The following is a 120,761-nucleotide window of genomic DNA, read 5'->3' as shown; positions in this document are numbered from 1 at the left end:
TGGCCTCTTCTCTGCCTGGGCTGCCAGGCCGTGGAGGCGAGGGGGTCAGGTCTCCAATCCTGCCTCACCCAGCGGCGGTCTCCTGCTTTTGCCTTCCCCCCTCTTTTTTGCCTGGGCATCCTCCCTGCGCTCCGGCGCGGGTCGCTGACTGGGTGCCGGTGGGCCAACTGGCGCCTGGTCCGGGTGAGGATCCTCCCCTGCCCTTGGCTTGATGGGCCGCTGGGGGTCCTGCGGTGTGCCGTGCCGGTTGGGGGGGCTACTGCAGTGGCTCGTGGGCTGGGTGGGCGGATGGCGGTAATGGCGCATTCCCTTATCCCATCCCTGAAGGTCGGTTGATGGGGTCGCGGATGGGCTGCGGGACCACCCTGGATCCCGGAGGATGACGGCGGCCCACTTGCTGGGCTGCAAAGGAGAGATGGGCTGCACTTGCCCCCCCCCCCGCCCTGATTGGCTGGGGAAGGGCCATGGCCCTGGGGCGGCTCCCGCCGGCATTTCCACATGTCTCCAGAACTATCAGGTTTGATGGGATTCACGCATGACTAGGTGTAATTAGACACACTCCAGTAGTGAAACTCGGTGTCAGAATGAGCGATCAGATAGCATAGAGTAGGATACCAGCATAGTCAGACTCACAAGGGATTCACACAAATACTGGGTTTTACACCTCACATGGTCAATTTGTGTACATACCACCCCATCCAATAACTTATTTTTCTGACTCCCCCCTCTTCTTTTCTTTGGTCATCAGACCCCCCACATGATGTCAATTGGAAATACAACTGGCTAACGATATTCATAGTTAGTGTAGACGTTCAATGTATTTCTTGTTGTTTTCACTTCTTCTGTCTCTCTCTCCTTCTTTTTTTCTATCCCTCTATAACTCCTTCCTCTTTGCTGCTTTCTATTAGTAAACAAGGCATGTTGAATGATCACACTGGGAGTATGTCATACGCCCATGTGACACATTAAATTCCATTCTCTGTATTGTAATCATAAGCCCGAAAAGAGAGAAAAACAGTATTCTCTATTTACTTGTTTTTATATTAGCATTTATTTAAATGTTTTATTTTATAATAGAGATGTCCCGATGTCGATCGATCGGGTCCGATCACGTCATTTTCAAAGTATCGGAATCGGCAAAAAAATATTGGCCATTCCTTTTTTTAATATATATATATATTTTTTTTTTAATTAAATTGTTTTCTAATTGTATTTAACGTTACAGACATAATATGTTACACTTATCCAGTGTCTTTAGTTTAGATTTAAGGTAGGGTTATCAAATTTATCCCAATAACTGCAGTAATTTTTTTTTTTTTTTAAATGTATCACGTTAAAATATTTAACGCAATTAATGCATGCGCTGCACGACCCACTCACGCATTGTCGCGCTCCATCTGTAATGGCGCTGTTTTTGCCTATATAGAGAGCTAGAAGGCAGCGTAAAATAAGTAGAGTGAAATTTGGCAGCCTTTGAAACCGCATTTTAATTGGCTAAAGCCTTACAATCTCTCTCCCTACGATTAGAAATATCATGGGAAGAAATGTGGGGAAGCAAGGTAGCAATTGAACTTTTTCTTTTTAGCCCATCGCAGAGAAGATATATCAATTGATAGCACTACGCACAGTCGTGGTTTCATTTGTCATAGTTCCACTTCCCATCATGCATTGGGCATGGCCTTCAGTGTCATTTACTGAAAGCTCAACAAATTCACTAGATGGCAATATTTAGTCACAATATACAAAGTCACAAGTCTTTCTATCTGTGGATCCCTCTCACAGAAAGAATGTTAATAATGTAAATGCCATCTTGAGGATTTATTGTCATAATAAACAAATACAGTACTTACAGTATGTACTGTATGTTGAATGTATATATTCGTCCGAGTTTTATTCATTTTTTTCTTAATTCATTGGCAAAATGTATATGATCGGGAAAAATTATCGGGAATGATTGGAATTGAATCGGGAGCAAAAAAAAAGCAATCGGATCGGGAAATATCGGGATCGTCAGATACTCAAACTAAAACGATCGGGATCGGATCGGGAGCAAAAAAACATGATCGGAACAACCCTATTTTAGAACTCTAGTTACATTATTAAGAAACAAAAAACATGGGGAAGAGCAGGAAATATTCATTATTTATTTATTTAATTATTTAAATGAAAAAAAAAATAAGAAAACATTGTCCTTGTTCTCTTTTATTTTTAAAACATGTTTATTTATTTATTTATTTATTTATTTTCAAATGGAAAAATGTTGTCTCACTGAAAGATCATGGGCAAAATAAATTCTATTTCTTTATTTTTTTTAATTAAAAAAAATTAAAAAAAATAAAAAATACATAAGGTCGACATGCATGATTCGCTTTTGCAGACCACACAAAATGAGGGCTGTACCTGGCCCCGGGCCGCATGTTTGACAGTTGTGACATGAAGTGTATTTTCTACATATAAGAAGAAAAATATACATTTGAGACGAGTACATCTTCATAAAAAGAAATTTGAAAAATATTTATGCATTTCTTTTTTATTTGATCCTTTTATTAAATCCTATTTTTCATACTGTAATACAAGCACGTGTTCTAAACAGCGTTGTCTAATAAACTCTCCTTATCATAATCGTGTTTTGGATGCTGAGTGTGACGTTCAAGTTCATCGTTTGTTTTATTTTGAAGGTTCAGAGCGGAAACGTTGCTTGGCGAAGTTGGCGGGGCAGTTTGTTGTTGAACGGCATGAGGCACACGCATCAAAATCAATACAAGTGTTGTTGTGTTGCTTGCGTCTTGCACGAAGAGTTCGTTTCGTTGCACTTTTGCTGGACTATTAGGCCAAATAATGAACTTCTTTAGGCCGTAGTTCACTCGGCTGGCCTTAGATAAGAGTTGGCGGAGGAGGGACGCTGAGTGAATGAAACGTCGCCCGCAGCAGTGGAACAAAGGGGTCCTCTTCCCTGGGACTCCCCCATTGTTTAACTGGGAGACAGAGGAGATCGTCTCTTTACCCAAGTGGTCAAAAGGTGGGTTCCAAAGAAAAACAGCATTCAACTCCTCACTTCTCGTCATTTAATGTCCGTTACGCACGTGCAACTGACGCGTAAAAAGTACAAAATGAAGTAATTGAGGTGCGCGCCTCCTTGTACTACGCAATGACGTGGATTTAAAGGACTTTTTTCGGCTATTTGAGTCATGTTTATCATGTAAATGGATGTATTTCGTGTTTTCATTAGTTCATATGCGGTAAGTGTCATTTCAAAACATGACCTTTTCATTTCGCTCGTAGTAGTTATTTCCACACGTATGACTTAACTTTGATGCTATTTTTTGTTAGCATGTGATTTAACAATGTAATGTAACAACATTATAATGGTAAATATTGGAACAAAGTTATTGTTTGTCAAAGAAAGCACGTGTACTTAACTTGGGCTGCCATAAACAATATGTTGATGGTAGATGAAATCCCCGATTTATCCGTTCATACAAAAATGAATGTAATTTACTGTTATATTACTGTCTTCTTCATATATTAGCTGGAAATGTCCATTAGAAGAAAATACTTCACTGAGAACAGATGGAAAATGAATGTTAATTTGAATGAATGAATGTTTTTTTGTGAACATGAGAAAATAAAAAGCAGACAAAAAAAAAAAATCAGACAAAACCAATAATATACTTCAGATAATAGCAACAATATTCAAGACAACAATACTAATAATAATAATAATAATTATAATTGATAATATCAGACTTTAGTCATTGTGTCCAAAAAGGAGTCGGTTGAAGCATTTTCTTATTAAAACCTACCCTCTTTTATAGTCCTCAATTATATCAGTTCGTCCTATTTAACTAGTTCTCATATCAACAAAGAAATAAAGTAAATTACCAAATACATAAGATAAGATTTCTATTTAAGCTTTTGTTTTCCAAAGTTAAAGAAAATGTTTCCAAAAGGGGATTTTTTTATGAGTTACAAAACAAAATAATGATTGAAAATATTAAAATGCTTAAATATTTACTTCTTTCAATTTTGTATTCGCTCATTTAAAAATTAAAAAAAAATTATTATTTTTTTTTACTCTTAAGAGGTTTTAACCCTTTATTACCAAATGTATCACATTTGATACACCTAAAATGTCATGAGAATTTTGACTTTTCTTTTTGGGGAAAAAGAAAATGATGGATGCAAGTCAACACATGCATCTGTAGGTTCCATGAGAAGAAAAAAAACTGGATTTAGCAAGGGTTATAGATATTACAGCGCTTATTACACATATTCATTTTGACTTTTCTTTTTACAAATTTGAAAAAAATGTTTCATTAGGACCTTATTTTTTAAATTTTGGGATTCTCTGATAATTGCTTCACGTTGCAGGTATTTGTTAAAAGAGGATTTGAGCCATTTCACTGCAACAGTTCCTCTATATGAATAACGGACTATTAAAATATTTGTTGAATAATCAAAGTAGCCTGATGCTTAACTCACTTGGGTGCCATTATCGGCAATAGGCTTGCAATCCATTTGAACTGATCACTTCCAAACCTCCCAATTCAAATGAATTAGGACATCTATCACTGTGTATGGCAGTATGAGCGAAATGTAGATCTTCCACTTAAAGGGGAAGTTCGGAATTTTTGACATCAGGCTTAATTTTCGAGATGGGTGGGGTATAATTAGTCAGTGAAGTTGATTTTATTTTAAAAATCCTTGCAGTTTGTTAGTTTTTTTATTATTTTCAGAGCTCCGGAGTGGCTAAGCTAACGCAAGTCAATAGTCCCCTCCTAGCATGCCAATAAAACAACATATGCAAGCAGGAGAATCACTAATGACACATGCAATCGATAGTGTTGGCTATGTTTTCAGGATAAATTTATTAAAACTTACCATTGGATGTCAATTAGGGATGTCCCGATCCAGGTTATTGCACTCCCGATCTGATACCGATATTGTTTTGCACTTCCGATACTGGCTGATACTGATATTGGCCTATCTGAGCATGTGTTAAACTTTAAAGTTATTTAGCCTCCTTACTTAGCAGTCAGACTCATGTTGAAAAGGGTTTTAGTACTCTTGATAACAACTAGCCAGCTGAATTAGGTGAGTTTGAATAACACACAACGGTTGGTAACAAGAAACTGACCTGTTTATTCAGTGACAAACACAAAACATAAATAACAGAAATGGCATAGTCAGTCAGTAAAACGTGCAAATAATATTGTAAACTGTCTTAAAAAAAAGCAAAACACACAAACAACCTCAGTGGAAAATCCCACAAACCCCTCAAGCTATTAGATGCTTTGAATGTTTCGTGCATTAGTTACAATAATTGTATAAAAAGCCTCTCAGGTTTAAATAAACGAGTATTTCAGTATCAAGTTAACATTTTAAAAAAGTAAATAAAATACTGTAGTCCCCATTCTGTATCAGCAGCTTTAAACTACATTCAATTCATTTAATTTTGCGAATCAACGGTTAAAGTTGTTAAAATTGTTCCCGTTATTCCATAATTTCCCTTCTGTGTACTTTCGACATGTGAAAGTTTTAAAACTGTTTTGAAGATAGATTCAAGTCAAGATTTTGCTGATTTAGGAGTATTTTAGATAAAAAGTTAATTAGGTTCGCTTGGAAGGTTCACAACAGCCTACTAGGGAAGTCTCCTGCTTTAAGATGGCGGCTTTTTACTAACGCATCTAGTTTTCCATACTTCAATGATGCTAACGCCGTCGAGTCTGTCATTTTGCATCTAGTTCTATATACATATGAAATCTATTATCTACAGTAAAACGATGTTGACGTAGTTTGTAGCGGCTGTCAGCAGCAGTCAGGTATTCTTGTGTTTTTTATCCAACGGCATGAGTTGAGCTAAAGCCGTGAGTCGAGCATTGACATTACCCGGGTCTATGACAAGCATGTTTACTCTCGGGACGCAATGCGGTCCGTTTCTCATTGATTCCCGAAGACCGCGCTGTGTATTAGTTCCGCTTTACTTGACATATTTCAATAATCGGAATTTGGATGTTTGTGAATCGTTCCCGAATCTTCCACGGCCGAATCACTCAAGGATGTAATGACGGCTGGGCATGTTGTACCGTGGTTCTAAGTGTTGGATGGTGCGTCTTTACTCACGAAAGATAATGGCTTGTCATCCAGAATGAATTCTTTGGCAATGCCTCTTGTTATTCCCTGGGCTTTGGGACTGTCGAGTGCCAGTTTGTCTCGCATTGCAAAAGTTTCTGCCAGTGTTAGTTGCGTAGGACCTTTCGTTTTGTCTTCGGTTTTCTTAACATACTCCTTATATTGTTTGTGGTGGTATTTCGCTAAATGCTTGATTAGGTTGGTTGTATTAAAACTTCTTACAGCTTTACCACCACGCTTGACTTTATTGTGGCATATGTTGCACTCTGCCTCTTCGTCTTTGTCGTCCTTTAAGGTGAAATGATCCTTGCCTGGTACACTACACTCACCGCTGTTCCAGCTATTGAGTCTGGCCACCATTCAGCAGATACAATTTCCAGGGTGGAGCAAGCCACAGCAAACAGACAGCAATCAGCGACGGGCAGACGTGACGTTAGTAAAACGACGAGGGCAGGACGAGGGACTTGCGCGCGGAAGTAAACATATGAGGAGAGCGGAGTTTATTCAACATGTCTAGCGCGAGACGGACTGTTGTCAATGACTCGTGTCGCTGTGTTTTTGCTCATTTAAATCTGATTTTACCGTGGATTGGAACATATTCTCAGCTCTCCTGTCCACCATCTGTGTTGTTGTGGAGACGACTTCCGACGCGCAAGAGTGACGTTGCTCGTTAAGAACACGTCACGCAAATAAACGAATCTGATTTTTCGATTGATTTTGTACCTGCTCGAGAGGCCGTTAATGGGCTGGTTCCCAGACTTTTCTCTTAGTGTTTGAAAAATACAGGGAGAACAGTCTGGCCGTGTCAGGCAAAAATGATCCCACACAGCTGACATTTTTACCGATAAAGTCTCTCGGTAAATTGATGGACGGTAATGTAGTGTGTTGAAGGTGTGTCGTAAAATGCGGACCGGATTTTAGGGAAACCGAAGCAAAAACTGGAATGGATTATATCAATCGGTGTGCTGGAAAACCCGAACCGGACTTTCAAAAAAAAAAAAAACTGGATCGAAAGTCTGGATGTGAATTTTTCCGTGTCGGCCGAGCCGATCTGCATTTTTTTGCCCATATCGGCGTCCGATTCGATCCAAATATCGGATCAGGACATCTCTAGTTCCTACTCCTAGTGTTGGCTATGTTTTCAGGATAAAGTTATTACATTGGTCTTTTCAGTGCTGTTTTTTTTTTTTTTTGTTAGTATGTTGTGTGCAAAATTGTTTTGGCTGCATGAGATTTTGAACATTGAGGTGCATTTTAAATTCATTTGACTATGTTAGATCTGTTAATATCGCTTTTTATTGGCATGCTAGGAGGAGACTACTGACTTGCGTTAGCTTAACCACTCTGGAGCCCTGAAAACAATAAAAAACTAACAAACTTTTTTAAAAGTTTTTTTAAAAAATCAACTCCACAGACTAATTAAAGCCCCCTAACTAAAAGATTAACATTAATGTCAAAAATACTGAACTTCCACTTTAAAGTATTAAAATCTTGAACTATATCCTTTTAGAGCAGTTTTGCGATGAATCGGGGCTTAAATATGTGGAAATTATAAATGAAATAGCCTTTTAACACATTAACAGCCCAACAATTCTATTTGAATGGAGCAGATACTGTAAACGTCTAATTTATTGTTCCATCTGAAGTTATTAAAAGTTATTGTTTATTTGTCTGACTTGAATTTTTGTGATGCTATTTGTGTTGTCAGGTGAGTGGCCTCCTGTGCTCCAGTCATGACTGCCGGGAATGGCAATACAAACAGTAGCCAACACAGACGAGAGCGAAAGCCAACCCAGGCTGTAGTTAAATCCCACATCCTGACCCATTTAATAGAGGGCTTTGTTATCCAGGAGGGGGCTGAGCCTTTCCCTGTGAGTAATCTGTATGAGTCACACACACGGTCTTATTTATTAATGCTGGGGGAAACAAAGGGTAGAGTTATTTAAAAAAAAAAAAAAAAAAAGTAGTCCATAGTTTTTTTTCCCCAAGTGACTTGTTGTGAGCTGCTACAGTCAAAATCCTAAAATTTTCCCATTGTTGCCACCCAATCAGTCCACACTAAAATCAAGGTGCACTTTTAACACTGCAATATAACAATAATAATTCATGCTGTCAAATTTATCGCATTAACGGGCGGTAATTAATTTTTGTAATTAATCACGTTAAAATATTTGACACATTTAATGCATTCACGGAATTATCCGCTCATGCATTGCCTCAAACAGATTACAATGACGCCGTTTTTGCATATTGAGAGCTAAAACGGCAGTGAAATGCGAGTGAACACAGACGTTCATTGGACCGCGCCTTTTATTGGCATAAGCTTTGGCAACTCGTTCAAAACAAAAATATCTATTGTAGCGAGCGACGTGGGGAAAATAGACAGGAGATGATCTTTTTCTTAACACCCTGTATTGAACACAACGCAGAGAAGATATACCATTTGCAGCCACCACTGACAGTCATGGTTGCCCAACTTCCTATCATGCATTTGGGCGGAAGACTTAAGTCGCTACAGTATCATTTAGTGAAAGCACAACAAAAATAATAATCCTATCTCTCAAAAAAAAACAATGTTCACAAAAAGAAAAGGGCTCAAAATAGCTATGCAAAATACACATAAAACTTACTCAAACTTTGCCTTGGCTAGATCTCTAATTAATTTAAAACTCGCCATTGACATCTTGTGGTGTATTTCAATCACTACCTTACGTAGTCAAACACACTGTGTAAGAACAGCAGGGAGCCCATGTGACGTCCCACTTGGCGACGTCAACAATGGCGAGCTATTAGTTTATTTTTTCATTGAAAATTTTACAAATTTTATTAAAATGAAAACAAGAGGGGTTTTAATGTAAAATTGCTATAACCTGTACTCACATTTATCTTTTAAGAACTACAAGTCTTTCTATTCGTGGATTCCTTTAACAGAAAGAATGTTAATAATGTTAATGCCATCTTGTGGATTTGTTGTTATAATAAACAAATACATTACTTATGTACAGTATGTTGAATGTATGTGTCCGTCTTGTGTCTTATCTTTCCATTCCAACAGTAATTTACAGAAAAATATGGCATCTTTTAGAGATGGTTTGAATTGCGATTAATTACGATTAATTAATTTTTAAGCTGTGATTAACTCGATTAGAAATTTTAATTGTTTGACAGCCGTAATTAATACATTTTATTTGAAGGTGCCTTTCTGGCACTCAAGATCACCATACCATCATTTAAAAAAGAAAAACATTTGAACAAATTAAAGTTTGAGAACACTAAAATATAATAATGTTAAAACCATAAAAATACTAATAGATAAAAATAAGTAGCAGAAAACCAAACATACACAACACAAAATATATACACACACCGTGGCAGGCGAATTGGGGCTGTAAAGTAGTGTTTGTTTAAATAGACAAGTTGAAATGATAAATGTGCAATTTATTCATTAATAGAAAGAGAAAGCTTAAAACAAGTATAACCTTTTCTAGGTTGCTCGTTGAACTCAGTGGCTGCCATTGGCGGTCCATAGATGTCCAATCCATATTAACTGGGAGAGGCTGGCAGTCAAAATGGATTGGACGTCACTCCTTGTTAATGGCAGGCATTGAGTTAAAAACCATGAAACCTAGGCCATGTCACGTAGCAGGGTGTTTTGCTAACAGAAAAACTTTTTCTACGGTTTGGCCTATCATCCACACGCACATTTAAACAAGGGTTCTTGAAAACTGCGTTCAAAGTGAAGATGTGTGAAATCTGTGTTTGTGGCGCCATCATGTGGACTCTGATAACCGAAGATTTAACTGTGGAAACGTCACTGACTGCGACAAACTTTGTCCCTACGTCCCACATGGGACCAATGTTTACATTTGGAGTAAATTAGACAGGTGTTTTTTTTCTTCCATTTATTTACAAACTCTTGCAGTGCTTCATATTAAAGAACACATGTAAAGGATGGGGGCATTATGGACAATTATTTTTCGCGCATTGTTATGAATGTGCTTAAAAATGAATAAATGTGGTTGGCTGTGGAAGCTTTTATTTTTCTACAAACGTGCTGGTGTGGATGTAATTATTTTTTCCCGATGTATTAGGGCAGGATCCTCGGTTTTTAAAAAAATTAAAAATAAAATAAAACCCCACTTAGTGTAGACGTGGCCTTAAAAAACATTTGAGTGTTTTGGAAGCCATAATCAGAATATATTTCTGGTTTTATTCATTTTAATCTTATTTTCTTTTTTAAGATTGTTATGAAGTTATATTTGTATTTATTCTTTAACAGAATATATTAAAATTATAATAATCATAATTGAGATCTATAGGCCACAATTGTGTACGAAATGATAGTATTGTAGCCTACATTTTTTTTTTCCATTTTAATACCAAAAATAGTCACTTGTCCTATAAAGGGTAAAAAAAAATCTTACACCTCGAACAAAAATAATGTACTGGTATACAAACTGCAAAACATCTGTCTTAAATGTCTTTTTCCCCTCATCTTATTTGAACTACAAAGTAATTCCTACACACACACACAAAAAAACTTTTTTTTTTTTTTTTTTTAATGGTATAGTCTATTGACTAACTGGTTACAAAATTAATTTTTGGTTATATATATATATATGTATGTATATGTACATACAGTACTGTGCAAAACTTTTAGGCAGGACACCTGCCTAAAACTTTTGCACAGTACTGTATATTTTTATTATATTATGTATATACAGGATATACTGTATGTATATATTTTCCCCAAGTGGAAGCTTCCATGATCCTAATAAATTTAATACATATATTAGGGGTGTGACGGTACGCAAAAATCTCGGTTCGGTACGTACCTCGGTTTTTAAGGTCACGGTTCGGTTCATTTTCTGTACAGTAAGAAAACAAAATGCAAAATATAAATGTGCTAGTTGTTTATTACACACCTTTGTGCTTTCAATAATAGAAACATTAGCCTATACAAAGCTAGAAATCTGCTCAAAAAGTAGCTGGTATTTAAAGATAATCCAACAGCCATTTGCCTTTCAGACCCCGCACATTGGTCAGCTTTCTTTCTGAAAGAAAGAAGAAAAAAGAAGTCCTGTGCTCAAGAGAAAAGCAATCCCAATGACAAAGATTTTAACATGTATTTTACAAATGAAATGCATCAATGAATCTTTTTTTTTTTTCCTATATACGGTTTTCAAAAGCTTTATTGGTGGATTTTCTCAAGTTAAAGCGCCACACAGAAATTAATCAAATTAATTGTGTAAGCAGGATCTGTGTATTATTCTTATTATTTAATCACAGGTTTTTTAGCTCATTTTAATTTATTTTATTTAAATGGGCTATTATTTATTTTATTATGTGTTTATATTTTACAACTGTGACGTAGTATTCATTTATACTGTATATTTTATGTTGTATAACTTTACTTCCAATGTGAATATTAGTTCCTACTTTTTTTGTTGTGGTAGGAGGGTTTTGTAATGAACACGGGGCCGTGTTGGTTAGTATTATAGCAGAGAAGACAGCAGTAAATCAACAAAGACAAGTCAACTGTGCCCCTATCTACCACTCAAGAGATCTAATGGACTCAAAAAGTGGATTACGATTGCATATTAGTTTGAAAAGTTTGATCCACCGTATTTTTACACGAGTGATTTCCAGTCTGCCCGATACTAGCTACCGGCAGTAGTTTTGACGCAGGAGGGTCGCGTCTCGCGTCAAATAATAAACTCTGCCGTTCTTTTCACGTGCGTCATGTTGAGCCGCTTCTGGGACGCGTCTAAAACACGTCCGCACGGCGACTGGTGTGCATTGGCTGATTGAGTTTAACACCCGCGTTTCACTGCGTTCTCGCGGCGGCCACGTTGTTGCGCCGTTGACGTTTCTAGGATATATACTGTCCTACCGTGTTGCTCCTCATTATAGTAGAAAAGACGGAGTAAATATAATCTACACAAAGAAACTATCCCGATCGACTCACAGCCTCAAAAAGTAAGGGTTACATTACATCAGAAACTCGTTCGGTAGGCCTCCGTTCCGAACCGAACACCACGTACTGAAACGGTTCAATACAAATACATGTACCTTTAATATATGATGGTGACAACCATCAGTCACCTCCTCTACATGGATGACATCAAGCTGTATGCCAAGAACGAGCGTGACATCGACTCCCTGATCCACCTCACGAGAATACGGGATGTCATTCGGACTAGATAAGTGTGGGCGATTGGTATCCAGAAGAGGGAAGGTGATCTCAACTGAAGGGGCTGAACTACCTGAAGGTAACATAACAGATGTGCAGGACACCTAGAAATACCTGGGGATCCTACAGGCAAATGGAAACCATGAGGAAGCAACTAGAAGGTCTGCCACAACCAAATACCTACAGAGGGTGAGGCAGTTGGCTGAATGGCAAGAATAAGATCCAGGCCATTAACAGCTATGCCCTACCAGTAATCATCGTGCTAGCATCGTATCCTGGCCACTGGAAGAGATGCGGGCTACCGACATCAAGACAAGGAAGCTCCTTACAATGCACGGAGGGTTTCACCCTAAGTCCAGCATCCTGAGGCTCTACACAAAGCGGAAAGAGGGAGGTCGAGGACTAGTAAGCATCAGAGCCACTATCCAGGAGGAAACTACATCCCTCCAAGAGTACATCACGAAAATGGCACCCAGTGATGACCTACTCGGTGAATGCCTCAGGCAACAGAAGCCCAATAAGGAGAAGGACCCTTAGGAGCTATCATGGAAGGACAAGCCCCTGCATGGTGTGTACCACCGACATATTGAGGAGGTAGCTGACATGGGAAAAACATACCAGTGGCTGGAAAAGGCCGGACTGAAAGACAACACGGAGGCACTGATCATGGCAGCACAAGAACAGGCCCTTAACACAAGAGCAATAGAGGCTGGGGTCTATCACACCAGACAGGACCCCAGGTGCAGGCCCTGCAAAAAGGCCCCTGAGACAGTCCAGCACATCGCAGCAGGGTGTAAGATGCTTGCAGGCAAGGCATACATGGAACGACATAACCAGGTAGCAGGCATGGTGTACAGGAACATCTGTGCCGAGTACGGACTGGAGACCCCAGAGGCAAGGTGGGCGACACCTCCGAAGGTGGTCGAGAACAACCGAGCCACGATCCTGTGGGACTTCCAGATCCAGACAGACAAACTGGTGATGGCCAACCAGCCTGACATAGTGGCAGGGGCGGACTGGGACTAAAAAGCAGCCCTGGACTTTGACTCAGCCCAGCCCACAAGAAACGCTATACGAAGGGAAACAGACCCCCTAGGGGTGTCCGGGGGCATACCGCCCAACCCTCGGGGAGAATTTTTTTTTTTTTTACATTTTATTGTAAAATGCATCAATTTCTTGCACTTTAAGAGAAAATGAAGACAATATGTCTAGACTGTCACTGTCTGACTTGGGGCGCTCAAAGTACTGCAAGGCTGAACTGGAGTTGGGTTCATTTTCTGTACTAGCTCTATGATAGACCTGAATAAACAAATGAAAATGTATTTTTCAAAGCAAGTTTTATGTATTCGGGCAAATTCCACATTCTGAAACTGTCAATGATTATGATGATGATGACAGTAAATTCATTCATTCATTCATTCATGTATCCAATTGATTATAATATATCTCTATATATCTCTGTCTATAAAACGATTTCATTGTTTATGCCATAATTCAGTGGTCTCCAAACTATTCCACATAGAGCCGCAGCGGGCACAGGATTTCATTCCAACAAAACAAGACAACACCTCTGCACCAATCTGGTGTCTTACAAGTGTAATCAGTTGATTGCAGTCAGGTGCTGCTTGTTTTAGCAGAAACTTCATTGGTTAAACTGTCGGTACTCGATCGGTTGAAAGAAAAACCAGGCCCCGCAGTGGCCCTTGAGGACCGGTTTGGAGACCCCTGCCATAATTAATCTTGCCATACAAATAATAAATTTCAATGAAAATACAATAAACATTTCAAGACAAATCCTGTATACATAACCTTCATTGGAAAGTATTAACCAAAAAACAAAACGATATATAAATGATTAAAAATATATATCAATTTAACTACCTAAACTTTAAAGTAAAACCATTCATTTTATTAATATTTTGTTATATTTCTTCTGAATTAATATTGCTGCTGCGTGTGCATACATTGTTTTACAGCTATAATATTTTTCTTAGGAGAGTGATAGTAGGACTAGCATATTATAACTTGACACGATTGCAAATGGGTACATCGACTCGCTGTCACTAACCCTTTAATTGCCATTTATTTCATTTAAAATGTACCTACCTTGTGGATAATAATTGCCAGTATACCGAGCAAGTGACCCTCTTCATCCCTTTTTACTTGCTCTGCGCTTGTCTGGGGAACTTCCCTCTCGAACTTCCACCAGCTTATCATTACCTCCTCCCTCTATTTTTCTCTCTCCCTGCACCGGCTGCACGTCAGAGCGTCTGCCCCCTCTCACCATCGCCGGGGCTGTGCTGCTGTTACCCAACGTGGCCGTTGCAGCCAGACTGCTGCTTGCGAAAATATTTGTCAACTTATGACATTTTAATGCTTCGCTCTCCAGTTTCTTTAATTTTTTTCTTCCCTAACCTTCTCCGCGCCACCCTTCTCTTTTCTTTTTTGGCCACCACCATCCATATTGGGCATTAACGCTCGTCGCCATTTTGCTTCCACAAGGAACCAATGAAGGCAACTTTGTGCTTCTTTCGTTCTTCTATCGGACTGGCGATGAACAGCCAGGCGCATTGCTGCCACCTGTCGGATTGGATGCAAACTGTAGATAATCAGAGGCTAGGGGGGACAAAAACAGTGATGTATAATGAATGGCGGCCGCCGGCCGTCCAGGGCACCGGCCGTTCTGTGATCCTCCAGAACCCACAGATTACCAGTCCGCCCCTGCATAGTGGTGGTGGATAAACATCAGAAGACAGCAGTAGTGATAGATGTAGCAATCCCGAGCGATAGCAACATCAGGAAAAAAGAACACGAAAAGCTGGGGAAATATCAAGGGTTAAAGGTTGGAGAAAATGTGGAGAGTGAAGGCAAGAGTGCTGCCAGTAGTGATCGGGACACTAGGGGCAGTAACCCCCAAGCTGGGTGCATGGCTCCAACAGATAACAGGAACAACGTCTGACGTCTCCATTCAGAAGAGCGCAATCCTAGGGACAGCTAAGATCCTGCGCAGGACCCTCAAGCTCCCAGGCCTCTGGTAGAGGACCCGAGCTTGAAAGGAGAGACCATACCGCCCGGGTGGGCGAGACAACAATTTTATATATATATATATGTATATGATTTTTTTTTTTTAAATCATCCGCAGTTAAAATTTTTTTTTTTTAATCATGACAGCGGTCCTGTGAGTGTTGGTGGGAGTGCTTGACAGAGTTATTTCTCTATAAATGATGGTTTGTTTAAGGTGTGTTTCTGCCTTTTTCATTGGCACACCAGAATGAACTCGTTCATTTAAAAAAAAAACAAAAAAAACATCCCGAAACCAAAATTCACCACACTTTGTTCACCCCAAATTGGAACTAGTTCATAGTTGCTGTCCAAGTGTGGGCCTGTTAAGTTGAACACAAACCTCAAGCATTAAAAATAATGAAGTCATTGACATTACAGTGGATGGAAATCACTTTTATAGAGCTACTGTATACACAATATTCAAATGTGTATTGTTCGGGTCGTATAATGCTCAATTAAAATATTGGACTTTTTTTTTTTTCTACAGGTGGAACGTCCTTCTTTCTCAGTTGATTGCATCAGGAGACATACGTCAGACTCAAGAATGAATGGGCTTTCACCAAAGGGTATCATTGACTCATCCGCTGCCATTGACGGTAATAGACATTATAACATCTCATGTTTCATCAGATTCGAAGTGTCGACAAGAGCCCATGCTTACCTGTGAGCTTTGTGGCAAGGTGGACTTTGCATACGTCTTCAGAAGGTCCAAGAGGTTCTGTTCAACGTTATGTGCAAAAAGGTAATAATCATATGTCGACTATTTTTTCTATTGGTCAAAACTTCATCCAAGTATGATTTTGTCCCTAGACACAATGTAGGATGCACGAAAAGAACAGGACTCTTCCCAAATCGAAAATCCACCCCCGAGGACTCGAAGAAAGAAAAAAGACTCAACGAAACCCCCCCAAATTCTCATTTGGAGTCTGAAGACAAGGTGGGACACTAGTCAACTTCCGCTATGAACACAGCAGTATTAAGGGTTCAATAATAAATCGAACTGGATCAATACATCACCACACAACACAAATATATAGTAAAAGCAAGGGCGTAGGTTTGGTCTCAATATCGGTAGGGACGATATACTAGCATAATGTTAATAACAACAATAAAACAAATTGGGTGAACGGCAGTCAGGGCTACATTTCTCACCAATAAGACCATAATTAATTGATAGGCTAAATGATTAATGCAGATCTCTCAGAGTGCAGACAATTAAAAAAACGTGTGGCATTTGCCAAGACCCACAGCCTGTCAAAAAGATGGATGCTGGAAAAGTGGCAAAAGGTGGATTTTTCAGATGAATCTTCCATTGAATTACACCCCAGTCGCCGCATATATTGCAGGAGACCTACTGGAGGCCGCATGGATCCGAGATTCACTCAGAAAACAGAGAAGTTTGGTGGTGGCAAAATCATGGTCTGGGGTTACATCCGGTAAAGGGGTGTGCGAGAGATCTGCAGGGTGGAAGGCAACATAAATAGTCTGAAATATCAACAAATCTTAGCTGCCTCTTACATTCCTAACCATAAAAAGGGACAAATTCTGCAGCAGGATGGTGCTCCATCCCATACTTCAATCTCAACCTCAAAGTTCCTTAAGGCAAAGAAGATCAAGATCCTCCAGGACTGGCCAGCCCAGTCACCAGACATGAACAGGATGAAAGAGGAAGCATGGAAGACGAAACCCAAGAATGTTGAACTCTGGGAGGCATGCAAGACTGCTTTCTTTGATGTTCCTGATGACTTCATCAATAAATTGTATGAATCCTTGCTGAACCGCATGGATGCAGTCCTTTAAGCCCATGGAAGTCATACAAAATATTAAATTTGGATCTCACAGTACCACTACTTAATTCGCTTATAATATGTAACATTTTTTTGTATTTGAAGTACATTTTTTGCCTGTGAAAACCAACATAAAATATTACAGCAAGGACTTTTCATAAAGTTCTTGGTGAATCACTCTTTGCACATACATGCAGTGATAAAACTGATTGGACTTGCTTAAACATGAATGCTAATTGGGACTGACAACAGAATTGTAAGAAAATCTGCCAAATAATTCCATGGTATTGAATCACTCCCAATACTTGTAGCTACGACAGTGCGGTGAAGCTGAGTGTGCTAAATCTTTGTGTGCCAAATCTGTTGGCCCTCTGGGGGCCCTTGCTGGCTGGGGGCCCTAGGCAATTGCCTGTGTATGCCTAATGGGACGCTACGCCTCTGCTGATGACTTCATCAATAAATTGTATGAATCCTTGCTGAACCACATGGATGCAGTCCTTCAAGCCCATGGAAGTCATACAAAATATTAAATTTGGATCTCACAGTACCACTACTTAATTCGCTTATATTATGTAACATATTTTTGTATTTGAAGTACATTTTTTGTTCAATTATCACACTACTTTCTGTAGGCGACAAAACTTTTGTCTTGCCAAAGTTTGACCCTTATGTCCTCATTAAATGATCAATCTTTTTTCAGTGAAACAAAAATATTTTTGTACATTCAACATCATTTGGGAGTGTCTTAGCTTTCTTATGAGCCATTTCTGAAACCAATTGAATAATTAAAAGTCAGGTTATTAGCAGTTGTTTCTTCAAAATGGATAAGCGACAAGACTTTGTCAGGGACTGTACTTTGTTAATTAACTCCACCAGTAGGTGAAAGCTAAGACGAAAGCTAAGTATTCGGTCCCGTATGTCTCTGTTTGTATTCATGATAACTCAAGAACGAATAAAGGGATTTATATCAAATTTGCAAGATATGGTTGTAATATGTGATTTAATTTTGGGGTAATGAGGTCATAGGTCACAGAGGCCAGAAAAGGAATTTCACGATAATTCAAGAACAAATAAAGGGATGATGAAACAGAAGAGGTGATTAAATTTCAAGGTAATGAGGTCAACGGTTACACAGATCAGAAAAAGAAATTTGAACTTGTTCCAATGCTTTGAATTTGACTGCTTAGGCAGAGATCTGCTCTGGGAGTACTTCTGTAGTTAGTGTACGTACAGTATATCGCATTACCCGTATTTTTCAGACTTAAGTCGCAGTTTTTTTTTCATAGTCTGGCTAGGGGTGCGATTTATACTCAGGAGCGACTTACTTGTGAAATTATTAACACATTATGATATCATTTCACATGTTATTTTGGTATTTTGGAGTGACACTGATGGTTTGGTAAACTTGTTAGCATGTTCTTTATGCTATACTTATCTGAATAACTCTTAATAGCTATTCTGGCTTTGGCAATATGTATTCAATTGTATTATTGACTTTTTTATATTGAATTGCATGCTTTTAGTTTGTGGCGCTTTCACGCCCAAGTGGGGGCGCACTCGCACTTGTTTACGCGAAGAAGAGCGCTCACACGCCAGAAGAAGACGGACAGCGACACAGCGTCTCTGAGCGAGTGGGCGACAGAGTGAAACACTGCTGCGAACCTACGTTCATTGTTAATGCTTGTAAAATATCTCTACAGAGGCAACGCCTGTGTGTATCATCTTTTCTGTTGTTGTCGTGTGTTTTCCACCCGCGATCGGACAGTTAGAGCCAGTTGTGTGGTTGTTTGAACGATGTGCTAATGCTAGCGAACGCATGCTAACCATTTGTGTCATTGCTGTAATAGCAGCTAATTATCATTTATTTACGTTGATGCAAATCTGTTTGGTATCGAGGACGAAATTGATTTGTATTATTTGTATTTTTAGTTTCACTCTTCAAATGATGGTGTCAAAACTACGGCCAAAATTAAGTCAGCAAATTATTCGGACGTCCAACATCGTCATTTGGGAGTTTAGCTCGCTGTATCGTCCTGGTGAGGACAGTATATTCACATTTCGCTGTTCATGCATCATGTAACATTATCATACTGTACAGCATGTTGTTCTCTATTGTATTTTTATATTAAATTGCCTTTCAAGATGACATATCTGTTCTATGTGTTGGATTTTATCAAGTAAATTTCCACCCAAAATGCAACTTATACTCCGGTGCGACTTATGTTTTTTTCCTCTTCGTTGGGCATTTTATGGCTGGTGCGACTTATACTCAGGTGCGACTTATAGTCCGAAAAATACAGTAAATAGATCGAAGAAGACCATCAAATTAAAGTCCAATTTTGGCAGACTGCGTAATATCAACAAATATTTTGGCTTCTTATTAAATTGGTAAATTGCACTGTTAGTTTTTTTTTTTTTAATATGATTTTACTTTGCAGATGTCTTCCTGCACGTGGAAATCTGTTGGTCACATGACTCACCCTGCACAAGGAGAATCCAGCCAATGTTCAGACTTGGCAGTTTATACACAGGATCAACAGTGGGGTCCTCAGGCACAAGGCCCCCAAATCCCCAGGGACCCCGGCCAGTGGAACGTCGATGAAGTTTACGTATTCATCTGTTCTCTACCAGGTTAGACCTGTCACTTTTTGCTTTCAGTGTATTTTCTTTCTTCTTATTTTTTATTGTATGGTGAACTGCGTTCCAAGGTTGTCTGGAGATCGCAGAGGGCTTTCGTTCACAAGAAATCGACGGTCAGGCTCTGCTACTCCTAAAGGAGGACCATCTCATGGGGACCATGAACATCAAACTGGGCCCCGCGCTGAAGATCGCTGCCCAAATTGGAATGCTCAAAGACTTATAGCTCATCGCAAATGCAAGCAATTGATATTTTATTCTTGGCGTATCGTGTTTCTTTGGAGACAGTGACAGCCAATAAATTGAAAAAGTTTAGTCAATCAAATATACATTTTTGCTTTTGAACTAGTGATGCGCATGGGAATTTTGGAGTCATTCAACAAAATCAGAATCGATGTTTAGGTCAGTTTTTTGTAGGATTTGTAGGCTGACAAACCCTCAATCTGTCAGCTGTTTTTTTTTTTGTTTTTAATACAGCACATGCATTAGTAGCAAAGTGATGACATTACTGCAATATCTGTTTTTGGGGTCATGTTTGCTAGGAATTTGGCTCCAGTTAGATTTAAGACACATCAATACACGGTCACTAGGTATTTGCAAAGCACGCGTGATTAAAACTGTACACATTTCAATCTCGTAATTCCAAAACATTTAATGTGTTTTATTAAAAAGATTATTTTTTTCAATTTGTAAATGTGTGAAATTTTAATCCACGTTTTCCTTTATTGGAATTTTCTAAATAAGTGCCTTTGACAGTTTATTTTCTTTAAAGGGTAATAAAAGCGAACACGCTTTTTGGTGTGTAAGGCCTTATAGCTGCTTTAAATTATTTTTTGGGTGCTTTATTGTGTCATGTTTTTGAAATATAGACTTCCTGTTTTCCAAAAAATATTTAAAAAATGATGTACCTTTGTAATGCTGAACTGTCAATGCTAAAGACTGCCATGTCCGTCAATGCCAAGTACGGCGATGTCAACGCCAAAGACGTCTACTAAATATTTGTCAATGCCAAGACCACTATAACTTTCGATCCTAATGACTGTTATATTCATAAATTCCAATGACTGCTCTGTCCATCAACCCTAATGACAGAAATGTGCACCAATTCCAATGGGTTTGGAAAGAAATTGCACAAAATAAACAGGATCTAAACCTTATATCAACAGGTGACTTGCAATTGCCCCAAAAATCGATTAGAAATATAAGTACTTGTAGAAGTTCAAGTACTGAAGTATACCTATATTTACTTAAAGGAGTACAAGCTAAACTATGCGGCATGATGCATGTTTTTTCACTAGCAGACGTATGTTCCATTTGAACTGAAGGGGCTGGCAGTGAATGAACATAGGATCGTTCTCTGCTGACTTCCCGTTTCACATGTAATTGCCATCAGTGGCAGCTGTTGAGTTACAGTGTACCACAAAGTGAGTCCACCCCTCGCGTTTCTGCAGATATTTAAGTACAGTGGGGCAAATAAGTACTTAGTCAACCACTAACTGTGCAAGTTCTCCCACTTGAAAATATTAGAGAGGCCTGTAATTGTCCACATGGGTAAACCTTAACCATGAGTGACAGAATGAGGGGGAACAAAAAAACTGAAAATCACATTGTTTGATTTTTAAAGAATTCATTTGCAAATCATGGTGGAAAATAAGTATTTGGTCAATACCAAAAGTTCATCTCAATACTTTGTTATGTACCCTTTGTTGGCAATAACGGAAGCCAAACGTTTTCTGGAACTCTTCACAAGCTTTTCACACACTGTTGCTGGTATTTTGGCCCATTTCTCCATGCAGATCTCCTCTAGAGCAGTGATGTTTTGGGGCTGTTGTTGGGCAACACGGACTTTCAACTCCCTCTGCAGATTTTCTATGGGGTTGAGATCTGGAGACTGGCTAGGCCACTCCAGGACCTTGAATTGCTTCTTACGAAGCCACTCCTCTGTTGCCCTGGCTGTGTGTTTGGGATCATTGTCATGCTGAAAGACCCAGCCACGTCTCATCTTCAATGCCCTTGCTGATGGAAGAAGATCTTCACTCAAAATTTCTCGATACATGGCCCCATTCATTCTTTCCTTTACACAGATCAGTCATCCTGGTCCCTTTGCAGAAAAACAGTCCCAAAGCATGATGTTTCCACCCCCATGCTTTACATTGGGTATGGTGTTCTTCGGATGCAATTCAGAATTCTTTCTCCTCCAAACACGAGAACCTGTGTTTCCACCAAAAAGTTCTATTTTGGTTTCCTCTGACCATAACACATTCTCCCAGTCCTCTTCTGGATCATCCAAATGCTCTCTAGCGAACCGCAGACAGGCCTGGAAGTGTACTGGCTTCAGCAGGGGGACACGTCTGGCAGTGCAGGATTTGAGTCCCAAGCGGCGCCTTGTGTTGCTGATAGTAGCCTTTTCTACTGTGGTCCCAGCTCTCTGTAGGTCATTCAATAGGTCCCCCCATGTGGTTCTGGGATTTTTGCTCACCGTTCTTGTTATCATTTTGACGCCACGGGGTGAGATCTTGCATGGAATTGCTCCCACAGTTGATTTCTTTACACCAAGCTTTTTACCTATTGCAGATTCAGTCTTCCCAGCCTGGTACAGGTCTACAATTTTGTCTCTGGTGTCTTTCGACAGCTCTTTGGTCTTGGCCATATTGGACTTAGAGTGTGACTGACTGAGGTTGTGGACAGGTGTCTTTTATACCGATAATGAGTTAAAACAGGTGCCATTAATACAGGTAACAAGTGGAGCCTCGTTAGAAGAAGTTAGACCTCTTTGACAGCTAGAAATCTTGCTTGTTTGTAGGTGACCAAATACTTATTTTCCCCTCTAATTTGGAAATAAATTCTTTAAAAATCAAACAATGTGATTTTCTGGGGGGGGGTTCCACACTGTCTCTCATGGTTGAGGTTTACCCATGTTGACAATTACAGGCCTCTCTAATCTTTTCAAGTAGGAGAACTTGCACAATTGGTGGTTGACTAAATACTTATTTGCCCCACTGTAGGTGGAGTTTGACTTTTGTGGCAGGGGCAACAAAAATGTTGATGACCTCGAAATGCAGAGTCGGCAAAAAAAATTACTTACAAGATATATGCTCGGATTGTAGCTTAGCCCAGGCTCCTACATACTGGCATCTCAGCTGTGTGTGTGTGCTTGAGTGCTCACACACACGTTTTTCTGTCTCACCTGGTGGAGACTGGAGAAGTAGACGCCGCATCCTTTTTGACTGAATATTTCATACAGGAACATTTATAATTTTTAAAATATTTTTTAAATAATTATAATAATATAATAATAATATAAGTTTGTTTCCCATCATTTTAGGGGAATTCCAAATCAGGTTGCTTAGGACAGCTATGCTTTTGGCCAAGATCGTCGTCCATCGAGTATGGTATACCCAGTGGTGGCCCTGGCCCTGTTGTAAAATTAACGTCTTTAGTGGGGCAAACTGAAACTCCCCTCACCATTTTGGCATTGCTCTCCAGTGTTTCATGGTCCACATATTCAATTCTTGGTTGTAGCTCAGTAGTTGTTGTCACTTTTGGAAGTCCAGGTTTGAAAAAATTACATATCTCCATCTTGCTTCTTCTGTCCTCAGGTGTTTTTTGTTTTTTTTTGGCCAAGCAAAGCAAATGACTAATAATTTTTATTAGTTGTTTTATTGCTTCACAACTTTTACAGACAACATTTTACCTGCAAAGCTTTCATTTTAAATTCATATATTATAAAGTCAATTACATGCAATGCATTTTCAGCCACCGGGGGGGCTATGTAAAACCTAACTGAGCTTTTGTTTGCACTATAAAAAGGCTTTTTTTTTTTTTTTTTTTTTTTTAAACAACCAAACACATACACACCTGGCCACACATCCACACACATATGCGTTAAATTATACAATTTTAAATTTACCAGGAGAGTTAATTGTAGTATTTTTTTGGATTAAAATACATTGCTGATGATTGTTTTTCAATGTGCTTATACGGTGCATCACAAAAGTGAGTACACCACTCGCATTTCTGCAGATATTTAAGTATATCTTTTCATGGTACAACACTAACAAAATGACACTTTGACACAATGAAAAGTAGTCTGTGTGCATCTTATATAATACAGTTGATTTATTTTCCCCTCAAAATAACTCAAAATATAGCCATTAATATCTAAACCCCTGGCAACAAAAGTGAGTACCCCCCTTAGAAACTATGTACATCCCTAAATGTCAAAATGGAATACTGCTTATCATTTTCCCTCCAAAATGTCATGTGACTCGGTACAGGAGTGCTGTCAGCATTGCTGCAGAGATTGAAGAGGTGCGTGGTCATCCTGTTAGTGCTCAGACCATACGCCGCACTCTACATCAAATTGGTGTGCATGGCTGTCACCCCAGTAGGAACCCTCTTCTGAAGACGGTACACTAGAAAGCCCGCAAACAGTTTGCTGAAGACATTTCAACAAAGCACTTGGATTACTGGAACCATGTCTTATGGTCTGATGAGACGGGTGGGCTGTATCTAATTAATTCTGTTTTGAGTGAAATTATTGTAATAATTTGAACTTTTTTTTAAAAAATCCCTTTTGACATACAAAAAAAAAAAGTGACGGTTATCGGCATAGGCGGAGTTTGGCTTTTGGGGCAAGGGGGCACAACCTGTTGATGACCCCAAAACGCAGTGTCAGCAGTAAAACTAACAAGAATATTTATAATAAATTGAAAATGAGCGTTTTTTTTTTTGTTTTTGTTTTTTGTTCGTTTCCCATCATTCTTGAGGGGACTTCTAAATCAGGCTGCTGACAGCTATACATTTCACCAAGATCATCATCCATTGAATATGGTACGCCCGCCAGTGTCGTGCCAATGTAGTTACCTCAGTCGAAAATTGTATCCCCTGGGCGTAGCCATATGGAGGAAGATTTGTGTCTTTATTATTTGATCCAAAAAAAAGTTGCTTCAATCAAAATATGTTTTCAAGTTTAGAAAAAAAAAGTCACTTCAATCAAAAAAATGTGTTTGAGTGCAAAAATTAATTTGAAATTCAAAAAATGCATTTGAAAACTATTTTTGTTTGATTTTTTTTTTTTTTTTTTTTGGAAGTCATTTTTTTGATTGAAGCAACTTTTTGATTGAAGTAATGTTGTTTTGTGTTTGGGCCACATTTGGCAAGGACATTTGTGTCATTATTAATCAATCTAAAATAAGTTGCTTCATACAAAAAAAATATGTTTTCAAAATAAAAATCACTTCAATCAAAAAACAATTTTAATAATAGAAAAAAAGTTTTTGAATGCGAAAAAATATTTGAGGCTCAAAAATTTGCATTTGAACACCTTTCACAGTTTTCTTTGATTTTAGCAATCCTTTTTGTGTTTGGGCCACATTATGGGTAGGGCATTTTTGTCTAAATCAATCAATCCCCCAAAAAGTTGCTTCACTCATAAAACAATATTTTCAATCAAAGAAAAAATTCATTTATAGAAAATAAAATTGCCCTCCCCATTTTTTTTTCTAAGGGGCTAGTCACATGATCTGTTCGAAAAATAATTCAGACCCATTATGAAAATATCTTTTTTTGTTCATTTAATTAATTTTTGTTGTTTTCTTGATTTACAACTTATATATATATATATATATATATATATATATATTTATATAGGAAAGTCAATTACATGCAATGACACTTTTCGGCCACCAGGGGGGCCTGGCCTACCTGCACCCCCCCTTAAACTCCGCTTATGGTTATCGGGCCAGCTGGCCCTCCCAATTTTTGATTTTTTTTCAGGGAGTTGTCAACCCTACTCCTAAATGTATTTCAGTTGTGATTACTGTGTCCTTGTATGAAACGATACTATGGGGGATTATATCGTCAAATGATCTCAACCTCTAGGTGTGTTTTTGCAAAAAAAAAAAAAAAAATCGTGGCAATCTGAATTTATTAAAAATTGTTAAATTATGAAACAAATTTGATCCCCTTTGAAAAGTACGTTCACTGAGTTACTGTTCCTGGTTTCGCTCTCTTTCGAATTAACCAAAACGAAACCCTTCTCACGTCAAAATGTTTCACGTTCATGAATTTACAATCGCGTAAATCCAATTGTTGTTTTGTCCCTTTGGGCTTGCCGTCGTGTTGACATCAACACAAGATGGCAGCTGTTCTACTTTTCACGTTGGAAATGTTCTATTTGATCCAAACCAGAGGTACGTGGAAGATATAGATGTTCGATTGATAAAAATGCTGAAGAAAAGTGCTGATCTGTGGCCTTTAACCAAAGGAAATAAGAGGACGCAAGCTTGAGACGTACGTCATAAATACTCGCCGGGGGGAAGGAAAAGTGAAGTGGGCTGCTTGACCTCATTATCTCTTCGTTTTTTTTTTTTTTTTTTTTTTTTAAGAATGATCAACCAACTTGGCGTGTACCATGTGTTACCTGCATACCCAAGGGGCCGCTGTCCATTTTCAATGTGACCGGCATTACAAATAGGAGAACCGAACCCACACCCTCTGGGTTAGGGGGCAACTACTCCACCACTGAGCCACACCACCCCAGAGTGCATATTGGCAACACCTGCCGACTGCCCAAGTTTTGAGACGCTGCGGGAAGCACAGACCATCATGGCTGACTCTGCAACGGGTGAGGAGCTCCTCCGACCGGTGCCCCGCGAGCAGGCCATCTTGGAAAGCTTCTTTACGCAACTAGGCATGTTCTCCTTCGACCGCGCCAAGGACTACGTGGAGAAAGAAAAGGACAACAGCAGCCGCAGCTCCGGCGCCGTGTGGACGGCGCTGCTGGCCGCCATGGCTCACCTGGCCGCCGCCGAGAAGGCTTACCACAACATGACCTTCCTGGGACAGAAAATGGGAGGTCAGTCATTCTTCAGCCGCAAGGATTCCACGCGCACCATCTACACGTCCCTTCACAATGAGCTGCGCAAGGTGGTGGCGTCGGGGCGGCACGGCCAGCCGGCGTCGTACCTAGAGGAGCTGCTGTGCCACCTGGCCGAGCAGCTCTGCCACTTTGCGCAGGCCCGCGTGGACATGGCCGAGCTCTACGAGAAGATGCACGCGATGGCCGCGCAGAAGAATGTAAACAGCGAGGCTCTGGCGAACGCGCTGGACGCCGTCACGAACAAGTACAGCTCCAAGTTCCACCACCCGATTCTGGGCCGCTTGGAGGAAAGCTTCCAGACGGAGGCGGATGTGGTGACGCAGCTGCTGCGATGCCAGGCGCAGGTGTCCGAGTGGCGATTCCTGCCCTCGCTGCTCAGCCTGCACGGTGCCGCCGCCAAGCTGGCGGCGTGGGGTCAGCTCTTCCAGCGGCAGAAGGAAACGCGGAAGCATCTTTTCGGAGGTCAGTCCCAGAAAAGCGTCCAGCCGCCACACCTGTACCTTTGGCTGCAGCGCTTCCAGTCATCCCTCTTGGCCAAGTTCAGCTTCTACTTCCACGAGGCGCTAAGCCGGCAGACGGCGCCGGCCGACATGCGTGCCTTGACGGCGCGCGCCGCCCCCGACTACCACGGCAAGATCTGCTCGTTCGTGCGTAAGCACGACGCCGGCAGCGTCTCGCTGGTGTTCGACAACCGCGGCTCGGCCAGTTTCCAGGGCCACGGCTACCACCACCCGCGCTCTTACCGGGAGGCCCCCAAGGGCGTGGAACAGTTCCCCGCCGTGGTGTCGCTGCCGTCGGGTGAGCGCCCGCTCGCGCACTGGCCCAACGTGGTGATGATGATGGGCGACCGCGCCGCCGAGCTCAACGCGCCGGACAAGGTGGTGCACTTTTACGACGACAAGGTGCAGAGCACCTACTACCTGGCTCGGCCCGAGCCGCATTTTACGTTGGTGGTTATCCTGGACGGCAAGAAGTCTGACAGGGACCTCAACGTGGTGGCCTTCCTACAGGAGATTTGCGCCTCGCTGCGCAACTCCAAACCCTTCGCCAGCCTCAAGCCGGGGTCCAAGGGCTGATTGGAAAGGAGCTCTGAGGCTCTCTTTTCTTTGACCCCTAAAAGATTTTTTTTCTGCCTGTACTCTCTAAATAAAATGAAAAGCCACAATCACAGCCTTGATGATGAATGGTGGATTAAAAATAAAAAAAGGTCAAGTAATTGTACTAGCAGTTCAAGTACATGTACAGTGCCTTGCAAAAGTGCAATTGTGAAGTGGAACAAAATTTATTGGATAATTTAAACTTTTTTAACAAATAAAAAACTGAAAAGTGGGGCGTGCAATATTATTCGGCCCCCTTGCGTTAATACTTTGTAGCGCCACCTTTTGCTCCAATTACAGCTGCAAGTCGCTTGGGGTATGTTTCTATCAGTTTTGCACATCGAGAGACTGACATTCTTGCCCATTCTTCCATGCAAAACAGCTCGAGCTCAGTGAGGTTGAATGGAGAGTGTTTGTGAACAGCAGTCTTCAGCTCTTTCCACAGATTCTCGATTGGATTCAGGTCTGGACTTTGACTTGGCCATTCTAACACCTGGATACGTTTTTTTTTTTAACCATTCCATTGTAGATTTGGTTTTATGTTATGTTTTGGATCATTGTCCTGTTGGAAGATAAATCTCCGTCCCAGTCTCCGGTCTTGTGCAGATACCAACAGGTTTTCTTCCAGAATGTTCCTGTATTTGGCTGCATCCATCTTCCCGTCAATATTAACCATCTTTCCTGTCCCTGCTGAAGAAAAGCAGGCCCAAACCATGATGCTGCCACCACCATGTTTGACAGTGGGGATGGTGTGTTCAGGGTGATGAGCTGTGTTGCTTTTACGCCAAACATATCGTTTTGCATTGTGGCCAAAAAGTTCAATTTTGGTTTCATCTGACCAGAGCACCTTCTTCCACATGTTTGGTGTGTCTCCCAGGTGGCTTGTGGCAAACTTTAAACGAGACTTTTTATGGATATCTTTGAGAAATGGCTTTCTTCTTGCCACTCTTCCATAAAGGCCAGATTTGTGCAGTGTACGACTGATTGTTGTCCTATGGACGGACTCTCCCACCTCAGCTGTAGATCTCTGCAGTTCATCCAGAGTGATCATGGGCCTCTTGGCTGCATCTCTGATCAGTTTTCTCCTTGTTTGAGAAGAAAGTTTGGAAGGACGGCCGGGTCTTGGTAGATTTGCAGTGGTCTGATGATCCTTCCATTTCAATATGATGGCTTGCACAGTGCTCCTTGAGATGTTTAAAGCTTGGGAAATCTTTTTGTATCCAAATCCGGCTTTAAACTTCTCCACAACAGTATCTCGGACCTGCCTGGTGTGTTCCTTGGTTTTCATAATGCTCTCTGCACTTTAAACAGAACCCTGAGACTATCACAGAGCAGGTGCATTTATACGGCGACTTGATTACACACAGGTGCATTCTGTTTATCATCATCGGTCATTTAGGACAACATTGGATCATTCAGAGATCCTCACTGAACTTCTGGAGTGAGTTTGCTGCACTGAAAGTAAAGGGGCCGAATAATATTGCACGCCCCACTTTTCAGTTTTTTATTTGTTAAAAAAGTTTAAATTATCCAATAAATGTTGTTCCACTTCACGATTGTGTCCCACTTGTTGTTGATTCTTGACAAAAAAATTAAATTTCATATCTTTATGTTTGAAACCTGAAATGTGGCGAAAGGTTGCAAGATTCAACGGGGCCGAATACTTTTGCAAGGCACTGTATAGAGGCAAGGGCATAGGTTTGGTCTTAATAATGGTAGGCAGGGCCGGCACAGCCTATACGCAGGCTATGCAGCTGCTTAGGGCCCCTGACCACAAGGGGGCCCCCAATCTGGCAATTGTTTAATTTATATTCTATTTTGTTTACTACAGTTTTCTTTATCTGACTTGCGTGAGTTTTGAGACTTGATTACAAACTTAAAAAAATAAAAGTTCTTAACTTCTTTCTTTCCTCTTTTAGAAAAAGGTTTGGCGCTATCTACTGTAAGTACTGACAATCATTTGGGGTGAGAAGTTTGAAGTATGCAGTGCAACAAAATCTGATTAATATACAAAATTTGGATGGATGGGTTGGATTGCATGTATGGGTTTCACAGTACACTGTGACGAAATGGTGGACCAAAAATATGGTACCCTTTGCATTATTTTGCTTGGGGCCCCCAAATGGCCTGGGCCGGCCCTGTTGGTAGAGATGATACAGTATAACAGCAAGACCTGCATGTGTACTTTTTGCTGCATATGGACGGGACATTAATAAGACCAAACATATTTGGTGAATGGTTGTCAGGGCTACATTTCTCACCAATACGAACCTATAGGCTAAATGATTCATGCAAAATAAATCTGTATTGACCTCAACTAACTTTCACAGTGCAAATTTATAACATCTTAATCTGATACTTTTTTTTTTTTTAATCTAGTCAAATAATTCATCTTTTTTTTGAGTGTTAAAGGCTAGTTAATAGATTAAAGCGTCAGATTCTTCCATTCAAGTAAATATTTGTTCATATTGAGCCCATACATCTAAAAGTTAGTCATTTTTCACATAAATCAAGAAAAAAAAGTTTCAAATTACATTTTTGAACAATATTCTTGAATTAAGAACATTTCTGATATTTTTTTCTTTGAAGTTTAAATATACAAACTCCTGGCTTATAAATTGTGGTCAAAAGTTTACATACACTTGTGAAGAACATAATGTCATGGCTCTCTTGAGTTTCCAGTTATTTCTACAACTCTGATTTTTCTCCGATAGAGTGATTGGAAGATACTTCGTCACAAAAAACATTCATGAAGTTTGGTTCTTTTATGACTTTATTATGCGTGAACAGAAAAAAGTGATCAAATCTGCTGGGTCAAAAATAGACATACAGCGGCACTAATATTTGGTAACATGTCCCTTGGCCATTTTCACTTCAATTAGGCGCTTTTGGTAGCCATCCACAAGCTTCTGGTTGAATCTTTGACCACTCCTCTTGACAGAATTGGTGCAGTTCAGTTAAATTTGATGGCTTTCTGACATGGACTTGTTTCTGAGGCATTGTCCACAAGTTCTCAATGGGGACTTTGGGAAGGCCATTCGAAAACCTTAAATCTAGCCTGATTTAGCCATTCCATTACCACTTTTGATGTGTGTTTGGGGTCATTGTCCTGTTGGAACACCCAACTGCGCCCAAGACCCAATCTTCGGGCTGATGACTTTAGAATTTGAAGAAAATCCTCCTTCTTCATTATCCCGTTTACTCTCAGCAAAACAGCCCCACAGCATAATGCTACCACCACCGTGCTTGACGGTAGGCATGGTGTACTTGGGGTTAAAGGCCTCACCTTTTCTCCTCCAAACATATTGCTGGGCATTGTGGCCAAACAGCTCGATTTTTGTTTCGTCTGACCACAGAACTTTCCTCCAGAAGGTCTTATCTTTGTCCATGTGATCAGCAGCAAACTTCAGTCGAGCCTTAAGGTGCCGCTTTTGGAGCAAGGGCTTCCTTCTTGCACGGCAGCCTCTCAGTCCATGGAGATGCAAAACACGCTTGACTGTGGACACTGACACCTGTGTTCCAGCAGCTTCTAATTCTTGGCAGATCTGCTTTTTGGTGATTCTCGGTTGAATCTTCACCCTCCTGACCAATTTTCTCTCAGCAGCAGATGATAGCTTTCTTTTTCTTCCTGATAGTGGCAGTGCCAAAACAGTGCCATGCACTTTATACTTACAATTGTTTGCACTGTTGCTCTTGGGACCTGCAGCTGCTTTGAAATGGCTCCAAGTGACTTTCTTGACTTGTTCAAGTCAATGATTCGCTTTTTCAAGTCCATGCTGAGCTCCTTTGACTTTCCCATTGTAGCGTTTGCATCCAATGAGCCCTATTTAAATGGCCTCAGAGAAGTCAAAATTGCTAATTCGTGTTGCTGTATGTATATTTTTGACCCAGCAGATTTGATCACTTTTTCTGTTAACCCATAATAAAGTCTAAAAGAACCAAACTTCATGAATGTTTTTTTTTTTGTGACAAAGAAGTATCTATTTCAATCACTCTATCGGAGAAAAATCAGTTGTAGTAATAACTGGAAACTCAAGAGAGCCATGACATTATGTTCTTCACAAGTGTATGTAAACTTTTGACCACAACTGTACAGTGCCCTCCATAATTATTGGCACCCTTGAAAAAGATGTGTTTTTTAGCTTCTGATATATTTTTTTTATTCAAATAATATGGGACCTTAATGGAAAAAACGAGAAAAATCCAACCTTCAATACAAGTGCATTTATTCAGTGGGGAAAAAAAATCTCAAAAGCTCAATCTTGGTCTCATCTGACCAAAGCACACGGTCTCAGTTAAAGCCTGGGACCGTGTGTATTTTTGTGTGAGACCAAGATTGAGCTTTTTGGCAACAAACACTCTAAGTGGGTCTGGCATGCCACGAAAGATGTGCATGCTGAAAAGCACCTCGTACCCACTGTGAAGTATGGGGGTGGGTCAGTGATGCTGTGGGGCTGTTTCGCTTCCAAAGGCCTTGGGAACCTTGTTAGGGTGCATGGCATCATGAATGCTTTGAAATACCAGGACATTTTAAATCAAAATCTGAGGCCCTCTGCATGAAAGCTGAAGATGGGTCGTCACTGGGTCTTCCAGCAAGACAATGACCCTAAACATATGGCCAAATCTACACAGAAATGGTTCACCAGAAACAAAATCAAGCTCCTCCCATGGCCATCTCAGTCCCCAGACCTTGTTTTGTTGGCAAAAGGGGGTTGTACAAAGTATTAACACCAGGGGTGCTAATAATTGTGACACACATTATTTGATGTCAAATATTTTTTTCTTTATGTGGGATTTTTTCCCCACTGAATGAATGCACTTGTATTGAAGGTTGAATTTTTCTCTTTTTTCCATTAAGGTCCCATATTATTTGAATAAAAAAACAATTATTAGAAGCTAAAAAACATTTTTCAGGGGTGCCAATAATTATGGAGGGCACTGTACGTTTACTACTTAATGAATGGATGAAATGGAAAATGTACTCATTTGTGGGGCTTCCTGGACCAAATGAGAGACTACACAAGCAGGTTATTTTTTTGATAATTTAATCGAATGATTCATTATAAAACAGCAACACACAGCAAAGAAAGAAATGTTGGAACGTGGCAAAGTGTCAGCAGGCGCACATCGATTTTAAGAAGATGCGTAAACTTTGAACAATTTTACATTGACAAACATTGGTAAGATTTTGATTTCTGGCAAATGAGCGTAAGTTGAGAGACAATTTGAAACAGAATTTAGTTTTTTTTTTTTTTTTTTCAATTTATGCTTTACGAATTTGTTGCTTTTTAAAATTGTATCCAGGTAGGCATTTGTTCGTGCCAACCACTTTTTCACATTACGTAATTGATTCGAAGTTCATTTCAAATTGAATTAAGTATGACTTAAACCTGTATAGTGCACTCCTTTAAATCATTGGCTGCCATTAACGAGCCCAGAAGTATAATCCATCTTGACTGGGAGGGCTGGCAGCCCCCCAGTGTAACTGGATTGGATGTCTAGTGGCGTCAGTGGTACCCAATGAGGTAAATGTATGCTTAAGGAAAATGAAATTATGCAGCGTGAGAACTTAACCCCTGAAAATTCCGACCACAAACACACAAAAAATAATCAGTTTGCAATCATTTATCTGGCATTGGTGTGATATTACACCTTGCTCCTGAAGAGGGGCTTGGCACTGGGGCCACAGTACTCGTTGTAAATGAGTTTGAAGAGGAAAAGGTGAAAGAGAATAATGAGCGAGGCCACGCTGAACCAAAAGAGGAAGGGCAGCCCCGGGTACCTGTTGGCCATATGCTCCTGATGGTCCAGGATGGCCTTGAGGTGCAATGTGTGGCGCAGGTCCTGCAAGTGGCGCAGGTCAGTGGAGAAGTAAAGCAGCGGGGTGATGGGCTGGGTCACCATGACTGGGAAGGTGTGACCTTTCTCCTCAGATGTCAGCTCCACGGGCTCATTGAGGCAACCGGCCTCACACGCGTAGAGCTTGACGGGCTTCTCCTGGGGCTTGACCAAGACGTGGAGGAAAGGTTTTCCCTCCGCGTCGGGCAGTACTGCTAAGTTGATGAGGTCTCGGTTGTAGCGGATCCCCCTAAGGGCGTAACTGTTGTGCAGCACGTCCGGGTCGGCCTGGAACTGCAGGTGGTTCTCGGTGAACTGAAGTCCTCCGAAGCTCAGCACCATGCCCTGCATGGCTCCATGGGCGCCGGCCGCTACCAGCGCTTTGCAGCCTCTCTTCTGTAAGGTCAGGGTCCAAAGAGTGACCAGCTGCAGGATCTGAGCAGTGCTGCTCACCCTCTCAGGCCAGAGGTTCTCAGCGTGCATGGTGGCGTGGCCGCTGAAGCAATGGTCGGCGTAGTTGAGGCTAGATTCCAGGCGGGCGCGTTCCTCGTTGCTAAGCCTCCGCTCCAGCAGGGGAGCCGTCGAGGAGGACAGGATATAGTAGAGGGTGGCGTTCACTGTGCGACTCGACGGCGTGTTGGAGTCTGTGATCTTTTTCATCTCCACGCCTGGAAAGAGAAGCAAAAGTGGGAGTTTCCAGGAAGCTGACTTTGTTAAAGTGATCCTAGCATACGACAGAAGAAAAAGTCTTAAATGGCATTATTATGTGAATTAGAATCATATTTTGAGAAGATTTGACTATATACAACAATTTAGCAAAGCGCAGATGACGAGAAATTAGTCTTTTAATCTGCCGGTTAGCCATGCCTACCATTATAGGGCTTTAGCGTCCCCAACAAGTGGATGACGTCAGCGGCAGACTGGGCTCATCGGTTTTACTATTCAGCCCATTGAGAGGGAATTATTCAGAACGAGGAAAACGCGACGAAGAGAGCCGCAAAATGTCATTGTTTCAGTCTCTCTTCTCCAATATTTTTACAGGATATTCTTTTTATCCAAGTATTTTTCCCCAATAGCTATATAAATGGCTTGAGAAGGACCAGTCAGCCCGTTGAGGGGGAACTATTCACAACGAGGAAAACGCGACGAAGAGAGCTGCAAAATGTCATTGTTTCTACTCTCTTTACTTCAATATTTTTATAGGATATTCTTTTAATCCAAGTATTTTCCCCAATTGCTAAATAAATGGCATGGTCATGACAAATAACAGTCTTGTGCTAAATGGAATATGAAATAATAAAAATGCATTTATTCAGGACGACATGGCAAAATTACTCCATAATGGTCAAAACTGTCGACTTCACCTTTACTGTCGCACCTCCCGAACGATATTTTATGACACCTAAATCGGACATATGTCATTTCCCTTCCCCGGCTTCGGAGAATGTAAACAAACCAAAAGGCGTGACAGCTAGCCGACATGCTAACCCGAACCGAGTGATGTTTCAAAGTCTTCGAAGCGGAAAATCACACATAACTAGCCTGGATTTATTGACATGACGACTGGGTTGTCGATTGTCTTCGCGGATCGGCAAACCGCCTGGCGGAGAGCAATTTAAAGTTCGTTCCCCGGAGGAGGGTGGCTGCAGTTGTTGTGCAGCTAACGTGCTGCTAATGTGCATGAGGAGAGCTTTTTACATGCCTATCAATGATCAAACGTAAGTAGTCCTTTATTTAAAGAAAGTTTGTAGTGTTTACTTTGTAATTGCTGTATTCGTATTTGACATAATACAAAACAAGATGTTTACTCACTTCCTCATAAGTCCAATGGTCCCACAATAAATATCCACGGTGAATGGGAACCTTTTGAAACTCCAAAAAGGCGCATACGCCTCTCCCTCATACAGAATGATTTTTCTGCAGCCGTTTGGCTGGCGTGATGCGAAAAATAAACGTATTAATCCACAAAATCAGCTGAATCCTTCGTCCTCATACTCAACAGTACGCTGTATAGTGAAGAAGACGTCTTCTACCGTACACGTCACAGCGCCCTCCTCAGTAATGCAAGACCGAAGCCGGAAGTCACTCATTTTCATGGCGCGGGATTCAAAAAACTAAATAAATATAGCGATCGCTTCCACACACATCCAAGCGGTCCATATCATTCAGGAGCATAAAATACCGCGTGTATTATGAAATAAACATGCTTTTTCGTGTCACATGCACTTTAAATACATGTAGGCTCTAATAAACCACAATTGTTCTCTTGTACTAAAATATGTTGTTAGAAACACATAAAATGTTGAATCACTGGCAATATTTTATAATATTTACTACATATTTTGACCGTTAGTTGGCGCCATGGTTTGCGGGCTCGCAGTGATGACGTCATTGGGATCTTTCCAAATGTATAGAGTGATCAACAATTGCTTATTGCTGCTCAAACTCACGAAGTACAATGCCACGATGTGCTGCTTTTGGATGCAATTTCCAGTCAAATGGAAACAAGGGGAGTGAAATTAGTAGTCAAGGTGGAATTATTATTTTTAGTGAATAAATGTGCATAAGTGGAAGCTTCTCCCCCTTTTTGGTCCCTGTATGCACGTATCCTACCCACCACGCGTTACAACTGGCACCCGAACATTTTTACTGGATCCTCAGTCAAGTAAGGGATCCGTCCATTTTATGGATCCGACGGTACCGCCGCGTCTGCAATATTGGTTTCGGATCTGTCTATTTTTTTTTATTCGTCGGTCCCACAGCAGCTTTTCGGATCAGTCTATTTTGTGGAATCGACGGCCTAATCGCGGCTGCAACATTGCCATGGGATCGGTCTAATTCCTGGATCTTCGAGTGAGTAAAAAACGCGGATTTGGAGTACTATTGCTATCTTTTTTGTTGACTATTCTTCGTGGGAGTTTTCCCCAAATCATACCAAATAATCAAAGCACTATGGCACGCTACAGTGACGACAGTGACTCTGACATGGACCTTACAACAATGTTGGAGTTCGTGTTTGTGTACTGCTGAGCTCCCGAGTGATGAGTGGTCAAGGTGGAAATATTTTTTGTGAATAAAATTTGCGTAAGTGGAAGCTTCTCCCGTTTTTGGTACTTTTATACACATATCCTACCCACCGCGCGTTACAATGTACAAGACATGGATTATACAAGGTGTGCTCTTTGGCCTGTACTGTATGTAAAGCACACAACAGCTCTGGATGCTAACAATCTACATTATTATATTGGGATAAGTTTGAAAACGCAATATGCTTACCTTGAATATCTGCTAATAAAACTGGAGTTCCCAACAGCATACACTCTCGCTCCCAACCGGAGTTCCCAACAGCATATGCTCTCTCGCTCTGTTGTCATTGAGACTATTGCCCAACTTTTGTCTTATCAGGTATTTGCTGCACGCATTTTTCCCTGAAGCTCGTCTTGTGAACGACCGACAGTGCTGTCCTGCTCCTCACTTTTCAGATCTGGTTCAAATAGGAAGGGTAGAACCGACGACATGTTGGGAAAGCTAACGAGTGACATGCTGGAATTTCGGTAACGGGCCCAGTGACGTCACGCACTGTGACGTAACAAGAATGGCAACCTATCACTTAAAATAATTTTACAAACTTTATTAACACAAAAACATTAAGAGGGGTTTTAATATCAAATTATTATAACTCATACTAACATCTATCTTTTAAGAATTACTTGTCTTAAAAATAGAGGATCCCTTTAAGAGCGGTCTCCAAATTGTGAGACTGAATTTTGCTACCATTTTCTGAACAAGCTAGCTCAGGCTAATGTCAGTGTTCAGCATTGTTTGTCAACCAAAGTGTATTCATCAGCCAAAGTTGACTTGTTTAGAGACCTTTTCCATTATCTTTTAATAACAAATATTTTCTTAAAGCAACACTAGGGAACTTTGTTTTGTCCGATTTTAGCAGCGCAGTTGGACAAAAGGTGTTATGTAGAGGTTGACCGATATATGGACTCCCCCCCCCCACATCAACCATCGGCCGATTATCAAAAAGAAGAAGCCGATAAAAAAAGGATTTTGATCAGGCATCTGTGCGGGCAACTGTGGCTGGCGCTAACTGACGGACGCCGGAACGACCCTACAGCAGCTTGAAGGCAGGCTGTTACATGAAGCTTCAGGCCTGCCTATTTTGTAAATAAAATTTATGTTGCATGAGAAAATATGCAATGTTGGTTTTAGTGCTGCAACGACTTATTGATTAACTCGAGTATTTGATTACAAAAAATATTTGAATTTTGTTGCTTCGAGTATTCGTTTAATTAAAGTGGCGTTTAATGGTTTATTTTGAAAGTGTTTGCACTTAGTTTTATTGATGAGGGTGGATACACTGCCCTCTGGTCTGCCTCTTTTCACATGGCTGAATCCAACTGCTCCCTGTTAAGACCAACGTAAGCTAAGTTTTTATTTGAGCTAATGTGTTTTAATGCATTCTTAATTTAGTTTATAGGTATATTTAGCAGTTTTTTTTATGGGAATATGTGTCTGAACCATTTGTTAAGAGCAATGTAAAAAAAAAAAAAAAATTGAACTAGTATTTTATAGCATTTAAGCTAGCGGACTTTTTCTATGTAAGTTAGCCAATTGTTCTTTTGTTGTACATATATCCTCATTAAAAAAAAAATTATACCAATTGAGGCTCAGCTATTTTAATTTCTCATGTTCCTTATCCGATTACCCGATTATTCGAAGTAAGTAGTCCATCGGTTAATCGACTACTAAAATATTCGATAGCTGCAGCCCTAGTTGGTTTATCCTTTTAAGGTGTTTACCGAGTGATCCTTACATCAAACTTGCATGATGTTTGCAATATGAAACTGAAGATATCAATACATTTTAGTGTCAGAAGATCAAAGACGTCAGGAAAGATATTTCGAGCGGACGTATTGTTCATCTGTATAACAACATTTGATTAGTTGTACATTTTTTTTAAATATTTGAAACTTTTTTGTGGAACATCTGTCCCTCTCAACCCAAGTGGCCCTGGATAAATTGAGTTTGAGACTCCGGATCTAGACAACTACTGTTGCTCTCCCAGAAGATTGGTCGATTAGAAAACTTGTTTTAAGCAAATGATGACTCAAGTCATCCGCGGTGTAACCGCCGGACATCAGGGGGTTTCCCATTTATGAAGATGGAAAAAGTACTCAAAACAAAACTAAATGTATTTATGAATGTATGAAATGTGAAATGTATTTGTTAAATACTAAATAAAAATGCATTTTAGTTAACAAACTTTCTTAGTAATTTAAACGGAAGTGCATTTTTAAAAAATGCTTGCTTGTTGTCCTAGAAATAGTTTTCAGATAAACTGTATTTAATGCTACAGTAGACACTAGATGTCTCTACCCAGCAACATGGTGCATGAATAAATACAGTCCGTGACAAAAGTCTTGTCGCTTATCCATTTTGTAGAAAAATATGCTAATAACCTGACTTTTAATTATTCAATTGGTTTCAGAAATGGCTCATATGAAAGCTAAGACCCGCCCAAATGATGTTGAATGTACAAAAATATATTTGTTTCACTGAAAAAAGATTTATCATTTAATGAAAACATAAAGGTAAAATTTTGGCAAGACAAAAGTTTTTCCGCCTACAGAAAGTAGTGTGAAAATTGAAAAAAAATGTACTTAAAAAATATGTTACATAACATAAGCGAATTAAGTAGTGGTGCTGCGAGATCCAAATTTAATATTTTGTATGACTTCCATGGGCTTCGGCGAGGATTCATACAATTTATTGATGAAGTCATCAGGAACATCAAAGGAAGCAGTCTTGCATGCCTCCCAGAGTTCATCAACATTCTTGGGTTTCGTCTTCCATGCTTCCGCTCTCATCCTGTTCATGTCTGGTGACTGGGCTGGCCAGTCCTTGGGGATCTTGACCTTCTTTGCCTTTAGGAACTTTGAGGTAGAGATTGAAGTATGCGATGGAGCACCATCCTGCTGCAGAATCTGTCCCTTTTTATGGTTAGGAATGTAAGAGGCAGCTAAGATTTGTTAATATTTCAGACTATTTATGTTGCCTTCCACCCTGCAGATCTCTCGCACACCCCCATACTGGATGTAACCCCAGACCATGATTTTGCCACCATCAAACTTCACTGTTTTCTGAGTGAATCTCGGATCCATGTGGCCTCCAGTAGGTCTCCTGCAATATTTGCGGTGACTTGGGTGTAATTCAATGGAAGAATCATCTGAAAAATACACCTTTTGCCACAGAACAGTGAACATCAATAAGCATGTCTGGGGTAGGATGAAAGAGGAAGCATGGAAGACGAAACCCAAGAATGTTGATGAACTCTGGGAGGCATGCAATACTGCTTTTTTTGATGTTCCTGATGACTTCATCAATAAATTGTATGAATCCTTGCCAAACCGCATGGATGCAGTCCTTCAAGCCCATGGAAATCATACAAAATATCAAAATTGGATATCACAGCACCACTACTTAATTCGCTTATGTTATGTAACATATTTTGTATTTGAAGTACATTTTTTTGTTCAATTTTCACACTACTTTCTGTAGGCGACAAAACTTTTGTCTTGCCAAAATTTGACCTTTATGTCTCTAATAAATGATAAATCTTTTTTCAGTGGTACAAATGTATTTTTGTATATTCAACATCATTTGGGAGGGTCTTAGCTTTCATATGATCCATTTCTGAAACCAATTGAATAATCAAAAGGTTATTAGCAACTGTTTCTACAAAATGGATAAGCGACAAGACTTTTGTCAGGGACTGTACATAGCCACTAGATTGTTTTCTTTTTGACTTTGTAAAAAAAAAAAAAAAACAATATTGTACAGATGGTTTTCCTTTGACTTTTACAATCTTGTACAGTGTCCAATTCGTATTATATCATGTCGTCATTAGGGCTGCAGCTATGGAATATTTAAGTAATCGATTAATCTATCAACTTGTTAGTTTGAATAATCGGGTAATCGGATTAGGAGCATTTAATGTCTGCAGAATCGATTTTAGGAGATATAAAGCAAAGGCTTGCTAAGGTTGCACTTTTAAAAGCGTATTAAATTCGAATACAAAATTGTAAATAAAATGTTTCTTCAAACTATGCAGAATTGCACTTTCATTTCACAAGAGCAATTAATGCATTTAAAACCTAATTAAAATATGGTATTAAAAAATGGATGAGGATCTAAGTACAACAAAAGAACAATTGGCGAACTGGCATAGCATAAGTCTGCTAGCTTAAATGCTAACTTTTTACAACGCTCTAAACAAATCGTTCAAACACATGTTCCCACAAAAAACTGCTAAATATACCTTTAAGCTAAATTACAAATGCATAAAAAACATTAGCTCAAACAAAAACTTACCTTATGTTCGTCTTGACAGGGGGCAGCTGGATTCAGCCATGTTAATTGTGTTATGTCATATTCACTGTTGCCACTCGAGGTAAAGTGTATTCACTCAAATCAATAAAATTAAATGCAGACACTTTCAAAACAAACTATGACAACGTCACTAATTTAACGAATCCTCGAAGCAGTAAAATTTGATTCGAAGCTTTTTCCTAATCGAATTACTCGAGTTAATCGCTGCAGCACTAGTCGTCATGTAATTGGCGATTTACACTCCTAATACCAATGAGTTAACATAACGTGCTTGAAAAAGGCTACCTGAAATGAAGAGATCTATCCAGGCCTTCTGATGATCTATGACCAGATCGTCCACATTAGCTTTCAGTAGCTCACCGAGCTCTTTTTTGGCTGATTCCCGGAGGCGGGCGAACGTCTCATCCAGCTTGGACGGTTCAATGGGATCTGAAGTCCTCACAACAGACAGGATATTGTCCGTGTACTCCATTTTTGGAAAAACCTGGATCCTGTTGTTGAGTTTTTTGGTGACTACCACCACCAGCACCATAAGGTTCTTCTCTAAAGGGACTCTGCCTGATGAGAGCAGGATCTCCTTGTCCTCCACTTTGTCAAAACTGGTGGAGAACTTGCTGTTGAGAGTGTTGTACGAAATCTCGATGCTGGCAGACTTATCGGACGGGTTGTTGATGTGAATCCTCTGAACGTAGACGTTGTGTCGACTCCTGTGGGCGATGAACTCCTCTCTGATGCTGACGCAGTCCCGGGACGACTGCACGGCCACAGGTGAAGCGCATCGAACTGACAGCACAGATCCTTTTCGGAACCACATCATGGACGCCCGCGCTTCGGTCTTCTTCCCCTCCAAATGGACGCCAACAATGGGCGAATATTCTGTCTGATGGACCGGAGCCGAACCAGGCTGTGAAGATGATGCGACCCAGAGTTTGTTAGAATCAGTGTCAATAAGAATATGGCCATTACCTGACACAAAGGGTGTGTCTCGCTGTTCCAGAGATGTGCTGTATAAACCCTCCCCTCGGTCCATAATCGACTGCCATCTGTGGATTTCCGCTTGGAGGCAAAGTCCAGCCACCCCGCCTGGCATGGACGAACCGCTAAAGATCCTCCAGCTGCGGTCTGGTCCAAGGTACCAGTAAAAAATAAGGAAGATGAGCAAGCCGATGAGAAGTCTCCTCGCCCAGCTGCTTGATAACAAGCCTGGCAGCCCCTTCAGTCGTTGCTGGAGCCACATTATTTGCATTCAATGCACCAAGAACCCGAATACTTGAGCGTCACAAGTTTATCCAGTTAAAAAGTCAATGAGCGATTGCATGTTACAGAGTGGCTTCGCTAGGGTGAGGCTACATTAGCTCGACTACGTACCAACGAGTTGAAATGAATGGTGTCGACACTGCGTCGCTTTTGTTGTTTTCATGTTCTCTCACCAGAGGAAACATGACACTCGCAAAGTATGACGGAAATTCAAGGCGTTTGATTTGACGTGTCAAAATGAGCAATTATTGAGAAATACCACCAGCGGAACCCGACGTTTCCGGTTTTTATAGGTGTCGCAAAGCTACAAGTCGTAAAGGCGACAGGAAAGTCGTAATGTAAAACAGTGCTGAATTCAGAGATACCACATAAATGAGCCTAGATGTTGCGAAGCGTCTTCCGAACTAAAAGAGACAGACGTCGTCACTTGTCGGCCATCTTAAGGACAGAGTCATGAGAGCAGGGGTCTCCAAACCGGTCCTCGAGGGCCGCTGTCGGTCCTGGTTTTTGTTCATACCGATCAAGCACAGACCTTTTAACTACAGTTGTTCCGATCATGTTTTTTTGCTCCCGATCCGATCCCGATCGTTTTAGTTTGAGTATCTGCCGATCCCGATATTTCCCGATCTGATTGCTTTTTTTTTTTTGTGCTCCCGATTCAATTCCAATCATTCCCGATAATTTTTCATATACATTTTGGCAATGCATTAAGAAAAAAATGAATAAAACTCGGACGAATATATACATTCAACATACAGTACATAAGTACTGTATTTGTTTATTATGACAATAAATCCTCAAGATGGCATTTACATCATTAACATTGTTTCTGTGAGAGCAGGGGTGGGCAAACTATTCCACAAAGGGCCGCAGTGGGTGCGGGTTTTTGTTGCAACCCATTAAGAGGACACATTTTCACCAATCTGCTGTTTTACAAATGCAATCAGTTGATTGCACGCAGGTGCTTCTCATTTCTGCTGAAACCTCATTGGTTATAATTAGGGCTGTCAAAATTAACGTGTTAACGCGCGGTAATTAAGTTTTTTTAATTAATCACGTTAAAATTTTTGACGCAATTAACGCACATGTCCCGCTCAGACAGTATTCTGCCTTTTGGTAAGTTTTACAGCAAGGCTTTTTGTGCTAACAGCGAACTCTTGTGGTCGCTTTGCGACATGGTTTATTGGTTTCTTGCCAGTTCAATGTGGCTGCACGACGTCTCTGTTGTGCTTATATGATCCTTGGACAAGATTTGTCCGTAAGTATGGTTGTTGTAAAGAATGTACATATTATGTTAATAAGCGAAATGTTATATTTTTTTGTATGAGACGCTTTTTGTTTATGTTCTATTTAATCTGTATAGCGTGCTAAGCTAACGTTGTTGCTAATGCAATGCTTGCGTACTTTTTTTTGGTAGTTTTACGACGGTCTAAAGAGGACAATGGTTTGAGGCCATTTTATAAATAAATCAGATGAAAAAGGAAGAAGTCTGATTATTAAGGCGTCATTCACTAGCTGTCTAGCTTTGGAAAATACGCTTCGGAGTGAGGACAGCATAGACAGATTTAAATGACAGTAGAGTGACATGCCCACTACAGTCCTTATGTACTGTATGTTGAATGTATATATCCATCTTGTGTCTTATCTTTCCATTCCAACAATTTATTTTACAGAATATATATATAGTTCACAGAAAAATATGGCATATTTTATAGATGGTTTGAATTGCGATTAATTGCGATTAATTACGATTAATTAATTTTTAAGCTGTAATTAACTCGATTAAAATTTTTAATCGTTTGACAGCCCTAGTTATAATATCTGTGCTGGGTCAGTTGGAACAAAGACCAGGACCCACTGCGGCCCTCGAGGATCGGTTTGCCCAACCCTGTGTGAGAGGGATCCACGGATAGAAAGACTTGTAATTCTTAAGAGATGAATGTGACTTTGTATATTGTGACTAAATATTGCCATCTAGTGTATTTGTTGAGCTTTCAGTAAATTATACTGTAGCCATTTAACTGTTCTGCCCAAATGCATGATGGGAAGTGGAACCATGACTGTGCGTAGTGGCACCAATTGATATATCTTCTCTGCGTTGGGCAATAACATAGGGTGTTAATAAGAAAAGATAGCACCTTGCTTTCCCACATTGCTCTCCACGATATTTCTAATTGTTGAGAGAGGGATTGTAAGGCTTTAGCCAATTAAAAAAATGCTCCAAAGACTGCCAAAATTCACTTTACTCGTTTAACGCTGCCTTTTAGCTCTATATATAGGTAAAACGGTGCCATTATAATTTGAACACGACAATGCGTGAGTGCGTCGTGCAGCGCATGCATTAATTGCTTTAAATATATTAGCGTGATTAATTTTAAAAAAATAATTACCGCCGTTAACGCGATAAATTTGATAGCCCTACTTTAAGCCAAAACTAAAGACTCTGGATGAGGGTAAGGCATTTTGTCTGTAACATTAAATACAAATAGAAGACGATTTAATTAAAAAATACATATAAATTAAAAAAAGGCATGTCCGATATTTTTTTGCCCATTCCGATACTTTGAAAATGATGTCATCTTTACTTTTAACCAATGTGGTTTGTACTAAAACAAGCAGCACCTGACTGCAAGCAACTGATTACTAGGGCTTCAAAACGATTAACATTTTTAATTGAGTTAATTACAGCTTAAAAATTAATTAATCGTAATTAATCGCAATTCAAGCCATCTCTAAAATATGCCATATTTTTCTGTAAATTATTGTTGGAATGGAAAGAAAAGACAGGACCGATATATAAATTTAACTACTGTACTCTACTTTAAGTACTGTATTTGTTTATTATAACAATAAATCCACAAGATGGCTTAATGCTTTTCACATTGGAAAATGAAATTAAACTCGATTAATTTCACAGTGTTTCTATTTTTGTTTTCATGTTGACATTCTCATTTTATCGCATCCTTGCCTTACATACTATTTTCATGGCGTAAAATGCGCCGCAACTGTTTTTTTTTTTTTTTTTTAAATGTCAACGCAGTGCACGGTACCCATAGTCTGTTGTATTTCTTCATACTAAGTGAGAGTCAACCTTCCACTGAGCAAACCAGCTTCTCCTCCCATCAAATAGAGGACTAGCAGTTGAAAGAAATGGAATAAAGCCTGTATTTTGTGGACTAACCAGTCCAAAACCTGGTCTAAAACGCCACTTTGCCTGGATTTAGTCAGCGTCCAAAAATTGTGCCCTGCGTGTCTTAACCTTCACCGAACCCCTTAGACTGACTCACCAAACCCTTGGGGTTCGATCGAACCCAGGTTAAGAACCACTGTATTAAAGTGAAGGAGGGATTTGCTTTAAAATACCTGAAGATGACGCAGTTTTCTACAGATTTCCAAACAGTTTGTTTTTAATAAACGTCAGCGATGCAGTAAATGTACCGCAATTGTACTAAATACTTAAAAATGATTATAACATGTAAAAAAATATTCAGCCAGCCTGAATAATAGCCAACTTTAGTCTGTTATAAACCAAGCAATTTATAAATTCATCAATAATTCAGTGAGTCCAGAGTATTTTAGGTGAGAACATCACTCACATAACGTTTTTTCAATCGAGCCGGCCAGAGTGGTTTTCTGTCACAAGATGGCCGATGATTAGGTAGTACGCCACTTACGCCGTTATAAGACATTTAGTCTCAGACACATGATATCTATGCAAGTTGTGGCACAATGCATATGAGTTTAAACCGTCCCAATGTAATTGTTTTTCAAGAGCGTCACTTTTTTTTAAATAAAATGTACTAAAAAATTCTTAATTTTTTTCCACATTCCCTATTGCAAAAAATACACATAAAAAACATTATTACTGTATATACAGTATACTGTATATATATTATGGTAACGTTTGGCGTCCCTTGACCTCGCACCCACAAAGCCGCGCATTTGTTTCCTGTTCTGGAGGCTTTAAGGAAAAAGTCGACCCACAAAAACTATGAGTCTCAGGGTGCATTCAATCACACAGCAAGAGGTTTATTGAAAAAGGCACACTTGGTTTCAAACCTGCCACAAACATATCCGAAACTAGCAGACACGTGGGGGTCAGGATAAAAACTTGGGGTCATACAGTATGTCATTCAGGTGGATGCAAACCTGTTTTCTTATCACCGAAAAGGAATTAGGTGGTTCTTTCCTTCTTATCACCTCAAAAGGGAGTAAATCTCCAGGAGGTAGCAGGCATCTATGCTTAATTCAAAGGAAAGAGATCATTTCTAGGTTCCAGTAAAAGTGAAACTACAGAACAATGGAGCACTACAGTGCCTTGCGAAAGTATTCGGCCCCCCTTTTCAACCTTTCGCCACATTTCCACCTTCAAACATACAGATATAAAAAAAAAATTAAATTGCCCCCCCCCCCCCCCCCCCGGTAACGCCCCTGCTTCAGACCGATGTCAAAGACTGGTAGATGGTTACTAAAAGCGTCTCACTAAAGTTACTTCAGCCAAAGGGGGTAACAGTAGCTATTAAGTGGTAGGGTGTCCTAACTTTTTCCTCAGTTAGAATATGCATTTTTGTTGATATATTTGGTTTAATGAGTAAAACAATGTTAATTTTTGTTATTTACCTGCAATTAAATCACTTTCTTTTGCAGCGATACAGAAAAACACGATCAGACATTGATATGAGAACATTTCTTAATAAAGAACTGAATATTTCATGGGGTGTCCTATTTTTTCACATGACTGTATATCGCAAATCGTATCAAATCGGAAGGTAGACAGAGGTGGGAACCTCTTGGTACCTCACGATACGATACGATTTGCGATACAAAGCTCACGATAACAATGATCTGATGATATGGCGATACAACGATTATCGATACATTGGTCAGGAAATCATTCTAGAATATTCTACAAACAACTAATAAACAGAAAAAAAAAGCTTCTGTTGTGAATGGCGTACCGCACGCAGGCTATTTTTAGACCGTGAAGCGGAAGTAAAGCCGAAGTGGGACATTATAGACCCGCCCTCGCATAGACCCAACGTAAAAAGTGCTACTTTTCGCAGGTAATCTTTCAAAAACGAACATGCCGATCACGCATTGTTTTTTTGGAACTTAGAAACGTAGAAACGACTCTAGACATTACGACCATGAAGGATGTTTTCTTCATACGTTCCCGGAAACCAAAAACTCGGGAGGAAAAAATGTGAAGACCGAATCAACTTGCGCGGACTTTAAACACCAGCTCGGCGAATCCATTCACATTTCATATGCAGTTAACATTATGTTGGGTTGGCATGGTCTTTCAGAGGACAAAAAGGTAAGCCATTTTTATATTTTTCTTTTTTTTTGCGTAACGTTGTGCCGTACTGCTTCTGTCTGACAATGAATGACCTGAAAAAAATTACAATGGTATCTGACTGCCACTGTTACCGTTTCTGTTATATACATATATATATATATATATATATATATATATATATATATATATATATATATATATATATATATATATATATATATATATATATATATATAAACAACTTTAGTAAGGGGGAAGTGTAAATATATTATAGGATTAAGATGTGTTATCATTGAAAAAATTCAAAGTGTTCGTTGGCTGTCACTGAGTAGCATTTGCGATCGCTACACAAAGCTAACTAAATTACCCCCAAGAACGGTAAGAGACGTAGGACAACCAGAGGATATATAAGAAAGACAGGGCTGATGGTAAAGGATAGCTTGTTGAAACCAGAGAATGTCATTCTCAGTCGCGTCGATAAAAAAAAGCTAAAGCTATGCTTAGGTCGGCTCGTTTTTTTCGTCTTTTTCAACCTTCGACACTAAAGCCATCTCTTTAACTGAATATTTTTATGTTCTTCCACATCTATGCCAGTCAATTTGGCACCAGGCACATCATTTTCGGAGAGAATTGGTAGGTTTAGCGCTGTAAACGTCTCCTTCGTACACGATTTCCATTCATTTCCTATTAGGGACAAACGATGGCTTGTCCTTGGTTAGCAACAGTAGCTAATGTAATGAATATTAATGAGCGGAAGTGACGTGTTGCTTGCGGTACGCCATTGGAATGAGTTTATCACTAGTAGACGTCCAATCAATTTGAACTGGGAGGGTGGCAGCGAATGAACATCCGTTCATTCGCTGCCACCCTCCCACTTCAAACGGATTGAACGTCTATGGCCGTCAGTGGCAGCCAATGCCAGGCAATAAGGTAATTTTGGGCTATTTAAGGTCATTTACCTGTTGATTTTCAATTGCTTCCTGTTGATTTTGGGGTATTTTACAGGTCACTTCCTGTTTATTTTGAGTTACAGAACAGGAAGTGGAATCACCCAAATGAATAGGCAGTGACTCAAACTCAACAGGAAATGACCTGTAAATGCCCTGAAAATCGGACAGAATGAATGTGAATGCTCTGGTTTCGAATGAACGAACGTTCCCAGTCTAAATGCAGCCTTAGAGTTAACTGTGACATTATTATGGTGGAAGATTTTGGTAGCAACTTGTTGGTTCCTTTTTATTATTATTTTTAGACATTGACACCTTTTTAAAACGATATCTTGATTCTTGGCAGGAGCATATCGATAACCTTTTGTGATACAAAGTATCACGATATATCACCATTTCGATATTTTGTCACACCCCTATTCCCATTCCTATACAAGAGGGAGGAGTGAGCGAGAGCAGAGAGGGAGAGAAGGGGGGCTTCTCCCTTTACGTTGCCGGGTCAGCAGGGAAAGTAATTCCGCACTCTCTTCCAGTCCTTTCCTTTCACACTCCATCCGTCTGTAAAGCTATTTTCGCCATGGAACTTTGGCCGACGCTGTTCCCCGTCCTTTTGTTGTGCACACTCCTTCCTTTAAGCGACTGTGACGAGCAGCGAGTCCCCGAAGGTAAGACAGACAGCGTGGCTTCCCCGTGTTAATTACTTTCTTGTAAGTGGCTAATGTTAATGGCGTCACACGTTCATGCAAATGACAGTGAACGCACCACGTAATACTTGAGGTGCTTTTTAAAAGTTCTGTGCTAGTTTTGTTGCAGTACGGAGGTTCATTACCAAAACACAACAAATCCCGCAAGTTTCTGCTGGAATTTTTGTGTTTTGGTCCTGGTTTGCCTGGTACAAGAACAAGTAAATGCTGGCTTTCTTAGCAGGGTTGTCGAGAGGAAATGAGGGAATTCTGTTTGTGGGGGACCCTAGCCTACCCCCACCTTTAAAAAAAAATCACTGAGTTGCGACTGTGCAGCTGACGTGGACTGGGCTGTTCTTGTTTGTTTCTGCCTCACAACCGGTGCATAGAATGAAGAATGTTGCTTCCACTGGGACTGCAAAATGTTCTGGAGAACAAGAAGCGTCTTGCATTAAAATTGAAGCCATTGTTAACCCTTCAAAGGACAAGTGACTATATTTTTGGTCATTAACAACAACAACAAAAAATTAAAAAAATTAAAAATAAAATAGACTAAGCGTCCACAAACAATACTAACATTTAGTCAAACCTGCATGACCAAAATGCGATGTCCCCATATGAGGACGCCAGGTTTAAATTATAATTATAATGTTATTATTTATTATTATTTTACATCATTTTTTGTATACGGCGGAAAACACTCAGGTGACTGGAAGTTCCGCTCTGAGATCCTCGATTTGGCCAAATTTCAAAATTGTCCGATATCATTGGGAAACTTAAAACCTCAAATTTCTAGGGGAAGAAAATTTTTGAACAGCAGGCCATTTTTTTTTTTTTGTTTTAAATGTTTTTTTACACAGCAAAACCCTATCTGGAGGTGAGAGCCCGCGAGAACAGAATTACAGACGCCATGACTCTTACGAGATATTATCGCGTAAATACTTTGTTTCGATCCAAAAACCCCATGTAGCATGTATCACTGAGTGTCAAGACCCAGCTGTGAATGGCCACAGCTGGATTTTGGGGGGATTTTATGCGTGAAACATGGTCATATAACAAGGGTCGCAATGCAGAAATCGCAGACATCAAGGAGTGGTCGAAATTTTCTTTTTGATAAATATGAGACATCAATGAATGATTCTAAGCTAAAAACGACAAACATTTTGAATAATAAACATAATTAATTACCATCGTTTTATGGCTGGGTTAAAACAAAAGCGGTTGCGCGATGTCTGTAAACGGGGGTTTTCAGGGTAAAACGGACAAATTAAAAATAGTTCGGGGGGTTCATGCGCCATGAATCTGCTATGGCAGCATATAGACATATTGTTCTATCAAACACAACAATTGTTTTGGCTTAAAATACAGCAGTTTCTTTTAAAGAGGAGTGCAAGAGCAGAAACTCCTTTTTCAGTCGTCTGTGTTTTCAGCCATGTATCACTGAGTGTTAAGATACAGCTGTGAATGGCCACAGCTGGATTTTTGGGGAATTTTATGGGTGAAACATGGTCATATAACAAGGGTTGCAATGCAGAAATCGCAGACATCAAGGAGTGGTCGAGATGTTTTTTTTTCATATATTTACCCTTTTAAGCGTTTTTTTTTTTTTTTTTTAATGTTTCTTTGTTTCGATCGATTATTTATCATCTAACATATCAGGGAAAATGCGAAAGTAACACACACACAAAAAAAATACAATTAAGCGATAGTTATGAGGCAGATATCCGTGACTTTTTTACAGACACCAATTTTGTCATTCTGACGTAATTTGTTTAAAAGTTTAAAACATGAGAGTGAATAATTTTTTAAAGTCGGTTTTTTGTTGTTGTTTTTTTAAAAATAAATATTGGATATTGAATAAGGATTGTAAGCTAAAAATGACAGACATTTTGAATAATAAATATGATTACTTACCTTCGTTTTATGGCTGGGTTGAAACAAAAGCGGTTGCGCGACGTCTGTAAACGGGGGTTTCCAGGGTAAAAGGGACAAATATGTCGGAAAACACAGACAAGACTGAAAAGGCAGTTTCTGCTCTTCACTCCTCTTTAAAAGAAACTGCGGTATCTTAAGCCAAAACAACTGTTGTGTTTGATAAAACAATATGTCTATATGCTGCCATTGCAGATTCATGGCGCATGAACCCCCCGAACTATTTTTAATTTGTCCGTTTTATCCTGGAAACCCACGTTTACAGACGTCGCGCAACTGCTTTTGTTTCACCCCAGCCATAAAATGAAGGTAATTAATTATATTTGTTATTCAAAATGTCTGTCATTTTTAGCTTAGAATCATTAATTGATGTCTAATGTTTCGTTTAAAAAAAAAATGACTTCACTTGCATATTTTAAACTTTTAAACAAATGATGTCACAATGAAAAAAATGGCATCTGTAAAAAAGTCACGGATATCTACCTCATAACTATTGCTTAATTGTATTTTTTTTGTTACTGTCACATTTTCTCCAATATGTTGGATGATAAATAATCGATCCAAACAAAGAAAAAAAAAAAAAAAAAAAAAACGTTTAAAAGGGTAAATATATGAAAAAGAACATCTTGACCACTCCTTGATGTCTGCGATTTCTGCATCGCGACCCTTGTTATATAACCATGTTTCACCCATAAAATCCCCAAAAAATCCAGCTGTGGCCATTCACAGCTGTGTCTTGACACTCAGTGATACGTGCTACATGGAGTTTTTGGATCGAAACAAAGTAAGTACGCGATAATATCTCGTTAAAGTCATGGCGTCTACAAATAATATTGCCCGTTTTTTTTGCTTTTAACCAAGAATTACGTCCATATCTATAAAGAATTGAGGGATTTCCGCATTTATTCACAAGAATTTTTAACGTAAAAAGCTCTGTCTGTGTTTCCACTTGGTCAGCTTTGACGGAGATAGGCCCTCTATTAATCGGCCCTGCATCCCGTGTCCCGTCAATACCTTTATGAAGTCTATGGGCAGGCAATGATTTAAATGAGTAAGAGAACAATTACTATAACTTTTTAAAATTGTTTAAACTCAGTTTACGCTTAAAATTCGTTAACACCTACTTTACACTTACATTTTAAACTAAAATACACAAAGAAGAACAGAAGGTAAATGTTCTCTTTATTTTTAGTTTATTATTATTTTTTAAATACCTTACATAAAGATAAAAATAATTATTATTATCTTTATTTAAAATATTTTTTCATTTTGCCCATAAAAATCATTTAAAAAAAAAAAACAAAAAGGACTTTTCAAAAATGATATTTCTGATTAACGCTATTTTATTTATTATTTTTGTTAGGCAAGGTAGGCAAAGTTGATGTGGTCCAAAATGCGAGCCGGAAACAGATGAACTGTGAAGTGATATTTATTGTACACGGGCAAGGTGTGGAGTGGCTGGTGGGTTGAGTGGTCAATGGCTGTGGGTGGAGCTGCGAGGGCTTGGATGGGTTTGTGTCCAAGGTTGACAGGCAATCATCTGGCACCTGCTCAATGCCCAGGCCGCTCATTAAATGCAGTGGTGGTTGCGGACGAGCTGCAGGTGTACTCCTAGCTCGTCCACACCCAGCCTGCCAAGCTTGAATCAATACCACAGTTAAAAACAGGAAGTGTTACAACAATAAAAGCGAAAGTAGAGGGGAGTGTGGGCAAGGACCACCACAATTTATCAACTTTAAAGTGCCATTGGGGCTATAATCACAGTGTATTTACTTTGGGTCAAATACGTATTTAGTCAACCACCAATTGTGCAAGTTCTCCTACTTGAAAAGATTAGAGAGGCCTGTAATTGTCAACATGGGTAAACCTCAACCATGAGAGACAGAATGTGGAAAAAGAAACAGAAAATCACATTGTTTGATTTTTAAAGAATTTATTTCCAAATTAGAGTGGAAAATAAGTATTTGGTCACCTACAAACATTCAAGATTTCTGGCTGTCAAAGAGGTCTAACTTCTTCTAACGAGGTCTAACCAGGCTCCACTCGTTAACTGTATTAATGACACCTGTTTTAACTCATTATCGGTATAAAAGACACCTATACACAACCTCCACACTCCAAACTCCACTATGGCCAAGACCAAAGAGCTGTTGAAGGCAGAGGTTGCGCTACACTTTTTCGTTGTCTGTCATTTTGACTGACAGTGTCATAAAAATCCGGTCATAATCTATTTTTACCCGTCACTTACATTTTTAAAATGATAATAATGACATATTCAATAGTATTTCGTTTTCATTCATTTTTAATTAATATTCTGTCCGAAAAAGCTTAACAGAGAATCCACACCGTGCCATCACACATCAAGCAGATGAATATGTAACTTTTTCTCCGCAGTGACAAAAACAGCTGACTGTGGCCCCAGTAGGTAGGCTACATAAGGAATAATGAAATTAACAGTTCACCTGCTGTTGCCTGAACTTCGTCTCACACCTTCCTCCTGGTGCGCATGGACTTGAATTGCGTGCCCGCTTGTGCACATCAAATGTTTCAAGTGGGATTGCTGCAGAGGCTATTGTCATGAGGTTTTGGACTTTTGCCTCGGACAGACGACTTCTCATGGCCGTTTTGATGTAGTTCTGGAGGCTGAATCCGCACTCTGCGGCCACACTCTTTTTTTTCACCTCTTTTATCAACACCATTGTCGTTTTGGGGCTTTTTGAAGAAACTTCGGACACTCAGTTTCCTTGACATTTTTCCGAGTAAGGCCAACGACGTGATGCATCAAGAGAGACAATAGCTAATTAATATGCTCACTCACCACCCTGTGGTCTGGGGTGTGAATTGCAACCTGTCAAAATGACAGATGGACTTCAGTTTTTTCCGTCGCCGTTTTAAAAAAACGGTCAACGACAGAAAATATTCGGTTAACGCAACCCCTGGTCGAAGGACACCAGAGACAAAATTGTAGCCCTGCACCAGGCTGGGAAGACTAAATCTGCAGTTGGTAAAACGCTTGGTGTAAAGAAATCAACTGTGGGAGCAATTATTAGTAAATGGAAGACATACAAGACCACTGATAATCCCCCTCGATCTGGTGCTCCATGCAACATCTCACCCCGTGGCGTCAAAATGATAACAAGAACGGTGAGCAAAAATCCCAGAACCACACGGGGGAACCTAGTGAATGACCTACCGAGAGCTGGGACCACAGTAACAAAAGCTACTATCAGTAACACAATGCGCCGCCACTGCCTGCCAGGGACTCAAATCCTGCACTGCCAGACGTGTCCCCCCGCTGAAGAAAGTACACGTCCAGGCCCGTCTGCAGTTCGCTAGAGAGCATTTGGATGATCCAGAAGAGGACTGGGAGAATGTGTTATGGTCAGGTGAAACCAAAATAGAACTTTTTGGTAGAAACACAGTTTCTCGTGTTTGGAGGATAAAGAATACTGAATTGCATCCGAAGAACACCATACCCACTGTGAAGCATGGGGTTGGAAACATCATGCTTTGGGGCTGTTTTCCTGCAAAGGGAGCAGGACGACTCATCTGTGTAAAGCACAGGTGTCAAACCGATTCCAGAAAGGGCCAAGTGGGTGCTGGTTTGTTTTCCAACCAATGAAGAGGACACCTTTTCACCAATCAGATCATTTACATGTATAATCAGTTAAACTTTGTCAGGTGCTGCTTGTTTCAGCAGGAAGTTCATTGGTTAAACTCTCTTCACAGAATCGGTTGGAACAAAATCCAGCACCCACTTGGCCCTTTCTGGAATCGGTTTGACACCTGTGGTGTAAAGGAAAGAATGAATGGGGCCATGATTCGAGAGATTTTGAGTGAAAATCTCCTTCCATCAGCAAGGGCAATGAAGATGAGACGTGGCTGGGTCTTTCAGCATGACAATGATCCCAAAACACACAGCCAGGGCAACAAAGGAGTGGCTTCGTAAGAAGCATTTCAAAGTCCTGGAGTGGCCTAGCCAGTCTCCAGATCTCAACTCCATAGAAAATCTGTGGAAGGAGTTGAAAGTCCGTTTTGCCCAACGACAGCCCCAAAACATCACTGCTCTAGAGCAGGGGTTCCCAACCTATTCCACTAAGGCACACTGTGGGTGCAGGATTTCATTCTTACCAAACAAGATGACAACACTTTTTCCCCAATCTGGTGTTTTACAAGTGCAATCAGTTGATTGCAGTCAGGTGTGGCTTGTTTTAGCAGAAGCCTCATTGGTTCAACTGTCTCTGCTGGATCGGCTGGAACAAAAACCAGGACCCACAGTGTGCCTTGAGGACTGGGTTGAAAACCCCTGCTCTAGAGGAGATTTGCATGAAGGAATGGGCCAAAATACCAACAACAGTGTGTGAAAAGCTTGTGAAGAGTTCCAGAAAACGTTTGGCCTCCATTATTGCCAACAAAGGGTACATAACAAAGTATTGAGATGAACTTCTGGTATGACCAAATACTTATTTTCCACCATGATTTGCAAATATTTAAAAAAAAAAATCAAACAATGTGATTTTCTGGGTTTTTTTCCCACATTCTGTCTCTCATGGTTGAGGTTTACTCATGTTGACAATTACAGGCCTCTCTAATATTTTCAAGTGGGAGAACTTGCACAATTAGTGGTTGACTAAATACTTATTTGCCTCACTGTATGTTTTGTGTTATGTTTTGCTAGACGTCTAATCCATTTTGACTGGCAGCAATCATTAGCTTCCAGCCTGTCCCAGTCAAAATGAACTGGACTTCTAGCCCCATCTATGGCAGCCAGTGAATTAAATGAATGCTCTATAAAGGTTTAAATACAGTTTACATTGTTAGAATAGTTGACGTATTCCATCGTCATTGTACATTGTCATGCAAATAAATGTCCAAACTTTAATTTTAACTCGGCCAACAAACCAAGACCTTTTTGTAGATCATTTCATGGAGGACTGTCCTTTTTTTGGAAGTTGTTGCATAAATTACAACTGATCCACAAGGACAAGAAAAGTAACGTGGGCTATGCTAAAACTTTTGGAGAAGCCACAAAAGTATGGGGTTTGTTTACTGTGGCATGCCAAAAAATGAAACTAATGGAGTATGGCCAGGCTCAGTGACGCTATGCATCAGAATCTTACTATATATGGAATCCTGCTGACTAGTGTTGTCACTTGCACATAGTTTTAGAATAATTAGCCTGTCAATCATTTTATCAGTTGAGTAATTGGCTGCCAGTACCCGCGCTAGATTTCCAATCCATTTTTGACTAGGAGAGACATTTGCTTCCAGTCCTCCCAGTCCAAATAGGTCTAGAGCCATCGATGGCATTGAAAGATGGGTATTCACAGCCTTCCTCCCATTTTAAATGAATTGGATGTTTATTGTTATCATTGACAGGCAATGAGTTAACTCGGCTCAATGAGTGCTCTTAGCTAATTCGCTGCCAATTATCATGTTGCAAAATGAGGTGAGATGAATCCATGAAAATGTATCCTTAGACTTCATAATGGAATGATGATGTCTATGATTTATTGGTTAATCACAAAATTACTGGACAGATCAATCTATCAGTAACTCACTGCGAATTGCGACAAAAAAGTGAACATGGTAGAGAAAAACAGTTTTAAAGCTGTCAGACTAAAAACATTTGGGTTTTTTTAAGTATAGTATAAGTATACAGAGGCTTTCTGCGTGCCAACTCAAAATCTTTAAATGTCTTCAATGTTCTCTCCCAGATAAACTTGTGGTGGTGACCGTCGCAACCAAGGAGACTGATGGCTTCAAACGTTTTATGAGATCAGCAAAACATTTTAATTACACTGTAAAGGTAGGAAAATTGTTTTGTTTAGAAGCATGGTGACCTTGTGGTTTCTTCAGTTCTGAAAGTTGGGATTCTCATTTCAGTTACGACCTTCCTTTGTGGCGTTTGCACCTCCTTCCCTTTTTTGATGGTTATGTGCTATAATATAGTAAATTTATGAAATATTGAGACATTGTTGTCTCTGTGCTGCAGTATGTAATGTATATTGATCTGTTTTATTGACACTGCTATTTACAATTGTTTTGAATGTCTCACTTGCCACATGATTTGGCAGTTTGCTCTGAAAAGATGGAATTGACAGTGGAGCTCCCTGCATGCGTTGCGGGGGCCTGAGTAAAGTAAAATGTTATTAATTTGCCTTACTTTGGATGTTTTCATTATTGGCTAATTCTTTCCCAATGTAATGTACTAGTGAATATTAGGGGTGTAAATCACAAATTTCATACAATACAATTTTGTTTACCGATACTATAAAGTGCCACGATTCAAATCGATTATGTACACATTTAATACAATCAGTTACATTTCATCCTAAGCCAAAAAAATAATAAAAAACATTTTGGCCGATTTTAACAATTTTGTCGTTGAAATACTTCTTTTTCTCAAAACGGCATACTTAAAAGATTACCAATTTGTAGGCAGTATATACATAAAAAAATCATCGTCTCGCCCACCCGGGCGGTATGGTCTCTCCTTTCAAGCTCGGGTCCTCTATCAGAGGCCTGGGAGCTTGAGGGTTCTGCACAGGATCTTAGCTGTCCTTAGGATTGCGCTCTTCTGAACGGAGATGTCAGATGTTGTTCCTGGTATCTGTTGGAGCCATGCACCCAGCTTGGGGGTTACTGCCCCTAGAGTCCCGATCACTACTGGCAACACTATTGCCTTCACTCCCCACATTTTCTCCAACTCCTCCTTCAACCCTTGATATTTCTCCAGCTTTTCGTGTTCTTTTTTCCTGATGTTGCTATCGCTCGGGATTGCTACATCTATCACTACTGCTGTTTTCTGATGTTTATCCACCACCACTATGTCAGGCTGGTTGGCCATCACCAGTTTGTCTGTCTGGATCTGGAAGTCCCACAGGATCTTGGCTCGGTTGTTCTCGACCACCTTTGAAGGTGTCGCCCACCTTGACCCTGGGGTCTCCAGTCCGTACTCGGCACAGATGTTCCTGTACACTACGCCTGCTACCTGGTTATGTCGTTCCATGTATGCCTTGCCTGCCAGGATCTTAGACCCAAATCCATGAGAACTGCAATGAAGAAATTCAGAACTAGGAAATCATATTTTTCATTTATTTCCATATTATAGTAGAGCAGATTTAAATGTCATTACACGTGTATAAATACATATTAACAAAATACAGGTTAGCATCCAATCAGAGGTACAAAAATTACCAAGCGCAGTCTATACAATATGAACAGTTTGTAAAGATAAGAACAGTTAAATGCAGTACTGTAATTGGTTTAAGTAACAGTAATATACAGAGATATTGAAATGTACTACCGCCATCATAGCAAGTGGGTTTGAGTTAACAGTAGCATAGACCCCAATCATGTGACGTCACAACTCCGCCCCCCTGACTGGTGCCGCCTTATTGTCCGTCAGCTCATCATGTTTACATATTACCGCTACGTACATTCCTCCTATTACTGCGTGTTTTTCTGCTTGTCTAAGGAATCACCGCCTAGTAAACGAACCCAGAAACCTTCCTGAAAATCGTTAACATTGATTAATCAAAATGGTGAAGTCATGTGTGGCGGTTGGTTGCAGTAACAGAGAAGATAAACGGACATTTTAGTAGTTGCTGTGTGCCCATTGTTAAAAGGGCAAATCTCGAAAGCAGCAAGGTTTGTTTATCTCGGTCCATGATGCGTTTGTGTCGACAGCCGTCAGACAGCGGCGAAAACATCAATATGATGCCAACACGATCGCAGACATCACCAGACGGAGACTACGAAGCTCGTCACCACGGTCGCGCAGCAAGAAGGTGAGCGCAACAACAGGTGTTGTGCCGAAAAATAGCCGCCCTGCGTGAAATGTCCCCCCTGACGGGAGCGCCCACATGGAAACGACTTCCTTGTACCGTGAATATGTATTATTTTACTCTGCTTTAACTAATAAATGTCATACCTGTGCGATTGTCATTGGGATATGGTCGTGAAAACCTGTAGACTAATACATTTCTGTTCAAAGATGGTTATGTGGCCCAGTCCACGATTTGTTACTAAAATACAGTACTAATATTTTGTGTAATTGAATTATTTAAAACTGATCTTACAGTCGTAAATCCATTATTGTAATGCTTCCATGAAAACATTTGATGTTTTCACGTCAATAAAGCGTTATAAATAAGCGCTCCCATCAGGGGGGACATTTCACGCGGGGCAGCTATTTTTCGGCACACACCGGCCCGTTGTCGATCAAGTTTCATTTTACAATCGTGACAACGGTGACGCTCAGCTGACCAAAAGTTGGCTTATATTCGGTCCGATATATCCGATTTTGGGTACCCGACTCCTCATCGTAACATAAACTGGAGTATGATTGGAAATTTTGTAGTCTCATGACGAGCTCTGACGCACGGGACGGGACCGGACGGGAGGAAACATCGGTTTGGGCATCAAATATGGATCTGGCGACTGGATCGACCGAAGCTTTTCCAAATAACGACTTTTATGCAACACATCCAATGAGTTTACAGCGTCTGAAAGCACCGGGGCTTCCATAATTTGCAAGTGAATCCACCTTTAGAAACTACGATCATTGACAATACGGACACTCAATGACGGACAATATGGCGGCACAATACAGCGATCACGTGATTGTGTGACGTTGATGATTGGGGTCTATACACAAAAATAATACAGATATGATATTAACAATATAATAGATGGTGTTACTGTGGTTTACAGAAATTATACAAATGTGCTATGAACAATAAAGTAATTGGATTAACAGTAGTGAGAAAAAAACTTGTACTATGAACCCATACATAATTAATGACAAACATTCGTAGACAAAAGTCTCCTCGTTGGAAGAATTGAAGAATTCTTTGGTGTTTTCAGGTTCTCGGTCGGGGTCAAAAATGGACAGGAGGAGATTACTTGTCTCCTGGGGGAGGTCAGAAAGTGCGAATTCTGAAAGCAGCCCTGGAAAAAATGAAGGATGAAGATAAAATCATTCTTTTTGTTGACAGGTAACTTTTTTTCCCACTTTTAATGTTTGGTAATGAGCCTCCTAACAAACTTGCACTCTATTCCATTCTGCTTTATTGTCGGTTGTAACAGTAACCTCAGTGGCTCAGTGGAGAAGAAAATAGTTACGAAAAAAAATCTTTTTTGGTGTGTTGGTCACTGGCTTGCACCATTGCTGTGTGACAATCAGTGTTGTTAACAACGTCGTTAGAGTATAACGGCGTTATTTTTGGAATTAGTGAGTAATCTAATTAATTACTTTTATATGTATCTATTTCCAATGCTAAATCTGAATAAATACATTGAACACCCCCCCAAAAAATAATGCTACATCGCAGTTTTTATCTCATCGCGGCGGGTTCTGGTCCCCTTGAACAAGGGATCACTGTAATATATATATATATATTTTTTTTTTAATAACCAAAAATAGTCACTTGCCCTAAACTTTTCTTGAATGTTGTATCCATAAACCTTGTGTCACCGGCTGTCACGGTTCGGTGCGGGTTCAGCACAACAGGAAAAACAAAAAGGCTTTTTTCTCACAGCAATTGAATGTTAATTTTTGTATACCATTACACTCTTATATAGGTGAATTTTTAAATGTAAAAAATGTGACCTATGTTTTTTTTTGAATGGAAAAACAGTTGTTTAATTAATTTAATCAGTTAAGATAAACATATTTGATATGAAAGACGTTATAGAATGGATCGTGTAATAACGTTTAGAACATGAAAAGTAAAGTCAGATACTTCGCTGAGTAACTAATTACTCTTACATTGAGGTAATTGAGTTAATTTTGGGAGAAGTAATCTGTAACTGTAACTAATTACTCTTATAAAGTAAGGTTAACAACACTGGTCAGTATTATCTTCTGTCTTTCCTTTTTCTGTTCCACAGTTATGATGTTATTTTCGCATCAAGTCCTAAAGAGCTACTTAAGAAGTTTATGCAAGCCAATCACAAGGTGGTCTTCTCCTCTGAGACACTGATATGGCCCGACAGACACTTGGAGGACAAATATCCACATGTCCGGGAGGGTAACAGGTTCCTTGGATCAGGGGGTAAGCTGCTTATTTTTACATAAGACATTTGCTATTGTGTAAAATTAAAATACAGAATTGTTGTTCCTCCTAATGTGTATTAGTAATATGGTTCAAAAATAGGGAGATTTTCATGAATCCTACATAAAGCACTTCAGCCAGAGATAAGGTGGCTTAATGGTTACAGAAAGGTTGCAACAAGTAGTTTTTTATGGTGGTGCATTCACAGCTGGAGAGTAGGTTGCTCTTTTTAGAACAAAGATAGTTTCTCAAAGTCAGCAGGAAAAAAAGCAAACCTGGCTGAGATAATGAGTCCCAGAAGTTTCAAAGCTAGTTTGTATATTGGCACAGAGCCTGTTTGAGCGCCCTTTATTATTGCTTTCCTCAGGTTTTATTGGCTACCTTCCCAACATCAAGGAAATGGTTGCTGGGTGGGCAGGAGAAGACGGTGACAGTGATCAGCTGTTTTTCACCAAGATTTATATCGACCCTGAGAAAAGAGTAAGAAATGTTCTACTATGGGACTCGGTTTGGTGTTGTGGTTTTTTGGGAGGGTTTGTTGTTTGGCCATTACCTAAAATGTATTTACCTAAGAATAAAACATACATTACTGTGTTTCAGAAATCCATAAATATTACACTGGACAGCAAATGCAGATTGTTTCAGAATCTTCATGGATCTCTTGGTGAGGGAATCAATTCATCTTTTGTCATGCATGCCTTGAGAGTTTGTCCCCTCAATTTCATTCTGCCAAAAATGCTGATAAGACCGTCTCCATCTCCAAAGTTTCCTTTTCACATTTTGCTCAATGTTCAGTTCTATTTAATACAACACATTGAAAGAAGTTGCAGCTGGCTAAACAGGAACTGCATGTTTAAACATGAGCTGAACTCTGCAGTTTGTGTTGCAGTAAGGAATTTGTTAGTTCTACGTGAGACAGGGGTGATAAAGCTCCCATAGTCAGCATCCAACTGAATCAAACTGTACTGCCACATCATTCATCCAAAAAACAAAGCGGCATACAAATACAGACTTATTAGTTAAAATTCTGTACTTATTCTGTGACTTATTAATGTTCTGAGTATGTACTGTATGTGTAAACTCTTTCCAGACGAAGTGGTCCTAAAATTTGAGGAGCGACATGTGCGAGCCAGGAATTTACTGTATGATACTTTACCAGTTATCATCCACGGGAATGGGCCAAACAAGGTACTACTTATACACTACAAAACAATAGCATGGCAAAGACTTTTAAGAAGGTATTTTATGTGATTGGAACTACAGTGTATCCCAAAAGTGAGTACACCCCTCGCATTTCTGCAAATATTTAAGTATATCTTTTCATGGGACAACACTGACAAAATGACACTTTGACACAATGAAAAGTAGTCTGTGTGCAGCTTATATAATAGAGTTCATTTATTTCCCCCTCAAAATATAGTCATTAATATCTAAACCCCTGGCAACAAAAGTGGGTACACCCCTTTGAAAAAACGTACATCCCTGAATGTCCAAATTGAGTACTGCTTGTCATTTTCCCTCCAAAATCTTATGTGACCCGTTACAGAGTGCTGTCAGCATTGCTGCAGAGATTGAAGAGGTGTGTGTGTGTGTATGTGGGGGGGAGAGACTCATTCCCACCACCATGCTTGACTGTAGGCATGACACTCTTAGCTTTGTACTCCTCACCTGGTCGCCGCCACACATGCTTGAGACCATCGGAACCAAACAAATTAATCTTTGTCTCATCAGACCATAGGACATGGTTCCAGTAATCCATGTGCTTTGTTGACATGTCTTTAGCAAACTGTTTGCGAACTGTCTCGTGTTCAGTCTTCAGAAGAGGCTTCCTCCTGGGGTGACAGTCATGCACACCAATTTGATGTAGAGTACGGCGTATGGTCTGAGCACTAAAAGGCTGACCTCCCACCTCTTCAATCTCTGCAGCAATGCTGACGGCACTCCTGTAATGAGTCACATGACATTTTGGAGGGAAAATGACAAGCAGTACTCAATTTGGACATTTAGGGATGTACGTAGTTTCTAAGGGGTGTACTCACTTTTGTTGCCAGGGGTTTAGATATTAATGGCCATATTTTGAGTTATTTTGAGGGGAAAATAAATTAACTCTATTATATAAGCTGCACACAGACTACTTTTCATTGTGTCAAAGTGTCATTTTGTCAGTGTTGTCCCATGAAAACATATACTTAAATATCTGCAGAAATGCGAGGGGTATACTCACTTTTGTGATACACTGTATACTGTATTTTTTTTTAAAAAGTAGAACTGTAGGGGTACTAGAGAGCAGACTTACACGTAAGCAGCTAAATTCAAAAGAATAACCATAATTCTGACCTCTGAGACCGTTGACCCTTTCTTCTTGTCATCATATCACCTACCCTGCAAATTTGAGTTAAATAGGCTAATTATCGTGAAATTACTTTTTTGACCTCTGTGACCCTGGACCTCACTACCCTAAACTGTAATCACTACTTCCGTTTCATATTACGAACATATCCTGCAACTTTAATAATAATCCCGCGATTCCTTCTTGAGTTATCTTGAACACCAACATACAAACAGACAGACAAACAGACATATGGAACCGAACCAATAACATCTGCTTTTGTAATTATTACATTAAGATTACACCAAACTAGTATATATAAACTATATTTACAAACTATATAATATGATAAACGATTCAAAACAGTTATAGTAGATGCATTGAATTCAATTGTTTAGAAGGTGTTTGAAGAGTAAAATTAAAACACCCTGGAAAATGTGGCCAACTGATTAGAAAATAACACTGTAACAAACATAAAACGGGTAAAACAAAAAGAAAGGTAAACAGATGACGGTAAAATACTAGCAGCTGCAGTTGGCAAAATTGTACTGTTAAAAAACTGAAAAATGTTTCATGTCCGGTTAACAACTATCTACTATAAAATAAACGACATTTTAAATGTTCTTTTACAGCACATTACTATAAATACTATTTCTAATAGTGGTGATGACATCATAGCGCTGTCTTTCTCACCACTTGCCCCCTCAACCAGGATTTGAATCCGCATTGCCACTGTGGTAGTTGAGCGTCCTGACTACTGAGCCAAAAGTCCAGTCCCGTTTCAGCTGACAGTACATTTTCAGGGAGCAATGTTTTCTTCACCTTCTAAAGGTGTTGAACAAAATAATGGAAACACCTTTGAAAAATCAACAAAAAATAATTTAATATGGTGTAGGTCCGCCTTTTGCGGCATTTACATCCTCAATTCCAGGATTTCAATCCGCATTGCCACTGTGGTAGTTGAGCGTGCTGACTACTGAGCCAAAAGTCCAATCCCGTTTCAGCTGACAGTATTTTCAGGGAGCAATGTTTTCTCCACCTTCTACAGGGGCTGAACAAAATAATGGAAACACCTTTGAAAAATCAACAAAAAATAATTTAATATGGTGTAGGCAGAGGCATCGTGTCCCATTAGGCAAACCAGGCAATTGCCTAGGGCCGCCGGCCAGCAGGGGGCCCTAGAGGGCCAACATATTTAGCACACGCAGCTTTACTGCACTGTCACACTTGTCGCTGCCAGTGAAAGCCTTGTGTCTAAGTTCCCTGAAGGGGCCCCTTCACTCGCTCTACACCCCCCCCCCCCCCCCCCCCACGTGATTCAGAGTGAGAGTGAGCGGCGATTTGGCTTTTTTTTTTAAATTGGCATATATCCAAAATGAAGAGAAGTTATCCTTCTGAAAGCGGCAAAAGAAAAAAAAAAAGCAGAAGAGGAGAAAAGGAAGCAAGACAGCGGTGAGTGTACTATGTTACTGTAGTTTATGTCCTAATGTAGTAGAAACCGGGCACTTTAAGTGTCCTAAAAAGCGCTCTATGAGACTGAGGCGTTATTCTACTTTTATTAAATATGCTATTGCTCCAAGTCCAACTGTCCCCCTTACTTGCACACGCTCGAAGGGCCCCATGTTGCCTGGGGCCCCCGGGGACCCTTGCTACGCCTCTGGGTGTAGGTCCGCCTTTTGCGGCAATTTCATCGTCAATTCTCTGAGGTGTTGAATCATAAAACTTTGAATTGTTTCCAAAGGAATTTTAAGCCATTCTTCAGTTAGAACACACTCTATTTTACAGACGATGGTGGTGGAAATTGATGTCTTAACTGAATCTCTAAAACAGACCATAAATGCTCAATGATGTTGAGGTCTGGGGATTGTGCCGGCCATACGTTATGCTCAACTTCATTAGAATGTTCCTTATCTCTAGGTGTTTCCATTATTTTGTCCAACCAGTCTTCAGTAGCTTGGTAGTCAGCATATTCGACTACCAAGAGGACAATGTAGGTTTGAATCCTGGTTGAATAAAGGGAAAAGGAGCACAGTGATGTCATCACTACCATCAAAAACGTCTATATATGATCATGGTATACATTTATTTATTTTTACTAGGGCTGTCAAAATTATCGCATTAACGCGCGGTAATTAATTTTTTTAATTAATCACGTTAAAATATTTGACGCAATTAACGCACATGTCCCGCTCAGACAGTATTCTGCCTTTTGGTAAGTTTTACAGCAAGGCTTTTTGTGCTGCAGCACAACAACGAACTCTTGTGGTCGCTTTGCGACAGGGTTTATTTTTTTCTTGCCAGTTCATATGGCTGCACGACGTCTCGGGCTGACGCCTACGTTGTAATGTTGTGCTTATATGATCCTTGGACAAGATTTGTCCGTAAGTATGGTTTTTGTAAAGAATGTACATATTATGTTAGTAAGCGAAATGTTCTATTTTTTGTATGAGACGCTTTTTGTTTATGTTTAGTGAACCTGTATAGCGTGCTAAGCTAACATTGTTGCTAATGCAATGCTTGTGTACTTTTTTTTGTAGTTTTATGACGGTCTAAAGAGGACAATGGTTTGAGGCTATTTTATCAATAAATCAGATGAAAAAGGAAGAAGTCTGATTATTAAGGCGTCGTTCACTAGCTGTCTAGCTTTGGAAAAAGTAGACGCTTCGGAGTGAGGACAGCATAGACAGATTTAAATGACAGTAGAGTGAAATGCCCACTACAGTCCTTATGTACCGTATGTTGAATGTACAGTGGGAGAACAAGTATTTGATACACTGCCAGTGGATTTTCCCATTGGCAGTGTATCAAATACTTGTTCTCCCCACTGTATATATCCATCTTGTGTCTTATCTTTCCATTCCAACAATTTATTTTACAGAATATATATAATTTACAGAAAAATATGGCATATTTTATAGGTGGTTTGAATTGCGATTAATTGCGAATAATTATGATTAATTAATTTTTAAGCTGTAATTAACTCGATTAAAAATTTTAATCGTTTGACAGCCCTAATTTTTACACTTTACGGTTTTCTGTTGGTTTTTTTACGGCAATATTTTATTTTACTGTAAATAAATTTGGTGGTCTAAAATGCCTCATCACTGTTTGCAAAAACGAGCTCGTGTAGATCTGCATACAAACACAAATATAGAGCCCAGTAAAAAAAAAACAAGGTGCAAATTGTAAAATAAGTCCAGTTCACTGCAACCTAATTAATGACAAAATGTTAATGTCAATGTCAATTAATGTCAAAAGTCGTTACATAATTAATTTCAGGTATCATTCAGGCAGATGTGATTCCATCACAGTTTTTATAAGCTTATAAATTACTTCTCAATTGTCTCACTGTTTTTTTTTCTCCTCAAGTAAAAAGTCCTTTGACAGGCTTAATGTCCGTCAGACTGCTTCATCTATATATGGACAGTAAAAAAATTAATCAGAATTAATCTTTGACTGCAGCATTTTGATGATCTACAATAGCTCAACACACCCAGTCATAAAGGGCCTATAAATGTGAATATACAGTATTTTAGTTGCATGCTGACCACAGTATGCTAAATATTTTAAATTTAAAACTTATACTTTAAACTTAAAAAATACTTTCATAATGTACAAAGAGCACCGTCAAAGTAAGGACATCCTGACATTCTTGCCACACTTGCAAATGTTGTTCGTGATATTCCTGGTATCATGACAAAATCCATGATTTAAAGGGATCCATGGATAAAAAGACTTGCAGTTCTTAAAAGATAAACGTTATTTTTAGTTAAAATCATTTGATATAAAACCCCTCTTAATGTTTTCGTTTTTATACAACTTGTAAAATTTGTTTAACTAGTAGGTCGCCATTGTTGTTTACGTCGCAGGGCGGTGATGTCACATCGTTTAGCTGCTGGGTAGTGATGGGAATCGAGGACCGGTTCCTATAGAGAACCGGTTCCGTGTGTTTCGATTCCATGGAATCGTTTGGCAGTTGATCTAACAATTCTCTTATCGATTCCTAACAGTACAATTTACGTCACGTAACTTACTTATGTTACACACGTTAAATTCAGCAAATGAGACTACATAGTAATTCAAAGTGGGACCAACCACCAAGTTTAATCTGAGGAGTGGTTGCCGAGTGATTATGCATAAACTTTCACAGGCCAAGTAATTATTCATGAGACTACTTAAAGAAATGGTGATCTTTCAAAAAAAGTCTATTAATGGGTCGATCTTATTCCTCGTCGAATACTCTATAAGAAAAATATATATGCATCTAAAATAATCCTAAACGATTTTATTAGCAATTTTAATAGTCCTGTTAGAACGGTTCCTTGGGTATGCTTTCGTTCCCATAGCAACCAGTTAGTTACTTCCTGTTATTGTCCAACGTCACAAGCGCTGCGTATTCTGGGACCGAGAATCAGCGTAAGGTGCGCATTTCGAGCAGAGTGTGGCCACCTGTTAATCTGTTTGCGTCCATGAACGAATTTAAATATTTCCTCTTCATGTCATAAAGTTCTTATGATAAGTTAGAGCCGATATCAGCGCGATCATTTCGTGTTTTTACTGTTACGCCGGCTGGTTTCCCCTACTCGCCCTCGCTGCGTCTCCCGCTCGTTCTCGCTACATCGAGGAGAGCGTTGTTTACATTATATTCGCATTGCACATTTGTGCACTTCCGGGTTGTGCGCGCGCACTCCACTCTCCGCTCCTTGTGTTCTAACCGACGCCCCGAGGCGAATGAACCATAAAACATATTTAACCCAGAACCTCATACAGTTCATCAGTCCAAATTAGAATCGATAAGAGAATCGATAAAGAATTGAATCGTTAAGGAATATCAATAATGGAATCGGAATCGTAAAAATCTTATCAATCCCGTCCCTACTGCCGGGCTTCCAGACTATGACTCTAGCGATATAAACATGTCATCTGTTCAACACTTTCAATTTAAACCCGAGAGGAACATTAATGAACATAACAGCACTGTCGATATTTCACAAAACGAGCAGCAAAAGCAAAATGGACAGGAAAGACAGAATGAGACAAGACGAGAGTAGGGGGAAAAAACAGTATTCCGCCAAAATGTGCTACACAGGCGAAACGTCCTGCAAAAGGCGAATTTAACAGCCAAAGTACTGCCGTGCGCTTTCAGCTTGTTTTGTTTAGATGCATACAGACAAAACATACCAAAGATGCCTTAAGGAAATACTTAAACGTAGCAATATCAAATAAGGGTAGTTCAAACACGCTACGTGACTAATGTGGTCAACAGATCAACAGCCTGCTTTAAAGGTACCACAAGAAAACAATGCTTAAAAGTATGAGAGGGAAACACATGCAAAAAGTATTTTGAGGCAATGACAAGGTAATAAAAGACTCAATAAAAACACAAATAGTAAGTACTCGCTGCTTTTAACCGGTGAGCGCATGTGTTGGACGTCTCGCCGCGTAGAAGGAATTTCAGTAACCCAGTAGTATTCGTCAAGTGACAGTGACAATCTACGTCATCACCCCAAGCGTCCATTGCGCGCTTAAAACAAGGCGCCCTCCGTAGGTCAAAACTTGTACTAAATATTGATTTTTAAATCAATGGCAATATTTTATGTGTTTCTAATGACATATTTTAGTAAAAGAGAACAATTGTGGCTTATTACAGCCTACAAGTCTTTATGTCTGAGGTTCCCTTTAAAAAATCTCTTGTTAAAAATCCTATCTATCGGTGTGATAAGAGAGATGACATGATGAGAAAACCTAAAAGAATACTTTCCTTTACAGCTTGAACTTAACTACCTTGGTAACTACATACCAAACACGTGGACATTTGAGACGGGCTGCACAGTTTGTCAAGAGGACCTACGGCCACTCAGGAACCTTAAAGTTGGTCAAAGGTTTTTGGCCAGTGCTCAATTTCCAACCACCTTCCACTGACAATCATGTTTTTTGTCCTCCCCTTCAGGAAAGTGAATATCCTTTGGTGGTGATTGGCGTTTTCATCCAGCAGCCCACCCCATTTGTCACCGTATTTTTTGAACGCCTGCTGAAGCTTCAGTATCCTAAAAACAGGCTAAAGCTCTTTATTTTCAACAAGGTAACAAGAACTGAATGCACAAATTTTAACTGATAGTAAAAACATTTAGTGCTGAAACGATGAATTGATTAAATTGGTAAATCGATTAGAAAAAAGCTTTGAATCAAATTTAGCTGCTTCCATTATTCGTTAGTGTGGTGTCGTAATGGTTTGTTTTGAGTGTGTTGCCTTTAGTTTTATTGATTTGGGTGGAGACACTGCCCACTAGTGGGAACAGTGAATATGACATAACTAATCTAACATGACTGAATCCAGCAGCTCCCTGTTGAGACCAACATAAGGTAAGTTTTTGTTTGCGCTAATATGTTTGTTTATGCAGTTGTTATTTAGTTGAGAAGAATATTTAGCGTTTTTTTTGTTTTTTGTGGGAATATGTGTTTGAATGATTTGTTAAGAACATTGTTTAAAAAAAAAAAAAAAAACTATAAAAAAGCGTTTTAAAGCGTTTAAGCTAGCAGGCTTTTGCTATTCAAGTTAAATCTCATTTATTTATTTTTTTGATACTGCTTGAAGCTAATATTTTTTGTTTTTTGTTTTACATCTCCTAAAATTTGTCCTGCAACACATTAAATATTCGTGATCCGATTACTCTATTCGAACTAACTAATCGATAGATTAATCAATTACTGATATAATCGATAGCTGCAGCCCTAATAACAATTCCCAATGAATTATGTTTTCTTTTTTTTTGACGATATCATATCTTTAAGTAAAAACAAATTATTATTTGCACACAACATGTAATGTAAGAATTGTTGCCTCCTGCTCAATACTTTGACAGACATTTGTATGTTTTGTTTTTCTACTATAGGAGCCTCATCACGAGCGTGAAGTCAGGTCTTTCCTGCAGGACCATGGAAGTCTTTATCTGGATGTCAAGTTTGTTGGTCCCGAAGAGGAAATGGATGTAGCAGCTGCACGCAATATGGGCTTGTGAGTTGCCAAATCTCAATAATTAATCGTGAATGCAAATGGACTCATTTCCCAATGTTTCTCTTTGTATTTCACCTCTTTTAGTGATATGTGCAGAAAGCAGACAGACTGTGACTATTTCTTTAACTTGGACGTTGAAGTTGTTTTGAAGAATGAAAACACACTCAAAATTCTCATTGAACAAAACCTGTAAGTATGTTTCTCAAGTTTCAGTAATGATCACCTTGCTATGTTGCAATATTCTTATAGATTTTTTTTTATTAGTTTGTTTTGAAAATGAGTTCGAAAGACTACAACTGGGCAACAATTTAGGGGATGAAGGTTTTTTTTTGAGTGTTGTACCGATACTAGTGTCAGAAGGGACCCCGAAAAACGGGCATCAGTATCAGCTAGGACTAAGAAACACCATGCCAATGTGGTGCAATATATACTCTTAAAGGATTTAGTTTCCAACAGTAGTTGCCCTTCCCAAGATGGCCACCAATTATGAATACTGAAGAAGAACAACAAAAATGTTTTTTTTTTTTTTTTTTTTTTTTTTAAGCCTAGGAAAGTTTTTATTCTGTGGTAAGTGTTGCTGCTGTTGTCATTTAGCAGTCATATTTTCGATTTATGGGCATATACTTTAAAACAGGGGTCACCAAATCGGTCCTCAAGGGCCGCTGTGGTCCCAGGTTAATCAAAGAGGTACCTCGACCAATGAGATGAGCGGGATTGTCATTGTGATACTCGTAAGCTCATTGGTCACAAAGCAGGAGAGGCGGAGGATTACCGTTGCCTGCATGAAGTATTCATTCATTCTACAAATCAGACACTATTTTCGAGTTTCATGATAACACCAGATACTGTGTGTCCCCTTTGAAATGTACTTTTTTTTTTTTCTGAATATTGGGTTATTCAGGCCCAGGATGATCTGTTTTTCTCCATGACGTCAGGTTTTTACCTTACCACATGACTGATTAACTCCAATCCGATGACATCAATGTACTTGTTTACGTCCATCAGCGCCTCTCTTTGGCCCCATCTGTCACTACAATCTCAACCTGAAAATCAAATTAAAACAGTCATCAAACAAAGGCAGCGCCGTTTCGTTTACACAAGACATATCAATACAACCAACCTTCGTCTAATTCCCAAATCATCGCTACCCCTTATAAAACAAAATTATCTGAAACTGGCGTTATTCAATTCCCGATCAATCAATAACAAAACACACACTTTTAATGAATTCATAACAGAAAAGAACCTAGACATTCTCTGCCTCACCGAAACCTGGCAAAAACCATCAGAATATCTTTCTCTTAATCAAACCACTCCCACTGGATTCACATACCTTGATTAACCCCCGCACTGTGGGCCGAGGGGTTGGCATTGCTATTATCTACAGGAAAACTATCAAGACAACTGCCATCTCAAATCCGTCCTAGTTTGAACACCTTGTCTTTAAACTCTCCGGCCCTTGTCCTCTAAATAATAGCAGTAATTACTCCATCACTTCTCCTCCTGGGTGATTTTAATCTGCATATTGACGACACTAACAATAAATTGGCCACTGAATTCTAAATTTCACTCAGCATATTAACTTTCCTACACACAGTCAGGGTCACATCTTGGACCTAGTCTGCTCCTCCAGTCTAAACATCCAGCAGTTAAACAGCTACAACCTTCAGATCTCCGATCATTTGCCAATCAGTATGGACATTGACATTCTTATCCCCATAACCAAACAAAACTGTATCATAACCTTCAGAAATCTTAAATCCATTTCTCTCACAGCCTTATCAGCCTCACTCACCGAGTATCTATCTGCCTCGCCTGCCCCGCCACCTAACTACCCCACTGTCCTGTTAAATTACTATAACACCATACTCTCTTCCTGCTTGAAAATGTGTTCAGAAGACTACACTGGGCAACAATTTTGGGGAAACAAGGGTTGCTTTTTTTTGTGTGTGTTGTAGGGCTGTCCCAAACGACTAATTTTCTCCCGATTAGTCAACCGACTATTTTTACGATTAGTCGACTAATCTAATAATTATTTTATTTTATTTTTATTTTTATTTTTTTTACTAATTTAGCAATGAAATTTTTGTTGACGCTTATCAATTCACAAAAAACATATTGGAACACTCAAATTATTTATTAAAGTACAAATAAACACGTAAATAACAATAATAAATCACAAATAAACAATGAGTTCAAATGCTGATAGAATTAACTAGTGTAGCATCCCGATTGAAAAGATGGTCTCTTAAACTGATGGTTTACAACTTTTATTCCATCCTTGATGTAAACACACTGTAAGAGCTACGGTGCACACAAATAAAGCAACACAATTAGAAATTAACAAAAACTTTTCACCTTTTTCCTTTTAAACCTTATTTATATATCAATGAATTGCCTATATGAATTGCCTTTACCTTAATTTATTACCTTATCATTGACAATCTCTCCCTTGAGTGCAATCACTGTATATACTGTATATATTTATGACCTTTTAACCTTATATAATTTTCTATACCATAAAATAAACCATAACATGAAATAAACCTTTCAATTAGCATTAAGAACAATACTAATAGCACTTATAAGGCCCATTGTCAATGAAACATTATTATTTAGTGAGGCGACAGCACCCTCTGGTGTACAAAAAATGAAAAGAAAAAAAAAGATTACAAACTGCGTGAAGGCGCTTGAGGTGTTTATTCACGGCCGACGTGCAGCCAAGCTTGGCATTGAAGAGACAGGACAGAAGAGTGTACTCTCCTTTGTTTCTTTGAAATAAGGCAATGTTTTGGACACTCTGGTGCGCTTTTTTTGGCTTTGTGCCGCTTTCCCCGCTTGCAAACAGAGCATCCGACATTCTAACTTTCCACGCATATATTTTTTTAACCCTTCATTAACCGTCGACGGGATGTTGTGCTCGTCGACGGATTTACGTCATCGATGACGTCGACTGTGTCGACTAGTCGGGACAGCTCTAGTGTGTTGTACTGATACTAGCATCGGAAGGGACCCCGAAAAGCGGTGTCAAAATGCATTCAAAAACAAGAAGTGGCAATTTCCTGAGAAATTACCATGGGGCTTTGCTGTGGTAAATACAGAACTAACAGGTCACTTCCTGTTGATTTGGGGACACATCCTGTTGATATCAGGTCACTTCCTGTTGATTTGGGGACATTTCGGGGAAACGTCCAGTCACATGGCTGTCAATGGCATCGACTTACTTGGGCGTCACTTGAATATCAATGGGCTGTCATGGTAAGTTTTTGGTCAAAAACCACCACAAAGGTTTTTCTGCCTTTGAAAATGAAGGGGAAATTTGGACGTACATGGCCGTTAATCGCATGGACGTGCATAGCTGTTAATGGCATCGACTTACTTGGGCACCAGTTACTGTCAATGGACTGTCATGGTAAATGGTCAAAAATTACCAGGGACCTGTTTTCCTGCCATTGAAAATGAATGGGAAATTTGGACGTGCATGGCCGTCATTGGCATCCTATTAGAAATGAATGGGACAGTTTTTGGCGAATTATGGATTCAACTCCAATGCTCCTTACCGTCCTGGAGTTTTTTATGTGTAAATAATGAAATTTTGTCAAAAATTGTAGTACTAGATACATTTTTGAAGAAAAAAAAATCAATAATACAACAACAATTGTGTTAGCCAGTGCTTTCGAATTGTTCCCAATAACACAACTTCAAATGCTGTTCAGGCCAATCGTGGCACCACTGTTGACACGGAGTGGCCGACTGTGGAGTAACTTCTGGGGAGCCCTGAGCGCAGATGGCTACTACGCTAGGTCGGAGGATTACGTGGACCTCGTTCAAGGACGCAGGGTGTAAGATGCTAAAATGTTGATGAAAGTCATTTTTCTGATAATAGTGTTGGTATGTACGATAAACGGTCTAAGGGTCTCGTATTTGCAGGGGAATATGGAATGTGCCATATGTAACCAGCGTGTACCTGATGAAGGCCAGCCTCCTTCGCTCAGAGCTCTCAGACGGTGATCTTTTTCATTCAAATTCCTTGGACCCAGACATGGCCTTTTGCCAACATGTGCGAAGCAAGGTAACCCAAATAGGAGAGTGATATTGAGCTTCTTGAAATGTTGTATTTGTTTCATATACTATTTGACAGCGGTGTCATAAGACTGCCATAAGACCGTCATAATTACGACATGACATTATCATGGGCATTAATGACATAATGAATCATGTCACAAACTCCATTTATGTTCAGCTCGGATCTTTACATCCATTCAAAAGTGAGCTCATTTGCCGGATGACACAAAATGACATCTGTCATAAGAATTTATTAATGCTCATGGCAGTGTCATGTCATAATTATGACAGTCTTATGACAGTTTTATGGCGCCACTGTCAAATAGTGTTACCAGATACCATAGCTAGCAATTAATGAAACAACTGGAACAGTAACTGAAGAAATAATTAACACGGAACATGAATTTTGATTGTTATTTACATCTGTTACGCTGCAATGCATGTTAGGAGGCATGTTGGATGACACCAGTGTTGACAGCAGGTGGCAGCAGAGGTTGGCTGTCTCCCCAGAGGGAGCAGTGACGGCCAAATGAAGCTTCTTGAATTGGTTCAAAGCTTCATGGTGGTTCATTTGATCTTATGACAGTCTTATGATGCAGCTGTCAAATATAGTATTACCGGTTAATATCTTTTGGGGTAAATATTTCATAATACAGTAAGGACAGCTGCGGCTTATAGTCCAGTGTGGCTTATCTATGAACAAAATCCCGTTTTTGTGTTAAATTTGGAGGGTGGCCGCTTATAGTCAGGTGCGCCTTATCGTCTGAAAACTACGGTAATCTATAAGTAGAGAAAAAATGAACTCATTACAACTATACCTTGCCTTTGTTCTCAGGGAGTCTTCATGTATGTAACAAACATGGAAACTTTTGGCCGCATCCTATCAACAGACAACTGTCAGACCAGTCATCTGCATAATGATCTGTGGCAAATCTTTGAAAATCCAGAGGTGAGAATTAGGGATGTCCCCGATCTGATCACATGATCGGAAATCTGGCCAGGTCACGTCATTTTCAGAGGTCGAAATTGGGCGGGAAAATAAAGGGTTTTTAAAATAGTGTTTATTTTTATTTATAAGTATTAACTAAACGGCAACTATTGACAGAGATAGATGCCCTGTCCATTTTGAAAATTGTGAAATCAGGATGGCTTGAATAAAATGTTTTTATTTCAGGACTGGCAAGAGCGCTACATTCATGAGAACTACACGCACATTATGAAAGATAAACTCATTGAAACTGTGAGCTGACAACAAAGTCTTCAGTCTACTACATTAATTCTTACAACTTCTTAAAATGTTAGTGTTTGGGTCAAACATGGCCTCACAAGCTAACTTTGCTTTGACCTTTTTTCTTCCCCAGCCCTGCCCTGATGTATACTGGTTTCCAATTTTCAGCGATGTTGCTTGCAACCACTTGGTTGAAGAAATGGAACACTTTGGGAAATGGTCAGGAGGCGGTAATAAGGTATCACCATCGACTATGCGATGCTAACTTTTGTTGTCATCATGGGTGATGATAAAAAGCGTTTTGTTTTCCTTCTCTAATCAGTCAATTGTCAATTATCACTAAGAAAAATATTTAGATATTGCGATTATTTTTTGGACTGCCAGGACAACCGAATCCAAGGCGGCTATGAAAATGTCCCTACCATTGACATCCACATGAATCAAGTCAACTATGATAAGGAATGGCACCAGTTTTTACTGGAGTACATTGCACCGATAACGGAGAAAATGTATCCTGGGTACTACACTAAGGTAAGACTTAATATAGTTTCTTATATACAGTAAGAGATTTTCAGAGAGCAACCATGGCATCTGTGACTGAAGATCAGTCACTAGGGTGCCGGTCAACAACTCAGAAAAAGCGGCAGATGGATGACAAAGACTGGGGATGTACCAAATAACAGTTTACTGCTGACTAAAACACTTTTTCTAAATTCCTAAGCCAAGATTGAAGTATTTTTATGACACAGTTACTGATGGTCTACTTTTGCATTCGCCTGACTTTGGAGTAGGGAGTGTGGGATCGATTCCCACTCTATGGTGGTGTGGTTGTCTGATACGAAATTTTCATACATATGTCATATTTGAAAAATCTCAAAGGTCTTCACAAGCCCAAACTTGAAACTCAAGCGCTAAGAACACCAACAGCTAATGTGCACCTCAAATTTAATAGAGCAACTCTAAGCACTAGTGGTTTGTATTGCTTCATATCTGGCGATATGATTCATACCACAATTCACAGGTCACGATTCGATCCCAATGAATTCCGATACTACACTTAAAGACAATTATTGCGATATTTGTCTATCACTTTAAAAAAAAAACTATTTAAAATCGATATAAAAGCATAGGCAGAGTTGTGACTTTTGGGGGTGGGGGGTGGCAAAACATGAAGTAAAATATCCATCTTGCCTCTTCAGGTGTAGTTTTGGCTAAGCAAAGCAAATGATCGTCAGTAAGGTGCTAGTCAGATGATCTGTTCGAAAAATCATTTTGACCCATTATGAAATACTTTTAGGATTCTTGTTCATTTCATTCATTTATGTAGTTAGTTTTATTGCTTTACAACTTTTGTAGATAACATTTTGCCACCTAGGTCTTTATTAAATTCATATACAGTGGTATCTCGACATACGATCCTTTCGACATCCGACGTAAAATTTGTCTCGTCATTTGTCTCGACATACTGTATGACGGCATGCTCGAAATACGACGATTTACGACAGCGTCAGAATTTCATTTTTTCCCAGAAGACGGACCCTCAGCGGATATTCTTGTGAGAGAAATCAACATGGGTTCCAAGAAGGTTAGTGTAGGTGGTGAAAAACAGGAAAAAGGTGACGCTTAGCATTTCAATTAAAATGGAAATTATAGAAAAATATGAGCGTGGTGTGCGCATGAACAGGCTCGACAATATGGCAGGAATATGTCTACGAACTCGACAGTCCTCCGACGAGCTCCGTTTGCCAGTCTTTATAAGTTAAGGTAACAATTTTTGTTTTAACATCGGCAAGGAAGTCACCAGCTTCGTCAGGCTTTTTAATCATTTATTTGAGAACTTGTGTCAAGTTCAAATACAGTGTATCACAAAAGTGAGTACACCCCTCGCATTTCTGCAGATATTTAATTACCGTATTTTTCGGACTATAAGTCGCACATGAGTATAAGTCGCACCAGCCATGAAATGCCCAACGACAAGGAAAAAAACATACACTCCGGTGCGACTTATATAAGTCGCATTTTTGGGGGTAAATTTACTTGATAAAATACAAGACATAAAACAGATATATCATCTTGAAAGGCAATTTAAAATAAAAAATACAATAGAGAACAACATGCTTAATAAGTGTACAGTATGATAATGTTACATGATGCATGAACAACGAAATGCTAACGTGGCTGGTATGTTAACGTAACATAGCTATTAATAGTTATTCAGATAACTATAGCATAAAGAACATGCTAACAAGTTTATCAAACCATCAGTGTCACTCCAAAACACCAAAATAACATGTGAAATGATATGATAATGTGTTAATAATTTCTCGCATAAGTCGCTCCAGAGTATAAGTTGCACCCCCAGCCAAACTATGAATAAACCTGTGACTTATAGTCAGAAAAATACGGTATATCTTTTCATGGGACAACACTGACAAAATGACACTTTGACACAATGAAAAAGTAGTCTGTGTGCAGCTTATATAATCGAGTTAATTTATTTCCCCCTCAAAATATAGCCATTAATATCTAAACCCCTGGCAACAAAAGTTAGTACACCCTTTGAAAAAACGTACATCCCTAAATGTCCAAATTGAGTACTGCTTGCCATTTTCCCTCCAAAACGTCATGTGACTTGTAGAGATGTCCCGATCGAATGGGTCCGATCACGTCATTTTCAAAGTATCGGAATCGGCAAAAAAAATATCGGCCATGCCTTTTTAAAAAAAAAAATATATATATATATATATATATATATATTATTTAATTAAATCGTTTTCTAATTGTATTTAACATTACAGACATAATATGTTACACTCATCCAGAGTCTTTAGTGTAGGCTTAAGGTAGGGTTATCAAATTTATCCCGATAACGGCGGTAATTAATTTTTTAAAAAATGTATCACGTTAAAATATTTAACGCAATTAATGCATGCGCTGCACTACCCGCTCACGCATTGTTGCGCTCAATCTGTAATGGCGCCGTTTTACCTATATAGAGAGACAAAAGGCAGCGTAAAATGAGTAGAGTGAATTTTGGCAGCCTTTGGAGCCTTTTTTTTTAATTGGCTAAAGCCTTACAATTCCTCTCCCGACCATTAGAAATATCATGGGAAGCAATGTGGGGAAGCAAGGTAGCAATTGATCTTTTTCTTAACACCTTATGTTATTTCCCAACGCAGAGAAGATATATCAATTGGTAGCACTACGCACAGTCATGGTTCCACTTCCCATCATGCATTTGGGCATGGCTACAGTATCATTTACTGCAAGCTCAACAAATACACTAGATGGCAATATTTAGTCACAATATACAAAGTCACAAGTCTTTCTATTCGTGGATCTCTCACAGAAAGAATGTTAATAATGTAAATGCCATCATGAGGATTTATTGTCATAATAAATAAGTACAGTACTTATGTACTGTATGTTGAATGTATATATTGGTCCGAGTTTTATTCATTTTTTTCTTAATGCATTGCCAAAATGTATATGATCGGGAAAAATTATCGGGAATGATTGGAATTGAATTGAAAGCAAAAAAAAAAAAGCAATCGGATCGGGAAATATCGGGATCGGCAGATACTCAAACTAAAACGATAGGATTGGGAGCAAAAAAACATGATCAAAACAACCCTAGTGACTTGTTACAGGAGTGCTGTCAGCATTGCTGCAGAGATTGAAGAGGTGGGGGGTCAGCCTGTTAGTGCTCAGACCATACGCCGCATTCTACATCAAATTGGTGTGCATGGCTGTCACCTCAGGAGGAAGCCTCTTCTGAAGACAGTGCACAAACAGTACTGCAAACAGTTTGCTGAAGACATGTCAACAAAGCACATGGATTACTGGAATCAGACACTAACAGGCTGACCACCTCTTCAATCTCTGAACTTTTAAACAGAAGGAAACAACATCTCACTGAAAATGCAGAGCGTCAGTCGAAGCTTCAATAAATTGTTTGGCAACATGTTGGCCAGGAGAAGACTACATTGCATGCAGATTTTGTCAACATTTCGTGGGGGGAACGTCTAGTCCTATAAATTCCCATTAGTTTCATGGAAAGTTTTCGACTTTCCAGTAATTTGCAACCCTATTCCCTCCCCAATCTCTGCTCTTGTGCTGACAAACCATGTCTTCTTCCAGTGCACTACTCCCTTGAACTTCGTGGTGAGGTACAAACCCGACGAGCAGCCCCTGCTCGAACCTCACCATGACGCCTCCACATTCACTATAAACATTGCTCTCAACAGTAAAGAAGTTGACTACCAGGTAAATGGGGGTGGAGCCGGCAGCTAATAGAAGGATTCAGGAACTGACGATGCGGGTGACGTGCACCACTCTCTGCTTGTTCTCCTCCATCTGCGGGCCTGAATGCTGGATGCAGAAGCAGCCTTGAAGCTTGGTCTTTATCGAGCAAGCGTTTCGCACCAGCGTCCATTTGACATCCCTTCGCGCAGCCAGTCGAGCAGTTTCTATGCGAATGCTTGCATGACTTTCCTCCTTTTCTTATGTGTGTTTGCAGGCTCATTTTGACTTGGCCTTTGTAGTTAGATATAAACCCGATGAGCAGCCATATTTGAGGCCACATCACGACGCCTCCACATTCACTATAAACATAGCACTCAATCAGAGGGGGCCTGATTACCAGGTGAGTGGCATCAGTGGTTGGTACATAGCGGACGTTTTGGGGAAATGATAGCTAAAATCTCCGGATTAAAATAAGATTTAGTACCGATTAAATGGGAGCCCAAGGGAACCCTAAAATTAATATCTTTTAAGATAACAGCTAGCATTCAACGTGGCTAGTTAGTGAATGTGTAACTTGTAAGTAAAAATAATGTTTTTTTTTTCCTGAGCACAATTATGATAATTTTATTGTGCAACACCGCTGTATGGTGGTCGAGTTAAAGCAAGTGTGACAACCTATCCATGTGACAAGAAACCCTGTTATCCCCTACCATTTTTTAGCCATACGTGCGGCACCTATTTCTCATCAAAACAAAACATTGTTTCCAGCCAATAAAGGCCTCATGGGTAACTAGTGTGACCAAGGGCGTAGGTTTGGTAGGGACATAACACTAACAACTTTTCAGGATGCTCAAATTGTCCCCACCAACTTTAAGACAGTCTTATATGCATTATATAGTGAGTTCAGTTATATAGGTGATTTAGATTGTCTTCCCATACAGTGGGGCAAATAATAGTCAACCACCAATTGTGCAAGTTCTCCTACTTGAAAAGATTAGAGAGGCCTGTAATTGTCAACATGGGTAAACCTCAACTATGAGAGACAGGATGTGGAAAAAAGCCCCAGAAAATCACATTGTTTGGTTTTTAAAGAATTTATTTTCGAATTAGAGTGGAAAATAAGTATTTGTTCACCTACAAACAAGCAAGATTTCTGGCTGTCAAAGAGGTCTAACTTCTTCTAATGAGGTCTAACAAGGTCTAAAGAGGCTCCAGTCGTTACCTGTATTAATGGCACCTGTTTTAACTCATTATCGGTATAAAAGACACCTGTCCACAAGCTCAGTAAATCACACTCCAAACTATACTATGGCCAAGACCAATGAGCTGTTGAAGGACACCAGAGACAAAATTGAAGACCTGCACCAGGCTGGGAAGACTGAATCTGCAATAGATAAAACGCTTGGTGTAAAGAAATCAACTGTGGGAGCAATTATTAGAAAATGGAAGACATACAAGACCACTGATAATCTCCCTCGATCTGGGGCTCCATGCAAGATCTCACCCTGTGGCGTCAAAATGATAATAAGAACGGTGAGCAAAAATCCCAGAACCACACGGGGGGACCTAGTGAATGACCTACAGAGAGCTGGGACCACAGTAACAAAGGCTACTATCAGTAACACAATGCACCGCCAGGGACTCAAATCCTGCGCTGCCAGACGTGTCCCTCTGCTGAGGAAAGTACACATCCAGGCTCGTCTGCGGTTCGCTAGAGAGCATTTGGATGATCCAGAAGAGGACTGGGAGAATGTGTTATAGTCAGATAAAACCAAAATAGAACTTTTTGGTAGAAACACAGGTTCTTGTGTTTGGAGGAGAAAGAATACTGAATTGCATCCGAAGAACACGAAGCATGGGGGTGGAAACATCATGCTTTGGGGCTGTTTTTCTGCAAAGGGACGAGGACGACTGAACTGTGTAAAGGAAAGAATGAATGGGGCCATATATCAAGAGATTTTGAGTGAAAATCTCCTTCCATCAGCAAGGGGATTGAAGATGAGACGTGGCTGGGTCTTTCAGCATGACAATGATCCCAAACACACAGCCAGGGCAACTAAGGAGTGGCTTCGTAAGAAGAATTTCAAGGTCCTGGATTGGCCTAGCCATTCTCCAGATCTCAACCCCATAGAAAATCTGTGGAGGGAGTTGAAAGTTCGTGTTGCCCAACGACAGCCCCAAAACATCACTGCTGTAGAGGAGATCTGCATGGAGGAATGGGCGAAAATACCAGCAACAGTGTGTGAAAAGCTTGTAAAGAGTTACAGAAAACGTTTAGCCTCAGTTATTCCCAACAAAGGGTACATAACAAAGTATTGAGATGAACTTTTGGTATTGACCAAATACTTATTTTCCACCATGATTTGCAAATAAATTCTTTTAAAATCAAACAATGTGATTTTCTGGTTCCACATTCTGTCTCTCATGGTTGAGGTTTACCCATGTTGACAATTACAGGCCTCTCTAATATTTTCAAGTGGGAGAACTTGCACAATTAGTGGTTGACTAAATACTTATTTGCCTGGCTGTATGTAGTACAGCTAGAATAGATCCTATCATTATTAAGTGAATTATTTTCATTATGTTCAGACTTACATTTATCCCTTTTCACTTGCTGATTGTGTCGTTTCTTTGATGTTCCTGATGACTTCATCAATAAATTGTATGAATCCTTGCCGAAGCCCATGGAGGTCATACAAAATATTCAATTTGGATCTCACAGCACCACTACTTAAGTCGCTTATGTCATGTAACATATTTTTTGTATACGAAGTACATTTTTGTTCAATTTTCACACTTTCTGTAAGCGACAAAACTTTTGTCTTGCCAAAATTTGACCTTTATGTCTTCATTAAAGGATAAATCTTTTTTCAGTGAAACAAATATATTTTGGTACATTCAACATCATTTGGGAGGGTCTGAGCTTTCATATGAGCCATTTCTGAAACCAACTGAATAATTAAAAGTCAGGTTATTAGCAATTGTTTCTACAAAATGGATAAGCGACAAGACTTTTTGTCAGGGACTATATTTAGTGGCCCATTCGCTTCTGTGATTTAAGTATCAACACTGTTAAGTTTAGTAGTGCCTCTTTATAATATATTACAATTGAGGACGTAATAGAAAATAGTAGATGTTGTTTTGGTGATATACAGTAAATCTTATTATCGCTCAGCACTAGAAAAAATGTTAATATTTTAATTGAACTAGACAGATACATGTAATGCAATTTTATTGTACCAAGCGGTCATTCTTGCACAGCAAATGTTACATAAACTGGCTGTAGACAACCAAGACGGATTCCATTGAACGAGGATCACTATTCTTTGGCTGGCATGTTAATCTACATTCTTGGTATTTCACTTTCCCATTCCATTTTTTCCCCAACAGTGCATTTGCAAGTTCTCGCATGAAGATGTCATAATTGCATCCATCTCATTTCCCTGCATCTTCAATACAGTGGGCTAAGGGGAAAAAGACTGTATAAAATGTGTTTATGTCAGTCATGAGTATTGCATATTTTTCTTAATTACATGATGTGCTCCCATGAATTTTTTTTTTTTTTTTTTTTTACTGATGAGGTAAACAAAGGTAACGAATTCTAACTTCATTATATATTTAATGTTTCATTGTAACTTCAGGGTGGAGGATGCAGGTTCCTCCGCTACGACTGCTCCGTCGAGGCTCCCCGTAAAGGATGGGCCCTCATGCACCCTGGCCGCCTCACTCACTACCACGAAGGACTGCCCACCACAGCTGGCGTTCGCTACATCGCAGTGTCATTTGTGGACCCTTGAACTTCCACATAGGACAGACACTTACAAGAAGTATATTTAAGGTGCATTTGATGAAATTGGGTGCTATTGACAGCAATAGACGTCCAAACTAGGCATGTGCCAGTATATTCTGATGGAATGATAACCTTAAGCCAAAATATCACGTTTTCACAGAATCATGATATTGCAATTACAGCTCTATAGAGATATTTTTGTTAAAAAAAAACAACAAAAACTTTTTCCATTGAACAGGATTTTTATTTTTCAAAACATATTTGCAAATTGGAACATAAGTATGATTTTTAAAGTTAAAATAAATTTCAAAAAATAACAAAATTTTATAAAATAAAATAAATTCTGTCCTTTAGGTGAGTCTAAACCCACGGCCACAGCTCAACATTATTACCATCACTACAAAAATAATTGAATTATCTTCCATAAAAAGCACGTGTGTAAGACTCTTATCATGTTTTCATTATACACACACTCTTTCTCAACAGACAGTTGCCTGGTAGAAAAAACAAAACAAAACACATTTTACCACCGCTAGACACACTAAACACACTGGAGTTAACTCTTGTAGCTGGTGGGAAATGCTCATGACAACCTTTAATTCTGTATAAATGCAAAATCATTTTGGAAGTATTGCCTCCTCGGCAGCCACCCTCCGCAAACATGGTTTACATGTCGTTTGACCCTCCTCACTTAAGCCGCCGTCTGTAACTTTTCTGTAGCAGAAGTTTTCCCATACCAGCGATTTTGTTTTCTGTGATGGGGGAAAAAATTCAGGAGTTTCACCTCCTCCAGCCATTATGTAGCACAGCCGACTCACCGACACTGAGCAACAAGCGGTGGGGGAGGGCTGAGCGTGGGATTTCTCCATGCATTTATAGGACATTAAAAAAATAGCTAATACCTTAAGGACAGTATGACGGAAAATTTGAAACCTTGACGTTTTCATACCACGGTATACCTTGAAACCAGTAATCGGCACATGTCTAGTCCAAACAGTTTGAATTTGAAGGGCTGGCAGCGTATAAACATGCTTTCATTGGCTGCCAGTTCAAACGGATTGGATGTCTATCGCTGTCAACGGCAGCCAATGGCTTAAGCATCACAGCAGGTGTTGACAGCGTCACGGTTTAGCCATGAGTAGCATTTTAAAACACAAAAAGGGAACTTGGTCCATGAATATCAGATTGTACATATTAGAGTTTACGACCCATGGCTGAACTGTCATCCCAGTTACGTATTTATTTTTTCATATCATGTGTGAATGTTGCCCGAGATTTTGTAGTTTTCATGGTGGCCGTATGGAGCAAATGTCTTTGATACCAATTGGCACATTGACTGTCTAACAGTCTGGATCAATAAAGCATCTGTCAACACTGATTATCCCATATTGTGGTCATTTAAACATCTACAAAACACAATACTGACTTTGCCATCTTAGGCACCCCACGATTCAATTCGATAACAATTCAGTGGGCTACGATTTGATAATTGAACAATGATCACGGTATTGACTAGAGCTGGGAATCTTTGGCCACCTAACGATTCAATTACGATTACGATTCAGAGGCTCCGATTCGATTATAAAACGATTATTGATGCACCCCGCTCTTTTTTTTTTTTTAATGCTTTGTACATTAGTTCCAAAATTGTTCAAAAATCCTCTCAGGCTAAACCAAACTACTATTTACGTATCAAGTTAACATATAACAGTAAATAATTATACAAAAATAACAGTAAATAAAACACTCCAGTCCCCATTCTGTATCAGCAGCTTTAAACTACATTCAATTACTTTAAAGTTGTCAATCAACCGTTACAGTTGTTAAAATTGCTCCCGTTATTCCATAATTTCCCTTCTGTCTACTTTTTACATGTCAAAGTTTCAAAACTGTTTCATCATTTAAAGATAGATTCAAGACAACTTTTTATCTAAAATACTCCTAAATCGGCAAAATCTTAATTAGGTTCGCTACAAAAGAGCCATCTAGAGAAGTCTACTGCTTTAAGGTGGCGGCTGTTTACTAATGCCGGCAAGTCTGTCATTTCGCATCTCTGTTCAATAATACATGTTTTAATACCGCCGTCGTCCGTCATTTTGCATCTTGATATCTACTGTAGCCGTATGTTTGTGGCAACTGGGCGTTGTATGTAGCGGCTGTCGGCCGCATTCAGGTATGATTGTTTTTTTATCTAGCGGCCTGAGTTGAATATGTTATTTTCTCTCGGTCCGTTCCTCATTGCGTCCCAGAGACCGCGCCTACTGTGTTTTACTTTCGCTTCACCTGGTATAATTCAATAATCGGAATTTGGATGTTTGTGAATCGTTCTCGAATCTTCCACGGCCGAATCGTGAATAATCTAAGAATCGTAAATTTCGCACGCCTCTAGTATTGACGATCGCGATTTTCGATGCATCGTGCATTACTAATTAATACAGTAGCCAAACAAATTTATGTCCTTTATTTATTTAAAATATCCTAATGATTTAACAGGAACAATGGAAACATGCCCAAACAACAAAAAGCTGCCCTAAAACTGCTTATTTATTTATTTATTTTTAAGAACGTGTAAAAACATTAACCATTATAAAAGGAGTACTTTTCTCTCTCAACAATACAATAAAATTTACACAGGTGGAATGAATTCCACATTTTCTAGAAACTAAGTGTCTTTAGAAATCAGACTTGTTTTAACCAAAATACTTTGTTTTCACAGATTTCTGTACTATTTCGCATGTTTGTAGTGTTACTGCTTTACTTAATCATGGTTTTACACGTTCTGCTAATGAAATACACGTTAGCGAATTAGCTTAGCGCTCGGCGCTAACTATTTAACATCTCAAAAACAACAACAATAAAGGCTAAACAGTACAAGAGGGTTCGTGTACTCACCTCTTATAGATGCACACGGGTCTTAGCAACACACTCAGGACATTCTTCAATTGAAATGCCTAAAAACTACTGCTGGACATCTAAAAGACAAGGAGCAACGAACTATCTCTTTTCCCCTCTTGCTCTAAAAAAATAACTTGCGCACAAAAGTGCGACCGCCGGTTCGCGCTGTTTCTGCCTGTCTCATACACAAATTTATTTTCCAGTCTTTTAAAATGTAGTAAATCTCTCAGTAACCGAGAGCATCCATCATAACGTGCGTGCGCCCTTTGACGGTGCCCAGTGCTGCCCGGGCGGCAGACGTTTCTTGAATTTCGTTCTGCTACAGTTCGTTATGCCCTTGGTGTGATGGTTTAGAGAGTGACGGGGGGAATCAACCAATCGACCCCCCCCCCCCCCCCAAATAGGGGTGTGACAAAATATCGAAAAGGTGATATATCATGATACTTTGTATCCCCAAAGGTTATCGATATGCTCCTGCAAAGAATCGAGATACCGTTTTAAAAAGGTGTCAATGTCTAAAAAAAATAAGAATTAACCAACAAGTTGCAACCAAAATCTTCCCCTATAATAGTGTCTCAGTTAACTTTAAGGTTGCATTGACAGTGCTCGACGCCCAATCCATTTAGACTAGAAACGTTTGTTCATTCGAAACCAGAGCATTTACAGTCATTCTGTCCGATTTTCAGGGCATTTACAGGTCACTTGCTGTTCATTTTAGGGCATTTACAGGTCATTTTCTGTTGAGTTTGAGCTACTGCCTATTCATTTGGGTGATTCTCGGGTCTCTTCCTGTTATGTAACTCAAATAAAAAGGAAGTGGCCAATAAAATACCCCAAAATCAACAGGAAGTAACTGAAAATCAACAGGTAAATGACCTTTAATGGCCCAAAATTACCTCATTGCCTGGCATTGGCTGCCACTGACGGCCATAGACGTTCAATCCATTTGAAGTGGAAGTTCAAATGGATTGGATGTCTACTAGTGATAAACTCATTCCAATTCACAGCAGAAGCTTGTTTTTCTGTTTATTAGTCGTTAGTAGAATATCATTGAATGATTTCCTGACCAATGTATCGATAATCGTTGTATCGCCATATCGTCAGATCATTATTATCGTGAGCTTTGTATCACAAATCGTATCGTATTGTGAGGTACCAAGAGGTTCCCACTCCTAGTGACCAAGACCTCACCTGGGTACCAGAGACGTGCTACTTTGGGCCAGCCTTGCCTCAGAGTTGGTGAGAAACCCTGGTTCAGGTAAAACAATTTTGGGCATTAATGTGGTACATTGAGGCGAGGTGACAAGCTCTAACACTCCTGACTGTTCAGCACGGCCCATTACGGTCATTTTCAAGCATTTTTATCAGAAAATACATCTCTGGACCTCCAGGCATGCGACGATGCCACGATATTTTTTACCAAAACTGGCATTTGACATTAATACTCAGCACATTCTTGGGCAAAATGTCTTTATATCCCAAAATGTGACATATTGAAGCAAATTGACTGGTGGAAACCCACTTGGACACTCAGCGCAGTCCATTTGTGGCATTTGAGTTAAAATGCACAGAGTCTATTGTGCACATAAATGGAAAATGTTTATAGATTGTACAAAAAAAAAAAAAAAATCATGCCTTGGCTCAGAGAAGGCCCACAACCAAACACTATCGTGCAAGTACCATGTTTACATTGATGGTGGAAAAAAAAAAAAAGACAAATACTGGGAATGTTTGCAGTAAATTTTTATCTTACCAAACTTAAAATATGTTTAACATGAGTCACCAAGAACCATAACTTTATTGAATAACGGCTATTAAAACAGCAAAAAAAAAAAAAATATTACAAAAAAGGTCGCTTATTTACAAGCGGACTGAAAAGTTGGGAGACTTCGGGACTGTAAGTGGAACATCACTCTTCTTTACCTCAACGGTCTTGTAGTGACGAATCGGTTGTGCTTTGTGGACCTGCAAAGGCAAAGAGGAAGGTAAGTAATGCAATTCAAATAATACATTTAATTCACACAACTGTTAACGTCAATGAAGAATGTACATCCAATCTAGCTATCTAACGATATAATTCAAGTGGGGTGTCTAACTAATCTTTGGCGTGGGCCACATCAAAGTGTTGGTTTCCTTTGGAGAGCCAATAATCAACTAAGCGATGAACAAATGAACCGACAACAATTGTAATAGTCAGAAAACTGATCTATTATTGTCTAAATTCTTTTAATATTAATTTTTTTTTTAAATTATTATTATTATTTGCATTATAAACCCTCCCATGCGTGAATTATCTTGTTTATTTTCACCCCTTAAAAGAGGCACATATCATTGACGGCGCTGGACACTCAATCCATGATGATTGTTAGGAGCGAAAAAATGTTTATTTTAGGGTTGCAGCTTTCGATTATTTAAGAAGTCCATTAATCGATGAGCTAATTAGTTCGAATAAAGGAGTAATTGAATAAGAACCATAAAAAAATAAAACACCTGACCTGAGCCTCAAACAAAAACAAATAAATGAGGCTATATATACACATAACAAAAGTGCGCTATCTTCAATGCTATAAAATGCCATCTATTTTTTTACAATGCGCTTAACAAATAGTTCAAACACATACAGTATTCCCACAAAAAGCGGCAAAAATACCTATTAACTGAATTACGAATGCATTAATAAAAACATTAGCTCAAACAAAAACTTAGCTTATGTTGGTCTTAACAGGGAGCAGCTGGATTCAGTCATGTGAAATGAGGCAGACTAGAGGTCAGTGTATCCATCCAAATTCATTGAACTAAATGCAAACACTTTCAAAACAAACCATTACAACGTCACTTTAACAAATACTCAAAGCAGCAAAATTTAATTCAAATATTTTTTTCCTAATTGAATACTCGAGTTAATCGATTAATCGTTGCAGCACTAGTTTATTTGCCCTTTGAGTATTTACAGCCAGTCTTTTCAGTTTAAATGAATTGGATGTCTACCATAGATGGCATGCAATGGGTTAAATACCATGTTTAAAAAACTTGGGGCCCTAAACAATGTGAATGTTTTTTATTCAACCTAATTTAACGTTTATTAACATTGTATTGTATTTAATTTATAAATGTACTGTATTTATTATATATATGAATAAACAATATTTGTTTTTTTTACGACCAAATATGGTTTAAAAAATTCTCTATTAATGGTTAAAGGTATTAAGTGTCCACTGCAGTGACCACTGTCCCTGAAGGGGTTAAAAAGGAGAAACAATTCTGGTTTTAAATGCAGTCCTACTATGTATGTTGTATATATATATATATATATATATATATATATATATATATATATATATATATATAATATAAAAAAGATCAAGAAGCTAGACGCAACCTGGCATCTCCTATAAGGTTTCTTGTTGTGTTCCTTGTTTAAGCACAGTCTATAATTAAGCACTTTGACACAAATGTTTCTGTTATATGCGAGCTAATGTTGTTATCTATCTAGAACGCAATTGATAAGGCCACGTAGATGCTAATGACTAGCCCTATGCTAATGTGAATGGATTTTGCTAACATTAACAGCAAATGCTAATCATCGTGTGCAACATTGGTTACTCATTGGATTTTGTTAAGACGTGTGTGTGTGTGCACGTCGTATGTCGAGTGTTTTCTGTATATTCCAATTAGGCATGTGCCGGTTACCAGTTTTAAGGTTTCCGTGGTATGAAAACGTCGCGTTTCAAAACCACTAAAATTTTCCGTCATACCGTAGTTACGGTATTAGCTATTTTTTAAATGTAGCGAGAAATCCGTGGCTTGGCACAGAAGTGCTGACCCAACCCCTTCCATTTGTTGCTTTGTCCTGTGTGTCAGTGACACTGCACCTGAGCCCCCTCCCCCCACAAAAATAGACAAAAGTCGCTAGTATGGGAGTACTTGGGCTACCGAAAAGAAACTGACAACTGCGGCTTAGAGGAGGAAGGTCAGCTAGCGTGCAGGCAACACCTCCAACACGAGTTCACATTTACGTGACCATCATCTGTCACTTTACACAAAATGTAAGGTAAGTAAACACTGTCATGAACGTTTTCCACCAGCTACGAGAGTTCACTCAAACTGGTTTACTTTGTCTAACGATGGTAAAACAAATACTATAATGTAAACTTGTTAACGAGGCAGAAGACGTGGCTAGTTAGCATGCCTAGACGGCTAACTAGTTTCCTCTCTACCATTAGCCTACTTTTGTAAAGTCTTCCGCCATTGTAAACATCTGCCAATTAGCAAATATGTTGTGAAAAATTAAAGAAAATCCTGTTCAACAGATTTTTTTTTTTTTACCCATACATCTCAAAATAACATTTTAGAGCTATAATTGCAATACCGCTGTATTTTTACTTTGTTATCATACCGTCAAAATCTCATACCGGAGAATGCCTGTTTGCAATTTCACAAAAATACAGACCATTTCAGTTGGTTGTGTACAACTATACTTAAGGTTCTATAAATCTTTGGAGTTCTATTGGTGTACTTAATTTCTAAAATTAAATTTACATAGGGCGCGTTTCAATTCGCTCTCATAATCAATGTGTTAAAAAAAAAAAAAAAAAAGGCTTACATTATTGGCTTTCATCGATAAGAATGTGCCCTTCCAATCTACCCATTTAAACTCCGTTGATCAGTTGGAAAATAAAATGATTTCCCCCTCCCCTCATATCTGCATCAGCCTTAGAAAATCCTGTATTGGTCGAGCTCAACGGTGGCCGATAGCTGTAAGGCGAAATGCAAAGTCCAAACACTTTGCAAAAAAGAAAAAAAAACACGAACCTTAACGCTTTGCAAAAGAAAAAACCACAAATGCAAACTGCCACAACACTAATTAATTACACAATTACAAGTTGGCAAAAGCACGAACCCCAATTGCCTTAACACGACAGCAAATAGCCACAACATGACAGCAAGAAGCCCAAGAGGAACACCTGGAAGTAGACATGAGGACCCCAACTCCCACCCTCCTCCAGCTATCGTGTAACCGAAACTGTTTCCACAAACGTGCAGAGCTGGAAAACATAAGTTACATAATTCGCTCACACATTTACACTTTGAATATTTTTATATGTGCTTGGATTTTCACGAAGCCCCAGTCAGACGCAAATTTGTTTAATAATGATGTCAATCGTTTGTGCTCTTAAAGTTTTGTTTGGGCTGCTGTCAAATTAGAGACATTTACAATTTTTTTTATAGGTAAGGTAAGGTAAGGTATAGGTTTCCTTAGCGTCTAAGGCAGGGGTGTCCAAACTTTTTGCAAAGGGGGCCAGATTTGCTGTGGTAAAAATGTGGGGGGCCGACCTTGGCTGACGTCCTTTACATAGAACAATATATTTAAGCAAATTTTAGCAAGCCACTCTGTGTGTCACATTTGCTTTATTATTTTTATTTTTAATTAATAATTTCAACAATCTCGCAACTAGCCTTTGTGGCGTTCTCTTTAGACTCTCGGGATCTTGTGAAATACTGCTGCTGTGAAATTAAACTAGCTTCAAATTGCTTCAATTTCTCGCTGCGTATCTTCCCTGTAATCTTGTCGTACATGTCAGCGCGTCTTGTTTGGTAATATCTCCTCACATTGAACTCTTTGAAAACAGCGACTGTCTCTTTGCAAATGAGGCAGACAGAGTTGTTGCATATTTTAGTGAAGAAATAATCCAATTTTCATCTATCTTGTCGGCCATCGCAGTCAACTTTTTTGTTGTTGTTGATTGTTGCCATTTTAGAAAATTGGAAGTGAAGGGCCACACGGGGTAATGAGTGCTGCTGTTTAGTGGGTAAATGAGGAGCGGCATTTAATGTGTAAGCTACTTCATATACTGGTAACAGTACTGCTGACCAATTTATTAAGTGTGTGCGGGCCAGACGTTATTGATCTTATGACAGAGGCTGGGGGCCGGATGAAATTTGACCACGGGCCGCATTTGGCCCCCGGGCCGCACTTTGGACATGTCTGGTCAAAGGAATTTATTATATTAGCCAAGGCTAATGGAGGGTACCAAATCGCTTAATAACAGAGGGGTGTCCCAACAACTAACAAGAACACATCAAATACAAATTTGGCTCCGTTTTGCTGAAAATGGGGGGCTTGAGATATTCATTTCGAGTGATTACGTCACTCTCAGCCCTTCATTTACTGCAAAATGAACCCGAAGTGGTACCATTCGTTTGTGCTTCGTTCGTGCTCGTTGTTTGGGCACTCCTCTGTTGTTGAGCGATTTGGTACGCCCCATTAGCTGCGGTAGCTAGGCTACGGAAAAGCTAGGAGTGACGTCACCACTTGAAATCAATATCTCAATAAAAGCTTAATATCTACTTAACCGTTCCAGCACAAACGATTAACAGAATTTTTAATCTAGTTAAGCTAGTTGACCTCAGATTTACCCATAAAAGAATTGTAAATATTTCTAAAACGACAGCACAAACAAGTTTTACAGCACAAACGATTGACAATTTTTATATAAATTTGCATCTGACTGGGGTGGGGACTTCGTGAAGGTCCGTAAAGATGGTCACCAAGCATATATTGCAATATTCAAAGTATAAATATGTGAGCGAATTATGTAACTAATGTTTTCCGGCAATGCACGTGGGTGGAAATGATGAGTTGCGGTTACACGATAGCAGGAGGCAGGCAGGAGTTGTCGTCCTCATGTCTACTTCTGTGAAATGTAGTCTACTTCCGGGTCTTCCTCTTGGGCTTCTTGCTGTCGTGTTGTGGTAACTGGGGTTTTCGCTGTGGCAATTTGCAATCGTGCTTTTGCAATGGTGTACCGCACGCATGCTAAATTTTAGACCGTGACGTTGCATCGTAAAGCAGAAGTAAAGCAGAAGTGGGACATTGTAGACCCGCCTTCGCATAGAAACCATGTTAATTCTGCTGCTTTTCTCTGGTAATCCTTCAAAAACGAACATGCCGATCACACATTGCTTTTTTGGAACTTGTAGAAACGACTCTAGACATTACGACATATGAAGGTTGTTTTCTTCATATGTTTCCGAAACCAAAAACTCGGAGGAAAAAATGTAAAGAAAGAATCCACTTTCGCGGACTTTTAACGCCAGCTCAGTGAATCCATTCACATTTCATATGCAGTAAACATTTTGTTGGGTTTGCATGGTCTTTCAGAGGACAAAGAGGTAAGCCATTTTGATATTTTATACTTATTTTTTAGTGTGACGTTGTGCCGTGCTGCTTTTGTCTGACAATGAATGAACTGAAAAGAATTAAAATGGTATCTGACTGCCACTGTTATCTTTCCTGTTGTAAAAAAAAAAACTACTTTAGTAAGGGGGAAGTGTAAATGAATTATAGAATTAAGATTTGTCATCAATGAAAAAATTAAAAGTGCTCGTTGGCTGTCACTGAGTAGCATTTGCAATCGCTATCCAAAAATAACAATATAAATTACCCCCAAGAATGGTTGCAGACGTAGGACAACCAGAGGATATAATATATAAGAAAGACAGGGCTGGTGGTAAAGAATAGCTTGTTGAAACAGGAGAATGTCATTGTCAGTCACGAAAGAAAAGGGTGTTGATAAAGCTAAGGCTATGCTTAGGTCGGCTCGTTTTTTTTCAGCCCTCGACACTCAAGCCATCTCTTTAACTGAACATTTTTATGTTCTTCCACATCTTTGCCAGTGAATCTGGCACCAGGGACATCATTTTCGGAGAGAATTGGTAGGTTTAGCTCTCTAAACATATTCGTACACGATTTCCATTCATTTCCTATTAGGGACAAACGGTGGCGTGTCCCCCCCTTTGCAAGAGTAGCTAACGTCATGAATATTAATGAGCGGAAGTGACGTGTTGCTTGCTGTACACCATTGGGGTTCGTGTTGTGGCATTCGTGCTTTTTTCTTTTGCAAAGCGTTTGAAATTAGGGTTTGTGTGTTTTTCTTTTTGCAAAGTGTTTGGACTTTGCATTTCGCTTGACACCTCTCGGCCACCGTAGAGCTCTACTTTCCAGTGACCCCAAACATTAAATGGTAAATGACGGCGGGTAAATTATTTCTGCACGTACTTGTTGCTGGCGCATTTGGGCGATTTCCAGTTTCTCTTTTTCTTCCTCCTCCTGCCGACGTTGCTCCTCTACGAGAGCTGCGATGGCCTCCTGCTCACGGAAATACTGATAATACTCCTCACGGTCCCGTGCACGCTGCTCTGTAGCCAGCTCAAATGACTCCACAACTGCGGAAGCATCAAGTCCTTACTTGAATCAGATGGAAATGAGGACTCAGGAATACTAAGCAAGCAAGACATCTTACCCACTGCAGCCCGGTTCTCCTTTTTCGGTTGGAAAGGCTCTTTTTGGGTGACTTTATTTGGTCTGGCTTTGAATGTGGAAACCTCCTTCATTTTTTTCTGGTCCTCTTTAACCTGCAACCAAATGGATAGGAGGGATACATTTCCATTTTTAGTTATAGTAAGTTATAAACTCTAAAATCTCAACCAAGTACATACAACATCAACATCAAAGCATCAAGACAGAAAACAAAGCAAAATTTCTTGAAAACAGAAAAAGCACAACAAGACAAATGAGGAACAATTGGGCGGAAATTAAAGTCAATGTGTGACCGAACTGTAAGAAACTGCCTTAAGGGAATGGGATTGACATACAAGAAAGCTAAATGAAAGCCATTATTAATAAAGTTGTTTGAAATTTCCGATTCTTAGATTATTTGGGATTCGGCCGTGGAAGATTCGAGAACGATTCACAAACATCCAAATTCCAGTTATTTAAATATGCCAAGTAAAGCGGAACTAAAACACAGTCAGCGCAGTCTTTGGGACGCTATGGGGAACGGACCAAGAGTACACATCCACAACTAGCGCTTCCTAGATACAAAACAGCAACAAGCATGGCTGACCTAACCAACCAACAAACTTCTCCATAAGATCAGACTTCCTACCAAAACTTTAAAAGCAGACGTATGGAAATACTTTGGATTCAACTAGAAAATCTTCTAGAAAATAGGGGATTTCGAAGAATGTTGAAAGCAACAGAGACTAGGTACTTCATCCCATCCCAACGCCATTTCACTGACACGCCAGTCACCGGCTCTCTACAAGCAGTCAAAAGTAGAAATCATGCAGTTGCTGTCGAATGTAGACAGACTCGCCGTTACGTGCAATGCATAAAAACCACATGGGTGCTAATATGGCTGAGCTGCCACCCTTTAGCCATCTGACATGCTACACCCACACGCAGAACCTTGTATTTTCAACCGCAGGAGTCAATGCACAGCGCAGCACACTTTCATCTGAGCACGTGGATCAACTCCTATTCTTATCCAAAAACATGGAATTTTCTCAGTAGCTAAACACACTTGACCTATCCTGTATATTGTTGAGGTTCAGATGCAAAAGGACTTCAGTTATTTTAATTTTTTGTACCTAAGGGAAACCCATTAATGTTTACATGTTCATTTTTACACAACTTAAAAAGCAGAAAAGCACTTTTTGAGCATTTTGTATTGAAGTAGTAGTACTAGGCCTGTCGCGATAACAAATTTTAGTGTGCGATAATTATTCTCATAAATTATTGCGATATGCGATATTATTGCGCCCCCCCAATTTTTTTTTTAACCAATTTACAATAACACAGTGCGAATACTGTATATATTAATAGATCAAGTACACCCATTTAAACACGATAAATATTTACTCTTAAATTCAAATATACTTTTTAAGAAATCACAACTAAAAACAATAGACCCTGCCTCTTAAGTAAAAAACAACAATATTGATACCGCACAGAAACACAGAATAAATAAAATGTGTTTAAAAAAAAAAAAAAATTGCACTTAATAACTTAAGCATTTAGGAAAATGAAAACGTTTCCCGTCATAGCTTCTGCAATGGTGTTCCATAGGGCATAGGGATGCAACGATACAGTTAAGTCATGGTTCGGTACGAATTTTGATACGGGGGACACGATTTTCAATCTGATTCAATACATTTAATGCTCTGTAAAAAAAAAAACAAAAACAAAAAACAATTGTATTTTTTGTTTTTTTGTTTTTTTTTTGCTAACGAGCAAAAATTAAATTGCCATCATATAAACATGCATTTTAGTGCATAATATTTACGTGCTTACTTCTTACTGATATGAAAAAAAATTGTATAAAAGTGCTGAGAACAATCTTTACTGTTTATAAAGTGAGGCAGGGCACACCGTTGATTGCTACAGCTCTCTTAGCAGCCAGGTTTACTACATGAGCAAGACATCCTATTTATGGTCCGAATCCATCTGTGTCACGTACTGAATTAACAATATTTGCAACATTATCTATAGTCACTGGTATGGATTGATTTGGCCTTCTTAACCTCATGTGACAAATGACAGTTTAGAATTCATCGATGTAGTATATGGACTACATGTCCCATAATCACTCTGGGCTCACGTAGCCAATGGCATGGGCCGTAGCACATCTAGTTTGCCATTTCATGATATCTAGTGTGTGCACGCAACCGCGCATTAAAAAAGTTACCAAGCGCCGCTGGAGTCACGTCTGCTCATTACTACACCAGCATATGACGGCTTTCATAAACAGGACGAGTTTGAAGCACAGCGCTTTTAATTTCATTCAGCTGTTCGTTGTCAAAGTGAGGTTATTCGTAGCAGCCAAGTCGGTAACAATGTTTTGGCGGATTTCGTTGTAAATATCCAGCGTTGTGCCGAAAAATAGCCGCCCCGCGTGAAATGTCACTCCTGACGGGAGCGCCCACACGTCAACAACACCGGCGTGCCATAGATGGTCCACAGTCACTCCGGAGCACTGACGCGGCCGGTATACGTTGAACAATAGGATATAATGGGAACGATTGGCTCTGGCGCTAGTTTTTGCCAGACCTGGAACGAAGATGCATTTTGCGCAGTTGGTAACAAACTTTTAACAGCACGTCTGCCCCACGCGCGCACACACGTGCACGCGAGGCGATAAATCGCAGCGGAAAAATTACCGCCTTCATTTTTATATATCGCGCGATAAATGGAATTATTGCATATTGCGACAGGCTTAAGTAGTACATATCGTCTTTCATTTATATCTGAGTGAACTTTTAGTGGTATAAAAATAACATTTCTGCAAAATGCTACAGTTTATTCTATTGATACAGAATAAACACGTAAATCATTTATTTAAGTACAAATAAACACGTAACTAACAATAATAAATCAAAAAATAACGAGTTCAAATGCTGATAGAATTAACTAGTGCAAAAGAATGGAATGTAAACAGATTCAGAACACTGACTTCGCCTTTCCAACATGATTCAAAACAATTCTTAAAAAAAACACCTAGCATTAATATTATCGTACTATATATAATAGTATTAAAATAATTATTCATTGCCCATCAGATTTTTCATAAAGGGTGTCATTTTAAAGGTATTCTTAGTGTAGAATCTGAATTTTGTGGGTATGTGGGATTAACTCCGGAAATCGCTATTTATATGAAGAACACGACATGCTTTTATTTTGAAATGTTCACCGGAAGTACGTTAGCTAAACCGCTAATTTCAGCTTTACACTCCGCAAAAAAAAAACACTTTTTGTAATTGCATGTAGTGTCAGCAATAGATTTTTTTGGTCATTTTTTTCGTTTGCAAATGCTGTTAACCAGCGATTTTTCATGTTTGAAGTGTCACTTTTTAACCGCAAGTTTGCTTTCACGAGACGACTGCCAATGTTTTATAGCAGGCTAAAGTAAGTTGCCTTTTCCCCCCCATTCACCTCAGTGTAGCAGTGCTAACGTTACAGTGTTTAATATAGATGTGTTTTATTATTTTGTTTGTCTGAATTTTAATTTTACAGCGTGTTGATAAGAGAAAGGAACTGGAGTCTCATATGCCATCAGCACGCACCAATATATGCACGCACGCGCGCAGCGATTAAAGGCAGCCGTGAAAATTACCGGCCTCATTTTTATTTGCCGTGCGATAAATGGACTCATTGCATATCATGACAGGCTTAGCAACTTCAATAAAACGTCATTAGTTAGTTAGTTAGATGGACTTACAAACTGGGTGACGCCGCTTTAGGTGTTTATTCACGGCCGACGTGCAACCAAGCTTGGCATTGAAGAGACAGGACAAAAGAGTGTACCCTCCTTTGTTTCTTTGAAAAAAGTCAATGTTTTGGACACTCTGGTGCGCTTTTTTGGCTTTGTGCCGCTTTCCCCGCTTGCATACAGAGCGTCCGACATTCTGAACTTTACACGCATATATTTTTTTAACCCTTCATTAACATCATGATTTACGTCATCGATGACATCGACTTTGTCGACTAGTCGGGACAGCTCTATTTATTATGTTTTAATTTTACACCCTCATCACTCTACAGCGCTGTTTTTTTACAGATTAAATAAAGCATGTATGTAAGACACGTTAGCCACGCATCGACAGTGGTCATAATTAATAGAAACCTAGCCCTCCAAAGGGCTAACGTTACGTGAGAGTAACGTTATATTTATTAGCGCTGAGAAGTCTACTGCTTAAAGATGGCGGCTGTTTACTAACGCTGCCCAGAAGCGGCCGAGTCTGTCATTTCGCATTTAGTCCTAAATGCATGCGATATCTATGAGACGCATCGGACACTACCTGCTACCACACTAGCATCATGCGGGCATAGTTTTTTTTTTTTTTTTTTTTTTTAATTGCTTCTTCCTCTACGCACATGACGTCAGCGCGTTGTCCTGCATTAAAAGTAGTCCGGGCAAAACGTGATGCTTAGAGCTGGCAAAATTAAACGATTCCTCGAGGTGAATAAAATTACTCGGCTCAGTTTTTAAACTCGAGTTACTCGAGTATTCATTTCAGCTCTAAATCGCATATCTGCATTGGCTAAGGTCATGATGTAATTTTTGTTTAGTGCCGTTCCAGTGAGATTTATGAAGACAACTGCCTGAAAAAAACCCATGCAAATTTCCAGTCATTGATGATATAGGGCTGCATTGATGTTAAGACACTGGGGAAATTGCCTTCATCTCATAGTCAATAAATGCACAAATTTACATTACCGTAATATTTTGGACTCTTAAGTATACGCCTCTGAGACTGCGAGCTGTAATAAAAGCCAGAGGTGGTGTGGTAAGTGTTCTTATGTGGTAGTTGTTTTTTTTCATGATTCCTAAAAAGGTAACTGTAACAGACTACATCTTTTTTTTTATCGATTTCTTTGGAGTTTCTTAAAGCCAGAAAGTTGCCATTCAAAATATTTAATTATGGGTCATGTCAGGCTTTTTTCTACAAAATTAAACAAATGCATGAACATCCTCCGAGACTGGTGATTCCTACATTTATGCCAGGGGTTGTAAAAAGAAACTTAAAAAAAAAAGGTGGTTGTAACATGTTCTGTGTACTGTACCATTTGCTCCCAGCGTTCATTCTTGGCTGCGCCACGTTCATCTACAATAAGCCTGAAGGGCTCAGGCTTCGTGGGCTCCAGCTTCTTCTTTTCAGGGAGACTGACTGTCTCAAAGTGTGGCAGTGGCTTAGCCTTGAACACTGGAACCTGAAAGACATTAAAAAAAAATATATATATATATACATATATATATATATGTAATATATATTGCCAAAGAATCAAGTGTGCTCAATTGATGAGCCAGGTAATCCCACCTCTTCCTCATCTCGTTCCCTGATGTCTTTAAGTTTCCTTTTCTCTTGCTCCCTTTGCTCAAATGAGAAAGGACACACTTCAGTTTGTCGCTTCTCTTTGAGCATGGGCTGGAATGGTGTGCCAAATTGAGGAACTGGAGTATGCTTGATTAACGAACGAGGTTTTACCTGAAAAGAACATTCAGGGTTATTTCACAAATTTCACTTAACCACTGTCCACACAGTTCTTACTTCTTCAGCTTTCACTTCCACATGAGCTTTCTTGGGGAGCTTGAATGCGGGTGACTGAGCCACAGTTAAGTCTTTCACTTTCTTTTCGGGCACTCCCTGTTGATGAAGCCCAGTTGAGTCCACTTGAGATAAAAGCTTTATAGGCAAATTTCAACTTACCACAACTCCTTCCAGGATCTTTTTCGGGAGTTCGTTTGCCTTGAATGTGAATTCTGACTCGTCTTTGGGTTTGCTTGCAGCCCTCTGCCGGATTCTCTTTTCAATATGCATGGTAAAAGCCTCTTGTATGGTGGGCTCCTTCGCCGCAGGCTTTTTCACTGGTTCTCTTCTCTCCAAAATGTGTTTGTTCAGCTCTTGGGCCTTGAAATTTGACCTGGTTAAAAGTAACCGAACATTAGATTAGAACTAGAGCGGCCAAGAATAGTAAATTCATCGACAAGTAGCTTTATAAAATTAAGCTACCTGTCTGCTAAAAATTCACATACGCCAGCACTTGCTACAGGTTGTGTGTTTGATTTCATGTTACAACTGTGGTGATGTTTAGACATGTGCCAGTATGAGATTATGACGGTATGATAACCTTAAGCCACAATATTGCAATATTGCAATGCGATATTGCAATTACAGCTCAAAAATTTGTTATTTTGAAATGTGTGCTCAAAAATTTATTTTGAAATCTGTGGGTTTAAAAAAAAACAACAACAAAAAACTTTCCCCATTGAACAAGATTTTTTTGGTACATAATATACATAATATTATATTTATGTTCCAATTTGTGTTAAGTTAAATAAATTTTAAAAATTAATGAAATTTCCTTAATATAGTTCAAATAAATGCAGTCCTTCAGGTGAGCCTAAACCCTCAGTCACAGCTCAACATTATTATCAGATTAAAAATAATTGAATTATTGTCCAATTTTCGTATTTGTTTCACCACCGCTAGACACACTAATCATGCTGGAGTTAACTCTCCTGGCTTGAGGGAAATGTGCCTAACAGCATTTACTAACCTTTAATTTTGTATAAAGCGACGGGTGGTCATGTAAATGCAAAGTCATATTGAAGGTATTGCCTCCTCTGGCAGCCACCCTCCGCAAACATGTTTTACATATCTGTTGACCCTCTTCCTCTCATCCGCAGCTGTCTAACTTTTCTGTAGCCGAAGTATTCCCATACCAACGACTTAATTTTCTTTGATTAAGGTATTTCACCTCTTCTAGCCATCGTGAAGCACAGCTGACTCTCTAAATCACTGAGCAACAACCGGAGGGGGAGAGGTAAGCCCTGCAGCTGCAAGCAAGGGATTTCTTTCTTTGGGACATGAAAAAAAATGCCCAACACCGCAAGAACGGTATCACTGAAAATCTTAGTTTTCATACCACGGTATACACTGAAACCGGTAACCGGCACATGTCAAGTTCTAATAGAAAATGTGGTGACACTAATCTTATAACACTATGTGACAATGATAAAACTACCCTGTTCATTTTAAATAAATGCTTTTCAGCTAATGTGTCAACTTAATGCTTTAAATTAAAACTGAAAAGCAATGTTTTGCTCAACTTTGCAGTCAGAAATCAGAATATTTTCAAACGTCATACTTAGATAAACGAAGGATAACTAAAAACAAACAAAACATATATATATCATACAGTAGTACCTCTACTTACGAAGTTAATTGGCTCTCGAAGTAGTTTCGTAACCTAAATTCTGTAAATCAGACATGTCCAAAGTCCGGCCCGGGGGCCAAATGCGGCCCGTGGACAAATTTAATCCGGCCCCTTGCCTTTGTCATAAAATCAATAGCGTCTGGCCTGCACACAGACTTAATAAATTGGTCAGCAGTACTGCTACCAGCATATGAAGTAACTTACACACTAAATTCTGCTCCTCATTTACCCAGTAAAAGGCAGCAGCACTCTCACATTACCCCGTGTGACACCCCTTTACTCCCAATTTTCTAAAATGGCGACAATCAACAAAAAAAGAAAGTGGACTGCGACGGCTGACGCTTCAAGGATAGGTGGAAATTGTGGACTATTTTTTCACTAAAATATGCAACAATTGTGTCTGCCTCATTTGCAAAGAGACAGTCGCTGTTTTTAAAGAGTTCAATGTGAGGCAATATTACCAAACAAGACACGCTGACGTGTATGACAAGATTACAGGGAAGCTATGTAGTGAGAAATTGAAGCAACTTGAAGCTAGTTTAATTTTACAGCAGCAGCATTTCGCAATAGTCCGAGTGTCGAAAAAGAACGCGAGATTGTTGAAATTTTTCATTAAAAACATAATAAAGCATATGGCACACACAGAATGGCTTGCTAAAATTTGCTTAAATATATTGTTCTACGTAAAGGACGTCAGGCAAGGTTGGCCCCCCACATTTTTACCACACCAAATCTGGCCCCCTTTCCAAAACGTTTGGACACCCCTGCTGTAAATGGAGACGCTTTCCCATGTAAATGCCCTAATCTGTTCCAAGCACCCCAAAATTAAGACATCCTTTATAATGCATCAAAACATGTAACAAGCACATTTAACAATTAGATTACAGGGTGACCCAAAAAAAAAAGTTTACACTGCCATAATACAACTTAAATGCCATGTTTATTCATCTTAGAATTAGAATTGAATCACAAATTATACATTATTGTAAAGAACATGTACAGTACACTCTATTTTTCAATGTGTCCTCCCTTAAGTGTCACAACAGCCTCCAGGCGCCTGCGGAACGCTTCTTTATGTAGGATGCTGTCATCTTTTCCCAAGATCTAACAATGGACCTCTCCGAGGCTGCCACAGAAGTTTGTGGCTTCTTACAGGCACTGTCCTCCACAGTTGCCCATATGCTATAATCCAGGGGATTGAGATCTGGACTCTGGGGTGGCCACATATCACCTTGTCAATCAACTTTTTGGTCCGCACAGATCGGCACTTCCAGACCCAGGTTTTCGTGAGGCTGTTCCAGTATCTTTCAGCTTCTTTTTAACTTTGTAGACTGCACATCTGGATATTCTCAGATTTGCTGCAATCTCAGTAGGTGTCAGACCGGCACGCAGCAATTCAGGTACAGCTAAAGTTTTCTTCATGTTCAGCAGAAGCACAAGAATTGTAGAGACGAGAGATTACCAGCTGCATTGAGTGACCTTAATGAATCACTTAAGCATGACAACCTATTTAGATATGTTTCAATGGCTTTTAAACAAGCAGTCAACTGAGTGTAAACTTTTTTTTTGGGTCACCCTGTATTTCACAATAAACAAAATCAGTTGTGCATAATATAAAAAAAAAAAAGAAAGAGCAAAGAATGAAAGTAATACACTGATGTAAAGCTATCGGACCACAAGGGGCAAATGAAAAGGATGCTGGGATCCACTCTTACAGTACAGGTCCCTCTTAGCCAATTGGATTCCAGCAATACTAGGCAATAGCCAATGGCAGACCAGCTATAAGTATGTTACGTTCAGTAAACTGTGGGAGCTGCCTGTACCAACCATACTATATTTTTCAGGCATGAAAATAGGTCAGGGGTTAAAAAGGTGAGAAGGGTGTGGAGGAAATATGTTCCGGTACACCGTACAACTACGGCTGTCCCAAACGAGAAATTTTCTCCCAATTAATCAGCAGACTATTTTTTCGATTAGTCGACTAATTTAAAAAAACAAAAACAAACTTTTTAAAAAAAAAAAAAAAAAACTAATTTAGCAATGAAATTTTTGATGATGCTTATTAATTCACAAAAACATTTTGGAACACTAAAAGTCTTTATTGAAGTACAAATAAACATAACCAACAATAAATCACAAATAAACAATGAGGTCAAATGCTGATTGCATTAACTAGTGCGATCTTTGTCTCCCCCCCACCTCCCCCGTTAGCCTCAATGTATCAATGCTAATGTTTACAGTGTTTATTATAAATGTGTTTCCTTACTTTGTATGTCTGAACTTTAATTCTTCGGCGTGCTGATGACATTTGTGAAAGGAACTGGAGTCTCATATGCCATAAGCACGCACACACAAATGTATGCACGCGCGCACACGGCGATAAAACGCAGCCGTGAAAATTACCGCCCTCATTTTTATTTACCATGCGATAAATGGACTCCATATCGTGATAGGCTTAGCAACGTCAATAAAACATGTCGTTACCCTAATTTCCGCACTATAAGCCGCACCTGACTATAAGCCGCCACTAGGGGTGGGCGATATGGCCTTAAACATGTATCACGATAAATGGAGCAGATTTATCTCGATAACGATAAATGACGATAAAGTCGTCCAAGCGGACTGTTATATAATTTGAAAATCTGAATCAATGCATGAAATACAGATTAACAGTTTCTTGTTGATTTAGTTACCATCATTCAATTTGATATATTTAACAAATGTACATGCAGTCTAGACATTAGGTTTATACAAATGAATTGTAAACAATAAGAATTCAAGTACGAGCATTTATAACAGAGTGTATGGCTTGAACAATGTACATTGTCAAAATCGATATGCCTGTGCAAACATGTCATTGTAACACAAATGACTTGCAGCTCGAACAGTACACTTCAAAAAGACAATTTATTGTTAATGGCTGCTGTGACATAATTATTCAATACAAGTGTTTACTTTATGGTTTCAGGGTCTCCCCCCCCAGTGCATTTTTTAATAAATGCACACATACATGAACCCCCAAACAGACAGACAGACAGACACACATTAAAGCTATATTGATCTTCTGCAAATGAAACACTTAAGATTTTATGATAGCAATAATGACACAGAATTAAACACATACAGAAAAATAGCTGGGGCCATTTGTGCTATGCTGAATGCTTTACCATCACAAAAGCTATCAGAGAAATCACACACAGTCAGATACAAAATAACGCGACATAGTAATTGCTAGATGCAGTCCATCCCCAATCCACTCATTAAATTCAGCCGTTTCGACAAGGTAAGAGCCGCTATCCGACTCCATCACGTTCATTTGTAGCGTTAGCCGCTAGCGGCCGCTAGCGTTAGCGGCTAGCGTTAGCCTGTGGCCTGGCTACCGGTAGAAAGTACTGAAAGCACCATCTCCGGAAATTGTGAGAACAAGGGAGGACAGCTGGTGAAAGCCCGTCTGGATGCCACCAAGAGTCTATTAAATGTCGGGTGAAAGTTTGGCGAACCTCCCTTAAGCCACACTCCATCACGTTTTGCTTGTAGCATTAGCTGCTAGCGTTAGCTTACCGGGCTTCTGTTTGATTGGCTTCCTGATGATCACGTGACTCCCTACGTAAGTACATTCACTGCTTTCTTAAAGGGGAATGAGCATAGACGAACAACACAGAGTCAAAGCGGGATGAAAAGACTATTTTCTTGTTTTATTAATTTACCGAATTTACCGACATGGTCAAAATTACGTCGGTCATCGTGAAGAATTTCGGTGACGGTAAATTTTCGGTTTACCGCCCAGCTCTAGCCGCCACCCACAAAAATTGGCATGAAAACGGCATTTGTTCATAGATAAGCCCCACCAGTCCTCACTGTATTATGGGATATTAACACCAAAAGATATTAACCAGTAATACTTCATTTGACAGCAACATCAAACGACTTTCATAAGACCAAATAAACCCCCATGAAGCTTTGAACCACTTGGTTGCAAAGCTGCATTGCTTCAAGAAGCTTTATTTGGTCATCACTGCTCCCTTGGGCGAGACAGTCAACCTCTGCTACCACCTGCCGTCAACACTGTTGTTGTCCAACATGCCTCCTAGCATGCACTGCAGCATGACAGATGCAAATAACTATCAAAATTCATGTTCTGGGGTAATTATTTCTTCATTTACTGTTCCAGTTGTTTCATTATTGGCACCATAAGACTGTCATTAGACAATGACATTTATGAATGCTTATAACAGATGTCATTTAGTGTTATCTGGCAAATTATCTCACTTTTGGATGTAAAAATTCAAGCTGGACATAAATGGAGTTACTGACATCATTTCCCAGATGACAATTAATGACATAAGCATTCATTAATGCCCATGACAGTGTCATGTCATAATTATGATGGTGTTATGACAGTCTTATGACACCGCTGTCAAATAAAGTGTTCCATTTTAACCGAAATAAATCAACAAATAAGCCGCACTGGACTATAAGCCGCAGGATTCAAAATGAAGGAAAAAAGTAGCGGCCTATAGTCCGACAATTACGGTAGTTAGATGGACTGGGTCGCTTTAGGTGTTCAGTCACGGCCGACGTGCAGCCAAGCTTGGCATTGAAGACAAGACACAACAGTGTACCCTCCTTTGTTTCGTTGAAATAAGTCAATGTTTTGGCCACTGGTGCGCTTTTTCGGCTTCGTGCCACTTTCCCCACTTGCATACCAAGCGTCTGACATTTAAAAAAAAAAAATAATAATCTCCCGATCCCTCTTCCCCCTTTAAAAATGGTCTCCTCGGATCTACACAATTCACCCTTTGACTTCAAAACGGCGAATTTTGCAGAAAGGTGAGATTTTTTTGCCTGTGTTTTGCCTTTCGAATTCACAAATTTCTTTAACAAGAGGCAATATTTTCCCCTTTGAGACATGTCTTAGCCTGAAAATTCTGTATGTGGAGGTACCACTGTATAGTTTTCTAAATTTTACTCATCTATTGTTTGCAGTCTTCTACGTTTTTATTTTTCTATAAAGAGTGAAATAGTATTTGTCATCGGATGTACGTTTTGTCACAGTAGTTTTACTCCCAACTTTTCAGAATGCTTCATTTTGGTTCCAATCTAAATTTTCAGCTAAAATATTACCCTGAATCTAATTTGCATCGTCATATATAAACATTTCAGGCTGAGTCGAATAACCACGATCTTAAAAGACAACACATTTATCAAGCGCTTTGAAGCAAAAAAGAATCCCGTTTAAAAAATTGGGGTGTTAAAGTGATCCTCTACCTTAAATACATGTAGGCTCTAATAAACACAATTTTTCTCTTGTACTAAAATATGTTGATAGAAACACATAAAATGTTAAATCAATGGCAATATTTTATAATATTTACTACACATTTTGACCGATAGGATGTTTTGCGGGCTCGCAGTGATGACGTAAATGGGATGTTTCCAAATGTGTGGCATATGCAACAATTGCATATTGCTGCCTAAACTCGTGAAATTAAATGCCACGATGTGCTGCTTTTGGATGCAATTTCCAGTCAAATTGAAACAAGGGGAGTGACGCGAGTGGTCAAGGTGGAATTATTATTTTTTTTTTGTGAATAAATGTGCTTAAGTGGAAGCTTCTCCCCTTTTTTGTCCCTGTATGCACGTATCCTACCCACCAAGTAAGGGATCCGTCTATTTTCTGGATCCGACGGTCCCACTGCAGCTACAATACTGGTTTCGCATTTGTCTATTTTCTGAATTCGACGGTCCAACAGCGGCTTTTCGGATCAGTCTATTTGTGGATTTGACGGCCTGATCGTGGCTGCAACGTTGCCATGGGATCGGTCTACTTCCTGGATCTTCGAGTGAGTGAAAAAAAAAACAACGCGGATTTGGATTACTATTGTTATCTTTTTTGTTGACTATTCTTCGTGGGAGTTTTCCCCAAATCATACCAAATAATTAAAGCACTATGGCACGCTACAGTGATGACAGTGACTCTGACATTGCCCTTACTTTTATGGTGGAGTTAGTCTGGGAACACGTGTGTGCCTACCGCTGAGCTCCCTAGTGACGAGTGTCAAGGTGGAATTTTTTTTTTTTTTGGTGAATAAATGAGCCTAAGTGGAAGCTTCTCCCCCTTTTGGTAATTTTATTCACATATCCCACCTACCACGTGTTACAATGTACAGGACATGGATTACACTCGATTCCAGGATTTATTCCCGTCAGATGACGAATTTAATGAGGACAGCCACGACATGACTCCGATCCTGACAATCACACTTGTGCATTCATAGTTTTATTACCTTCAGTGAGAGTTTATAATGTCAATAGTCATGAAAATAAAAATGCATGAATGACAAGGTGTGTTCAGACTTTTGGCCTGTACTGTATGTAAAGCACACGACAGCCCTGGATGCTAAAAATCTACATAATTATACTGGGATAAGTTTTAAAAACGCAAAGCTTACCTTGAGGATCTGCTAACATGAACCGGATTTCTCAACAGCATACACTCTCTAGCTCCATTGTCATTGAGACGCATTTGCCGCGAGTACATCACCAGTTTTTCCCCCAACTCTTGTGTTAACAGGTACTGTATTTCCTGCTCTCATTTTTCCTTTGCTGCTCATCTTGTGAACGACTGACAGTGCTGTCCTGCTCTTCACTTTTCCGATCTGGTTCAAATTGGAATGGCAGAACCGACGACATGTTGTGGTAGCTAAGAGTGACACGCTGAAAGTTCGGCAACTGGCCCGGTGACGTCACGCACTGCGACATGACAAGAATGGCGACTGATCACTTAAAATAATTTTACAAACTTCAATAAAACGAAAACATTAAGAGGGGTTTTAATATCAAATTAATATAACTCATACTAACATTTATCTTTTAGGAATTACTGGTCTTAAAGATCGAGGATCACTTAAAAAAAAAGGCCACCTGACATTTTATCTATTTTAGTCATTGGATGCAAGTATCCTATAGTTCCCATCAACGTTTTAACATGCACATGTGCACACAAGCGCACATATGCAGCAATAAATTGCAGCCGGAAAATTGTGACCTTATATTTTATTTATCGTGTGATTAATTTACTTAATGCAAATCGCGACAGGCTTACCTGTCATTCCTAATGATTTCATTACCCATTATGAAATTCAGTACATGCTTTTGTTCCAAGTCAATGTTTAAATGACCGCACAAATGGCTACGTCTCTAAGCAGTGTCATTTTGTATGGGTATAAAATTATTTTCTCCATTATCATAGGTCAAAGCGTACCTAGTGTTGGAGAGGACATTCAAACAATTTATTCTGATCTTACTTGTTGCGCGCCACTTCCTCTTCAGCTTCTATTTGAGCACTGCTCTTAACCACAGGAGCTCTGCTTCTCAATCTTGTAGCAAACTTTGGTGATTGAGGCCGAGTCAGTCTCAGTCGTTGGGATTTTCCTTTGGGCGGTCCTGTTAAAACCCATTTTAAAGGGCGCAGGTGAGGTTCTTGTGTCTCATGAATCCACTAAAAATACAACCTAACCTTTGGCTCTTTCCTGCAGACTCAGCTTATGGAAGCGTTGAGGAGTTCGCTTCTGTAACTGCATTATATGTTGGGCCACTGGCAGATATGTGTCTTCGATTGCAGTCTTCTTTTTGCTTTGCAAACGCTTCCCAGGTTTGGTAACACTGCCACCTTCTGGCACACATGTCTAACGAAATAGATCCCAAATTTGTGTCAATTTATTATTTTTTAACAAAGATTAGGAATTATATATTTTACATCAACTACAGTAGTTACCGTTTTGGAGGGTTCTTGATGGAAGCCCTTTAATGAAGTCAACTGAGGTTCTCCATCAGAATTCTGGTCCTCTTCATTTTTGACATATTCGCTTGTCTCCTTGGCACTATTAGAAAATTATGACCGTTACATACTATAAAAGCATGGGACAATATTCGAAAAAAGTGTTACTAATACTTACTTGTTGGACTTTTTGGAATATGGGCGATAACGACTTTGCGCCAAACGCTTTGAAACTCTGAAAGAAAAAATAGGAGTCAGTAACATGCACATATCTGACCTCATTGAGAGGCGGTCAATCCATTTGAAATGGAGTGATGGCAGCATGCTGTTTGGTGGACAGAGGCACCTGTCATGGCCGAGGAAATCTTAATAAATGTGCTTTCTTTAAGATTGCCAAACTTGAAAAACGGCTCACATACCTCCAATTGCTAAGGTAAATGATATCTTGATGTGCGTACTGTATGTGTGGAACTGTAGTCACAACAACAACAACAACAAAAAAACGTTTCCGTTCTCACAAAAACTAGTAAAGCCAAGCGAAGTGGCTCCCAGCCGGATTAAACGGTGTGACGGCCCTGGCCGTTTAATAGTTAATTTTCTGAGATTCTTCCAGTCAGCTGATCGTCGCCTCCACCAGCTGGCTGCTTCCCCTCCTACTGTGACGACAGCTGATCGACGCAGGACGGACCGACGACGTCAACGCCGCTGATTGGCCACGGAAAAAGGCGCCAAGCTTCTTAAACCTGCCGCTGACAACGCTCTAAGAGGTCGCATTGGACAGTACTCTGCCGCGGTCCTCCTCGCCAGCTATTTGCTTGCCATTCACTCTCGTTTGCATTTGCTCGCGAGTCTGATACACTCCCGCTTTTTCGGTGAGGTCTTTTGTGTTTATTCATTATTGGATCGTTTTTGTTCACCACTGTAAATAAGAGCACTGAAGCAAGTAAGGGTAAGTCGCCATTTCTGTTCAACCCGTTTTCTCCTGTTTTGTATAGAGTCGGAAGTTAGGTTAGAAGCTGTCTTTTCTTTGTTCCTTTTACATGATCATGGTTTAGCTAGTGGGTGGGGTTTAAGTGTAGTTCCTTTTGTTTGTTGTTTTGGCCTGGGCTTACCCTGAAGTCACGCTTCGTCGGCATTCTGTACATATTCATTGCGAGTTTGATTGTGTGTAAATAAATTTGTGTCCACTCGTACATTTGTGTGGCTTGTTTTATGTTACGCCCTTCGCGAGCAGTCTTTGGCACGTAACAAACGGCAACTGGCTGAGGTGGTGTGGAGGCCACGAGGAAATAAAGGTGGCAAATAGAGGAATTGGCCGTGCAATAAAAGCATTGTACTAATTACTAAACCACAGCAAATGCAAATGTATGCATCCTGACCTGCGTGGTTGATCGCTGCTTATTTTTGGTCTTGCACCACTGTCAGAAGCTTCTTTGGAGTCAGCTGCAGTAGAAACTGAAAATCACACAGGCAGTTCAGTACATTAGACTACATAAATTTGCATGCAACAACAACAACAACACAATCAAACTAACCGGCCTCTTTTAAAACCCTTATTGGACCCACAGTGACTGGCTGTTGAGGATCAATGGCATGCTGAGCTGCAAAAATAGTCCAATATTAACCAGTAGAAGATTAAAATCCCTCTAAGAGAAAATAAAAGGTCTTAAATGATTTGACAGGGTTGACAGTCCTTAATATTTTCATAATTTTTTGATAAGTGCCAACAAGGGTTATGCATGTATTCTTTTATAAAACAGTTTTTAGCAGCAGTCGAAACCAAATAAAATAGCAGGAATACATCAATTACTTATATATATAATCAACATGCAACAAAAACATAACTAACCCGCTTCTTTTACGATCCTCGTTGGGCCCTCGGTGGCTAGCCGTTTGGGAGTTTCGAGTGCTTGATCAACAATGGCCCGTCGATCTACAAAAACAGATCAATATTAAACAATTTAAGATTAAACTCCCTCTCTCTGCCAAACAAGATGCGTCAAACTCATTTGTGTCACGGGCCACATGGTAGTTATCCGTAGCTTCCCCTCTGATGGCCATTATGACTGTAAACCCTAATACTGCAAATGTATAATCACTAGGGCTGCAGCTATTGATTATTTAGGTAATCGATTCATCGAGCAATTAATTCGAATAATCAAGTAATCGGATTAAGAACGTTTACTGTGCTGCAGACTAAATTTTAAGATATATAAAACAAATAAATGTGTTCATCCTTGCAATACTATTGATTTCGGCTTGCTAAAATGACTTTCAAAAGAGCATTAAATGCGAATACAAAATAAAATTCATGAGTTTCTTCAAACAATGCAGAATCACACTTTCATTTCACAAGACCAATAAATGCATTTACAAATAAATTGAATTACTGGGGCTTAGCCTCAAACGATATAACAAATAAATAAGGATGCAAGCACAACAAAAGGACAATTGCCTAACTTGCAAAGCAAGAGTCCGCTTGCTTAAAAAAATGTTTTTTTTTTTTTTTTTTTACACAATACTCTTCACAAATTGTCCAAACACATATTCCCACAAAATAACTGCTAAATATACTTCTAAACAAAATAACAAATGTATATACAGTGGGGCAAATAAGTATTTAGTCAACCACCAATTGTGGAACTTCTACTTGAAAAGATTACAGAGGCCTGTAATTATCAACATGGGTAAACCTCAACCATGAGAGACAAAATGTGGGGGAAAAGAAAAACAACAGAAAATCACATTGTTTGATTTTTAAAGAATTTATTTCCTAATTAGAGTGGAAAATAAGTATTCGGTCACCTACAAACAAGCAAGATTTCTCGCTGTCAAAGAGGTCTAACTTCTAACGAGGCTCCACTCGTTACCTGTATTAATGGCACCTGTTTTAACTCATTATCGGTATAAAAGACACCTGTCCACAACTCAGTCAGTCACACTCCAAACTCCACTATAGCCAAGACCAAAGAGCAGTCGAAGGACACCAGAGACAAAATTGTAGACCTGCACCAGGCTGGGAAGACTGAATCTGCAATAGGTAAAACGCTTGGTGTACAGAAATCAACTGTGGGAGCAATTATTAGAAAATGGAAGACATACAAGACCACTGATAATTTCTCTCGATCTGGGGCTCCATGCAAGATCTCAACCCGTGGCGTCAAAATGATAACAAGAACGGTGAGCAAAAATCCTAGAACCACACGGGGGGACCTAGTGAATGACCTACAAAGAGCTGGGACCACAGTAACAAAGGCTACAATCAGTAACACAATGCGCCGCCAGGGACTCAAATCCTGCACTGCCAGACATGTCCCCCTGCTGAAGCCAGTACACGTTCAGGCCCGTCTGCGGTTCGCTAGAGAGCATTTGGATGATCCAGAAGAGGACTGGGAGAATGTGTTATGGTCAGATGAAACCAAAATAGAACTTTTTGGTAGAAACACAGGTTCTCGTGTTTGGAGGAGAAAGAATACCGAATTGCATTCGAAGAACACCATACCCACTGTGAAGCATGGGGATGGACACATCATGCTTTGGGGCTGTTTTTCTGCAAAGGGACCAGGACGACTGATCTGTGTAAAGGAAAAAATGAATGGGGCCATGTATCGAGAGATTTTGAGTGAAAATCTCCTTCCATCAGCAAGGGCAATGAAGATGAGATGTGGCTGGGTCTTTCACCATGACAATGATCCCAAACACACAGCCAGGGCAACAAAGGGGTGGCTTCGTAAGAAGTATTTCATGGTCCTGGAGTGGCCTAGCCAGTCTCCAGATCTCAAACCCATAGAAAATTTGTGGAGGGAGTTGAAAGTCCGTGTTGCCAAACGACAGCCCCAAAACATCACTGCTCTAGAGGAGCTTTGAATGGAGGAATGGGCCAAAATACCAGCAACAGTGTGTGAAAAGCTTGTGAAGAAATACAGAAAACGTTTGGCTTCCATTATTGCCAACAAAGGGTACATAACAAAGTATTGAGATGAACTTTTGGTATTGAGCAAATACTTATTTTCCACCATGATTTGCAAATAAATTATTTAAAAAACAATGCGATTTTCTGGGTTCCCCCCACATTGTCTGTCATGGTTGAGGTTTACCCATGTTGACAATTACAGGCCTCTGTAGTATTTTCAAGTGGGAGAACTTGCACAATAAGTGGTTGACTAAATACTTATTTGCCCCACTGTAGATGGCCGCGGCTTAGAGGAGGAGGGCCAACTGACATGTAAAACATGGGTGGCTGCCGACGATGCAATAGCGCCAATATGATTTCGCATTTATACAAAATTAAAGGTTAGCAAACATTGTCATAAATGTTTCCCACCAGCTACGAGAGTTAACTCCAGCGTGTTTAGTAGAGCTGGGAATCTTTGGGCACCTAACGATTCGATTACGATTCAGAGGCTCCGATTCGATTATAAAACGATTATTGATGCACCCCCCTCCCTTTTTTTAAAAAAATTTTTTTTATTTAAATTAAATGTTTTGTACATTAGTTCCAAAATTGTTCAAAAATCCTCTCGGGCTAAACCAAACTACTTTTTCAGTATCAAGTTAACATATAGCAGTAAACAAATATACAAAAATAACAGTAAATAAAAAAACTCCAGTCCCCATTCTGTAACAGCAGCTTTAAACTACATTCAATTAATTTAATGTTGTGAATCAACTGTTAAAGTTGTTAAAATTGCTCCCGTTATTCCATAATTTCCCTTTTGTCTACTTTCGACATGTGAAAGTTTTAAAACTATTTTAAAGATAGATTCAAGTCAATATTTTACCGATTTAGGAGTATTTTAGATAAAAAGTTAATTAGGTTTGCTTGGAAGGTTCGCTACAACAGCCTTGCGGGGAAGTGTACTGCTTTAAGATGGCGGCCATTTACTAACGGCCGCATCTAGCTTTTTGTAGATGTGCTGCGCACGCTACCGAATCAATGTTGTTTCTAGTCCTATATAAATGATATCTACCATTACATTATGTGGATGACGTACTTTGTAGCAGCTTTTCGGCAACAGTCAGGTATGTTGTTGTGTTTTTTTATCTCGTGGCATGAGTTGAGCTAGAGCCGTGAGTTGAGCATTGGCATTAACCGAGGGGCCGGGTAATGAGAAGCATGATGTTTAGCTACTCTCGCTGCGTTCTTCCTCGTTGCGCCCTAAAGACCGCGCGGCGCGCTGAGTGTGTTGTACTTCCGCTTTACTTGGCATATTTCGATAATCGGAATTTGGATGTTTGTGAATCGTTCTCGAATCTTCCACGGCCAAATCGCGAATAATCTAAGAATCGGAAATTTTGCACACCTCTAGTGTTTAGTGTGTCTAGCGGTGGTAAAATGTGTTTTTTTTCTCTCTGGCAACTATCTGTGTTGAGAAAGACTGTGTGTATAATAGAGCTGAAACGAATACTCGAGCAACTCGAGTAACTCGAGTTTAAAAACTGATCAGAGTAATTTTATTCACCTCGAGTGATCGTTTATTTTGACAGCTCTAAGCATCACGTTTTGCTCGGACTACTTTTAATGCGGGACAACGCGCTGATGTCACGTGCGTAGAGGAAGAAGCAAAAAAAAAAAAAAAAAAAAAAAAAAAAAAAAAAAACAAACTTACTGCAGCCGACAACCGCTACAAACGACGCCGACGTTGCTAAATACTAGCCCGCTCATGCTACGTTAGTTGCAGGTAGCGTCCAGTGAGTCTCATAGAGATCACATGTATGTTGAACTAGATGCGCAATGACAGACTAGGCCGCGTCTGGGCAGCGTTAGCAAAGAGCCGCCATCTTAAAGCAGTAGAGCGCTAAGCGCTAATAAAGAGCGCTAAACGCTAATATACTGTATAAGATTAACGTTACTGTCCTACTAGCTCACCTTACGTTAGCACTGCGGAGGGCTAGGTTTCAATTAATTAAGACCGCTTTCGATGCGTGGCTAACATGTCTTACATACAGGCTATAACATAACATAGCGTTGTGGAGTGATGAGGGTGTCAAATAAAAACTCAATAATGCTAACTATCAATTTTAGCTCAGTAGTCATTGCTGGATGAAACACCAAGTAGCACTAGTCCCTAATGTGCTCCAATCCAGCCTGTATCATACATTTATTTTGAACAGTGCAAAAACTCAAAATCCTATCAGGACTTATAGTTTAGGCTAACTTAAAACTTAACTAGAACTTAAAAATGGCTTGACACAAATAGAAATTTAATTGAAAAACGTGGGAAAAAATCCTAACTTTTAAGTGATGTGTGTTATCAAGCGTAAAGGCATTTTCAGGTGTGTTTATATATATATCTTTTTTAAAATAAGATCTAAAGGTTTTTTGAGTGAAAGCAGTGAATTAGTCATTTTTTTAAAATTCTAGTTACATCTGAGATGCAATTGTTGTTTTCAACAATATACATCAAAAATAAAGACATTGATTGACTGAAAATGATAAAATGTCTTGTTTTCTCATGTATATCCATAATTGCTCTTCACCTAAAAATATATTTGTTTTATCCGATTACTCGATTAATCGATATAATTTTCAGTCGATTACTCGATTACTAAAATATTCGATAGCTGCAGCCCTAGTGTATAATGTAAACATGATACGAGTCGTGCTTTTTATGGAAAATAATTCAATTATTTTTGTTCTGACGGAAATAATGTTGAGCTGTGGCTTTAGGCTCACCTAAAGGACTGCATTTATTTTACTTTTGTTTGGAATATTTTGTTCTTTTTTTCTTTTATTTTAACATTATACTCATGTTCCAATTTGCTAATGTGTTTCAAAAATAAAAATCCCGTTTAAGGGGAAAACATTTTCCCCCCTCCTTTTCTCTTTTTAAACCCAGATACTGCATTTAGAAGTAACACGTTTTAGGAGCTGTAATGGCAGCACAGTGAAATTTTGGCTTAAGGTTACCATACCGTCAGAATATCATACCGGCACATGCCTAGCTGTGTGACTTAATCACTAAAAATTAAAAGCATTAAAAGCAAAAGCATAATATCTACAAAACCGTTGCAGCACAAATTTAAGACATTACCCTCAGGCCTTGAGTTTGACAACAGTGCTTTGAGTGATACATTTTTAACACACCAAAGATATGATGTAAACCAAAATGCCACGGTCATATTTACAATACAACAAGACAAGACCAAAGTGAGGGTCCAAAATATGAAAAACGCCACGTCTTTTTTGCGTCAAGCCACAACAGAGAGCAACTCCAGCTCACCAAGGACGTAACCCATATTCAATAAATTATCAGTAAAAACCAACACGGTTTACTGTTTGTAAAACAATACAGTATCGTACAAGCAAGTTTTATACTTACCGAACCATGTATTGTCACATGTCTCGTTGTCCAATTGATTGAAGTCGACGTGCGAAGGCGCGTCGAACTCATACCTTTTTTCAGGGTCACCAGGGAATGCTTCTGCCATTTCAACGATGCGTAAATGGGCAATGCTCACCGAATAAACGACCTATATGGGTAACAAAATGCCAATTTTTATCTGCCCTCAGCAAACGATTGTTGGACGAGTCAGCATGAGCAGGTAACCGTCCATGTTCAACTGAGGGTTGCACTCGGAAAACTTTTCTTCAAGATTGAGTCACTTGATAAAGAAACTATCGTCGCTTATCGATTTATTAACTTTTAGGGGGTCGTTACTGGTCCCACAAGACTTAGAATTGTTAAAAGAATATTACAAAAAAACCTAAAAACTTACCGTCTTCGAAAAGAGACGCAGCTCACAGCCCTAACAGAGAGATGGAACTGAATTAGTTGATTTTTTTGTTGGCGGTGATTTCAAACTGGCCAATCACTAACGTCGCGTTCGTCACCTCGACGCTGATTGGTTCAAATTAGTCAACAGTGCCTCCTACCAACTTCCTTTTTCGGTTTTTGAAAAAAAAAAAATCAAACAGGAAGTGATAGAATACAGACATGATGGTCGGTTTTTTTTACTTATAAGAATTTTTTAAAATGTGGGACATGGATTATTTGATTAGATGTTATGTTAAAAAACAAAAAAGATTAAATTTTATTCGTTCAGTTGAACAATTAGTCCACTTTTAATAAGCTATTTTATTTTCGATGTGATGTATTTTGTTTTTGAGTACTTTTTTTTTTTTTTTTTTAAACTTAGACATGCCAAAAATGTTACGACAACTATATTGCTTAAACTACTTACAATTAAATAATTGTTTGAATGTCATCTAAATGGGCACTGAATAATAATGTTGTTTGCAAGTGACAGGTCATGACTATGGGCTGATATTTGTGCCATCAGAAAGTGAATTTGAAAATACTAAAATGAATCTGAATTACTTAACTTGAATCTGAACTGCTTAACATGAATCTGAAAAGTGTATTTTTAAATTGTGTGTATGTTTTTTTTTTTTTTTTTTTTTTTTTTTTTAAATCTGAATCATTGCATGACAAACGGCTCCCACCAAGAAACGAAAAAGGTGTCACCGTTTGGGGGAAAAAAAGGAAACCAAAAGGTTGCTACCAAAATTCCATTCCATTACAATGGTGTCTACATTATCTCACTGCCATTGACGGTGCTAGATATCCAGTTCATTTTGACTGGATTGGACGTCTTGCGCCGTCAATGGTACTGAAACCAGAGCATTTAAAGCCAGTCTTTTGTGGGCATTTACAGGTCACTTCCTGTTCATTTTAGGGCATTTACGTGTAACTTCCTGTTAATTTTTAGTCACTTACTTTTCAGTAACCCAAAATTAACAGAAAGGGACCTGTGACTGCTCCAAAATGAACAGGATGTGATCCGTAAATGCCCCAAAAGGAAAAGGAAGTGACAGAAAATCAACAGGAAATTACGTGAAATACCCCAAAATTCACTCATTTCCTGGCATTGGCTGCCACTGACAGCTATAGATGTTTGAAGTGGGAGGGATGCGACCGAATTAACGGATTTACAAATGGATTGGACGTCTACTAATGATAAACTCATTCCAAATGACAGCAGAAGTATGAAAAATCTTGTTTTTCTATTTATTAGTTGTATCATAGAATATGCTAGAATGATTTCCTGACCAATGTATCGATAATTGTTTAATCGCCATATCGTGAGATCGTTATCGTGAGCCTTGTTTTGTAAATCATATCGTATTATGAGGTACTGAGAGGTTCCAACCCCGACTACAAATTCTGCCTCTATTAGTGTTTTGCAGGTAGTCCACTGTAGTTGCAAGACAACCAAATGTCAAACGGAAAGATGTTCTTGTATGTCTGCAAGATTGTCTTGTACAATGTACAATGTTTTAAAAGAAACAGAGGACAGAGCAGTACTGGAGGATGACTTTGTTGAAAGTGATATTGATGAGTAATATCCTCACCATCCATGGTTTTGTCTTTATTTATTTTTTTCTGTATTTGTATGTGTATTATTCTATATTTTCATATTCAGAGACACTTTCGTATTTGAATGAATGCTTTATGCCATACTTGGATATGATTCAGATCTTTTGTGCGTTTATTTTTTTTTTCACTTATTCCATTTTTTGCCATTATTCTGATTTAGGAGGGCGTGGTAGAAATTTGGTTGATTTTCAGCCATTTATGGCCATGGTGTGCAGTTTATTACTTCATATTGTTCAATATACAGTAGTTTTTGATATTTATAATATACTGTATGACAGATAAGCTTTTAGCTAAATGTACTATATATTTCATTGTGCTGGGTGTAAATCACTTAAGGTGAAGCGCTTCCTTCAAGAAATTAGCCTCATTTCTCACTCTGAATTCACCTATGTGTAAACCAAGGCACCAATTCTTGTTTCAAATGTTTAGTAGATGTGTTTATAAAATTTGACAAGGATTTTGTGTTTTTTTGGTGGGTATTCTCATAGAAATGCACTTCTGGCTGCTGACATGGTTCAGACAAATATTCCGAGTAGAACTTTTAACCCAGAGTCTAGAAGGGTATTGTCTAAGAAACTGAAAATGTAGATCCAGCGTAGTGGAGCGAATTTTCTTTATAAGCAATTTTTCCATGGTGCTAATACAGCCTAATGTCATGCTTGGTGCTCAGCAAGCATCATTATGCGTGTAATGAGCAGACAGAGCAGGAACAAACACATATAGAGGGGTGAAGTAAGTATTTAGTCAACCACGAATTGTGCAAGTTCTCCCACTTGAAAATATGAGAGAGGCCTGTAATTGTCAACATGGGTAAACCTCAACCATGAGAGACAGAATGTGAAAAAAAAAAACAGAAAATCACATTGTTTGATTATTAAAGGGCAACTGAAGACCTTTCCGGATTTTGGTGTAATTTTATGAATATAAACTTGGGACAAGTTCGTCAAAACAACCATTACATTATCAACACGTAATTGTAAGGATAATTTGCGTTTTTTTTAGTTTTTCTGCACTCCGTTAATGGTCCCTTCGCAAACCCGGAAGTGTGACGTAGGCAACAGAAGACTACCCACAGCTAGCATAGCAGCAACAACGATGTCAGTGATATTTCCACCAAAGGTAACCATTCAGGATCGCTCTTTCGTGACGCTACCGATGGCAAAGGCTCCCAGGAAAGATGAACTACAATTAATCCCTACATGTTTGAACCTGAGGCGTCAGATGACGGCGATTTACTTGACAGAGCAGATGGTGTCATGACGCCAATT

At 39.3% G+C, this 120,761-nt stretch overlaps 5 protein-coding genes across 11 annotated transcripts; 3 read left to right on the top strand and 2 right to left on the bottom strand.

Annotated features, from left to right (window-relative positions):
* The first annotated feature begins 2,698 nt into the window (after positions 1 to 2,698).
* On the top strand, positions 2,699 to 20,913 carry LOC130931411 (polyhomeotic-like protein 2). 3 transcript variants are annotated; one of them, XM_057860184.1, is made up of 7 exons: positions 2,699 to 3,019; positions 7,841 to 8,003; positions 15,876 to 15,954; positions 16,019 to 16,130; positions 16,199 to 16,325; positions 19,614 to 19,806; positions 19,884 to 20,911. In XM_057860184.1, the coding sequence occupies exons 2-7, from the start codon at positions 7,866 to 7,868 to the stop codon at positions 20,036 to 20,038; spliced, it is 804 nt and encodes a 267-aa protein (XP_057716167.1). In that variant the 5' UTR covers positions 2,699 to 3,019; positions 7,841 to 7,865; the 3' UTR covers positions 20,039 to 20,911. The 3 variants fall into 3 exon arrangements, with proteins under 3 accessions (XP_057716167.1, XP_057716186.1, XP_057716176.1); XM_057860193.1 differs by lacking the exon at positions 2,699 to 3,019 and adding an exon at positions 3,088 to 3,239 and having other exon boundaries at positions 19,884 to 20,912; XM_057860203.1 differs by lacking the exon at positions 7,841 to 8,003 and having other exon boundaries at positions 19,884 to 20,913.
* Positions 20,914 to 25,940: 5,027 nt separating this feature from the next.
* On the top strand, positions 25,941 to 30,431 carry kics2 (KICSTOR subunit 2). 2 transcript variants are annotated; one of them, XM_057860164.1, is made up of 2 exons: positions 25,941 to 26,106; positions 26,202 to 30,431. In XM_057860164.1, the coding sequence occupies exon 2, from the start codon at positions 26,422 to 26,424 to the stop codon at positions 27,769 to 27,771; it is 1,350 nt and encodes a 449-aa protein (XP_057716147.1). In that variant the 5' UTR covers positions 25,941 to 26,106; positions 26,202 to 26,421; the 3' UTR covers positions 27,772 to 30,431. The 2 variants fall into 2 exon arrangements, with proteins under 2 accessions (XP_057716147.1, XP_057716156.1); XM_057860173.1 differs by having other exon boundaries at positions 25,957 to 26,006.
* Positions 30,432 to 32,820: 2,389 nt separating this feature from the next.
* On the bottom strand, positions 32,821 to 42,604 carry kiaa2013 (KIAA2013 ortholog). Of its 2 annotated transcripts, XM_057860143.1 has the most exons (3): positions 42,397 to 42,604; positions 41,314 to 42,150; positions 32,821 to 34,298 (listed from the first exon to the last, which is right to left on the bottom strand). In XM_057860143.1, exons 1-3 carry the CDS (start codon positions 42,446 to 42,448, stop codon positions 33,439 to 33,441), a joined length of 1,749 nt encoding a protein of 582 aa, XP_057716126.1. In that variant the 5' UTR covers positions 42,449 to 42,604; the 3' UTR covers positions 32,821 to 33,438. The 2 variants fall into 2 exon arrangements, with proteins under 2 accessions (XP_057716126.1, XP_057716118.1); XM_057860135.1 differs by having other exon boundaries at positions 41,314 to 42,567.
* Positions 42,605 to 49,024: 6,420 nt separating this feature from the next.
* plod1a (procollagen-lysine, 2-oxoglutarate 5-dioxygenase 1a) lies at positions 49,025 to 85,251 on the top strand. 3 transcript variants are annotated; one of them, XM_057860088.1, is made up of 19 exons: positions 49,025 to 49,196; positions 56,864 to 56,955; positions 60,018 to 60,148; positions 61,044 to 61,207; positions 61,575 to 61,687; positions 61,808 to 61,871; positions 62,298 to 62,395; positions 69,306 to 69,407; positions 69,487 to 69,618; positions 70,430 to 70,551; positions 70,636 to 70,740; positions 74,268 to 74,393; positions 74,482 to 74,623; positions 75,452 to 75,565; positions 75,791 to 75,856; positions 75,978 to 76,082; positions 76,229 to 76,375; positions 80,364 to 80,489; positions 83,731 to 85,251. In XM_057860088.1, exons 1-19 carry the CDS (start codon positions 49,109 to 49,111, stop codon positions 83,884 to 83,886), a joined length of 2,193 nt encoding a protein of 730 aa, XP_057716071.1. In that variant the 5' UTR covers positions 49,025 to 49,108; the 3' UTR covers positions 83,887 to 85,251. The 3 variants fall into 3 exon arrangements, with proteins under 3 accessions (XP_057716071.1, XP_057716079.1, XP_057716089.1); XM_057860096.1 differs by lacking the exon at positions 80,364 to 80,489 and adding an exon at positions 79,985 to 80,110; XM_057860106.1 differs by lacking the exon at positions 80,364 to 80,489.
* A 3,248-nt stretch (positions 85,252 to 88,499) lies between these two features.
* Positions 88,500 to 117,962, bottom strand: tpx2 (TPX2 microtubule nucleation factor). Its single transcript, XM_057860154.1, has 16 exons — positions 117,833 to 117,962; positions 117,436 to 117,586; positions 111,963 to 112,046; positions 111,649 to 111,714; positions 111,493 to 111,568; positions 110,292 to 110,348; positions 110,111 to 110,216; positions 109,853 to 110,021; positions 109,641 to 109,779; positions 100,824 to 101,037; positions 100,665 to 100,760; positions 100,434 to 100,601; positions 100,180 to 100,326; positions 95,078 to 95,189; positions 94,834 to 95,000; positions 88,500 to 88,739 (listed from the first exon to the last, which is right to left on the bottom strand). The coding sequence occupies exons 2-16, from the start codon at positions 117,542 to 117,544 to the stop codon at positions 88,635 to 88,637; spliced, it is 1,815 nt and encodes a 604-aa protein (XP_057716137.1). The 5' UTR covers positions 117,545 to 117,586; positions 117,833 to 117,962; the 3' UTR covers positions 88,500 to 88,634.
* Positions 117,963 to 120,761: the final 2,799 nt, after the last annotated feature.

This window comes from Corythoichthys intestinalis, chromosome 2 (assembly GCF_030265065.1).
Source record: "Corythoichthys intestinalis isolate RoL2023-P3 chromosome 2, ASM3026506v1, whole genome shotgun sequence".
NCBI classification, from domain to species: domain Eukaryota; kingdom Metazoa; phylum Chordata; class Actinopteri; order Syngnathiformes; family Syngnathidae; genus Corythoichthys; species Corythoichthys intestinalis.
This window is presented reverse-complemented; position numbering and strand designations above follow the sequence as displayed.

Excerpts from the sequence above, each read along its gene's own strand:
- kics2 (XM_057860164.1), top strand. The coding sequence starts at position 26,422 with ATGGCTGACTCTGCAACGGGTGAGGAGCTCCTCCGACCGGTGCCCCGC.
- tpx2 (XM_057860154.1), bottom strand. The coding sequence starts at position 117,544 with ATGGCAGAAGCATTCCCTGGTGACCCTGAAAAAAGGTATGAGTTCGAC. Across the intron at positions 100,327-100,433 it reads GGGAACGAGATGAGGAAGAG|GTTCCAGTGTTCAAGGCTAA; the intron begins GTGGGATTACCT and ends AATGTCTTTCAG. Across the intron at positions 95,001-95,077 it reads GGAGAACCGGGCTGCAGTGG|TTGTGGAGTCATTTGAGCTG; the intron begins GTAAGATGTCTT and ends ATGCTTCCGCAG.
- plod1a (XM_057860088.1), top strand. The coding sequence starts at position 49,109 with ATGGAACTTTGGCCGACGCTGTTCCCCGTCCTTTTGTTGTGCACACTC. Across the intron at positions 61,208-61,574 it reads CAGGTTCCTTGGATCAGGGG|GTTTTATTGGCTACCTTCCC; the intron begins GTAAGCTGCTTA and ends TGCTTTCCTCAG. Across the intron at positions 74,394-74,481 it reads CTCGTTCAAGGACGCAGGGT|GGGAATATGGAATGTGCCAT; the intron begins GTAAGATGCTAA and ends TCGTATTTGCAG.
- kiaa2013 (XM_057860135.1), bottom strand. The coding sequence starts at position 42,274 with ATGCAAATAATGTGGCTCCAGCAACGACTGAAGGGGCTGCCAGGCTTG. Across the intron at positions 34,299-41,313 it reads GATAGATCTCTTCATTTCAG|GCGTGGAGATGAAAAAGATC; the intron begins GTAGCCTTTTTC and ends TTCTCTTTCCAG.
- LOC130931411 (XM_057860193.1), top strand. The coding sequence starts at position 7,866 with ATGACTGCCGGGAATGGCAATACAAACAGTAGCCAACACAGACGAGAG. Across the intron at positions 16,131-16,198 it reads TCAACGTTATGTGCAAAAAG|ACACAATGTAGGATGCACGA; the intron begins GTAATAATCATA and ends TTTTGTCCCTAG. Across the intron at positions 16,326-19,613 it reads ATTTGGAGTCTGAAGACAAG|ATGTCTTCCTGCACGTGGAA; the intron begins GTGGGACACTAG and ends TTTACTTTGCAG.